We start from the raw sequence: 121,896 nt of genomic DNA, 5'->3' as shown, positions 1-121,896 counted from the left end.
GTGCTGAACGTGCGCTCCCTTTTAAACAAAACTTTTATCATAAACGACCTGATTTTAGACAATGATTTACATGGTATACTTTTGTCTGAGACATGGCTTGGTACAGATGCTCCAGTTGCTCTCAACGAGGCTTGCCCACCGAATTTTAACTTTTTATTTTCTACAAGGGATGGCAAAAGAGGAGGCGGGACTGCATCAATTTTTATTAATACTCTTTTATCAAAGGAGATCATTTTTAGCAGCTATTTATCGTTTGAACACCATGCCTTTGTTTTTAGCAGCCCCCCTATTCTCTGCATTACCGTCTATAGACCTCCCCATCATTCCACTTCTTTTATTACAGAATTTTCAGAATTCTTATCCATTTTATATTCCAGTTATAACAGGATATTAATAACTGGCGATTTTAATATACACATGGACAACATCTCGGACCCACTATCCAGAGATTTTTCAAACCTTTTAAACTGCTTGGATTTTAAACAGCACGTCTTGCAGCCAACTCACAACAGAGGACACACCCTGGATTTGGTTATAACCTATGGCTTGTCTGCTGGTGTGTCCTCTGTTGTTGACTTGGCAGTGTCAGACCACTACTGTGTCTATTTTAACATCGCCAGTTTTAACCATCTAGCAGTCCCGGTCAGAACAGTGAAGAAACGCTACCTATCTTCTGAGGTGGCAGCAAATTTTATCGAGATCTTAAAAAACACTCCTGCTGACATTTTACCTGCACCCTGTGATCTTATTGTTGACAATTTTAACCTACATCTTAAATCATCATTAGATTCAGTAGCTCCACTTTTAATTAAAACAACAAAAACAAAGACTGTACCCCCGTGGAGAAACAATGCTATCAAAATATCAAAGAGAAAATGCAGGAGTGCAGAGAGGAGGTGGAGAAAAAGTAAACTTACAGTACACTATGAAATTTTATGCGAACAACTGAAATCTTACAATAAAACAGTAAAACTGGCAAGATCTTCCTATTTCTCAAACCTCATTACAGTCAATAAAAACAACCCCAGGGTTCTCTTCTCCACCTTTGAACTTTTAACTAGTTCTGATTTTAATAAGTCCCCACAGAGACCAACAGATGCTCTCTGTGAGGACTTTGCAGACCACTTCAGAAGTAAAATCGATGACATAAGATCCAGTCTTTTAGCCCGTCAAAACACAAGTTTTAATAAACCCGGACAATCATATTTACATGAGGAAACACTGGAAAGTTTTGCCCTGGTTGATGCAAGGACACTTGTTCGAGTTTTCTCCCAGGTAAACCCAACAACCTGCCTTTTGGATCCAATTCCCACATTTCTTTTTAAGACATTTTATGGATTTTTTGAAGAACAAATTTTAAATATAGTCAATTGCTCTCTTCAGACAGGCGTCTTCCCCGCTGCCTTTAAAACGGCGGTGGTGAAGCCCCTTCTGAAGAAGAGCGGTTCTGACCCGAGCGTTTTTAATAACTACAGACCCGTATCCAACTTACCGTTTTTAAGTAAGATTTTAGAAAAACTGGTTTTCATCCAGTTGAATCATTTTTTAAATACAAATAATATTTTGGAGAAATATCAATCTGGTTTTAGGATGAACCACAGTACGGAGACTGCTCTTTTAAGGATCTTAAATGATATTAGGTGCACTGCAGACGTGAGAAAACTCACAGTCTTGGTGCTACTGGATCTAAGCGCTGCTTTTGATACAGTAGATCACCAAATTTTATTAAATAGACTTAAAAATCTAGTGGGCATCTCTGGTACTGTTTTTGACTGGTTTTATTCCTATCTCACAGACCGATATTTCTTTGTAAGTATGGATACTTGTTCCTCTAAAACTCATGAAATTAAATGTGGGGTTCCTCAAGGTTCGATTTTAGGCCCCTTACTTTTTAATCTTTATATGCTTCCCCTCGGGGATGTCATCAGGGGACACGGCATCAGCTTTCACAGCTATGCTGATGACACGCAGCTGTATATTGCCGTGTCTCCTGATGACACAGGACCCATTGATACCCTTTTAAATTGCATTTTAGATATCAAGTCATGGATGGCAGATAATTTCCTACAGCTCAATGAGGACAAGACTGAGGTTTTAGTTATCGGTCCCGAAGGTCAGAGAGAGAAGCTTTTACCAAAACTACACATTTTTAATCCCTCACACTGTGTGAAGAACCTTGGCGTCATTTTTGACTCTGAGCTCAGTTTTATTCCTCATATTAAAAATGTAACCAAGATTGGTTTTTATCACCTTAAGAATATCGCCAGAGTCCGCCCGTTTCTCTCTCAGGCTAACACGGAAGTGCTGATGCATGCCTTTATTTCCTGTCGTTTAGATTACTGTAATGCCCTGCTCTCTGGCCTCCCGAAAAAGAGCATTTCACCACTGCAACTACTGCAGAATTCAGCCGCTCGGGTGCTGACGAGAACCAGAGGGCGGGAGCACATTACGCCAGTTTTGAAATTGCTGCATTGGCTCCCTGTGTGTTTCAGGATCGATTTTAAAGTACTTTTATTAGTTTATAAATGTGTTAATGGTCTTGGGCCATCTTATTTATCTGATTTGCTTTTATCATACCAGCCCTCGCGGATCCTGAGGTCCTCTGGCGCCGGCCTTTTATTTATTCCAAGGGTGAGGACCAAAATGCATGGCGAGGCTGCATTCAGCCATTTTGGTCCTCACCTTTGGAATAGCCTGCCAGAGGATGTCAGGTCTGCAGAGACTGTTGATATTTTTAAGAGGAAGCTCAAGACACACCTTTTTAGTTTGGCTTTCAACAACTTTTAAATAATTTATCTTTTCTTTTGATTGAAGATAATTCTATGTTTTGCTTTGAATGTTTTAAAGCACTTTGAGTTGCATTTTTATGTATGAAAAGTGCTATATAAATAAAATGTGATTGATTGATTGATTGAATATTTCAATAGCCTGAAAAAAAATTGAAATTAAATAAAAACAAAATACAATTAATCCCATGTCCCCTTTGCGCTGCGCATTTCTTGACAAAAGGGATTTTTTGAAAATTTTCAGAAAGAACACTGCAGTGTGCATTAAATTAGACAATGACGTTTCGTCATCTGAGTAGTGATGACCTAACTAACAGGCCAGTCGGAGGCTGTTTTGTTGGTGGTGGCTGGTGAGGGAGCGACCCGGCTGCCAGGGTTACTGTTGCCATTGCCAAAGAGGAGTTTGAACATATGTCCCCAACTGATAATACAGTGCAGTACAGTACGGTTGGAAGTCATGACGGTGACATTTTGCTGAGTGGATTTCTCCAGACGGAAGAGCCTGTGCTACAAAATGAAACTCCGTAAGAAAAGACAATATTGAAAAAAAGAAATATTATTCTCTATTATCAGTGGCGTGAAGCAACTAAGTACAAATATTTGAATAGTGTACTAGAGTGGATTTTTGCTGCACTTCAATATTTATTTCTTTTACTCCCTATATTGTATACTTTGTACTTCAACACTGTGTTGATGTGAATTCTTTTTGAAACTTGCCACACGTGACAACTACCCCAAAATGACTGAGACATGTTGCTCAGATAATCGTAAAGGTCTGCACGATAACAATCCTGATCATTTGAATCAGGTGTGTTGCAGCAGGGAGAGATAGAAAACAGGCGGGACGGCGGCCCTCGTGGAACAGGATCGAAAGCCCCTGATGTAAAGGATGAAAACTAGTATTCCATTTTTTTGTTGTGGCCTCTGGTGGAGAAAATAACTACTAACCCTAACCCTAATCCCTTATAAAAAAGCAAAAAAAAAAAAAATGCTATTTTGGTACTTTTTTCCTGTTAAGGGAGTACATTTGCCAACTGTGGTTATTATCCATGCAGGTAATGTTTTGAATGCATTGTATTTGCATTTGTCTTCATTCCAACAGCTTCCATTTCCAGAGCGACTGCCTGCCCAGCGCGCCTTCCTTCAGGTGCACCCTCCATCAAGCAATCACCATTGCCACTCATCTCTGAGGCCTTCGCTCAGCCGCACGGTGATCAGGTAGGCGCACCCGCGGCTGTACACATGACGTGTCAACAAGGTTCTCACTTAGGTGGGAATCTGGCCACATTAGGTGCGTGAGCAAATCAAATGTGTCCTCCATATTGAGCGTGAACAACTGTCTAGATTGGGACTGAATGTGTCTATAAGGTGCGTACATATTTAGTGCAAGTGTGTCCACAAGAGGTGTGCTAATCCTGCGCAAAGATGTCCAGATGAGATGTAAACGGGTTCATATTGGGTGCTATCCTGCCCACATTAGCTGCGACATGTGCCCGTATTAGGCGTGAACAAGTAGCATCCTTAACCTGATACTGTGCAACAGTACGAGGTGAAGGAGTCCAACATGCAAATTATCCGTAGGTCTTTCCGAGACTGAACCCTCTGTGTCCACCGCCGGGCAGTAAACGCGGAGTCGGTCTGGAGACGGGTGCTGCTCACCACCACAATCAACACAGAACGACCGTCATGCAGAGGCGAGAGTATAACAGGTAGGCAAGCACATGCGCATCAATGACAGCGGTTCTTGCGCCTCACAGTTGGCAGAGGTGGCAAAATTACTCACAATCTGTACTCAAGTAAAAGTACAGATGTACTTGTGTCATGGCGAAAGGGGATAATGATTTGAACTCCCGTAGGCCTTACTACAGTGCATTCGGCAAGTATAAACGGCATTTTTTTCCCCTCAACATTTTACACACAGCACACCATAATATTTTTGAAATTTTTGCAAATTTAGTAAAAATAAAAAAACTAAGACCACATGTACATAAGTATTCACAGTCTCTGCTCGGTACTTTGTTGAAGCACCTTTGGCAGCGATTACAGCCTCATTTTTTTTTGTGCTTAGGGTCATTGTCCTGGTGAAAAGTAAACCTTCACCCCATTCTGAGGTGTTGAGCATGTTCCTACCACTGAAAAACATCCTCACAGCATGATGCAGCCACCATCATGCTTCACTGTTGGGATGGTATTGGTGAGGTGATGACCAATGCCTGGTTTCCTCCAAAGAGTTCAATCTTTGTCTCATCAGACCAGAGAATTTTCTTTCTCATGGTCTGGGGAGTCTTTAAGGTGCCTTTTGGCAAATTCCAGGCCAGCCGCCTTTTACTATAAGGATTGGCTTCCGTCAGGCCAGTTTAGCATACAGGACTGAAGAATCCTGCTGGTTTGGAACTTCTTCCATTTACAGGCGATATGCTCAATGGAACCTTTAAAGCAGCATACAATTTCCTATACACTTCCCCAGATTAGTGCCTCAAGACAGCCGTGTCTCTGAGGTCTCAAGACAATTCCTTCGACTTCATGCTTGATTTGTGATCTGACAAGTGTGAGATCTTATATAGACAAGTGAGGACCTTTCTGAGCTTGGTTATGATCTGCCTGACAAAAGCTGCGAATACTTATGTACAGATTATTTCTTTCTTTCTTTTTTCCACCCATCCGTTATCCGAACCTTCTTTTGAATATATTTTCAAAAATTAAAAAAAAAAAAAAACTTTCTTCACTTTGTCATCGTGAGGTGTTGTGTATAGAATTTGGAGGGGAAAAAAATCATTTGTTCCATTATGGAACGAAGCTGTAACAATGAGCACTGTCAATACTTTACAGTTGGACTGTAGCTGGAAGATGGAAATTGGTGTAATATACACACGGTTCTCTTTCAATTGCTCTAATAAACAAACGGTAGCAAAATACATTCAACAGAAGCCTGTAATTGGCACACCTGCCAATAGCTTCAACTGACACCATCACCGAGCCAAAGTGGCCAAAGCAGGAACAGGAGCTAGTCAGATAGTAATAAGTCCTGATTCGCTGACTTCCACGTCTCTCGACAGGCCAGACCCGCCTTTGAAGTGGACAAAATAACATATGCGCCTAACATGCATATAGCCTACACCATAAATAGCTGGTCATTACTTTGCGAAGTTACGTCTCACCACTTCTTGTTGTCTGACGTTCCAGGTATCATCAAGTATGGCGAAAACCTTTTTACGGAACCAGCGTGGAGAAAGAAGAGTACAGGTACGAGATGTCAAACTGTCGCCCGAGCGCCTGAAAATGACTGCGCGGACCTGTGGTTGCAGAAGGGACTTGCGTGAGCATCTCAAGAGGCAAATGGAGGAGAAACACGTCCCGCTGAAGCTGCGGTTGGCCAACGGGGCGAAGGAAGCGGCGGACCTGCGCGAGGTGGATCGCCTCGCCCTTTCCGCTGAACACCAGCAAAGGCTGCAACACCGCAAGTCCATGGCAGCCTATAGAGACGACAACAAGAAGGTAAGGCTCGCCGCTAAGTCGCGACGAGCTCGGAGGATGATAAAAGCTTTCACCTGCTCGTGCCGCCGTTTTTGCAGCTGATGGAGCAGAAGTGGCAAGACGGCGCATTGGCGCGCTCCCGGGACATCCTGAGGGAGAAGCACATGCTGCGCCTCAACCCTATCAACTGGACCGGAACACTCAAATAGGTCGCCACTCACCATGCTCGCCTTCTTACCTCAAGACACCAAAAACGCGTGATCTTTTCCCGATATTTTGAATAGTTTCAACTTTTTGCCTCTTTATTTTTTATTTGGAATTCGGGAGTTGTGTTGTGTGCGTTTTACTCAAATCAGAGGAGCAGATCATTTCGCTCCAAGGCTCTTAGGTTTTTCCACGGCTAAGTCAAACCAGCCTGGTGTCCGAGACGGGTCACAACAACAGTACGACATGAACCTACAATGGAAGTGACCTCGTATAATTTCTCCGGGTTACCATCGACGCAGACGCGTGCCTGAGGCGGGAATTTGCAAACGTTTTTATAAACAAAGTTGAGAAGTAGGAAGTGAAAGTAAGACATTGTTAAAATAAAACTGTAAAACAAATTCTAGCTTAACCTCAGTTGCTTGGCCTATCAGCAATTCGAGTCCCTGAACACTGGACAATTGACCAACAGAACCTCACTCTCAAACAGGAAGTGGCCACTGAACTTGCAATGTCATCCGCAATTTGCGACAAAGAGACTTTTAGAGTTACAGTCACGTCCTTGGAAATGTTCATTTTGTGAATGTTGTCATTCAGCTGCCTGTTTGAAAACAGCAAGTTGTGCAAAAAGTACACAAAGATCAAAAGATTTAATTATAGAGTGCAAGTCCATTTTTCATCTATTGGTACAGTAAATTCAGTTTTTAAAATACTATTCTTTTTTTGTTGTTGCTGACAAACATCTGCTTCAAGCCCATTTATCAGTCATATATTGAACATGTGTGGAGTGAAAACTTACTTTGCGACCCTAAAATTGCAAGTTAAGGGCCACTGTGCTCCTCATCCAAAAGGTTAGTCCGAGGCCACGGACACAGCAGACTTGAAGCTTGTAGAGTGCCAACGTGTGTTTTACCTGCGCTCATCACCACCTGCACGCTCACTCGCAAGTCAAGCGTCAATTCCGCGGACGGACGTTCCCGCAGGACACATTCCACATCTTCCCTCCTGCTGTTGCCGTTGCTTATCCAATTAATGTCAACAAAGCCAGACTTCTCTTCTGTTGCGTTTATTGAAAAGGAAAACGCCAAGCTGGGTACGAACCGAAGGATCAAAACATTTGGTGCAGCAAAGCAAACTTGCACAACGTGATCGTTGCACACAACACAAGTTACGTCGGACGGGACACTCGAAAAAATGGACGACTTCGATTCACACAGAGGAAATGTCAAAGTGAAATAAAAGTGTACCTTGGAAATACAGGCATTGCTTCAGTACTGCACCCCAGATGTGACATGGGGAAAATATTTTCAATTTGGGCCAGAACATAGATATAATATGTACACTAAATGCTCATTTGTGGCCACAAAATGAGCATAATGTGCACATGAAACACTCATTTAAGGGATTCATATCATTCCTGTGAAGAAATTTGGAGGTCTGGGCAAGCAAATGGAGCCTGCCTTGGCTTCCAACTGCATGATCAATGTCTTCTTCTTTGAACTTCACGTTTTGCGCTCCGTTTTTCCTATCTGACTTTCCAGGAAAGATATTATTCATTTGTACCGTATTGGCCCGAATATAAGACGGCCCTGATTATAAGACGACCCCCTCTTTTGCAAGACTCAAGTTTGAAAAAAGTTTTTTTGAACTTCAAATTAATTTTTATATAGAAATTAATTACAGGACATCTGCATTTCAATGCAAAAAACACCGTCTTATATTCGGGCCAAAACGGTATTTTGTGCGCTTATGCCGACCTTGTGGACACAAATGGGCATTGTGTGCATGTGTCAAATCTATAATGTGGCCACAATTTGAAAAATGTTCCCCATGTCACATCCGGGGCTCCAAACTTTACAAATAAATTCATGGCAATAAAAATGGCTTGCATCCTCATAGTTGGAGCGTTACCGAAGCACATCGATTTCCTTTCAAAGCAGCCGCAGCAGCAATGCCATCCTGCATCTGTATGTCCTCCATGCCAAAGACAAGAAATAAATACATGTCGTGTACTACTACCGTGTTTCATTTCAGTGTCATGCATCATTACTAAAAAAGGTCAAAACATTCCTACAGTCGTGATGAGCTTCACTGCATCAAGAGTGAACATGATGCCGATGAGGTCCAGATTGTGTGTATCAAGGAGAAAAAAAAAAAAAAAGACAGCAGCCACTTTGCAAATGAATAAATATAGTTGAAGATTTCAACAATCAGTAGTGGTGGTTTGCATAACCCGCGAACCCAAAAAAGTCCAGGTGGGGAATTCAGTTCAATTCTTTCAAATGTGTGCAGCAGCGTTACCTTCATCTTGTCTTCAAGCATGCCTTTGCTTTGTCGCATCTTCGTAGCGATGCAAACAAAACGCAGCAAAGGCCTTTCGGGCAACTCCCCGAGCCAACACCGGCGCGGGAGGATTTCCGCCCTCGGCCCACTTCGTCGTCGGTCTTAACGGCCCTTGAGGAATCCGTCCAACATGTAGTCGCCCTTCTCCGTCAGCCAGTAGCCGGCCATGGCGGCCACGCCCCCGATGAAAATGGCCGTAAAAACCATGTCGCCTTTAGCGGCCAGCGTGGCCAGGGCGCAGATGACCACACCGAAGAACATCTGCTGCAGAACCAGGACCTCGTCGTCCGTCATGTCGTCAAACAGGCCCTTCTCCGGACCGACTGAGGGGAGGCCCGCAAACCGCAAACAAACGTCAACTCTGCAGATGGCTACAGACCAACGCGTGTTGGCAGATTGACGTACCGGGAGCTTTATTCTCAACGCAGATGCTGTCTCTCCTGATGAAGCCGTCGGCGCAGTCGCAGTGGAAGGATCCCACCTCGTTGATGCAAGCTTCGTTGAGTCCCGGGCACGCCATGGCGCCTTCGCTGCATTCATCTACATCTGCCACGAGAGATACACGCACCCACAGCAGTTGTTATAAATCCATTAACTATGTCAGAGTCATGCATCTTGACTAAGAGGCAGCTTTGTATGTCAGGGAGGAGCAAAGTTTGGCCTTGGTTGTTAGCAAGACAAGTTACGATAGTCTGATGGATAGGCAACATCCGGAACGCATTCATTTTTAATGGTTCGCGTTTTAAGATGAGTCGATATCTAACTGGTTTTGAGTATCTTATAGAGTTGTCAACATTTTTTGGTTGGGGCGTCAATTACTTCGCGATAGACTAAGCTCCCTATCCCCCACAAATAACGGGGGATTTCTGAATTCGGCTGCACAAATGGCAGCTGGTTAATTGTACATTCCGCCATCTAGTGGAAGAGCATTGAATTTCTTCTTCCTATCACTACCTGTGGCTGGCATAACTAGATGAACAAAACCATTATTTGGAGTCAATAAACGATCCTTTTTGGAGGAATTAAGTGAAATTGGATCATTTCCCTTGACACTTGGGAGTGATTAGGTATCACTATAATAAGCTGACGTATTAAAGAGATCTCACGAAAACCTTTAAATGCAAAGTCGTGGCATGACGGCCAAGTTGATTAGAGCTTCATAGTATTCGTGCGACTCTTCAACGAAATGCCACTTATCGAGCAACCAAATCAAATGCTTACCAAGACATTTGGCTCCTTTCAGCTTGTACCCTCGCGCGCATTTCTTACAGCGGGCAGGACCGCTGCCCATGCAGCCCACACACGCCTGGTCGCATCCTGAAATGCCGTCAACCAACAAGTCACACTCAAAAAGACACAAACCTATGAGTGGATATCATATCATCTACAGCCAGAAAAAAAAAATGTTTAGCTTTATCCCTGCCCCCTACCACACTACCTTACCATATTGAGAGAAGGCGCGCCGCACACGTTAAATCCATATTGTGGCCGCAATGGATTTTGTTCCGCCCACCTTGTCGCGCGTGCGCGCGCGGGCCGCGTAACGGTCGGATCAGCTCGATCGGTCATTGCTTACCCCTGCAGTCGTAAGAGCCGTCCGTGTTGTGACAGTAAGTGTTGGAAGGACAACGAGAGAGCTCCGTGCCGCATTCGTCAACGTCTGAATGGACACACGAGGGGCAGTCGGGTAACAAATGTCCGGATGAACGGCACGCCGCGTGACCCGAGAGAGCCCACTCACCCACGCACTTGTTGTCGTGAAGCATCCAGCCCGCTTTGCAGTCCAGGCATTTGTAGTCCTGCGGCCCCGAGCATTTCTTGCACGAGTGGAAGCAGGCTGCGGAGGACGGGCGACACAAAGCGCCAACGTGACAGCGTGAAATCACAGTCGGACGAAATGCTTAGTTTGCTTAAAATGGCCACTTCAACTCGTGGACCTTACAGTGGGTACGGAAAGTATTAAGAACCCTTGAAATTGTTCACTTTCTGTGTCATTGCAGCCATTTGCCAAAATCAAAAAAGGTCATTTTATTTCGGGGAAACCCTTCTCCGATCGGCTGACAAGTATCGGTTCAAAACTCTGACGGGTTCCCCGAGCCGATGCATCAAAATTGCCGTGACGTTTCAAACGATGTCACTTGCCCTAAAAACTCACGCGTAAATAGCACAAATGGAACATTATTGTCAAAAGTAGTCGTAGTAAAATAGCTCTTTCACGTCAAACATCAGTTGTGAATCATTTGTTGTGGCGGATTTTAGAGGCGTTTCAAAGCGCTCAGTCCATGTTTTGGAGAAAAATCCACAAAGATGGGAGTCACTTGTCACATTGCTACGCGAGCACGGCCAAATGTGAGCGGGCTTAATAATGAACAACAGTGAAAGTGGAAATCTGGCACCTGCACAGGCTCCGGCGGTAGCGTTGGCGCTTTTGTCGGTGTAGTAGCCGTCAGCGCAGACTTGACAAAGCGGGCCCGCGTATCCAGGATCGCAAACGCATTCGCCATCGCCCACTCGAGTGCCCTCACCTTCGCAGCGGCCCAAACCGCCGCACACACCACCGGGGCCCGATGGACACTCTGTATTAGAAAAATGCATACGCGTTAGCGCTCGCGTGTCAACTTTTGGCGAGAGCAAATGGATCAGCCGGCGACCTTTGCAGTCGGGTCCAAAGCGCCCGCGAGGACAGCAGAGTCTCAACTGGTCGATGCACAACCACTCCGACAGGTCGGGCGCCTCCCGCTGCCTACGCCACACGTCATACACGTCATGTGTGTCTTAACACGTCAAATGCATATCACGCGTCAAACATTGGCATACACTCCTGCTTTGACTTTGGTTCCGCGGCCATAGTTGGAACTCAAATGACTTGTATGTCAACTCATACAATGGCGAACGCCATTCACACATTCCAGATCCTCAATAGCGCAAACTTTTTGGGTAACGTGTTTCTAATAGCACTGCATAGTACTGTATGAAAATATGCAGTAATAACCTATTAAAAATGGAATGGGGGGGAAAAAAACTGTTTATCTTTATTTGATACTTTAATATCACTGAACTTAACTTTCACTGGGTTTTTTTTGGCTGTTTTGCCACACTTTTAACAATTTATTCTTCTTTTCGTGGACAGAGATACACAGCTTGGAAATTATTTGAACGCCCTTGGCTGGCTTTTTAGATATAAAAAGATATAAAAAGAAGACACACAGACTGTACCTACATAGGGCTCCACCCAACCCAATCCTTCGCCTAACCTGAAGGAATTGCTTCGTTTTGTTCTGCCGAATGCAGAAGCCAAAATGAGCACTTTTTAATGTGCTAACTTATCATGTTCCAACATTAAACTTATCTCATTAAAAAGTGAAACGTGCGTTATAATATGAAACTTAGCACGTTTTAATTTTTTAAAACGATTTTTTTTTTTTGGCCTGGTGTGTCAGCAATACACTTGGGCAAGTCGACTACACACACAGCTGGCCTAACTCATGTTTTGCCATAATTTCAAGATTCGATGGACGTTATCTGCTGCTTTTTCTTCATCTTCTTCCCAGCACTCAATTACCTTGGACCCGTAAGAGACATTTGGCAAAAGAGTTGCACAAAAAAAGGCACCTTGCGTTAACTTTCATTTTCCCAGCTGAAGGTGGCCAGATGTTGTGAAAACTACTGGCAGAGTAGCTGAAGCTGATTTGTAAGTCAAGTTTTTGCTCACAACTCGAAACGCAAAAAAAAAAAAAAAAAGAAAAAAAAAAAATTATTACGATCATTTTTTTTTTCTCATTTATTTTAATGGACCAAGCGACGGGGTTGTATCACATTGGGGCACTTGCAAGTCAAAGTAGGAATGTACCATCAAGTATGCAGAAGAGCGTTTTTCAGAAGATTCAAATTGTGTCCACAGTGACGTATGTGACCACATTTCTGCGGTTACCTGTGGAACCACCACGTCTCCACCTGGTCTTCTATTTGCTCCAGCAGGCGGTTGCATTCAAAGTCGGTCTTGTCACACGCGCTCTCCACGATCTCCAGCAGACGAGTCTCGCTGCAACACCAAATCAGCGGTTATTTATTCAATTGAATTACATGGGCTGGGAGAGGAAAAGGTGACTTTTAAGAGCTTATGCACTTCATTGGTATGCTTTGAATCTTTATTCATTCATATTAGTCACTTTGATAATAAAGGGTACCAGCAAATCGGGAGAGCGTAATGTAAATATTAGACTTTACACCGATCGGATCGAGTATATATCCATGATTGACTGTAATGTCATAATTTGTACAATCTATCAATGACATCATTGATTGGATCCCTGAAATACATAGACATCACAGCAAACACAAACATTGTGTGCTGCCATCGTGTATATCGCTGGCGTCAAGCCTAAACCTCATAAGTCACATTTTGGTGAATTTCATTTTTTTTTTTTTAAATCTATACTATTGGTCAATCCAGGCGCGTACGTGTCATTTTACACATTATTCTAGTGGTAGAAACGCGGGTATGCGCTCCCGGCCCTAATGAGTTAAGGGTGATTGTGAGGGGGCGTCAGATATTTGAGGGTGTCTTATACTCTGGAAATTACAGTAGTCCAAACGTCAGCATGATTAGCTTACTTCTTCAAGAGCACAACAATAAAGTGGCTATTGTAAACATACTTTTATTTCATTTTCTCTTGAGGCTGGCCATCGGCCTACAATTTGGGCATTTCTGACTCTCTGAGCGGTGAGCACGGAAGGGGAAACAAGTACAAAGACAATCGACAAGCATTACTGCGACCGGCTGATAGGGTAGAACATTTCTAACTTCTGAAAAATCCATCCCTTCAGTTGAATATACTCTTCATACCGTGCACCCCTAATATGACTTTCTTCAAGTTAAGCATGATTTAAACATGGCCTTTTAGAGTGGTCAGGTGCATTCTCGACTTTCTGCTACTTGTTTAGAACACAGAAACTAGTTGCTTGGTGTTTTGTTGTCTATTGATAGTTTTATTTTCACTGTTCAAACAATTTTCAAACCCTAATTGGGTTTTCTGTAGATGTAGCGACTGACCTGCTTGCATACTTGGCCAACTTGTCTTCCTCCCAGGCTGTGTTGCCGCCCCCAAAATTTTTGTTGGCTGTTCTCTCCAAGCCCTAGAAAGGAAGAACGCCGTTCATGACGAGGCCCCGACGATGAGGTGACGACATGCGCAAATGCAGCTGCGGTACCTTGATGAAGCTCTCCACCAGTTTCTGGCAGGTCTGGCATGGCGCCGCGTGAACCGTGACGAGCGACAGCTCCGACAGAAGCATCAGAATAGGCAGGAATGGCCAGGCCCGCCGCATGATGCTTCCAAGACAACACACACAGAAACACACACAAAAATACCCGAAAAAAATGGGAAATGATTACTCTACTGAGCCATGCCGCCCAAATAAGGCTTTAATAAAACCTGTGCTTTGGCGTTTCCCACCGTTAATTGAGCCAAGGCACCCATTTTACATTGCAAAATTTTCACAGCACGCCGCCAAAGAAAAATAAGTTGGTAAAACTATATATCCTGAAACAATAATGATCTGGTCTCAATTATTTCACAAATGTAATTAGTGTGAAATATGACACTAAACTGCCGCCTTATCAACGCGGTCTCTTTTCAGTTTTCTATACTCCTCCACTGTGAAGTCCCTGTCGGAGTTCTTAGGCATGGTGAACTTTTGTAACCGGTTCATTCCCCAAGCAGCTCACACATCATGCGGCCCTTGTATGAGGCCTTGTGGGGAAAAGGGCCCAAGGATGAAGTTGACTGGGTCCCGGGGATAGACCAAGCTTTCAAATCTGCCAAGGCTGCATTTGCCAACGCGCACCAGTCTTCCATTGCCCCGGTCGCCCTCACGACAGAAAAATCAGACCTTGCAGTGGGAGCAGTGTGTGGGCGGGGCCCGGCAAACACTGGCCTTCTTCAGCAGGCAGCTCCGTGACAACACCAAGTGCAGCACCTTCGACGGAGAGCTCCTAGGCCTTTTTCTCGTTACCTGACACTAGGACAAGTTCCAGACGTTGAAAGAGTATATATTTAAAGTCATTCAATCCCAAATACATACTTATATGTCTTTTCAGAAATTCAATCCCTGGAACTTATTTAGATATTTTTTTCAGACGTTAGGGTAAAAGAGGGTCTGAAAATGTCTGGTACTGACTAAAAAAAAAAACAAAAGCAGAAGGGTTTTCCCCCAAATTGCAGCTTTTGCGATTTGAAAATAGAATCCTACAACATTGCGATGTTAGAGTAACCCTAACAATGTTTGAATTTGATTCTTTGTTCTGACGTCACTACTACAATTCAGCCAGTTCAAGATAGTTTAATGTAATTTCAGCCATAACATACAAGTATGGTGCAATGGCAATTCAGCCAGTTCAAGATTCACGAGGGTTTATTGTCATTTCAGCAATAATATACAAGCATGGTGCAATGACTTTTAGTGTAAAGCAGGTTTGTGGCGTTAAAACGCTTGTTTAACTATGGGCATCTGTCCCACCAAATGGCTCTGCATGTCCAGCCTTAGCCCAAGTATTAAAAGTCATCATCATCACGCAGTATTTCCCCAAATTATAATATATTCCAATGCAGAAGACTACTGTCTTTTCTTCCCGTGTGAGTCAGCACAGCATCAGCACCGAAGCTCTAAGCTTAGCTCATCTCATCTCATAGCACTGGCTAACACGAATAAATGCTGCTACTCAGCCCCCGTTTTTTATTTATTTATTTTTTAATTTTTGCGTGAACCCACTAAATGCAATAAATAGGCCACAGCTGTTGTGAGGTCATATTAGAAACAGTGTAACGTGGCTAACAGTTAGCCGCAGCTGTTGTTACCTCAACGAGTCAAAGCCTGAACGTCTCCTCGTCCTCGTCGGCGTGACGTCCTTTCGTATTGCACACGCAAAATGCACAAAGTCATATTTTGGGTAGAAGCCTGGTTAAATGCGCTCACTGTGCAACCATCGGAGTGAAAAGCTTTGCAGGATTGTACGGTCAGACGTCTGGACTATTGAATGAACAAGAGCTGCTTTCTAGTAGCTTCTGTGTCAGGGACTAATGCTGCATTCGCGCGAAGTGGGAATTCGGAGTTATCCCACTCTTGACCTCAAAACATTCGAGGCGAATGTAAACAACAAAGATGGCTGATTCCGATCAATTGTTCTGGTTCATCACAACGCATTTTGACCTCCACAAAACCTAATTCATAATTTGTTATTTAAATAAATGAATGAAAATCTTATTTTCAAAGCATTTAATTTATTTCACCAATTTAATGCAGGGAGATAATGGCATATTTTAACACTGTGAGTACAAATCACGTTGTCTTACATAAAGTTATTTCGAATAACTAAATTAATGTGATAAATTAATAGAGCTGGGCATTCCGTCTATTAGATGGACCGTTCCGTCTATCCGCCTAGTGACGGACGCCTGTTTTGCTGACGGTTGACGAATGAGGGAAAAAATTAAAAATTGATGGACTAAGCATAGTCGTAAAGCCGTGTATTTAATCCGTATTTTCGTCTGTAGTCCGTCTTTTTTGCGGCAAGGAATAATAGTAAATTGTTGTTGCTTGGGGGACAGATTTGAGTGGGGGCCCATATACATATAAATACACATGTACATATACATACACATATATATACACACATACATATATATACACATATACATATATACACACACATATATATACACACATACATATATATATATACACACACACATACACATATATACATATACATATATACATATACATATATATACATACACACATATATATTCACACATATATATATGTATAGTATGTATATATACAAATAAAAATGTATAGTATGTATATATATATAAACATTTATGTATACATGCGGCACGGTGGTCGACTGGTTAGCACGTCCGCCTCACAGTTCAGAGGTCGTGGGTTCGATCCCGGCTCCGGCCTCCCTGTGTGGAGTTTGCATGTTCTCTCCGTGCCTGCGTGGGTTTTCTCCGGGCACTCCGGTTTCCTCCCACATTCCAAAAACATGCATGGTAAGTTGATTGGATACTCTAAATTGCCCCTAGGTGTGATTGTGAGTGCGGATGTTTGTCTCTGTGTGCCCTGCGATTGGCTGGCAACCAGTTCAGGGTGTCCCCCGCCTACTGCCCGAAGACAGCTGGGATAGGCTCCAGCACGCCCCGCGACCCTTGTGAGGAGAAGCGGTACAGATAATGGATGGATGGATGGATATGTATACATGTATACACACATATGTATGTATATATACATACACACATACATGTTTAAACATATATACCGCATATACAAAAGAAAAGGCTCGGTTGATTCAGCTATTGTTTGCGAGATCTAATCTGAAAATGCACAAACGAGTGCAAGGACACTGTCTGTCACATATAGAAAGGTGCCCACTCACCGCCCCAACACGTGTAAAGCAAAGCCATGTGTTTAATGTCACCAAAGGCCGCCGTGGCATTCCTGTTCACAACACTTAATGTTGTGCTCGGCAGAATACCATGGTGACTTTTCACCATGACCTCAGTCACACGTACTTGCGTACGGCAAATGGCTGAGCTTTCATGTTACATTACATGTTTTGAGTATTTAAATGAATCAATTCACCTCTGTAGACCAAAAGTAAAATCACAGCTTTAGCCATGCATCTTGGTAATACTTTTTTATTGATTCAAATATGTCAAAGAATTGTAAAAAGCAATTAATTGGATTTAAAAGCCTTGCGACAGTATCACAATTTCATTTTTAAAAAACAAAACACAACACAACCGAGCTCCATGCAGACATAATGTCCAAATTATTAAAAAAAAAACTTTGCAGATACACAAAAATGCGTTTCTGGAGAATAAAGTGGCTGTGTTGTTTGTTCAAGGCTCAATCTTTAAGTCTCTTTGGAAGGAATGGAAGGACAGCTTTGTATGTGGGAGATCTGTGGTGTTGTGAACCACCTCCTCTTTCTCAACCTTAACATAGAAGGCCCATCTCATTCCTCTTTCAAAACAACTGTCTCCTCCGTCTGAAATCTGTACATTTTTGTATTCAAAAGAGGGCCAATTGTCTTTGAGGTGCAGATAGACCTTTAGGCCTTTAGAACAGACATCATTCTTCTGACTGGCCAGCAACAGCCTCAGCATTCGAAACGGGCGTCATCAGTCATTCACTTTTGCAACTTCCAGTACCCATCATTACATAGTCTTGTTTCATGCTCATGTGCACAGATTAGCCTGAAATTGGGCTGCTGCGGCTCAGTTTGTAGCGCGGGTTATTCATTGACTGAAGGGTCCGCGGTTCGACTCCCACAACTGACTCTGGTCGGCATTGTAAATGAGAAACTGTTTTGCCCTACCTGGTTGAAAAAAAGGAGAGGTTGAGCCGCTGTAACTGAGAACTCTCGTTGTCATCAGGAGTCACACAAGGAGAGATTCACCGGTGCCTCTCCGTCAACTGTTGTGCTCTCGCTTCGTTTCCTTTTATGGCTGCCAGCGCTAACTTGAAACTTCCCCGCATCATGTCCGACAGTTTTTTTTTCCGACTTACGTGACCCATCGCTTTGGGCCTTTTGTCCTTTGCCCAGGAGGCAACAGCGTCTGTAGTCTGCGGGCGAGTTGTCGCGTCAGCCACATGGACGCCCCCTTTGAAAGCAATCTGTGCCAACAGCGCCACCAAATGGCACTTTTTGTTCCTTTCTGGCCTCCGAGCTCCTGGATGAGGCCGCCCAACTCCCGCGGGATGCAGTAGCGAGGGATGTCTCGAAAGGCTTCCGGGATGTCCCTGCTGTGGCCCAGTCCTCGGAAGTAGATTAAGGCCACTCCTCCGCCTTTGTGCTGGCGCAGCGCCCCCTCCAGGCAGGCCAGAGCAGCCGCGAATACGGGTTCGATGACGGCAGAGGGCTCGTTCTCTATCGCCCGTTCTTTCTCCCCGCACGCGTCGGCGTCACCTTTCTTAAGCTTTCCTCGCCGTCCGGCGTCGCGCCGGGAATCGTCATCCTCCTTTTTGCTGCCCCGCGTACGCCATCTCCACTTCAAGTATGTCCTCTTGGCCTCGGGACTCCAGATGATTACGATTTTTCCTTGCGCCTCCCGCACGGCCTCCCACTGCCCGTACAGCCAGGGCAGCGGGCCCAGGTCGGCCACGCCGCTTTCTGCTCTGGCGCCCGCCTGCCTCTGCGAGCTTGGGGCGCACAGGGCCACATGGACCGTGGCGCTCAGATCCCCCCGAAGCAGAGAAGCCAGGGCGCACGTGGCCGAAATGTGCAGCGACCTCTCCGATGAGCACACCAGCAACACCGGCTTCTGGATGGACAGCCAAGCTACGCGAGGGAAACAAGAGAGGAAATCATAAATGCTGCTATCAGATAAAGCTTAGGCCCCAATGACGCCACTCAACAGGATAATGAAATGACCCTAGCAGCACACCTGGCGTTCTTATGCGGAAACAACAGTTTTAGGCGCCATATATTATTTGACTGAACCGCAAACAACATGACACGATTGGCAAAGAAGAGGATTGACTTGGCCAACGGAATTATATAAAAAGAATACAAAGAGAGGAAAAAGGCAAAAAATAAAGGCGAGTGTGTGGACATTTGAGAAGCTGTTGGCAATGACAGCACTTGTGCGTTTTAGTGACAGAGATGCTCCAGGTTCACTTTTTAGCCACAGTTACATACAAATTTGAAACATACTTATTATTGTAAAACCTATTTCACAGCTCAGGGAAAAAAAAAGTCAAGCAGAGCTAAAGCTTAGTCAAAACTTTGTTTCATTTGAAATGTGCGTACCTTCTTTATCTGCTGCAGTTTACTTCAATCTTTTAAAGAAATTATTCCCCAAATTATATATATATATATAATTTTTTTCTTTTTTTTAATCACATCTACTCACCTCCGGGAGCCACCATTTTTATATCACATTTTATATAGCGAGAGTGCAAATTCACAAGAATGCCTGTTTTTACAAGTGCACATACAATATTCCTAAAAAAAAAATAAAATCTTGCTTTAAAAATGTTGGAATTTCATTCCATTTTAAAGAGGAAGTCAAGTCGAAAATTGTATTGCTCTATGTTCAGCTTGCAAGCATCACATGACCACACCCAGAAAACAGGTGAGCCGTAACGGTCGTTACCTGAGCCCTCAAGCACTTTGATGTCAGTCGAAGCACATGGCATCACAGTTGCAAAGGGCTCAGGTAACGACCAGTCACGGCTGATTGGCATGACTGATTGTTACCTGAAATGACATCATAGTTGCTGAGGGCTCTGAGCAAATATTATGCTATTTTCAGTCGACGGCAGGTGGCAAAATGGCCGCCCCCTGAGATGGATAAGAATGGTTGGATTTTTATGCTTAATTCATATTCCACAAACACAATATTAATCAGAATGCCGTGTTTAGATTAGCAGGGCAACGTAGAACATTTTGCTGTAAAGATTTTTGACTTGACTTCCCTCTTTAAAAAAAAAAAAAAAAAACGTTTAACATTTTTTTCCAAGAATATGTTCTATGCTAGTAGAAACAAGGCATTGTGGAATATGTTTTGAACAGCAAAACGACCAATCATGGATCAACTTCAGAAAACAGGTGAGCTGTGATTGATCGCTACCAGAGCCCTGAGCAACTGTGATGTCATTTTCAGTCGACAGAAGTGACAAAATGGCTGCCCCCTGAGATGGCAAAAAAGGGGTGTATTTTGATGCTTAACCCTAAAACACTAACATCGGGTGATTTTCAACCATACAGTTTTTTTTATGTGATATTTTGTGTTGGGAAATTAAAAAAGGTAACTTCCAATTTGGCATACAGTGTTGCACTTTTACATTAATGGATGAAAACTATTTAAAGTGGAAGTCAACCCAAGCATATTTTTTTCAAGGATATGTTCCAAGCAGGCCCACTCTGGGGGCGGCCATTTTGTCTTCTGTCGACTGAAAATGACATCACAACTGCTTACAACGACCAATCACAGCTGACCTGTTCTCTGAATCTGAGCCGTGATTGGTCGTTGTGAGCAGTTGTGATGTCGTTTTCAGTCGACAGAAGACAAAATGGCCGCCCCCAGAGATGGCTAAAAAGTAGTGGATTAACACTGATTCCACAAACGCAATATTTATCAGAATGCCCTGTTTCAACTAGTGGGATTGCATAAAACATATTCTTGAATAAAAATATGTTTACGTTGACGTACACTTTAAGGCTGAAACCAATTGAATGGTCTCGCAGCGTGCAGCATTCAGCAACTGGTTTTCATGAGTGGCTATGACGAAAGGATACTTTGCTCCAAAGTAAACAAAAAGTATTCACTTTTGCTGCTAGCGGTTTAGGCATTCATGGTTGTGTGTTGAGTGGATAGTAAATTGGCATTCCATTGTAGGAAAAGTGTCATTTCTTCAGGCTTGTCTCATTACAAATATTTGCAAAAATGTTGGAGGTGTTCTTATTTTTTTTAGACTTATCTCTCAATCTTTCAAACTAAGCGTTTGAGGCGGATGGTTGCCCCCAGATTACACAGGGGTTTGTTCATCTGGGAACCGTGGGACCTCTTGCATTTGGCCCGAAACTTTCCCGAGAGCATCAATACACTGTTTTAAACTGACGCTTCATCCGTCAAATGTAATCTAATTGTGTCATTTTCAGATATCAGACTGTTCAATGAGAGAAATATAAACGCGTTTCAAAAAAAGAATGAAATGATGCGACTGACCTGTAGCTCCCTTTTTTGAGAGAGAGTGGAGAAAAATGGCCAAAAATGTAAGCATGGCGAGAAGAATCAAAGCTGCCACCGCTTGCGCACCCCGTCTGGCACGAGTGTCTGCAGAAACAAGAGAACGCACGACCGGTACAATCTGGAATTACAATTGGAATGTCGAGCGTACTCACGGTGTGGGCACAGAATTCTTCGGCCATTAAGGGCGGGAAATGACTGCCACACCTGCACGGGTTGAACCGATGAGACGCAAAAGCGAAACGGCATCCCGCGATCTGCACTGCTTGAAACTTACCTGCACGCACGCTCTGTCCGCAGCCCAGTGGAGAGGCACGCTCACTTTGCTCTCAGGCGCGGCTCCCTGACAAACATTGCACACAAATCAGCATTTCTGCGATCTTCACAAAGGCTGACCTGACCCGTCGGCATCTACTCAAATTCAAAATTGACATGGACTTTGCTGGACTGAACTACTTTCCTTTTACACTGGCTGGCAAACCAGGAGAAGAAAAAAAAAATCATGAGACCTGAAATTTTCAGCTCTTTTCCGGGTTTTATTGTATAAAGTGTTTTATGTTCATTTATTGATTTCACTTGTTGTATTTTGGCTATTTTGTTGTTTGTATGTCAAGTGCTTTGTTACAGCTCTAACTGTTGCGCTATAAAAATGGTATTGTAGATAAGATAAGATAAGATAAGAATACCTTTATTGATCCCACAGTGGGGAAATTTTCATTGTTTTATTATTATTATTATTATTGTAAGCAGAGCGGCTCTTAGGAAGTTTCAGAAGAATTTGGAGGCTCGCACAGGTCGTCCACATCACTTTTAACTACTCACCGCAGCGACTGCGCGGACGGGCCCTCGGGATGCGCATTCCCCTCGGCTCAGCACGCACATTTGAGCCGAGAAGGTGGCGGCCACAGAGGACTTGATGCGCACAGACAGCGTGCGCGGGCCAGCTTCCAGAGAAACGTGCCACGATGACATATCTGCAACACAGAGGGGCGCATCACGCGTTCCGACCGGAAACCGCAACCCGCCTCTTGGATCCACCACCGGGATGTCGTTCCTGCGCCGCTGTACTTTCGAGGGCCTCAACTATCTGAACGCTCTCATACTGTTCATTTTCATCAGTTTTGACCCAGACCAAGAATATCCTCATAGTCTAAATCTAAAGCAAATGATGAACTCCAGATGATTTCAAAACAAATTCATATCCTGTCTAATGTTAGCAAATGCATGATTAATCCTTCATCAAAGTTTCGGAGAAAGTGTATTTATATTTTCTACGTTCCAATTCGCATGTGTGCCTTCTGTATGATGTCGTGTGCGTTGACTGTTTCAAGCTCCCTCGTGAACATCGCTAACCCATAAAACAATACACATATTTAAGGCTTGTACAGTTTTAGCACTTTCCGCTGTGCCAAGCTACCTTTAACTTAGTAGCTTAAAGGGCTACTTTGGGTCCCTCCCACAATGAAAAAAAAGTTCCTTGAAGACTCAAATTCTAAACTGTGTTTCAGTGTGCGTGTGAATGCTTGTTTACATTGTTGTATATTTGTATTGGCAATTGACTGGCAACCAATCCAGGTTGAAAGCCCACCCACCGCCCAAAGTCAGCTAGGATAGGTTCAAGCTCTCCTGCGACCAGAATGATGACAAGTTAAAAAAATGGATCAGGATGGGAGCTGCTCCAACCAGTAACAAAGTACGTTTGCCAACTTTGATTTGGCATCAAACAAAGTTGCCTCAACAACAACAACAAAAAAAAGGCTTGATTTAACTCACCAGCCGGGAAGGGGCAAGAGATGTTGTGGCTGCCTTGCAGGGAAAACTGCAACCACAAAACATACAGGAAACATCAGCGTCATAACAAACATTATTTCCATTCATTTTGCACTCGCGTCTCATTTAAAGGCTTCTTTCTTTGGTATCATCAACTAGCGTCATCAAGTTCATTTTGGTATTGCGTCAAGATGAATCACTACAGGAAAGACTTTGTACTCACTTTGCTTCAAAAGAATTAAGAAATGGTGTCAATAAGAAGGTGTGGGAGGAGTCAGGACAGGCTTGATGAGCAATTTGCCTTTCATGACACCGGACTAGTAGAATCTTTTGTTACGACTTTTATTAATATGACTTGAGTTGAACCCTTTCTTACTGTGTGTTCTCCATACACGCGCACACACACACACGTTACATTCTTGGTCAATTGTGACTTGATGACTTGGATTCTTCCATTTCTTTTTTTCCGAGAGATTCCATGAGCAGCATGTAAAGGGGTTTTAATCTTGACATTATGGGTACATTTGTTGATGTGGTTCATTTCTATGTACTCTTCCGTTGCATTCTCACCTTCACGCACATCTGAGGGTGTTTGTCCACTGCAGAGATGTCGAATATCTGGAAAGGGGACACGTCAGCCTCAATGAGTCGACCTTGAATAAACACATGACGAAGGAAAGAGGCCCCGCTAGAAAGAATTAAAAAGGCTTTTGGCTAGTACCAGGCTAGTCCCGTCTTCCTGCGCTTCGAGGCTGGAGTTGGGCAAGGGGGTACAGACGCGTTCGCCATGCCTCCAGCAAAGGGAAGCAAGGACGGGGAAGCCTCGGGCGGGACACACCGAGCTCCAGGTCAAAGTGGACTCGTACAGCGTGACCACCGAGGACAGCCACGTGTCTTCCACGCCTACTGACATACACGCATGCGGCTTTGGATAATTAACCCCCAACCGAAAATAATGTGTAACTATCTCTTCAACTGTCAAGCATACTCACTTGGTAGAGGCATGCTTTGTAGAGGGCACAGCGTTTTGCGGAGGGTGTCTGTGTGGGTGTAATAAACCTGCCAACACAAGAGGGAACCTTAGAGCACCTGACTCCCAACCAGGCTGCCACAAGAGAACTTCAGCGGCGCGGCGGGAAATCGTCCAAGTTTCACTTCATTTGAAATGAACATTTATTCATTACAAATATTTCTCTGTTCATATATATATGCCAGCGACGGATTATGGCAGGCAGAATGATTCAATGCTCTTCCACTAGAGGGCACAAACTGCACTTCAATCCAGCCACAAGAGAATTTCAGGGGCGCGGCGGGAAATCGTCCAAGTTTCACTTCATTTGAAATGAACATTTATTCATTACAAATATTTCTCTGTTCATATATATATGCCAGCGACGGATTATGACAGGCAGAATGATTCAATGCTCTTCCACTAGAGGGCACAAACTGCACTTCAATCCATCCAAAATAAAAGGCAAGCAAAGCGAACAAACCCCATGGCATCGACAGAAAAACAAACAGATGCGCGCGCACACACACGAATTCCTCACGCATGCGCGCACACACGCGCACACAATTTCTGACACAGCGCAGTATGCAAGCACTGAAAAGAAGGAAACTGAAGCGCTAGCTTACTGACCGCAAATTGCTGTGAGGAAACTGGATTAAAAAAAACGAATGAATGAAATCAGTAAAAAAAAAATAAGAACGAGTCAATATTAAAAGACGCAATGACAATAACGTAACTCAAAGCAACGTTAAAAAGTTAGCATCAATAGGACAAAATAAAATAACTAAAATGTTACACGAAAAAATGATTAGTAAACTAAAAATACTATCCATCCCTAATTAAGAGGACTTGTCAAATACATGCCTTGGCTCAATAAAGCTGGAGAAACACTGAGGAAGACAGACAGGCAAGACTGAAGTGGAAACATTTCAAAAGGGCATGGCAGTAATGCTTGATGACTCGGCATAAAAGCCAAAAACAAACAAAAAAACAACCTCTGAAGAATGCAGCTTCACTAGGGGGCAATTTGACTAAACATATTGTGTGTTTGTCTTATGTTTGTGTTGCCAAATAAATGTTATCCCTTTCAGCAGATGGTCAAATTAAGTCTGTTGCCATTCACACAGCAGATTTTTTTGCAAAGTCAGCTAAACAGGCCCACATTTCATATTCAGTAAGGTCCATTTGTGTGTACACCGAGACAATATCATCATCATTATTTCACTTTTCATAATTTTTGCGGCGGCACGGTGGTCGACTGGTTAGCACGTCCGCCTCACAGTTCAGAGGTCGTGGGTTCGATCCCGGCTCCGGCCTCCCTGTGTGGAGTTTGCATGTTCTCCCTGTGCCTGCGTGTGTTTTCTCCGTGCACTCCGGTTTCCTCCCACATTCCAAAAACATGCATGGTAAGCTGATTGGATACTCTAAATTGCCCCTAGGTGTGATTGTGAGTGCGGATGTTTGTCTCTGAGTGCCCTGCGATTGGCTGGCAGCCAGTTCAGGGTGTCCCCCGCCTACTGCCCAAAGAGAGCTGCGATAGGCTCCAGCACGCCCCGCGACCCTTGTGAGGAGAAGCGGTACAGATAATGGATGGATGGATAATTTTTGCTTGGGGAAATGCCTTGACTCAAGAGACTTTGGCAAACAGCACCTTAGAATGTTAATGCAACTGGAGATGAACATACTTGTACGCAGACACACGGAAGCACGTACGGGATGTTGAGAAGAGCTGAGCGGGTCTGAGCTGGGTCAATCTAAAAAAATTAAATAAATAAATAAATAAAAATGTTCATGTTTTGTTGCGCCTAAGTTTAGGCATGTGCAGCGACTCTTACAATTGTTACGTTGGAATGCGAGCGTTGGACGCAGAAGTGTGCACTCTGCTTGTAGCACCACCTCGCGCGGACTTTATTCTCCGACTCCACGGTGACGTTGATGGATTTGGACGCACGATCCACAGACAAAGAGAAGCTGGGCACGGGATCTGAAGTCACGCAGAAGATTGGAGGATTCAGTAGAGTAAAAAAAAAAAAATCCAGGATCCGGACGCATGACATGACAGTAAGGGACATTGGGGGAGATATTTTGATTCTCAAGCTTCCGCACACTTCTTCAATCATTTACTGGGCAAGCAAAGTAAATTATTCCCTTCTACAAGGAAGTTAGCTTTTCACACCAATGCATGTGTGGACCTAGCAAAGTTGTTGCACAAATGTCAAATTCAATACACCGCTATTAGAATTTAGTATGGATCACTGTATACACTGCAGTACATGCAAAAAAAAAGAGTATTAGTCGACAGACGTTTGTCAGCATTTGTCAGTTCTGGCTTTGCACATTTTTTTATTTTTTTTTTTCAAATCATTCCCAATTGACGACATTGGAGCAAAAGAAGAATAGCACAACTGACGCATTCAGCTTGTTGAGCCTCCCAATCTTGCGCTTGAATCCTTTCAACAACCAGAAGTCGCAACATGTCAAGCTTTCTCCTGTTGAAGGGAGCTTTCGTCGAGGCCGACTTTCAATTCGCCGGCCTTGCGCAAACGCCTGCTTTCAGAGTTCAGTGTTTTCATCAGCGATGGTAGTTGCAGGTTGGCACGGTTGGCAATAAACCCGTTTCGAGAAACTTGCCATGGATAGTGTCAATTGTACACCGGTGACTGTTTTTGACAATTGTGACTGCCAGAATGCTTCTCAAACTGCAGTTCAGAAAAACTTTGGTGGGGACACCAATGATATGCTTGCGTGGAAAAGAGCAAAGAAATAAGAAAAGACGTGCACTGCGATCTTTAAATGTATAGTTTGGACTTTTTTTTAACGTGCACACTGTTTATGAAATACATTGTGTTCTGTCTTCTTGGTCAGATCACCCATGAAAAAGAGACCCCAGTCTCAGCGGGTTTTATTTTCTGGTTAAAAACTAAAATTTTGATGGATACAATTTCTCTCTCAAGAGGAAAAATCTTGCCGTTTTTGATGTCAACACCCTACGGGGTGGGACAATTTTCTTGTACATTGGAAAATTGAGATTCCGATGGCGAATGCACCACGTCAGCGCTCAGCAGTCCAAACGCTCCGCTTGCCTCACAAAAGCGAAGAAGAACATCCGCATCCTGAGCCGTGACTGGCCTCTCTACATTGGTGTGTTGTTGTCGCGCTGAAGCGGCGCACGGGGGGGGGGCTACCTTCTAGGGTGTAACTGACGCTGCAGCGCACCGATGCGGCGCTGTAGGACACGGTGACCGGAAGCCGCACCGTGGCCTCCACACAGTCGCAAATCAGCTCCCACTGGAAGAAAACGCCCGCATCGTGAGTATTAGCGGAGCACTGACGATCAACGCGGCGAAAATAGTCTCAAAATGGAGGCGGCACATTACTGAGCTCAAAGTGTTGTTGCTATGTGGCCCGTGCAGGTCGGAGCTCTCGTGACACCACACTCGAATTTCATTTCCATTCTTCTTGGTGTGCCACTAGACACACAAAACAGATGATGGGGTGATGATGATGATGATGATGATGATGATGATAATGATGACGATGAAGAAGACCAATAAAGAGTTCCAGAAAATATGGGGGAAAAAAATGAGAGGTCAAACCTTTTTCTTTGTCCTCTTGTATTTGAAGACGGGCCGGATAATCTCTTTTCTCAAGGACGTGATTTCAATGGTGGGGGTCTGACTCAAGTCTGGAACAATCATACATTTCATTTCATCCGACAACAACTAAAATGATGATGACAAACACTAGAAGTAGTTCTATGTAAATACGACTGAATACAATAGCATATTAAACATATACATTTTTAATGAATAAAGTTCAGCTTTTTTATTTTCCATCCATTCCCCAAAATATAAATGAATAAACTGCACTCATAAATATTATATAACGATCACTATCTGACTAATTTCCTGCTCACATCCACTTACGGCCCGGGATTATCGTGAGTGGATTGAATTGTTTACAACTGTTTGATCAAGATAGCATTTAGCTGCCAACACAAGACTGTCTGATGCTGATGATGATGATGCCGTATGTAAAAGCTAGGGGACATCACGAGAATATTTAAGATTGAGTAATAACACAATCCTATTGCATTTTATTGCAAATATTTTGCGTTTTAACGCAAGACATTTTCAGTTTTTATAAAATAATGATTGCAAAAATAACACATGGTTATTTTAGGAGGAAACAAAGACCTCCACTTCCAGGGTATATAAATGCATACGTTGGTAGAGATTTTAAGGGTCTAAAGACACAAGGACATACTTCGCATGCAAAGGGATAAGGTACTAAAGGTTAACAGTTAACAAAACAAAATCGCTATCCGGATTACAGTCAGTCAAATGGCGTCCTGACTCCTGTGGCATTATCCATGGTAATACATGTGTTGAACCACTAGAGGGCAAAATATACATGTGCAACGTGACTACTGGGAAGCACATGAAAAGCGTTGCGCAGGCAATTCATGAAGGCGGCTCCCTAGAAGAGAACATGCAGCGGTTTTGCTTTTTAAAATAACCCAACACAACACGTTCAGTCGGTACTCGACCCGCCATGTAACAATGAATAAAATAATCATCTTGTTAGTTTTTTTTTCTGTGCATACCGAATTGCTTAAAGCGGAAGTCCAGGCAAACATATTTTTTTCAAGAATATGTTTTATGCAAGCCCACTAGTTGAAACAAGGGCATTCTGATAAATATTGCGTTTGTGGAATAAGTGTTAATCCACTCGTTTTTAGCCATCTCTGGGGGCGGCCATTTTGTCTTCTGTCGACTGAAAATGACATCACAACTGCTCACAACGACCAATCACGGCTCAGATTCAGAGAACAGGTCAGCTGTGATTGGTCGTTGTAAGCAGTTATGATGTCATTTTCAGTCGACAGAAGACAAAATGGCCACCCCCAGAGATGGCTAAAAAGAAGTGCATTTTGCTACTTAATTTATATTCCACAAACGCTAAATTAATCAGAATGCTGTGTTTCAACTAGTGGGCCTGCTGGGAACATATTCTTGAAAAAAATATGTTTGGGTTGACTTCTGCTTTAAATTTGGAGAGCAACTTATCTCTAATGTGTTGTCCGAAGCAAGGGTTGGAAGTCGGCCGAAGCGGAGATCTCCACTGAAGTGGGCACCGCTCCCCACTAGACAACGGCATGTCACGCTGAAATAGGTGAGCCGTCTCGCTCGAAGATTGATTGCGAAGCCACACAAAAGACCCGGGCCACTAAATGCATTAAAAGTCTTCATAATCAACGTGTGCCTCAATTCACATTAGTTCTATTTTTTTTTTTTTAATTGGAAGACTAATGTACTGTAACACCGAGTGTACGTGGAAGAGATGTCACGTGCGCCAGTCAGGCAATCATCAGTGTATTTTTCAGACGTGTATATTATCACGTGGGTTACGTAGCCAATCGGGTGCCGGTATTCGCAATACCGGCACCCGATTGGCCGCGTTACACGAACCTGGAAGTGGCGCACTTAAATGCTACACTGGCGAGCAAAATTACATTTTAAGGAGAACAGCTCATTATTTTGCAGTGAAAAAAGGCCAACAAAATATTGTGGTATCACACCATCATGGTATTAAAGTTACAGCTCTATAATGTCCTTTTTTCCCCATTATTTGGGAAACTAAAAACAGCATTTTCCCCCCATTGAACACAATCCATTTTATTTTTAAACAAATATAGAATATTTGGTACATTAAGAAATGTGTACCATGTTAAGTTTCACCTGATGCAATTACACATCTGTTTTAATTCTTCTTAGTATTGCTCAATACCTGGTAACTCGGGATGTACTGAATCTTATAAAAGTTGTAATTTACCCGTACATAGCTGTATATAATCTTAGACATGACACATTATTTTCGAAAGGCTTCTGTCACATTATGGGAAATCTGATGAGGGTGAGTGTTGATGAGGGTGCAGTGTTGGGCAAAGTCTAAAATGCTTAGCGTAAAAAAAAACGGAACGTCCTTTAATGTCCGAATATTTGGATCTATCGTCACCCAAATTTCCGTGAACATTTCCGTAGCCCACTTGCACGTGTGAAAACATCCAAATGATACGGATGCTGTGCATGTTAAGCATTTTCGACTGTCCCATGCAGTGTTGTACCTCCATGCTGAATCCAAACCCGGACGGTGACACATTTGCTACTGGATGGATGGCGGCCGGTCTTGATGGGGCAACCGTCCACCTCGTCAGCTGCCCACAAGTCAACATTCATTGTCATGACAACATGAAGACAAGCGGTCAGACTTCACCTGACTCACCGTTTTCATGGGCCCTCTAGAGTGGATTTAGAAAACACACAAAGATTATTTTGTTGTTGTTTTTTTAACCCATTAATGCCGGGAGCACATAACCTCTGAATATATTGGCCGTTCAGACTGCGGTCACATTGCAAAAAAAATCTGATACATATCGAATGTAGGACCACATACAATGGTGGCCCAGGTCGGACTTGAAAAAAAAAAAATAATAATAATAATTTAAAAAATCGTTATTGAGCCGTTCAGACTGTCATTAAAAAATCGGATACAGGTCGCATATGGGCAAAAAAATACGATTTGGGTCGCATTTTCCTGTGATGTGAACCTAGCCAAAATGGCTGCCCCCTGAGATGAACCAATACTGATTTTACTCCTTATTTCATATTCCACAAACACAATATCAATTAGAATGCTTTGTTTAAACCAGTGGGGCTGCATAGAACAAATTATTAAAAAGAAAATTTGGGGGTTGACTTCCGCTTTAAAAGTGGAGGTATTTTACTAATTATCAAGAAAACGTGAATGGAAAATGTTTCTATATCATCTCGTAAATTCAACTCTTGGGAGCTATATTTGTTGTCACTATGTGCTCAACCAAATGTAGCTACTCAGAACAGACATTTCAAATGAACAAGGAATTCAAGAAACAAGGCCGATCAAATCATTTCATGAATACACTTTACAAAAGTGGAGGGAGTCGGTGGAAGTTGAATAATGTACTTTGGACAGTAACGTCTGTTGCCATTTATTTGCTGCTTGTAGCAAAAGCGTCATCTGTGAGTCAGGTCAGCACTCACTCACCTGGCAGGAGAAGCTTGCGTTTCCGTAGGGAAGCAGCAGCCCGACGACGAGGACGAGCGAGCCCACGCGCCAACTTTCCAAGAGCATCGCAGCTTTCGAGGTAAATACTGCACAAGAAATGACGTTCGACAAACCGTTCATGTAGCCCGTGGTTGTGGGGCTGGTTAGTGGGCGTGGTCCAGGAAGGATTTCTTGATGGCGCGCCCGACTCCGCCTCTCACGCCATCCACACAATAATGAAAAAAAAATCCATTAAAAAAAACTCTGGATTTTACTTTAATACAGTTTAGTGTGAGATTTTTAAATCATGTACACAAAACAAAAGTAACAACAAAACAGCAACATATCGTTAGCCTAATTCCCAAGTCATTTTGAACGTTTTCAGAAAACAAGAAAACTTTCCATGAATTTACCATTAAGAAGAGTTCACTTGCCGAACTCTTCTTCGAGCTGACAATCCACGCGCAATTTAAGCTAACGGCAAGTTTCATTTGGGGCAACGGACATTTTCAGCAAGTCAATAACAATCCACTATTTCATTAGTAAATGGATCGTATCGGGCTGACAGTGAGCTAGTGATTAGCAAATCTGCGCCATGTTTCTGAAGTTGCAGGTTCGAATCCGGGCTGCGACCTTCTTACGTGGAGTTTGCCTGTTCTTCCAGTGCTCAAGTGGGTTTTCCCCCGGAACTCGATCCGGTTTCCTCTAATTTTCCAAAAGTTCACCTGCAGACAACATGCAAACGGCACGCCAGAAGGTCGTGCCACAATACAAACCAACAACTATGCCACCCTATGATGACAAAAAAAAAGTCAATTGTAGTGCCCACGCCACAACAATTTTTTATGTTTATAATCTTGGATATCCCTTTATGAAGTTTGCAAGACAATTGGGGTTGGAAAAGAGCAGGACACTCTTTTTCAAACAAATTCTACTTGGTGTAAACACCTGGCATGAGACAGCTGGATTTCTCACAATATCATATTTGATATGTAAATTAGCTTTGCTGTGATTGGATCACTGCTCTCCTTAGTTTGAATGTCATAAAGCTTTGCTCTGATTGGTAGTACACATTATCTCATCAACTATCATATCTATTCTATTTCTGGGTAGAGAGAGCATGTGTATAATGTGTAGCTAATGCTATTGTTAGCTCGTTTCACAGTAAAGTAAACCCCCACGTACTCACAGTTCACCACCCGTTGAGTCATTTGTTAGCAGATTTTCAAGCTTTCAATTTTATTTTTTTAATTTTGAGTGGATGTCCCCTTTTTGGGGAGCGTGGGTGGGGGTGCATAACCCCTATTTTTCATGTAAACCACATATTGAAATTCAAGCATTGTTTTTTGAAGAATGTTTTGGGGTTTTCACCGTTGCCCAGGCCGACACTTTGTTCTTTATTTTTTTGTTTCCGCTTCTCACATACATTGTCTTGTCTCGTGTCCCAACGCCAACGGGCTGTCGTGACTCAGCATTACGTTAATTTGAGTTGAGTGGACAGGTACTCAAATGACTGTTGTAACTATGTCACTAAAGATGCCGAATTTGGATCCGCTCGTTTTTCAAGCCCGTTGAATACAATCGACAAGCCACATCAAAGACGTTCTGTCTCATGTTAAGCACAAAACTGTAAAACTGGCATTTTGATGGCATGGGACCAATGTTGAGTCACAATGAAAGCAAAGAGTGTTCGTTTATTGCATACATGTTGAGTGGAGTCTGTTGAGTCGCCACCAATAAGATGAAGAACACCTGCAGGCCATCAAGGAAGAACAGAGTCGAGACACACAAAAGCACAGCAGACCACACGTGGGAGATTTTCACGTTTTGTTTTGTTTTTTTTTATTAAAAGTTGTATTCTTCTGCGAGCTGTACTGATATAAAAATTGTAAAGCGCTCATCTTGGGACAACGCGTCAGTGAGGCCATCGTGTTCCTGCCTCACTTTGGTCACCGACGTGACGACCTGCGCGACGTTACAAAAGCTTCAAAACGGGAAGTGTTGGGATTACAAGTGACATCGTGAATACATGGGACAGATTAAAATTTAAAAAGACCGCTGAGTGTCGGGAAGCGCTCGCAAAGGGTCGTGCGCTGAATAAATTAGGTGGACTTCAGTTTCTGGCTTGTTTGGAGTCCGAATGTGGACATGCTTGGGTGAAGGCGGCTCTTCGCGTGCGCCACTTGTCAGACACGCCGGCCGCGCGGCCAGTTTTCTGGCCAGCCTTTTATCCACATTTAGGCTCGTGCATTTAAATACAACATTTCATATGTCCGATTAAATAAAGTGTGTTGAAGACAACCGCGGCGGATTGTTCCCAGGTGGCGCGACCGTCGGCAACTTGCGGATTTCATGATTATGTGAGGAACTCTAGTGAGACGGGCACACGCGCCACTCTACTGACTGTGACCCGGGCGTGACCCCGCGCGTGCATGCGCGCATGTGTTTTCAGTCGCTGTCGCTGGTCTCACTGCTGGGATCTCCCTGCACTTTGCTGCGGTGCTGCATGGCCCGGTGGTAGGCCACCTGCACTGACTTGCGGATGTTGGACTTGCGGCCCTCCAGCATCTTCTCCTTGTCCAGCTCCTGGTCCACGCCTAGCGGCACCAGCTTGGAGCGCGGCAGCCACTGCCTGCGTTTGTAAACGCGCGTGCAAACGTTTACGCACAGAATCGCATCCGCACACACCCGCACACACAGAAAACAAGAAAAGGAATGTCAGTCAAGCTCTATGCGGTTCAACTTGACTTTCCAGTGAGGACACCTTTTGTTTTCAGATTTGTCGCTTTGACTTTAGTTTAGTTAGCAGCGTTGAGCAAGTTACTTCCAAAATACAAGAAATCACATACATATTACGCAAGTCATTAGTTAACAATATTAGTATCTGTATATGAATTGTAATGTGTTAACGACTTGTTCTATTTTTTGTAACCAAAAGTGCAGAATTGTGAAACTCAACTTAAAGAGGAAGTCAACCCAAACATATTTTTTTCCAGAATATGTTCTATGCAGGCCCACTAGTTGAAATACAGCATTATGATTAATATTGCCTTTGTGGAATATACGTTAAGCAGAAAAATGCACCCACTTGTTGCGCAAACGCAATATTAATCAGAATGCCGAGTTTAGACTAAATGGTAAATGGCCTGTCACTTTTATAGCGCTTTTCTACCTTTGGTACTCAAAGCACTTCACACTGTACCTCATTTATCTACCGATGCAGCATCAGGAGCAACTGGGGGTTCAGTATCTTGCTCAAGGATACCTCGACACAGTCACAATGGCTGGGGATCGAACCCACAACCTCTCAGTTGGGAGACGACCACTCTACCACTGAGCCATGTCGCCCCGGTAAGACTAATGGGCCTGCATAGAACATATTCTGGAAAAAAATGTTTGGGTTGACTTCCCCTTTAACTGCATTGATAACACTGAAAAGGAAAACATATTTTTTTAAAAACCCTTACAAATAATTTACATTTTAGGTTTCCTTGCCATTGAACTTTTCTACTTCTTCCATAAAATCAAACAACTATTTGTAGCCCCATAAAAATAAATAAATAAATGAATAAAAAATAGACTTCCAGACTAACGACTTTTTATTTTTATGAGAAGCAGTTTCACCCATAACTTTTGGGGCACACACAGTAAACCAGTAAATATTCACATTTCCTCTTATTTATTCACTATATTACTATTAATATGCAGTAACTCATCCTTAAAGCGGAAGTCAACGCAAACATATTTTCTTCAAGAATATGTTTTAGGCAAACAGGGCATTCTGCTAAATATTGCGTTTGTGGAATAAGTGTTAATCCACTCGTTTTTAGCCATCTCCGAGGGCGGCCATTTTGTCTTCTGTCAACTGAAAATGACATCACAACTGCTCACAACAACCAATCACGACTCAGATTCAGAGAACAGGTCAGCTGTGATTGGTCGTTGTAAGCAGTTGTGACGTCATTTTCAGTCGACAGAAGACAAAATGGCCGCCCCCAGAGATGGCTAAAAACAAGTGCATTTTGCTACTTAATTTATATTCCACAAACGCTAAATTAATTAGAATGCTGTGTTTCAACTAGTGGGCCTGCTGGGAACATATTCTTGAAATAATTATGCTTGGGCTGACTTCCGGCTTTAAACAGAATCTCATCGTCAAACTATTTGCCATGATCGTTTCCTATTAAAATGATTTGGAAGTTCAGGTTTTACTGTATCTCCTCTGGCACAAAAGGTTGATTGCGGAGAAAGTAAGCACCGGTCGTCCTCTTTGCCATTGTTTTCATCGTCGTACGTGAAACCTATAGACTTGCATGTTAACCCCAAGACCTCCTTAGCCAATCATAGTAGGATTTGGTGATATGACCTTCAAATAAAATCCCTGATTTCTTCCCCCAGCAAAACGGGCGTTAGTGGGGTGCTGACGATTACTGACGATTACTCTGACAAATGAAAATCCACTTCCATCAGTGCTTAGTCCGTCAATTTTAGATTTTTAGATTTTATTTTTTGTCATTCGTCAGTGACGGACTGAGAGTCCGGTCCGTCAATCTGATGGAACGTCCACCTCTGTTTATCTCTATTCAAACTTTGGCCCTGAAAAAAAAATCAGAACAGCAGCGGATGACATTTACTTGTCGCAGGTGCTGACACCAGCCTAAACAACATGATGAGAAACCACAGCGGCTGGTCTCCCCCCTCCTCTTCATTTCTCTCACAAAACACATTTGGCTCATTTCTGTGAAACGTTCTTTGATGATTTGCTGAGTTTCCGTTGAAACCAGGCCACCGAGCGACGCGCGTGTGCACACTCAGGAAAATGTTAAGCGCTTCACCGGGGCGGCGGGGCTTGCTCGGCACAAGTTTAGTAGTTGAAAGGTCGCGGGCTTGAAGGTCTGATGCTGCTGGTATTAGTGCGCTAATCAACTGTCCTTCAAAGGCGCACGTGGGAGACAATCCAAAACGAGAAACGCAAAAGCTGGAAAATGTCCACTAAATATCAATGTTAGGCTGGGGAGCTTTGAAACCGATTCGCCATTCCCCAGTGTAGCGCAAGGGGCTTCAAGCTGTTTATTGCCACTCTCACTTGAAGTTATATATATATATATATATATATATATATATATATATATATATATATATATATATATATATATATATATATATATATATATATATATATATATATATATCAAAACTGCTCGCTAAGAGATATATATCATCCTCGATATTATCCAAGTTGCTTTCACGATGTGCAACTTTACATTAATGACTATTAATACTGTCTCGAAAACGGACCTGTTTAAAAACAAACGTAGTGTCCCTTCTCAGCAAGTAATTTAAGTAATTTTATTCAAAATAACATTGTAAGATATGCCGAAAAACTGTCGCCGTGACGAGTAATCGGCCGACACTTCTAAACCATGTGAAGGATTTTTTTATCGCTAAAGATAAGCAAAGCTGGAAAAACACTCGCCGTGTTGAGCAAACACGCAACTGTACCTTTGACAAATGAAGTCAACGTTGGCAAGACATAACGCCGGGTGTTTGATGTCCGCTTAACAATCAGTTCCTGCAAGATCGTACTCTGCATCATAGCTACATTAGCGGCTATACCATGTGTAGGAATATTTTGGAAACTATCTGTCAAAAGATCTCGGCTGCATTTGTTGTCACCTCAAATGTATATGCAATTACGGTTCTTTTTCCCCTCTTATCGTCTGTGTTAAGGACTGTCCACAAATGATATATTCCAGGGTGACATATGTGGCACAAATTACCATGTACTGTGGCTTGCGAAAGTATTTGGACCCCTTGAACTTCTTGTTTTTTTGCCACATTTCAGGCTTCAAACAAAAAGATATCAAATTTGATTTTTTCTTTTGGGGCGGGGATTACAATTGTGAAGTGGAATTAAATTCATACCATATTTTATTTTATTCTATCTTTTTTATAAAAAACTGAAAAGTGGGGCGTGGGATATTATTTGGCCCCTTTACTGTCAGTGCAGCCAACTCACTCCAGAAGTTCCCTGAGGATTTCGGAATCATTCAATGTTGAGCTAAATGACTGATGATGATAAATATTAATCTCAGTATAAATGCACCTGCTGCTTTTTGATAGTCTCAGAGGTCTGTTTAAAGTCACTAATTGCATCATGAAGTTGAAGGATACGGTTGAGGAGACGTTTAAAGGAGGATTAGGATATAAAAAGATTACACAAGCTTGAAACATCTCGCTGTGCACTGTTCAAGCAATCATACTGAAATGGAAAGCGTAGGAGACAACTGCATACTAGGGCGCGACCAATATGAATTTTTTTTTTAGGCCGATGCTGATTTGGGGCGGAAAAAAAATACAGGTTACCAATTAATCGGCCAATTAATTTCAAAAATGATTATGCATGTATTAACTTTTTTGACTCCCCAATGCATTTCAATGGGAGTCCATTATACAAGGGCTTTCGCTACTCGCGGGCCAACCTGGTCCCTATTCACTGCGAATGGCAGGGGTCAAATGTAAATATATGGTTAAAAAAATTGACTTTCCTTTTCGGTTCTCATGCAATAAATTAATGATAGTTAATAAGGACATCATTAATCCTTGTGATATGTGTGTTTGCGTTACCAGTACTTAGTATGTCACATTTATGTTTAATTTTTGTTGCAGTGTTTAAAAAAAGAAAGAAAAAAAAAAAAAAAAGGTATGTATGTATTTATTTGTGTGTATGTATGTATATGTGTATGTATGTATAACAAACTGTGACTTTAGGTTGTGTGTAAAATCGTGACATCCAGGTCAATCCTTTGCACAACTTGCACCGCTTACCTAAGCATTGTCTGTAAAAATTAAGATTTTCTTTGTTTTGAATGACAGGTCCATTATATATTTAAGGATACAACGTCATGGTATAGTTTATATGCAATAAATAATGATGCTATTACTTGTGTACAGCTGCCGCAAATAGTTAGAGTAAATAAAGGTAAAAACAATTGGCAAATATCGACCATTTGGACGGTTATTTTGGGCGATGTTTGTAGGGCCCTGATCGGCCGTTTTAAGGAGACACTTGAGTGAGCGGAACATTGGCACTTTTATAACATGTCTGTATGTAAAAAATTATGTCAGCACAAAAATTCACCCCCCTAAAAGAATCTCGAGTGATTTAAGGGCTTTTTTGTGATGACTAAAGCCGGAGCTTGGCATGGCCCCTTTTAGTGCGTAGCTTGGGGATTTTTTCCCCACCCTCATCTCAGGCCATCTACGTCATAGCGGGGAGGCAAGCAGTGTAATACGTGTTGTTTCCTGTTTCCTGGTTTGGTTTGTGGGAAGGCAAGCATTGTAATACGTGTTGTTTCCTGGTTTGGTTTGTCACGTTCTGTTGTCACCTAGTGTTTGAAACAGTAATTGACACCAAAATCCATTTGTACATTGCACATTCCTACTCTTGTCTATGTCTACATGTGAAAATATAAAAGCGAGCTGCACAATATTTGGGATTTATTTACATCCTATGTGCGCTCCTATGAGCTCCTCATAGGAGCGCACATCACCTCCACAAAATCAAAATCTTGTGCTGATTGTTTGAAGCCTGAAATGTGGCAAAAGGTTGAAAGTTCAAAGAGGCCGAATACTTTTACAACCTACTTTTACAAATGTATCACATAAAAGACTTTTTTTATTCTGACTACTATAGTAGCTGGAAATGGTAGAATTTTGCATACTACACAGCAGACTTTGTTGATATGTCTCATTATGGAGAACCTGGGTGAAATACACTTTAAGAAATATTCACCATATATCTATTTCGCTCATTCAGTACCAGACTTTTTCAGGTCCTCTGTAAAATGACATGTAAATATGTCATTGCGGTAGAGTGAGTTAAACACATTTTCTCATTCCGATAGCTGTAGTAGTTGACAGTGTTGACCTGATGTCATAGTATCTGGCATTTATGGAGTAATCGGAGGCATTTTAAGTGACACAAATAATACAAATGTTCACAAAAATCACAGAAAAGACCCTATAGGCTGGGCATAATTAGAATTTCTTCGTTGCTAAATATTGCCGTAGAATATTGTTGTATGTTTTGTAGAAGATGTATGAGGCAATTTAAAATATATTTAAAAAAAGGGCTGTCTATCCATAATTGTTATGTAAAGAAAATTGATTTACAAGATTTTTTTGCAGAATATCATCACACTATCATTACAGTTTTTGGAGAAAATATATATTTTTTTAAAGCCCATATTGCCAACTTGTTAGATTAGGCCTCTTTGGCGCATATGATTAGATGGCTTGAGCCAGGCTTTTCTCTTGCTTTTACTTGGCTTTCCTTATCGATGACACGCTTGGCACACTTATTAATTAATTTCATTTAAGGCCATAGAGTCACACATGGGCTAGAGAATCGCCCCCTTTGTGGGTGGGCGTCCAAGAGTATTAGAGTAGGAATCCTGGAGGAGGGGGTGAGACCCTCTTCCACAATCTTGCAGAAAAAGGCACCACTGCCGTGTATCAATCTTTCTGGCATGCATTCAATAGTGCAACTGAGATTAAGCAGTTTTCTGGTAGCCTAATAATAACCTTTCACACCCCTACTGCCCGCTGGCTTAATGCTAACACAAAATGGAAAACTCCATAGGCAGGCTAATCAATAGCGTCGGTGTCATGGTAGCAACCCTTCAAGCAACAGATATTTTCACACAACCGATGGAGCGAAACATGTAGGCAAATAATACAACAACTGTGTTATCCTCTGCAAAAAATGAGTAACATTAAAGTTGAAGTCAGCCCAAAAATTTTCTTTAAAATAATGTGTTCTATGCAGACCTACTAGTTTAAACACGGCAATCTGATCAACATTGCGTTTGTGGAATATGAATTACGCAGAAAAATCCACCCGTTTTTATCCATCTCACGGGGCCACCTGCTGTCGACTGAAAATGACATCAGAGAAGTGAGCAACTATAATGTCATTTGAGATAACGATCAATCATGCCAATCAACCATGATTTGTCGTTACTTGAGCCCTGTGTAACTGTGATGTCATTTTCAGTCAACAATAATGCTTTGTTTGTGTCTGTATGCATTCATTATACTGCCCCCTGGGGGCAAAGGGAAGCACACCAATAGCATCACAATGTGGGCTGGAACGGTTTTAAGGATATTCTTTTCCAGAATATGTTCTATGCAGGCATGCTAGTTGAAATATGGCATTCTGATTAATATTGTGTTTGTGGAATATAAGTTAAGCAGCAAAATGCACCCACTTTTATCAATCTCAGGGGGCGGCCATTTTGTCACTCCTGTCAACTAAAGCTGACATAGAAGTTGCTCAGGGCTCATATAACGACCAATCATGGCTCAGCTTCAGAAAACAGGCGAACATCTTCAGTCGACAGAAGTGACAAAATGGCCGCCGCCTGAGCTAGCTAAAAACGGGTTAAGTTCTCAAATCCCACGAACGCAATATTAATCAGAATGCCGTGTTTAGACTGCATAGAACATTCTGAAAAACAATATGCTTGGGTTGACTTCCCTTTATGTGTTTATTTGTTATTTCCATTCATTTCAATGGGAAATGATGATTTGAGATACAGTTCCTTAACGAATTATAGGCAAAAGTCAAGACGCACTGTATTGCGCCGATGCTACTAAAACCAAATTGTGATGCCTTGTGTATAAAAAATGCAGTGTAAATAAAGTTGCATTTCCTTGCCTTACTAAAGTTGCGGCTGCTGCCTAGAAGGTAGAAACATGCACCAGCTAAGTCACAAAACATTTCCATAGTAAAGAACACAAAGCACTAACCAGGTTCTCTTGTTGTCAAAGAAGAGGACCAGGAAGAGGTGCTCACGTGCTTCCTGGGTCATTTGCTCCCCGAGTTTGAGAACGTCCAGCGGGGGGACGGGAATGGGGACGCCGCGGTGGAACACACCCTCCCGGGGCATTTTGGGATCAATGATCTGCGCACAGTTGTCACCGTGTTTAAGCCGCCACGGCTGCAGTCAAACGTCACATGGACTCACCAGAGCAGGATATGATGGGTAGCCTCGGCACTTGGCCCACACCAAGTCAAGCGCCTCCAACGACGCGTAATCGTCCGACGTCATCCAGCATCCCGACCGTGCCCGCCCGCGCACCACTGACGGCAAAGGGGCAACAGTGAGCACAGAGCGACCTCGCCCGTCTTCTTGTCGCCGACTTGGATTTTTCCTACTCACAGTGCGAAACTCCCCGGGAGCCTCCAACCGAGTACGACTCGTTTTCCGTGCCGGACGTCTCCTCGCTGCTGTCCTCCTGGAAGGCCGAGCGCGAGAATGACGCCTTTCCTCGGCCCTGCTTCGACGGCGTTGTGCTGTCAACGCAGGGCAAGAAGCATAGGCGAGAATGAAGTCTGTGACTGCACACGCCGTACCCAAGGTACCCTTTAAATGGCAGAACTGCCACACGAACCTTCCACCTCTCAGTTTGTGTCTCCATTCCAAAATATATACAACCATATGAGCCAACTAATATAATGATTAGTACTTGAAGTTCATTTTAGAGCGTAAGCCTAGATGAAGGACACATCTCTTCAGCAAATGTCCTCCAAACGCATGTTATGTGACTACTTTTTCAGTGAGGGTCATCGGACCGGAGTGAGCAAAACTGCGGCTACTGCTAACGCTAGTTCTGTTGAAGTACAGTGTGTTTGACGAGCAGGAAACATTGCTAGTAATAACCATAAGATCGTAGACCCTCCTAGCGGAGCCCATTTTAGTCTATGGTATGTTAGCATTTGGGTTCCTGCTTGAAAACACAGACGGAAATCGTGCAGGCGCTTATTTGTCAAGAACAATCAGAACGGTCTGTCTGACATGTTAACACGTGTCTCCGAAGAGACCATCTACAAAATTAATTCAAGTGGGGCACAGTAGAAAACATAAGCACAGTCTATTATGACAAATGTATTTACTATGTAAATGTAATATTGTTATGAATAAATCATGACAGTAGGTATGATATTGGAGGCCTGTGGGAGAGTGGCTAGCACATCTAACTGATGGTTCTCAATGGTTGGGCACTTGAATCTGGACTCTGGGCTGGGCAACCAACTGAAATCTAATCGTGATTTCAATTTTGGCTTCTCACAAAACGATAAATGTGCCGAATAGCGCGCTGTTTTTGCAAGTTCCTGACATTGTGAAGGTGTTTAATGTGTCATTCTGCCCTGCCTGAGCATCAAGTCAAATAAAAAATGTTCTTTACTACTAATAGGATGTATGCACTGCTACTCTAAACACGGTATTCTGATTAATATTGCATTTGTGGATTATGAATTAAGCCGCAAAATTCACAAATTTTTAGCCATCTCAGATGGCGGCCATCTTGCCACTTGATGTCGACTGAAAATGACATCACAGTTGCTCTGGCTCAGAAAACGACCAATCGCGACTTTTGAGTTTGGTCATGTGACATTCGCAAGCTGATCTGTGATCGTTTTAAGTAGTGCAGGAGTTGAATAAATACTTCATTTTGAAATCTTTGAATAATTGTTTTTATTCATCTGGATTTTAATATCAATCAAAATAATTGGGATTGTTTTTTCCATCATCTTCCAGTTCTATCTGGACTTCCTGTGTAGAATTTGCTGGAGTAAATGCATGCATGTACACAGACTGTGTAAAGTATTTTGGATACAATTTATACTTGCAATCTGTTTTTTGTGCCATTTTGTGCCAATCTTTAATAAGATGGAAATGATTCCCTCTGCGTTCATCAGCGCTCGATGGAGCTCGATGTATTAACAATCGTGAGAGTGACCAGTCGCAAGAACGGATATCTGACCTGGTCCGGTCGGAGGCTGCGCTGCTGCTGCTGCTGGTGGTTGACTCAGAGTCGGAGCTTGAACGCGGAAGACGCGTGTCGTTTCTGTACACGCGGAAGCTCTCCGTCACGGGCTGGTTCCCCCCGTCAAATCCGTTACTTGGCAGACCTGTGCACATTGCACAGTCAACAAGTACTAATAAGAACTTGATTTCATGGCAACTACACGATGTGCTTGGGCAAAGAAAAGCATACCAAAAACAAAATGAGACATGATCACATAGTATAAAGTATAAATACTCAGACAAACAGCGGAAAGCAGCTGACTTTCAATCTGATGGAGTGATTTTGTGTGCGGAAGAAGTGTGGTGCGTAGGCTCCCTCTTAGTGGTATGCCAAAGAAGTACCGTATTGTTCGGACTGTAAGCCGCACCGTTTTATAAGCCGAACCCACTCTATTAAAAAAAAATTATGAAAAAAAAAACCATATATAAGCTGCGTCTTATCTAATTTTATCTTTTGAATTATAAATGTACATGTATGTACCTGAATAGATTCTTTCCTAACAGTGCCTTTTAACGTGGCACCAACTTTGCTGATTAAAACGAAACAGAACAAAGAGAACAGTAGTTATTTATCTTCATTTCTTTGAAATCACGAGTCACATTAATCATCTTCATTGAAACCCATGAAGTCGTCGCCTTCTATGTTGAAAAATTTGATATTTACTACATTGACAGAACGATTTTGAACTGTATATGTACATGTGTGTACCTGAACAGATTCTTTCCTAACAGTGCCTTTTAATGCGGCAGCAACTTTGCTGATTAAAAGGGAACAGAAAGAGAAAATAAACAGTACTTATCTTCATTTCACTGCCCGCTGCTACTCCACAGTTTGTCAGCTAATGGCCACCTTTTATTGTTCTACTACATACTAAATACCACCTAATGCAATAACCTAGTGCATAGCGTCATCGCCTGTTGAAGATAAGATAAGATAAGAAGATAAGAATGCCTTTATTGATCCCACAGAGGGGAAATTTTCATTGTTACAGCAGCAAAGATATAGGTCACACAGGGACGGCGGCATAATGTAGCCATTAATGTATAACATTGACGGCAAACATTCAGGATCAACCCTATGTAAATATACGCAGTAACATGTGTATATACACATGTATATACACACCAACATACATCTACATAAAAAGTATGAGGAACACTCATTTTGGCCTGTACATAGTACAGAGGAAAATACTCTAAGTAAGTGACAGTGGCAGTGCTGCAGTGAAATGTAAGGAACAGCATTGGATACAAATAAAACTAGACTAACAGTAGTGGGGAATGTTGAGTATTGCACGGTATTACAGTAGTGGGGGATATTGGATATTGCACGATATGAGCTCAGGTGCAGGACTGCACAATTGCACTAGTGTCCGCCAGTTTGTAGAGACTACACAATGTTCTTGTTAAAGAGTCTGACAGCAGCAGGCAAGTAGGAACGGCGGAATCTCTCCTTTGAACTCCGCCAACCTGCAGTCACATCCTGTTAATGGCAATTATACTGTATTGTACTGTAATTCCGGTTAGAGCGCCGCTAGCGGTGGAAAAAAATATACACAGAATAGCCACACCGGACTATAAGCCGCATGGTTCAAAACCTAAGGAAAAAAGTAGCGGTTTATAGTCCGGAAAATACGGTACAGAATTAAACGGTGGAACTGTGCATAATGTAACAGTGACTGAAACATTTTTTTAATCAAGTTAAGTGCTTGTTAGGTACAGCTCACTTATATTTTGTATTTGCATGTAATCTTTTAGAACAGTTTGTTTTCAATTTATTCAAGTACACTTATTTAACTTTTTCTATATTTAAGAGCAGCGTTAAGGTTCACTGTTCAGGAATAAAATCTTGGCCTCAGTTTTGAATGAACAATACGTTTATTGTTGCTCACTATTGGCAATACTTGGAGAGCCAAGTATTTTTTGAGTTGGTACTTGGTAGAAAAAGTTTTAAAACCAGCTATCAAAGAAAACCAACTGAAGAAGTGCCGAAGGCCAACAACATGGACTGAGACCAGCAAGACTGATGAGGGGTGGTAAAAAAGAGAATACATAAAAAAGTGAACATCACATCAAAATTTGTCCCAGTATAAAAGGTTGTTTAAACGTGTGTGTGTGTGGGTGCGTGAGTGCGAAGGTGTGTGCGTCTGTGTTGTAAGTATAAATATTCATGTACAATTCATTGTGTGCATGCACGTGTTTTCAGTACCTGGCAGCAGATCGTCATTGTCGCTGTCAGTGTCGGAGGTGGAGCTGGTGCGGGGGCTGCGGGGACGCTTCCTTTGCCTCCCCGGCGACAGCATGGGCAACTGAGGGGGCCCGATGGGGCTGGGGGCGACCCCGACCGCCACGTAGCCCAGATCCCGGTTTTTAGGGGGGCGTCCGGGCCTTTTGGGAGGTCCGGCCATTTTGGGGTTCTTCTTGGAGAAGAGTACGGAGGTCCGTCGGCCAACCTCAGGAGCCAAGGCAGACGACGACACGCTCAGATCTGTTAAGGGTTAAAAACAACAACAACAAAATTCTAAAATGATTGGTGCACAAACACAGCAGAGCTCAGTACAGTGAAACCTCCCCTAAAAATCACTTCAACATACTTCCTTGACACCAATGTATTACTTTTCTATTCGACAGGGCTTTGGCACCATCTTGAGGCATCTAAGGGCATTGCAGAAATGAACGCAAACTGTGAGTTTTTAACCACTTGTTGGCGATAGATTCCGCAGAGGGACGCAATGAGGTGAATTGGTGAATAGTAACAAGTGCGAACGCGAGGATTGGCGTACTGACCCTTGCCGCCGAGCTCCTGACTGCTGCTCTCTTCTCCTTCGTCGTGGTGTCCCGTGGACGACGGGCGGTGCGGGAGCGAACCCCGATCCCCCCCGCCCACTCCTCCGAGAGAATCCCTGGCCCCGCCCAAGCCGCCTTCTCGCTGGTGCCCCAGCTTCCTCTTGATGATGCTGAGCTCCTTGCGGAGAGCTTTGGCTCTGCGCGACTGGCCGATGCTGTGCTTCCGCGAGCTGGCCTCCTCCAGGCGCGCCTGCACGTAATGCAGCTGCTCCTCCAAAGGCAGCCGCCGCCTGTTTTCTGGCACCAGGAGCTCTACGGAGGGATAAACATGTCAAAAAGCATTGAACGCGAATCACAAAAAGTGAGGGACATTAAGCTGTTGCCTGAAATTTACAGGTCAACTTCATTTGACCGTCCCTAAACTTTTGAATGCACATGTCCAGCTGCTCAATGTTTCAGTACCTTTTTGCACAACCTGCAGGTCTCGACCAATCAAGTTCACCAAGGACCAAGGACGTTCACTTCTATGCCTTTCTGTGAGTCTTCCGGTCTCCCTGTATTTCTGTTGCAACCTGCTGATCAGGGACGTCCAGTCAAATATTGATTAAATCAAATTCTTTTCAATTTTAGTTCTCTGGTCTGTGCTTTCTATTGATTTTCATTTAGAACCCAATAGTGTCCATGCTTTAGAGTCAGTTCCTGTTCAAACGAGCAAGGCGCAAAACGTGGCAGTGGGTAGCCAAGCCTCACCTCGGATTACACAATGGGTTGAGGAGGGTCATAATTGGCATGGGCCTCTTTCTTTGTGTCACTCTTCATGTCTCCAATATGTTTTCAGACACTTTTACTATGTAACACTAACTTTCCATACTCATGCTAATGTATTTAATATTTGTGTATGAGATATTTAGTGCTGCTGAGAAAAAAAAAAAAAAAAAAGCACGAGGTGAGACGGACTGTACTCTGCCTCACAAAGGTGACTTAGGAAAAAAACAGGCAATTCCTTGCGCTCGTCAAGATTTCCAGGGGACCCTAAGCATCTTATAAAACAGATTAATAAACGTACATTTTTCATCTAAATTCACAAAGACACATCAAAATGATTCTTCCGTTACAATTGTCTGACCTCCCTCCCACAGTTGGACAAGTGCATTCAAATGTTGAGATAAAGTCAAATGAAGTTATGGTAGAAAGATTCATCCTGAAATTCCACCTGAAAGCCAAATATTCCTATTTTTTTGTGTGTCGAGTATGTGTAGGGGGGCAAAGCCACTTCTGATGTGCGTTTAAGGACGACAGCTTTTTTTTTTTTTTTTTTTTTCTTCAATCGCCAAAAATCAAGAAGCTTGCTCACCATCTTCATTAGACGACAACGGCCAATCTCGTTCTCTTTCCCGTTCCCGTTGACGCTCCCGCTCTAGTTCCCTTCGGGTGTCGGGACTGGCCTCTCGGTGGAGGTGCATGCCGGTCTCGTAGTCGAAGCCGATCCTGTCCGCTTGCCGCCTGGCGCTTCTGATGACCACACCGCCCATCTCTCGGAGGCGCAGGGCAGCCCGGTAGAACACAGTGTCCTTGGCGTTGTACTTGAGGCAGTTGTTGACAATGAGACCAAAGTCGCCCTCAAATGCCTCAAACGTCAAGTAGCGGTGGGATTCCAGAAGGTTCCACATAGTCTGGAAGTCCATGGGAGTGTCGATATGGTCCAGGTAGTCCGGCACCTGCGGCCACAGTGGGCAAAAACACGTTTTTGGACCAATGCAAACATCCAACTTGAACAACACACATCTACAAAACCATTTTGCAAAATATAACACAGTAAGTCATGGGACAAGACCAGGGAATATACTCAACGTAAAACAGATACGTGCATGTGTGCGTAGACATACTTACTGACCTCTGCAAGGGGCACAGGCTCAGTGAAGAAGTTGTTAGTGTCTCTTTCCTGTAACTGTTCCAACGTACTCCTCAGCAGCACCAGGAGGGGAGTCAGCTGCATCTCTAGCGCCATCTGTTGCATTTTAATCTGAAAATAGAAAAAGGAGACATCATTGCTATTTGAAGTGAGCACAGTCATAGTGACTAGTGTCTCCCAACCTTTAGCCTTGCCACAAAAGTTGAGACACAGGTCAGTTATGTACTTTCTGCGGTCTAGCGGAAGAGCATTTAATTGTTCAGCATGTCACTGTAGTCGTCCTTCGCTATATTGTAGTTAACTTTTTTTAAATTTGATATTATATGAATGAGGTTTTAAAAAAATTCTTTAAAACATACTCATAAAACATACAGACTCAACATACTCAATACTCAACATTCCCCACTACTGTATTTTTACTCTTATCCAAAGCTGTTCCTTATACTTCACCGCAGCACTGCAGCACTGTCGCTCACAAGTATTTTTTTCCTCTGTACTATGTACAAGTACACTGTGGGATCAATAAAGGCCTTCTTATTCTTATTCTTAAAAATATCCCTGTCTGTTGAAAGAGTGGCCTGAAACGCAACTGCCACAATACCAGTAGGATTACTGTATACGTGGCTGGCATAGATAGATGAATAAAGATTTGGGGAGTAACGGTATACGTAACTTTCCTGTTAAAATCGCTGATGGGGAAAGGTACGTGGATACGTCCCAAAGTTGTTTGCGGACATTTCTACATGGAAATCGGCGGCTATGTTACAGGTAGCACGTCTAACATAATAACGCATTTAAAATGGCATCATCCGACTGTGAATGTTTCTTCCACGTGGAAGAAAGCAGTCTTTATAGCCAAAAAACGTCAAACTTAAATGGCGAGATTTATCATATGCATTCAAAGATTTCAATGCCTAAAAAGTGTGTACAATTTCATAAAGACTTTTTAAACTTTACTGTATGTGTTTCATTATAAAAAGAGTTTTAATATAGTTAGCAATAATTGTAACTGTTATGTTTTTTTTTTCATCACAAAAAGTATATATAAGTACTGAAATGACAACTTGGCTTTAACTTGAATACTTAGATGTGTCATAGGCTTTTGCTGCTGAGTGTTTAAAGATTTCAGTGCCTTAATGGTTTACAGAATTAAGAGATCTTTATTGTTAACTGTATTTCTTATTCTGGTGTAATTTCGTAGAATATCACCAGAGTGGTTCGCTTTAAATTATTATTATTATTATTATAAAATAAAAAAAAAAGTACCGTTTACTTGTCATCTTTTTTTTTTTTTTTTTTTTTACAGAAAATATACCGAACCCAAGTTTCAAGAAACCAAACTGAACTGAACCGTGATTTTAGCGGACCGTTACACCCCCAATAAAGATACATTATTTGTTGGAAATAGATACTAATTTGGGGACCAATTAGGTAAAACCGGATCATTTGCTGTGGCACACTCGACGATCTCTCATGAGGCACTGGTTGGGAATCACCCGTGCAAAACGCCTCTCACCGTCTCCCTCTTGAGTTTTTCTCTCTTGCGGATGAGTTCCACAAGCAGCCTGGCTCTCTCCAAGTCGTGTCTCAGTCGTTGCCACGCCTTCAGTTGCTCCTTTAAAACCGTTTGTTTCTCCTCGCAGTCCCTCTGCGGCAGCAAAATCAAACGTGGATGAGCGACGCGTCATAATTAGAACAGGAAAGACCGCATACCTTTCAAAAGCAACTTGGCGGTAATAGAGCAGCTCACAACGTACCACGGGAAGTTGAGCCGAGGGCTGCGGCGGGATGGGCTCAATATGTCGTTGGGACTGCAGGTGCGTCTGAAGCCGCCGCAGCAGCGGTACGCCGTTGCGGCTTTGCCTCTTCAGGGTCCAGTAGCTGTGAAGCCGTTGCATGAACTGGCTCTTCCTGGGTACTGTTAAGTTGCTGGTGATTTTGCTTAGCCTGAATCAAATCAAACATTAGTTAACTAAGTGAAACTACATTATATTAGTCGACAGTATTCGGCTGTCATTTCTGCACAAAGCTCAAGTCACACGCACGGGGTGAGCTCAAACATATTGGATAATCGTCTTGAAGCCTCATAGGGAAGAAAACGCAATGAAAATGACAAACACACAGCAAGTGTTCTAATGAGGTCTCGAAAAGGCTCTTGCTCAGCAGGTTTGGGAGCCTTCAGATCAGTTGTCGCCTCCCCTGAAAATCTCTTTTTATCTCATAATCTAATCTAATCTAATCTAACCTACCTCTGAGGTGCTGTCTCATGATGTCAAAATGTGAACAGCATGAGGAAGAGGCCTGTTTAAATACCAATTGTACTTCAACCAGGAAATGTGTTGGTCAAATCAGGGAATTTTGACGTTCGGTTCCTTGTTGCCGAAAATCAAGTTGTGCAAAAAGTCAAATTGAATCGAAACTTTAAAGAGGTCAAATTACCAGTAAATTCCAAATTTTGATGCAGTTCAGGTACATGTTGAAATTTTCACCCAACATCTCCAATTTACTGGGAGTAGTGTGTGTGCGTGTGTGTGTGTGTGTGTTTGTGCTGAGCGGTACCTATGAGGGGGTATACACGGAACTGACACCACCGGAGCAGCAGCTCTTCTCTCGGCCAAGATTTTCCTGGCTCTCTTCATCTTCAGTCTCGACTTGGCCTTTGCCCTTTTGGCTCGCTCCGAGCTCCAGCCCCGAGAGTCGTCATCGTGGCCGCCGGCGGGCTCGTCGTCCTCCTCCGGTTCGCCTTCGCTCTGAGACGACGCAGCGCTGGTGCCGCCGACACCTCCCAACGGCCGGGCCGATCCCGGGGGCGTGTGGATGTCGCAGTAGGCCGTCTTGCGGACGCTGAAGGAGGTTCCGTTGGCCCCGGTCTCTCGGACGGGCTCCATTTTCATGTACAGGCCCGCTTGCTGCGCGCACGTGACGTGGAAGGCCGTGTAACAGTTGGCTTTGTGACACTGAATGCAGGCGCCGGAGCCTCGCTGCTTGCATATGTAGCAGGTCAGCTTCCAGCGCGCGGGGGGGATGTGCTCGATGCTGTCGATGGGCTCCAGGAAGACCGTGTTAGCGAAGCACACCTGATGAGTGGCAAACAATTGAAAGCAGAGAGCAGCGAGTCAGCGTAAAATGTTGGTGCAAAAGGCTGAAATAGTCCTGTCGCTGCTTAAAGCGGAAGTCAATGCAAACATATTTTTTTCAAGGATATGTTCTATGCAATCCCTTTAGTTGAAACGGGGCATTCTGATAAATATTGCGTTTGTGGAATAAGTGTTATTCCACTCGTTTTTAGTCATCTCTGGGGGCGGCCATTTTGTCTTCTGTCGACTGAAAATGACTTCACAAATGCTCACAACGACGGCTCAGATTCAGAAAACAGGTCAGCCGTGATTGGTCGTTGTGATGTCATTTTCAGTTGACAGAAGACAAAATGGCCGCCCCCACAGATGGCTAAAAATTAGTACATTTTGCTGCTTAACTTATATTCCACAAACACAAAATTAATCAGAATGCCGAGTTTCAACTATTGGGCCTGCTGGGAACATATTCTTGAAAAAAATATGTTGAGGTTGACCTCCGCTTTAAGAAAAAAAAACAAAAAACAAATCAAGCCATGTAGTATTTTTAGCTTTAGCCCATCTCCTTGCATCTGCTGATCAGAATCCATGTGAAAAAAGAGCAAACAGTAAATAAGTGATGTGGGTACTGCAGCATGGCAATGTCAAACTCGAGGCTCGTGGACCACATTCGGCACTTTAGGTCATTGTATGCTACGGCAGTTGTTTTTTGTTTTGTTTTTGTTTGGGGGAGGGAACTTCTGCTCAAAACTAGTTTGCGTTTGAGTATCCAACATAAGAATGATAACACTTTCATCAAGTGCAAGGGTAGGTTATGTAATATGATGGGACAATTATTAGGGCTCCCACACAGAACATATTAACCCAGTAAGGCCGGGAGCACATGACTGCATTTCTACCCTTAAAGCCGAGAGAGCGTTGACGTCATTTTCTTTTTTTAAATCCAAATCTCAGTCTCTTAGCCAATGAAATTCATCAGAATATACACGAGACGGTGTTGTGAACTCTCGGAGGATGTCACGGAATTTTTTCTCGAGCATAATAGAGGATGTGCCGACGGTCGCGGGAGCTCTGAAATGAGTGACGGCAGTGAAAAAGACGACAATTGGGAGAATCTCAGGTTTAAGAGGATGATTCCATAGTTGCCCATAGCTTTTGGGGAGATGTTGAGCCAGATGCTTTAGGCCTTAATGGGTTAATTAAGGGACACAAAGTATAAATTTCTACACACCTCCTTCGAAAACCAACACAGTGCATCTCAGGTGGCTAGAGCAGATGACATTGACGATGTGCTTTTTGCCGAACATTACGCTTTAGTACAAATCAACTTTTAGCAGCATTATAGCCAGCTTCTCCCAGGCTATTCTACGGGTGCACTTGTCCACAGTCTTCATTTCCTGAAAGGAAGACTAGCGTCCGATTTTGCAGGTTTAAGCAGTTCATTTGAAATGGAATGAAATCTGTTCTTGCTTACAGAAAACATGCAGACTTTTTTTTTTTTTTTTTTTTTGCATTTTGTTGACTGGACCGAACGGTGACCCGGGCCCGAGGTGCAAAGCGTAGTCGCGGACGGAAGCTGACCTCCGGGATCCAGAGGGCACACACCACGTGAGCCCAGCGCGCGTCGTCCGTCTGTTTGAAGGCTCCTCCCTTGTTGGGGCACAGGGCGCAGTCCACCGCTCGACTGGGCGACTGCAGGCAGCGACGACACAACCACTGTCCCTCCGGGATGTACGGCACGCCGTAGCACTCCTGGTGGACGGCCAGGTTACACATGTCGCAGAAGAGGATCACGTTGCTGTTCTGACAATCTCCGTCGTTGCAGATGCAGCATACGGCGTCCTCGTCAATCAGGGTACTCGGGTCTGCCTGGTAGAAACAACAGTGAGCTAACATGAGAGCGGCTACGAGAGATGCGACAATCAATTGATTACTCTGCAACTAATTCTCATCAACTTCTAATTGCTAGCAGGCGTCTGTTTTCATTATACCAGAACTATAGCTACTTCCTGCTTTCGTGTTTAAGAATTATGGTAAATGCAGTCCTACTAGCTGGTTAGAGCCAACGAAAGTTGAGCTTTTCTGGCGGCATATTTCCAATGTTATAATGTAGGATCGGCGCGAGATAAACAACGCAGCCAGCTTCCAGTAACTGCCGCGACTGAGCTGAAAACGTTGGATTATGGTGAGTGCTAGTGTTGTCACGATACCCACATTTTGACTTTGATACTATTGATAAAATACCTCGATACCGATGCCAAAACGGTACCTTGGCAAAAATCTAAAATCGGCAAAAGCAGCAAAATTATAACTGACAAAAGAACTTACTTCTTTTTTTAATTATTAATTCAAAATATTAGGATATGCTTGATAAGAAAATAACATTTTCAACATTATTAAACATTTATAAACATTTGCCCATGAGGGGCAGTGAGATACAGTAAATATATTACACTGTTTCTTTCTATACTTGATTATTCATATTTTATATATTTTATATATTCATGTAAATTAAATTCTAAGAAAACTAGTTTCCATTTATTTATTTATCTATACGTCACTAGTATAAAATGTGCACAGAAGTTTATAGAGTCATTAGTGTGACATCTACTGTAATGCAGTATTGAGCAGGTTATGATCATTTTCATGGCCAGATATGCAACTCTATAGCCTAGAACCTAGAATTAGCCAATTTTGAATTAAAGAACGTCATTTTATTTTTTTTTTTTAAATAATGAGATCAATGCCTGCATTCATATGTTTATATAAGCATAATGTATACAGTACATGTCAATTTTTAAGTTGTTTTTTGCATTACATGTTGTTTTTATATTACATTCCATATTCTTGACCTATTTGACTGCATTTCGTGTCATTAATTGTTGATATTAACAATATATTTGCACCGTTACGGTCAAGCAAATATGTTCATTTAATTGATAATGACTCAACGTAATGTTGCTTGTCTGTGTGCGTGTGTGCATGCGTGTGTGTCTACTCTTCTCTAATCCGCTACCAGCAAGTCGAATGCCTCGTCACATTGTGAACAAAATAATTCACACTCTGCTGAAAAATCGGGGTCCGGTACTGGTAACTGGTATCCCGTGCACCACTAGTGAGTGCATTGACTAGTTTACAGCTGTTGAACTGTCAACCAACAGAGCATTTTGGAAGAGTCACAGTAATAACACAACCACTGACCACCACATTGACTGGCGATGTTCAAACTTTTTTTTCGTCTGTTAGAGGATCGCCTCCTTCGCTAGAAGCAAAGCCTGCGTAATTGCACGGCGAACAAAAGCAAGCAAAACACACGGCGCAACCTGATATTTTCAACCGGTCTCAACCTAGCATAACAGTGCTAAATCTATCAAATAATTATACGGCACAATTAGAACAAACTATTTAACATACAACGCTTCAGAAAAATAATGCGCCTTATGACCCTGTGCATCCCATGTATGATTTTTTTTCTGAAATAGAGCAGTTCATTGATAATGCGCCTATTAATATTATATGCCTAATGGGCAAATCCGCTTTTACTTTGGAAAACAATGACCGAACCACGAACTGAATCACATTCAAAAAGGTTGGTGAGTACATAAACCCCACTTGTGTGATATTGCTTAACTGGTGTGGTTTAATACAAAAAAATGGTAAATAAACACAAACTGCAAAAAAAACTAAAATAACTGTATTACACTTCAATGCAAAATAAGATTTTATCCAATTATTTGATCAATCGATGGAATAACTGATTCTAAAAATATTCAATAGTAACAGTCCTAATCCATTCATGTTTGTGCATTTTATGCACTGTCGATTTGAAAAATCTATAAAGGGATTGGACATTTTTGGGGGGTTGAATTTGTCGATGAATTGAAAAAAAGATTATTCAAATAATTGGTGGTTGCAGCCCTGCAGTCTGACTCAAGTCAAGTCATGTGATTGGAGTCCCCCACCAAGAGTGCAAGTGAAAGGCGAGCGACGATGGTGGCAGTGGCTCTGTGAGTAATCTCAATGGAAAACAAGGTTGCCAAAATTAGGAAAAGAGAGAGAGGTGAAATTTAAATCTACAATTAAAAAAAACAACAACAAAAAAACAATTGAAACTGCAAACAGCCTCGTGGAGCGTAACTTTCCAAGTGGGCTTGCATGTGTGCCTTGCAGTGCTCCGGTTGCTCGAGTACCTTATTATGGCTTTCAAAGTAGGACTCCTTCTCTAGACGGTCCATGAGGTACTCGAAGACCTCCTGAGGGATGGGCGTGACGCCGTCCATCCGCCGCTTGTCGTTCATGATGTCCAGCCAGATGTAGTCCTCCTCGTCTATGTCGTACTCCACCTCCTCGTCCAGCTCCTCCACAGACTTGTCCATGTACCTGAAGCAAAACGCACGCAGCATTAATTGTATCTACGCCACCGATTTCCCACCGCAGTGGTGTGCCGTGAGATATCAGCAGGTGTGCTGCAAAGTACGGTCCAATTTCACTTAATGGCTGTCAAATGGGGCCATTTTAGCAATATTTTTTTTTTCCCCGTCATGTTAATTTTAACTCGATCTTTCACCTTAGCATCTTCCTTAGACACTCAAGAATTGGCTGAGAACCTCAAGAAGAAGCGTTTCTTCACTCAGTTGGAATTGCCATTCGGAGACTCTCTGTAACATCCAGTAGCAATCCAGGCTAAACTTAGCTCCTTCCCAATATACGAAGCTCGTCTCCTAGTCGACGTGCATTGCCCGCATCATCATCATCATAACACATTTCAACTTATTAAAACAGACTTTTCAAACAAAATCAAAATGAATTTCAACCCAAAAAAATTGGCATACAGAAAATACAGTACGAATTAGGGGTGCACCAATCAATCAGCATCTGCGCAGGTTTACTTAATTTTGGGTGATCAGCTGATGAAGTAAAACCGATCTTCTCGACTGATCTCATCGCTTCGCAAAAGTATGAAAAAGTCAGCCGCTGTTCTCTTCTGCTGTGAGATGATAATAGGCGTTTCATTTTTATTTAAGAGAACTACTTCAGGTGCAGTTAAAACAACACATCCGTATTGTTTCACAGGTATTGTTTAATGTCTTACAATAAGACAAGATTGAAACCTCGAAGGTGTATGATATTGGTTATGAAAAAAAAAATGGGATCAGCAATAGATTGTGATCGGCAGGTCAGGCATTTTAAAGATCGCCATCGGTGATCGGCCAGAATATTGCGATCGGTACACCCCTAGTAACAGGAGTGTCTGTGTGTTAGATATGTGCCTTTAAGAGGCGGGGCCTGGTGCGGTGGCACATGACATGGAGATGGGTCACGGGCCAGGCAGCATCTTGGGGCGATTCGGGATCAACAGTAGTTCTCCAATTTCTGGAGTACCCGACAGAAGCAGTCAGATTTCTTTCAAAATAGGACATTTGCAGACATCTGCTTTTGGGCTGTCACTATCAAATATTTTTAGAATTGATTATTTCATTGATAAATCTGATACAATTTTGTTTTGCATTATAGGGAATTGCAAAAACAAATTTTCAGGTGAATTTTTATGAACCAACTGTTTTTTGTTTGGTCTTGCTTAGTGACAAAATAAACTAAACAACGATTAAGCAATATCACCTGATAAAGATCGATGTTGTACTCACCATCCTTTTTGAAACAAATTCATTTCCTGGTTCGGTCATTGTTTTCCAAAGTAAAAGCACATGTTTGTATATGTCTTATTTTGATTACACGCAAAAGATAATCAGTCCGCTTTCGTGAAAGACTACAGAAATCAGAGAATAATCACTGATGAGAGGCTGAAATCAGAGGGTTTGGACAATTTTAAGTTAAACAATGGCTCTAAACAATTCCTCGATTATCAAAATGATTGTCGATAATTTAATAAGAATAAGAATGCCTTTATTGATCCCACAGTGGGGAAATTTTCCAATGATCAACTAGTTGTTGAATATCAATTTATTTTAAGGGTGACTCCCAATACAACAGCTTCACTTCCAATACGATACCGATATTGCAGCCAAGAGTACTCTCCGATACTAATATCGATCAGATATGGTATCGGCGGGAATGCTTTAATTAAATTTTTTCCATGAAATGTTTGAAGAGACTTGATCAAGTGATACTATTCAAACAAAGAACAATAGTCAGCAACAGTAGGTATGAGAAAATATGACCCATTTATTCCAAACATTTGGGTTACATAAATTCAACCTCAAACATGAGGATGTACTGCACTTGAATCAAATAAACACAAAATAAATTAAATGACCCTGAAAAATAACCCTAATAAAGTCAATTAAAAACAAATAGTCTTTGAAGTGCAAAATAACAATTCAGGTTTGCTTCAGTATGTTCAGAATAAATATTTTGACATTCATTATATGGTATATAACACAGTCTGGAATGGACTGCTTGAATATGAGTGCTAATATCTGAGATTTTGGATGTACGCGATATATTCCGACGGTGTTTTTGTGGCTGATATCAATATTAGATCGGGACACCGCTAATTAATTTTGAAAACCTTTGATCTGCTTTTACTTAGGAAAACAATTATCAACATTTTCTGACAAGTCATGACCAAAGCAGTAACTGAATCATCGATTTGTTTGTGCATTTTCTCCAACTGTCAATTTGAAATAATGTCCTGTTTGGAAGTTATATAAAATGTTTATTTTCTTTGATCCAATTCATTGATGAATCAATTATTAAAATGTGAAATTCTAACTAAGGTGACTTTATTTGCACGAGTCTGACCTGTAGTAAGAGGACGGGCGGGGAGGCGCGTCGGGCCTGTCTTGGTCCAGTTCACGGAAGACTGCCTCAGGCAGCTTGACCGCAGGCCCCGACTGGGCGCCGTGGTGATAGGCCGAGCCATCCTTCTTTTTCTCTTTGCTTTTATGCTTCCCCGACTTGGGTGTGGCTTTGCCCCCGTTGGAGGACGGAACGTCGGGCCGGTCCTTGCCGGCACCACCCGCCTCGCCGCCTCCGCTGTCGCTCCCGTTACACACGCCTCCAGAGTTGGCGCCCGTGACGGAAGGCGGGTCGTTTTCGTTGTCGCTGTCCTCCTCCGATACGACGTCGATGTTCTCGAAGATGCTGATGCGGTGAACGCGTCCTTGGATCTCCAGCTCCACCATGCGCTGCGCCTGGGCGTACGTCATGGCGTCCCTGCCGGGAGAATGCGAAGGCTCGGAGCGACCGGGGCTGCAAGGCGTGTTCCCGCCGTGGCACTGCCCTCCTCCTTGGCCAACGCTGCTGTCGTCCAAATCCAGCGAGCCGGCGAGCAACGCACGAGGCGGCCGCCCCTTGCGCTTCTTGTGGGGTGCGGCCTGCGCGGGAGGCGGGTTGTCGTGGTCATAGTGGTACAGGTGGTACTCGATGCCGCTGTAGCTCTTGTAGACCTTCCGGCAGCTCTCCACGGGACACTCGTAAGGTGGCTTGGTGGCTCGCAGGTTGTGGCAGAAGGTCTTCACGTCGAAGTCCAGCCCCATCGCGCCAACGGCCGCAGCCGGCTCGGATGTCGCTCAGGTTTACATCTGCAAACAATGCGATGAGATTTCATGAGCTTGTGGGTGACACCTATGATGACGCATTACCCCCCAAAACTCAAGGTTACACTGCACTGTAATTTGGTGCACACAAGTTAAAAGTGTGAGAATAGCTCCTTGACTGGTGTCACAAAAGGTATATTTCACACTCAAATTATAGTATAGTTTCCCAACTGGATGTTGCCAGCCTCCAGGTATTCCCGGAAGGATTCTGCCAGGATCATCCGCAGCTGCGTCCATCCTCGTTGTCCATCTAGAAGTCGTCCACGTCTTCAAAACCTTGCGCTTGAGGAAAGAGGAAAAACATCCCACAGAGACTTTTTGGGCGAGAAGCGAGGTCGCTACAGCATGGTGATGTTCGTCTCAGCCAGGAAGTGCCAGATGCTCAACAGAGACGTTGTCAAGGTGAAGTAGGCACATGTTATCCTAACCTCTTTGTAGACGAGCTGTTGATCATCTGGCCCACATTGGGAAGGTCCTTGTTTGTAATTGGAAAATGTACTTTTGTGACACCATTCCTGAAACCTTTTTGACACACTCTGCATCCTAAAACTAGCTGACAGGAAAAATAAAACAAGCTGCTGTGAGACGATTACGCAACAGATGTCAAATGGAGTTGTGCAAGTGAAATGTTTGCAAATGCAAGAGTCAATACTTTGCAGGCCGCACTCCGAAATGCAAATACAGGTAAATGACTCAAACACTGAACTTATTAGGTGCTTCAGGCTGTACTCCGAAACCTAACATACAAATTCCATTAGCGGGTAAATGACTCAAACACTGGACTTATTAGGTGCTTGTCAAACAGAAACATATGTGTTAGGTGATACCACAAAGCTTTTTAAAATGTATTTAACTGTCACAGTCTTCAAATTTGTTTACGGGAATTGCCTAGGTCCCCCCTTCTATCAGTACTTACATTTCATTTGTTAAAATTGCTCTACTTTCATCTTTTTAATTATTTGAGTATTTGGTGTGCAACTCCAGGTTTGTGTTTCAAGAATGAAATTCAAAAACAGAAGAGAAACACCGAAAAATAAAATAATCCGAAGTGATGCCTTCCAAATGGCAAGTCGATTGCTCGTAGACTCTGTACATCATATGCACGGTTGTCATTGTATCAACATTATGACTACATTCCTATCTGTTTAGGTCCCAAAGGTATATTTTGCATATTTTTAGTAATACTCGAGTTGGCTCAAACTACCGGGGACAAATCCTTGTGTGTTTTTTAACATACGTGGAGATGATGCACGCATGTAGCAAGTGGGTTTTTAGTTTGTAACTCACTTTCGCAGTTGAACGTGTTGAGCAACTGCTGAAGCCAAACTTCAGTAGACAAATGAAGCCTAACTTTAATACACAGCGACTTTCGGACCAAACTTCCGCAGCTCAGCAAAGCTAACGTTAGCTTAGCATGGTGCCACCTGTCGCCACAAGCGAGCTCGTTAGCAGATTCCCTTACAAGTAGCGAGCACACGTCTAGAGTGCAAAAAGCACAAAAAGAGGCACACGTACGGGCGGCAGCTTTTTGCTGGCCAACCTGTTTCGCGTGATATCGGACGCTCGTTAGCTGCATTTGCGAGCATTCGTTAGCTTCGAAACTGAGGGGTTGCAAGGGAATTTGGTGACTTTGTTTTTAAATCTTTTTTTTTTTACAGACAATAAAAGTTGAATAAGGACATTCTATGTGCAAGTTGACTTTGGATCAGCGCAAACAAGCGTTTCCCTCCAACCGCTACGACCATCTCACGCACCGCGGGGCTCCACTCGGTCCCCGTTAAGCATCCGAATGACAACATTCCGCTCGGCTTGGACGCCTGCAAACGTCAGCTTATGTTTTCCGAACGAGCTACGAAACGCCACAAAGCAGCTGCCGGCTAAGTGTGCCAAAACACCACTACTTGACTTTCGTCTACTTTATTTTCTTGTCGGATTGCAAGCAACGTTCACTTACTACTTCCATCGCATCGCACGAAGCCTTTCGAGGCTCACGCATCGACGCCGAGTCTTTCCCAATTCCCAGGAGAAGACGTCTAGGGCGAGCGTCTGGTTGTTTTAAGAAGCAATGTCCTCTCGCAGTCGCTCCATTGTGTGTGAAAAAGAAATCAAACAAGAAAGAAAGGGAGAATTCAGTCAGGGAGCCTGAACAACAAAGGGGGCCGCCATTGCTCTAACAACGTCGTCGTCTTGGGCGCCCGTCCGCACATTCGACACACAAAGCGGGAAAACGGGGAACCTTTCCCAGATTTGCCCCCTCCTTAGCTTTCGTCTTTCCTACGCAGCCACATTTGATGGGTTCGTGTCAACTTGTTTAATTGTCTTTTATAATCCCATGCGATCAGTATTATTCTCAATAGGCGTCCGAGCGAATCTGCCGCTTTGTTGAATACCCGTCTACGACCTCACAAAATCTGGCGACCTGGCGGAACGTTTTTAGTAAGAAAATAAATAAAATATGAACGCCACGGTGTCTTAATTTACACCATATACATACATATATATATATATATATATATATATATATATATATATATATATATATATGTGTGTGTGTGTGTTATGCATACATATGTACATGTATATGTGTATATATGCGTTATATATGCATATATATGTTATATATGCATATATATGTATATATATATGTATTATATATATATTTATATATATATATATATATATATATATATATATATATATATATATATATATATATATAATTGTAACCACTGTTCTTCAAAGTGGAGGTGACTGGTGGTGCTGGGTAACTACTTAAATGTTTCCATTAAAATGCATTGCACACAAGTCATATACAAAATACCTAAATAAATGTTTGAGAAGAAACAGTTGTGAAAGATTTAATTCAAAAGTACTGTACTTAAAAAAAAAATATATAACTTTAAAATCGAAAACATTTAAATCAGTCCACCATGTACCACTAGAGGGGACCTTCGGTCCATCCAATATCTGATCAGTTTATCCTTATGAGGGTCGCGGGCGTGCTGGAGCCTTTCCCAGCTGTCATCGGGCAGCGAGTCCACACATTAATGAGTGTGTGAACGCTGAATGCATTCACGTATATGTTATTCTGATCTGATTCTTTATATTACTATTTTTATTCCGTTCACTTTTTGGTCCTGATTGAACTCCCACAATGTCCGCTGATAGTGTAGTGGTACACACGCCTGAGTTGTGTGCGGGCAGCGTGGGATCGATTCCCGCTCAGTGACAGTGTCTATGTGTGCCCTGCGACTGGCTGGCGACCAGTTTGGGGTGTAGTCTGCCTTCGCCCATTGACGGCTGGGATAGGCTCCAGCAACTCCCCGCGACCCTATATAGGATAAGCGGTTTGGAAGATGACATGACATGAACTCCCACACAATGCATCCAATTTACACGGTCCCAATTTCAACATATTCCAAAAATTCACATCTTCAATTCACAAATTCACTATTTTCTCAATCCACATATTTACATTTTCCCACAATTTAATATTTTGACATTAAAAATTCCTCATTCATTTCCAGTAGGACAGACATTATTACACCTTCAATTTCAGTATCCCACACCCTTCAGTACAATTGAACATTACTTCATGTACTAATTTTATGATGTCATTAGCTCACTTGGTAGAGTTGCTTGCCCGCTGACAGAGGGGTTGGCGGTTAGAATCCCACCTCCGACTGTACATTATATGTCCATGAACAAAGATCTAAGTGCAACGGGGATTTATCATTGTGATTAAATATAATATAATTATCCATTTAGTATCATTTCATATCAAACAATGCCTTTTCATGATCCATTCCACCAGTGGAATTCAGTGTGATGGTAACAGAGACAATATTCTCTGCATTAAGATTTGAGGCTCAACAAGTCTGTGGTAGCGCTGTTAGAGCAATTTATCCATGTGTGGCATATCCAAGTTCAATTCCCACCTCTGGAAGTTCCCAGTCAAACGTTTTCATTTCATATTATTCAATTTAATTTAATAATTGATGTTTGAGCATCACATTCTAAAATTAATTAAAAATTTCACATCATTTAAATTCCTCAGCCAGCGGCATTCGACATGGCCGTGACACATTGTTTATCGTTTAAATATTTGACTTTGAATGTAGTCTCTGTTGTGCTGTTGATACGAGCATTAGCCTTTTATGCAGGGGACCCAGGTTCGTTGCCTGCATCAGACGGAATTCAGTCAAGCTTAATATTTTTTATTAATTTAAATTAATATTCAATGAAACTTTCAACATTATCACTCATCATTACACTTGTATTCAATTTTTTGCATTCAGCATGTTTAGCATTCACACGCAATTCCTCCAGAAAAAAAAAAAAAACTAGTTAACAGTGGTATTCAAAACTTTTTCTACTTATTTAGCATCACCATAGACTGAAATACAGTACAGTAGAAGAGGAAAAAAACTCTCAATTTAATGTAAGTACAAGTTCATGTACTTAAGTTAAATAAAACTAAATGTCTCGAACTTAATAGTTAAAGACACCTGAACTGTACTTGGCCGGTATTTCTTTAGTCTGCATACCACACTTTGAGAATCTGTCTTACACAAATAAAAGAGACGTATGTTTGAGGGCTTCATTTGAAATCAAAACAATCAAACGTGACCATCAAGACTGAAAATATTTATTTGTCTCGCAACACGGTCAAACAGTGCAGCAGGTAGGATGAGTGACGCATTGTGGCATGTCCAAGTAATCCATCCGACCGAAGTAGTTTTTTTCCCTCCTCAATGGTAGCATTTTAGCCGCGAGGGAACGTTTGTTGGCCACAGACATGCAGGGAGGGGAAACGCCAGCCACCACCTGAATTTGTCTAATTCACCAAGTCACCTTATTCTGCTCAGAACAAAAAAAAAAAAATACAAAGCAAAAGAGCCCAGAAATGCCAGAGAACAGAAATCTCTTACAACTGGAAGTACCATATTTCCCCACAGAAGAGGATTCTGCATAAATTACTAGAAAAGTCCAATTCAAAGCGAATTGATACTGTACATCCAAGCAACCTCTCCACAACGCACACACAGTTTAACAAAATATACAGTTTACACTACAACTGATCTGTACAATTCACAGCTTAGAAGGATCCGGGCCCTGATAACTTTCAGTCATGTCTTGTGGAGAATTTTTGTGGAGAAGAAAACGTCCGTGCTTTTTGGTGATTTGTAAGAATATTAGAGTTACAGACGCTGCATACATGAAACATAAAGCGCATGAATGGGAGTCTCTATGTTGTGCAATTCTCCCACATCTAGTTTGCAATAAGTGACGGGAACGTTAAAAATGCTTGACGCAACACAAAAAGGCCGTAATACTGCTCAGTTTCAGGACTTTTCTTTTTGGTACTATCTGATCATGTCAATAACAGGCTCACACGACAGTAGCATAAAAAAGATCCAAATTTCCAGTGACATTCCAAACTGGTCCCAAACGTACATGGTGTCAGGTTTACGTTTGCCTTCTCGTTGACTTTGTTCCAACCTTTGCGCTTGCTCCTGCTGTACACGTCACAATAGATTAGATCAGATAAGGCTCGTGGCAATGCCACAATCAAAGCTTTGCGGAAGGATTCAATTGCACTTGAAAGCCTTCGCATGCCAACTGCTACATTCCTACCAGAGACCCGCGGACATCGTTTATGGCTCTGGATGCGGTCGTTCCTCTCAATATTCCAATAGCAAATCTTGTGCTGCTGCTTATGCTGTCTGTGGAAACGAGACAACAAGAAAAACAAGAACCATTTGACCTGAAAGAGAGCCTTGCTTCTGCTGGAGGCCTCCTACTTCTTTCCCTCCTCATTCATTTTTCCTTTGCAAGGCAATAGTGCATTTCATCACTATGGCAGACTGTCACAGGAGAGGACGGCTCTTTGATTATTTGAAGAAGAGCATTTGCTGTGTTAATAGTGCAGTGCTGCAATGGCATTCAGAAGCAAAAAGAAAAAAAAAAAAAAAAAAGGTCTGCTGCATTGAAGAAGATGACTCAAGTGAGCTGTTAAATCAAATCAATGAGAGACGAACAAGTGGAAGGTTCAAGGCACTACATTCCATCAACATTAATGCAGTTTTTTTTTCTGAAACTGAAGCCACTGGTATTTGAATTCCAATGTAGTGTTGAGGATAGCGGTATAGATAATGGATGGATGTTTAAAGTGTACCCATGTGCCCAAATGAAATGGAAAGTGCGCAGACAAGGATACATGAGCACATTTGACAAGAAGCACGAAGTCTTCATACATAACACGCGACATGCACACTCGCGCAAAATGGGTTTGTCCAAGCGGTTGTGGGGAGACAATCCGAACACGCCGACAACGTACTGCAGCCTCCGGGTTAGGTAGTCCTGGCGGAGTTTGGGCAGGGGCCGTTGTCGGGCTTGTGGGCTTGGATTCCAGGTTTGGCCACGCCGGAAAAGGGCCACTGCTGGGCATAAAGAGGCGCGGGAGCCACCATCCCACTGTAGCGTCCCACGGGCAAAAGGTACCCAGGGGGGAGCGCCAGAGGCGAGTCGAAACCTTGACCACTTGTCGTATTTGGCCACGTCCCCCCGGCGGTCGGGGGGAGGCGCGGAGGCAACCCGCTGGAGCCAGCGTGGCATTTCATCTGGAATGGAGCACAGTTGGACCCTGTGAACCTTCATCTCACTTCACCTTATTAAAGGACCTGAAAAGGGATTTCAGTGATTTGTTTATAAATACATGACACATATTTGCAGGTAGCTGGAGAGGGGGGCAGTGTTTCCTGCGGGGTAGCCAACCCCCATTTTTTTGAAGAAGAAAACACTTATTTGTTTTTTTTTCAAGAATTTGGGGTTAAAAAAATCTTCAGTGCATTTACAATAGTTGTCAATATGTGGATTTTGGCTATTCGCAGGATGGCCCAGTCCTATTTCCCCTGCGTATATATTGTGAGCCCAATGTATTCCAGTCAACGGAGTCGTGAAGGATACATTGCCATATAGGTATACGCTAGACGTGCAAACATATTTGATTGACAAGTAAGAGTTGAGCACGGCGTGTTTTCCGCGCGTCATGATTATTCACCATTTTTCACCTGATTTCATATACTTGCCCATTATTTTTTATAAATTAGAATTCGGCAGGCTTGTTAACAACACTCTTCTCTGCTATGTGTCAAATTTACAAGCCATTTCGATTTACACTTTACAGGGACTTTAAATGACACACGTGGATTCCCAAGTACCTGGTGCGTGGCTGCTGCCGGCGGTGACTCGACTTTGCCTTCCAGGTCGTGCAAGCGCCTCTGTTGTTTGATTTGGTTCAAGGAGGGCGGGGCCTGATGGGCCGCCGCCGCTGCCTCCTTTGCCCAGTCGTCCACCAACTTGTGCAGGTCCTCGGTAAACAATCTTTTCTTATTGTTGCTGTTGTTGGTCTGGACCCGAGCGAGCCGAGCGATTGGCCGAGGAGACGGCGGCGAGGGTCCGGCTGAGCCAAGGGACGGCTGCGTCGGAGCTGCTGCGGCTGCTGCGGCGGTGCGGAAAGAAGACCCTGAGAAAGACACAAAGGTCTGATGCAAATTCCTGCTACAAAAGACGAAACATCAATCATCTGGCTGATGTATGGCACACTACACTCTTTGTCACCAATTTACAGTGACGCCTTTACCAGCACAGCAGCCAAACGATTAGAATAGGACGGTCACAAATGAGTACACATCTCTAAAATGTCTGCTACAATATGCAAGCAATGACAAAAAAAATTTGGAAGACTATCATGCAGAACAAAAGAGTGCGTCAAATGAACAGTCTCAGGAGCACCAACTACAATCACATTTTTAAGAGGTGAAAAAAAAATCAAAGCAAGACGTGCACACACAACACGAGAACGAAGGACGAAAAGATTTTGGGGGGGGGGAGACTGTAAGCAAGTAAATGAGATAGTTACTACTACTGCGCTCTTTGCCTAGACATAGTCGTTTCAGTGTGGACCCTATAAAGAGGTAAAACAGCATAAGACAAAACATTAGGCCCAAGACATCAGCAATCTGCACATTCAGCTAGCAAATGGGGAGGGGACAGAAAGAAAAGAGGTGCTTCAAATCGAGCCTTAGCTTGTTCTTGTAATGCTGTAATTCACTGACTGTCATCTAGATTCAATACAGTCGTCAGTACAGAAACTGATGAGCTAAGAGGGAAGGAAGTGGTGGACAATTTGTGCTCGGAAGAATGGCGTGAACGAGTGTGTGTTCTCTCAGAGAGGAAGACTGGATGGATGGACTGGATTGCAAACAACCTTTCGCTGGGGTGAGGACGCAACGCCTGCTCAACCGACCCAAAGACAACACAAATACGACTTGGGGCTCAAGGTCAAAAACATGCACTTCAATAAAATGGAAAAAAAAAAAAGAAAAGAAAATAAAGCAACAGTGATGATACAGCCCTTGGTTTGGCGCAGCAGAGTCCCACCGTGCCCGTTTGGCGGCATCGCCTGGCGCCGCCGAAACCGCCTGCATCATGCAACGTCTCCTTCGTCCAAACGTGAGAGGGTGCTCTCTCTTCTCGTACAACAAAGGGGAGGAAGGCTGAGCTTTGCGTTAGTGTTCACATGATGACTGGCTACGGCAAAGTGCCTTCAAACGGCAAATTTTACACACTCCTCACAAAATGTTTGGGAGAATATTCTACTTTTTGGTGAGATTTCAGGATGAAGTTCAAATGCAAAATAACCTGGACAGTAGGGTTGAACGATTTTATGAAAAAATGGTCATTGTTATGAAAATGACATCATACCGTCAAATACATTAAAACTATTACTTTAATGATGCAAGTAGACTAAGAGGGTTTGTGAGGGAGGTCGTTCTTTTTCAAAGTTTTTAATAGGGTTCAAGTATGGCAAGACTTGCCATCATGTATAAATATGCAATTATCTGTCATTGTGTATAAATGTTTACAGAAATACTTTTTTAACCAAAAATGTTTAAAGTGTTGTACTAATGTTCATGTTCTTTGTACATAAATGTAAGATTATATGTAAATATTTTCCCATATTTTGCTTGACATTTAACTGCTTCAAACAGAGATTGAGGGTTTAGCAATATGGCCTGAAATTCATATCATGGTATTGATTGAATATTTTGGTACTGACAATAATCGTGAGTGTAAAAGTGTAAAAATCATAATGGGAATATTTCTGATTCTGATTCTGGGTTATTTAAATGTGAAAAGGTAAATATTTCCTGTTAAAAAGGGTCAGAAAGAGTCATATTCATTCTTTTCATTCAAAATGTGCATTTTCATGTAAACATGCTGCTCGGGTTAACAAATAAAAAAAAAAAGCTTTGCATAGCTGAATTAAATAAAAATAATTTTGAGACCTATTACTGTGTAGATCTCAAACTCAGTGCTCTGTGGTATAAAATAGTACAAATATAAGCAAAAACATTTTTGTATTTATACTTTCACCTGTTACCGTCACCCATTAGCGTCTGTTCTGAAATTCCTTCCTACCAATGCGCATGCGCAAAACCGCAATAAGCGTTTTCGTGGGACTTTTATCATTTTTTGTCCTACCTGTCGTACATAAGGTTAAAAGCGGTGAGTACTTATTATTTTCATTTTTATTGAGTCTTGTTTGACTTTTTCATTGCCTCAAAAATACTTTTAGCGTGTGATTTCTGACATAGCTTTTAAGAAACGTAGGTTTTGAGCATAGTGACCGCATTAATCACGCAGTGTATGTATACTACATTCAATTGTCAGGACGCACTACCTGCTTTCACCTCTGTGTAAGTATTTTATTAAGGGATTTTTTTTTAATTCTACTTACCAGTCTGCATCTAAACAAAACAAGCTGAAAGCACACGCTAGTATTTTGGCTGTCAAATTAGCCTACGGTAAGATGTTTTGCAAAGGGTAAGACATTTTGGCAGAGCAGGCTGTCAAATCAGCCTTTGGTAGGAAGTTTCGACAGGGTAGGACAATTTGGCAGAACACCAGTATTCGAGTGTGTGCCAAATTGCTAATGTAGCCGTCGTCTTATTTTATGTCTAGAGACGTATCAATTGTAATACACGTTTTCTGTTGATAGCTGCTGAGTCTCCAGACAAAACACGGTTCTAGCCAGACTCCTGTGAAACGTCTACTGTACACCTAAGCACTTAAAAGTATTTTGGGTCTTTCCCGACTCTGGAATTAGCATTCTTAGCGACTGCTCGTTCGCCTCCTTGGTGAAAGCGCTACTTTTTAGTAGGGTAGTTTATTTGTCACCGCGAAGGAAAGGGTCAGCATCACGCAGCTCCTTGCTGCTGTTGCGCACAGACTTACGTAAGATATAAATAAAGTCCACGCTGCTGCGCAACAAACAAGGTATTTTAGCAGATAGCACTGCCATGCAGCCGCGAAATACATGACTTTCGGGAGTATGGGTGAGAGCGGGAGCGTGATGTGGATGCAAAGTTTTTTTTCTTTTTACGCCAGCCCCTCTCGGGCACTGATTAGTGCGACCGGTCCACAGTGGCATGCCGCTGATTGATGAGCGTGGGGGATAACAGCCCTTTGGAAAAAAGGCAGGTTTGGTGATCTTGAAATCTCGTTGTCTGAAATCGCGATTTCGGTCCCAAAATGATAAATCGTTCAGCCCTACTGGACAGGTCGACTTAATTTGAGCTTTTGAATGCACATGTGCAATTGTTCGATGTTTCAGTACTTTTTGAGAGACCTTCTGTTCTCGAACTGACCATGCATGAATGGCTCAATACATTTCTTGGTTGAAATTGAAATGTGCTTTTCATCATGTTGTCCACGTTTTGACATCTAGAGACCAAGATCACGTCCAACAATTGAACCTTGGTCAAACAGGAATTGCCCACTACCTTAGAGTGTCAACAGCAGGTTGCAACAGAAAGACCCGGATGAGTCACAGAAAGGCATACAAGTGGACGTTCTTAATTGATAAGTGTTGTCAAATAGCCACTTGCAAAAAGTACTGAAACAATGAGCAGTTGGACATGTACATTCAGAAAGTTTATAGATTGTCAAACTTCACCAGTAAAGGTCATAGTGCATTTTAGGGTAACGCTCACAACAGTAATAAATACTGATTCGCCATCACTTCATTTCTTTGCCCTTGTGGCTCACCAACATTCTTTCTCTGCATTCGTGTGTAATTTAAGATGGGGCTGCAATTTGTTGTTTAGTATGCACACCCGTCTCTATTTTGTAATATTAAAAGGAACATTTTGGGACAGGCCTGCTTTTTGTCCTTATAGACTGATGCGTTGACATGTTAAGAGCAAGACAGTCTCGTTAATGTCATCAGCTCCCTTTAAGAGTGGGATGTCACTCGTTTTAAGTCATTTCATTTCCACGATGGTTGAAAACTAAATGCACAAAGTGGCGACCACGGGAAAATGAAAGCAAAACATTTTTCAGCAGCACAGGCTTCACATTGTGGGAGCATTAGCTTGTGTGATCTCTTCACAATAATTTGAAAGTTTTTTTCAAAAAACATTTCCTTCCATTACTTATGTGGTGGAAAGGCCGACATAAACTGGCTGTGCAGACTTTGGGGATGGTTGAGAAATGTCAGATGAGTGCAATGAAGGTGGCGTCCCAAAGTCATGATTGTGTTAAAGGAGCGTTGGCCGGCAGTGTGGCAGCTTAAAATCAAAGATTGTGGGAATGAAAGAGTGGGAAAATAGGAAGGAACAAATACAAACAGATGGACAGAGACACGGGTCCACTGAGGAATCTAGTGCGTGGTTTGCTACTAGATTTAAAGGTGACTCTCTCTGACGTTTGGTGGTAAACCGTCCAGCCTGTAAAAATGAATATAAGAGGAAAGAAGAGAAGAAACAAAAGAGACAGTTTGAAAAAGGGAACAAAGATAGAGATGAGAAACCCCACAATCACAAAAGCACTTGCAGCAAATGACGTTAACAAAAGTGACGAATGGGAACAACGGCCACAACGAGTCAAAGGGATGTCAGCATTTGTGACTGTCTACAAGCTACACCAGGACATTTGCTTTGCTCATTGTTCTTATATATTAAATATCATCAGCCTAATAGCATAATTTGCTAGAGTCATTTTTAACTTACAGTAGGGCTGGGCAATAATTCAATATCTATAGAAACTGTGCTCGATCTAATCAGAGCTGGGCATTCCGCCTGTGGGACGGACCGGTCCGTCTATCCGCCTCTAACGGATGCCCGTTTTGTAGGCGATAAACGATGAACGGAAAACTAAAAAAAAAAAAAATAGTCCGACTAAGCATTCTCATGTTACATTGGTTTAAAAAAATCATTAATGTTCGATAATGACGGCTAGGAAATATGTGTATAGTGAAACATTTTCAGCCATATTTTCTCCGGGTCCTGATTTTCAATAGTAAAAAAAGAAACAAAGAAAGAAAGAAAAACAATCAATATATATCGATATCGACCAATATGAACTACGTATATCGTAATATACTTTTCAGCCATATCGCCCAGCCCTAACCTAAAGTCAGAATACAGTATCAATAAAAAAGAACAGAGCTGGGCATTTCACCTAGCCGACGGACCGGTCCGTCTATCCGCCTGTGATGGAGGCCCATTTTGCAGGCGATAAACCGGAAACTTAAAAAAAAAAAGATGGAATAAGCATAAGAGGAGGTGGATTTTTGCCCGTCTATGTAATCGTCTATAACCTGACACATGATTATTGTTTCGTTTGATGCGGGTAAATGTTCTGCTTGATTTGTGTATTTTACATCAGACATGTTTTTGGTCAGCTAAACGGTCCTAATAGTGTGCATCGCGAGTGCTATTGTTAGACCGCGTGATGTCACATCGTGAACCGGAAGTCAACGCAGAAGCACTCTCGCAGACGACTCCTTTTATTACTGCTTGTTTTCTGCCAGTTTATCTCAGAAAATAACATGACGAGTAAACACTGCTGCTATGGAACTTGCAGAAACGACTCCAGGCACTATGACCGTCCACATAAGAAGGATGTATTCTTTATTTGTTTCCCAAAGCCAAAAACTCAAAGGGATAAAAGAGTTTGAAAGACCAATTTCATGGCAACAAGGTGAAGCCTTTCACCTTCATGTAGTAATAAACATTTAGTTGGGCTCCATATGGTCCTACCATCAATTGCCAGCCATTGCCTGCATCGAAGAGGTAAGTCATTTACATCATTTTCTTTCTTTTTTGCTTGGCGTTTGGCCCTACTCCGACGTCCTGACGAGGAAAAATGTAAAACCAGACTGTTTTGTACTACTGTGTCCAGTCACACTCTTGTGTGGATGAGGTACTCCAGGGAACTCCCCCGAACTTCCCATAAAGTACCAGCTCTCCGCAACAGTGCACAATCTGGTCGACTACGACGTTTTAATTTTTTTTTTTGGGGGTGGGGGGTGGTCGACGGAGGCGCTAATGAAAGCATGTTTAAAATCATAGATGGACCAACCGATAGACGATTACTATTTGATCCGGCTTGACAAAAAGGCGGATAGACGGATGGCGGAAGGGTACCCAGGCTGCGGACAGATGGTGATAAACATACCGGCAAATTTTATTAAAATGCCCACCTCTGAAAAACAGCAATGTGCTTTGTAAGACTAGTATTTTTTACTTAATGTCAGTGGAGCTTGTAAGTCGTCCAGGTCACGGAAGATTCAAACTAGTCAAACTTGTTTTGTTTTTTCTTCATTTCCCAAAGTGTTTAAAAATGACCAACCACCCCTCTCGTTCGGGAAAAAAAATCTTGATCAGAATGTACTTGATCGGGTCTGAATATTCCGAATGGGATAAAAAGGATTTGTGCGAGACAAAACCTACCTTTTCCAATGACATCAATTTAGCTAACAGCCAATCGCAGTGATCATTTGTCCTGACAGCCAGACCCGATTCTCCATATTGAATCGGCCGAACAAGCCCACTCCCCCCCCCCCTCTCTCGAAAGTGTGTGTTGTCCTACGTGTATCTTGGCACGTGAAGTTTGTCGTCCCGTCGGCGTGTTGGCCAGCATAGATGTTGTCAGAGGAGATAGAGCCTTTCAAGGAACACGGTTGTTGGGTGTGGACCTGCTCCGGGGTTGCACTACTCTGGTTGCTGGAGCCAGAGCTGCCGCTAAAGCGAGCGGAGCAGTCCGACAGCGCTGAGCTTTTAGCGGGGGATCCAGACGAACTGCCAGAACTTTCCCCTTGGCGGGATGAGAAAACAAAAGAAAACATTCCGATGTTGAATCATCACATCGACCCGCTGACCCTCTGCAAAATCCACACACCTTTTCTCTCTGCTGCGGTGGTGCTGAGATTGCTTTTGAGCTGCTGCACCATCGGGTTGAGCAATTTTCCAGCCTTGACTTTGTGTTTGCTAGCCCTCCGTCGACGGCCACAGGGAGGCGCTGCATGAAGCAGGCCCACGTTGGGGGGCAGGGATTTCCCCACCTCTTGGTACAGACGCTCAATTTCACTTCTCTGGAATGCCTGCAGTTCCGATATCTCCTTCATGTGTCTAGCCAAAATTGTAAAAAAGCACTGTGATATTATGCACATTTCCTTAAACAGGAAATCAACCCAAACATTTTTTTTTCAAGAATATGTTCCCAGCAAGCCCACGAGTTGAAACATGGCATTCTGATTAATAATGCGTTTGTGCAATATGAGTTAAGCATCAAAACCCACCCCTTTTTAGCCATCTCAGGGGGCGGCCATTTTGTAATTTCTGTCGACTGAAAATGACATCGCAACTGCTCAGGGCTCAGGCAATGACCAATCACGGCTCAGCTTCAGAAAACGGGTCAGCCGTGATTGGTCGTTACCTGAGCCCTGAGCAGTTGTGATGTCATTTTATGCCCCCTTAGCTAGCTAAAAACGGGTGGATTAACTACTTTTATGGGAGATGGAGGCTTATGAAAGGATTTGATGCAGTGTGTCCAACAAAATGAGCTGAAGTTCAGTGCCAGCCTTAGCTAAGTTTGATGCTTTTTGTAATTTTGCTGCAATGTGTTTGTATTATTTATTGATTGATTCTTGCAAATTGAGTGTTTTTTCTCATATCTAAAGTCGATCTCTGATGTCCTTTTGTCGGCTTTGCAAGATAATGTTTGGGTTGGAAATGACCATGAAGCCACTTTTCAAGCTATTTCCCTTGCTCTTAAACGCCTGTCCTTTTTAACGATTGTTTTTTTTCCATTAATATTCAAACATATTGAATATGTAAATAAGCTTTGCTCCAACTGGGTAGCTGTTCTCCTTAATTCAATTTTTCCAAGTCCCCCTCCATGGTGACGCCCGGCAACTTTGCGACCACCCAAAGGGCACCCTGAGAGTTTTTCCACAAAGTAATTTAAGCATTTTTTTGCTAAACTCCTTTGAAGTTAACAGCTGATCCAAGTTTTAGCTTTGCAAATGATGCAGGCGCATTGTTGCCGTCAGACTTTTTCCCCAAGTGGAGTGGGCGTGTAGCAGCCGCCGGGTGGACAGGTACTTGATTGATGAGTGAAGAATTGATGTCACGACACTATATTCAATTCCGCAGTTTTGCAGGCCTTTTCCTTTAAAAGGCTATTGCATACGAACGACAAACCATATAGATGTTAAACTTAAACCAAGTCACATACTAATTTTGACCTGTTATGCATAAAAAAAAAAAGAAAGAAATTGGATTTTGATTGTTTGGGACATCCCCCAAAAATTCTGATCCAAATTATGCAGCAGTTACTGTAGTTACAAAAAAAATCCTCATCTACTCTCGGAGACCAGTAGTAGCTGTTGCGCTACTTGGCAGACACACTTGTGCGTTATGTGTGTATGTGTGTGTGTGTGTGTATGAATGAATTTACTTTTCTCTCAGCTTCTGAAGTTCTTTCTTCATGTCTGCATCCTCAAATTCGGAGTCATTGTCACTACTGATGTAGGAAGACGGCGCATGTCCTGTAGAAGGCGAAGGAGCGTGTCCGTTCATTTCCAACGGACGTCGGCTTAGCGAATCAGAGCTCTGCTCACTTTTACTCCGACCAGAGCGCTTCAGAAAGGCCACCGCTCTCTTGACGAGCTCGCTACCGCCGTGCTCAGCCCGGGCGTGGGGGCGCCCTGCTGGAAGAGTTTTGCCACTGCCGCTGTCCTCGTCCGCGGAGTCCGAGTGGCGGGAGCGGCGGTGGCTCGGAGCGCTGATGGTTACAGCTCGGGGCAAATGCTGTGGCGTGACATCTGGGCTGGACGTGGGGGTAGCCTGGTAGAAGTTGGGCGGGGCGGAGAAGCGGTTACTACAACGGGGTCTGATTGTGCCTGGACTTTCAGGATCGGCCGAGGATCTGCCAGCAGTCGCGCAGCCATTTTTTATTCTATCCAGTCTATGATCCCCGCTGTGTGACCCTTGAGAACAATCAGAGGGCGTGCTGTGGCTACTCTTGCTTTTTTCCACATTTGGTGCCGTGGGTGTTATCTGAAAGAAAGACATTTCCAAAGTTTCCATTGGATAGAAAGAAAATCTTATCAGACAATCCTTAGAAGACATCAGGTAGTTGGGCGTTTGATATCCTTGGTTGGAAAGGGGCAAAATCGAGACAAAAACAGCCCTTCTGTCTTTATGTGTGTACCAGGCCTTAATTCCGACTCACTATAAATGGATTTTGAGTGGACGTATTAGGAACTATCTATGTCCACAAGTTGAAGTGGCCGTCCCAACCAGATTCAGCATTTTCACAGATGCATCATTTTTGGGAAATCTTATCACATTGCTAATCAAACAGAAAATGGCAACTACGAGATGACTAAATAACATTTAACTGACCCGACTGACATAAAGATGGATACACTCTTACTTGAAATTTGCTTTTTGAGTTGTGTGAAGCAGCACCGATGGTCACGGCTCCTTTGTTCGAATACCCATCAGCAGCTACATGAGAAGAAACTTGTAATAACGGTCAGGCAAAGATAGTAAATACATTAAATAGGGAAACATTGCCTACCTGCCAAAACACCACCACAATCTGGGCTTTCGGGAATCTGCGACTAAGAGGAAAAGAGAAGTACAGCACGCATGCACACAATTAAGTCGCCAGCAGAGCAGAGGATCGTAAAGCAGTAAAATAATACAGTATGTACCAGTGTTGTTTCCGTCAACGATGACGAAATTATTTTGTTAACGCCCCTTGTTTTCATGACGATAACGAGACGATGCCGCCCGCCGCCGACAACCGAAGCTGCGTTGCAAGTGCACGGCAGCTACCAACCCCACTGGCTGCTCCTCTCAGTCAGCCCCTCTGCTCGCTTCAGCCGGCAAAAGCGCAGGCCCCGGCGGCGGCGACTCAAGACATTCACCGAGCCCTCCCCACCACAGCTGCGGCAGCAGTCACCCCTCGCGGGGTCAGTGATCCTGCCAGGGCCGGCCCGGCGAGCTCATTCGGTCGACGCCTAGTCAGAGAACTGATGCGACGCGGCTCCGGTCCCAAAGCCAGAATGTACGTCTAATGCCAACATTGAGTCAACAAGTTCAAAATACTAATGCACATACCCAGCTAAGATTTTTAGCTTAACAGCTGCTGCATATACATACATACTGTGCATATACATACAGCCTACTGTTCTATAGACTGTTTAGATTAGATAATTTTTTTTGCTTGCCCTCAAAAATGCATCGCTGTGTTTGTCATATATATATATATATTTTCTTTCTAAAGAAAGACATTAGGTTAGCCCATCAATTGGGTGTTCAGTAGCTATTATAGCTATTTTTAACTGAAATTGTCTAAAACTAGACAAAAACTTTTTTGAGTCTTTTACAACTAGACCTAGACTAAAAACTTAATTTTTTTAGTTTTCGTTGACTAAAGCTAGACTAAAACACGAATAAGAATGACTAAAATGTGGCTAAAACTAAAAAGTATTTTTGCCCAAAAGACTAAGACCAAGACTAAATCTAAAATGCCTGCAAAAAACACCACCGTTATGTACTCTCCCCATAAGGTCACAATAGTCATTAGCGCCCAACCAATATGGGATTTTTGGGGTCGGTAACAATATTGGGGGCTAAAAAAAGATGATATTTCATAAATCGGCCAGTATCAATATATGAAATATGAACATTGATGTACTTAGGATATTCTCTGCATAAACACAAATTGTTATAATATCCAAAATATAATTCCAGTCAAAGAAGCAGAACGGACGAATCTATGCATAGTTCAAAAAAAAAAAAAAGTTGTTATATCGGTTACATAGTGACCCGTGTCAATAAATCAGTGTAATACTATTACGCTCTAAAGTTGATTCAGTGAATCAGTCAAACTCACACACACACGAAGAGTGTTTGAGCTTACCAAAAGCTCCTCCTGTTTCTTGGGCAGCGGCGCCTCGCCGCTCCGACCATCCGTGACGGACATCGAGCCGAGTGCTTCCGTGGCGGCGGTTTGCGGGTCAGCCGCGGCGCCGGAAGGCTGCAAAGGAGCGTGTTCCTGGTAAAGCAGATTCCTCAGCTTCTCATCCAAAGTCTTTATGGTGCGATCAGCAAACTCCAGCCGGCGCGGCCCCTCGCCGTCTGACTCCCCGGGACCCGACGGACCCGAGGTCTGATGTGCCGGACTCTGAGGTTGGGAGGCGACTGACGCTGCCGGCGGCGCGGGCGCCGGGTAGGGTTGCTGGAGGACCACCGACGGGTGAGCGGCACGCTGTAGGGGGAGCTCTCCAGTAGGACTTGCCTTTTGATTGATTGGATGACTGTTTTGCGCAGCCAAAGGGGCAAACTCCACCTCATCAACAGTCTTTACATCCAACGAGACCGGCGGCACGAAAGCACAGCACGGGATGTCGCTTACTATCGACACGGCTGAAACGCAAGCGTCTTCAACGGGAAGGCCCACTCCTTTTCCGCTGTTTTTTTCTTGACCAACAGCGGACTGCGGCTGCTGGACATGGCAAACGCCGGCGTTTTGGTCTTGACGTTGCACCGAGGGGCCTCGTGAAGACAAAGACGGAAGAGCTGTCGGCACAGCTTCGACTGACAGTGAGCCAGACTTTTCACATTCTGAAAAATATCAAAGGAAACAGAGCTGAGGCCATGAAAAAAAGGGATGAAGTCCGTTTTCTTAGTCGCTATTACGTCATTTCTTCACATCAAGCTCTGTGAGGTACAGTCATGAAATTATCATTCACTGCTGCCTTCGTTGCTGCATCATTGCTCTCTTATGTAAGTTCCCCTACCACAGAAGAAGAGCACTAAAGGGCTGCATTGGGCCTCTTAGTGCAACAATACAGCATAAATGTATCACTTTTTTTTTTCTAAAGATGATAAAAAAGGAAAAGCTCAAATAAAGAGAAATGGGCGGATGTTCAGAAAGACCGATGACTCCTCAACAGCGGGCAGCACGCGCGTCTGGCATACATACGTACCCCGGTCAGTTGAACTGTGACACGGAGTCTTGTCTTGGTCTTGGACCGGTATCTCAGCAACTGGGCAGATTATAAACCAACGCTTGCCAGTGTGAAGGACTGCCAAGGACAGAATGAAAGAATTGACGTTATATAATGCATTGCTCAAATGCCAGATTGTTGTTATCTAAAACAATGAAACCTAAATAAATGATTTCAAAATGTTTCCATCATTAAATGCAGAGGTGGGCATTTCGTCTGACCGACAGAGCGGTCAGTCTGTCCACAGACGCCCGTTTTGCTGACGACAGACGGGAAACTTAAATATAAGATGGACTAGACACAGACGTGAGTGGATTTTCGTCCATCTGTGTAATCTACACTAACCTGGTCACGGTTATCAACGGACCTCACAGTCCATCATTGACTGACGCCCGTTTTACTGACGAGAGACGGAAACGCGACCCAGACTGCATTGACTATATATGTCCAGAAGGTGGCGGAATGCACCAAAGAGAGAATCATGAGCGAGTCAGGCTGACTATTAATGAGCCAAGAAGTAATAAAGTAGCTTTGACTACGGAGACAGATTTACAGAGAAGTTCTTGTGAGTTAAGTTTTACATTTCTATTTTTATTTTTGGAAAGAGTATGGTTAGGAGGTTGAGACACTGTATTTTGCAGGCCCACACACTCCACTTCAGAAGGTGGCAGTAATACAGAAGCAGTTGTTTGCCAACTGCTAAAAGACAATAGAAGAAGATAAAGAAGTACAAGAAGAAGAAGAAAATTAAGATGAATTAGCAGAAAAAAAATTCATTTATGAATATGAACTTTGTTTCGGTTTGCACAAGGACTAAAGAATATGATCATAATGTATCGACAGTCGCCACGTTATTAAATCAGTTCTTTACAAAACGCCAGGCAAAAAACACTTCTGACAGAGAACATGAACCAAAGAGGGCAAAAAGCGATGAGGACAGCAATTAAAAGGTAAAAGACCGTCATTTTTATTCTTTACTCTATTCTTTGTTTTTTACATTATGCACAACTCTCATTTATTGTGCAATAATCTAATTGTAACATGTATTTGTTACATGTTTTGATGCATTTTTATTCTTTATAAAACATTAATGTCTGAATATTGGGGGGTTTGGAACGGATTAAGGCATTTACGTGGAAAATACGTCCCTACTTACAAAATGTTCTACTTAAGAAATGTCTTCCAGAACCAATTAATTTCGTAAGTAGAGGTACTACTGTACATTCTTGTGGAGTACATACAAGCAAATGTCTCACCGTTTTGTTGGTAGCGCTGTGGCGTGCTGGGGACACAAGACTTCATTCCCTAAATAGGAGAACAGGTTACTAGAAACAGATTGTACACGTGACACATCCCATTTAACCTGTAGCGGCCGATACACACAAAGATAATTGGGCTGATTTTGAACTCCATTATCTCCATTCCGACCAAAATTGACCAGCAAAGGCGTTTTACTACGGCCTTTTCAGCTTCTTTCTTACTACTACAACTACTACGTGTACTGTACTATTTATTTTCTGGCAGTCTGGGTGTACTTTGGCTCTCACAGATCAGCCTGTGTACTGTCACAAGATTACATTAAGTGTATGTTTTTTTTTTTCAATGCATTCATAATGGGCATCAATTATACACAGATTTTTGCTATTCGTGGGATGGCCCAGTCTTAGAGGTGCGGAAGACACAATGGGGAGAGGCGGGGTTTTGGTGAAGCAGGTGTCTTACTACTGGCTTAGAAAAAGAACCACCAAAATAACATATTTCATAAGAAATTTGATCGCCACTGTGCTCAAGGGAATATATCATCATGTATATGCCAAGAGTAAATTGTAGAAATCTTAAAAACACTGGGATATGAGATCTTGCAAAACTTTTTGTTACCACCCTCCCTTAAAATGAATTGAAAAATTGTTGAACAAACAATTTACTGGCTTCTGATTTCAAAAGCAGTTATCTATCAATTTGTTGTGTATATGTGATAATATAAGGCCATCATACATTTATATGGGTTCACAGTCATGATGACCCTCCGAGGGCAACCATAACTACGATGTGGCCCACGACAAAAAAATGACTTTGATTTAAACACTTATTACACACACTGTAGTACGCAGAACAGTGTGTGGGACATGCTTAAAAGACACACTGTACATTCAATGAAAAAAATGGTACGTACGAAATAAAGGAAACATTACGAGAATGATCATGGTACTGGGATGTGCACAAATGTTTTGCAAATCATTCGACCTGTGTGTTTCATTATTGTGCTACATTTTCATGACGACTGAATGTTTCTGATGCAAACATCAAAGGAATGTCCTCGTGATACTGACACATATGAAAACACGTGCCATTTTTTTACAGCCGCGTATCAGATGTTAAAAAAAAACATTTGTGCGCATCCCGGGCCTAAGCAAAGCAGGACCATAAGTGTTAATATGGGGCCTATCTCACTGGCTCAGTCTAGTGTCTCAAGCATCATCATGGAAATGTCGCAATTCATCTCCTCGGTCTCTGAGACCTCGCAGAAATGTCTCCGCAGTCACGGACAGAATCGGTCTTGGCAACATCTCCAAGACCTGCTGGAGACAGTTGAAAAAGTCTCCTTAAGGTCTTTGAAAAAAAAAAAAAAACCCTTGACTAAATTTCCCACGACCTCTCTAGACTTGAGGAGAAGTCCCCGAGACTCGAGTTGCCATCATGGGGCCAACTTGTCTCATGCAGGCCAGTGAGATAGAACCTTACGGGGTTAGGGCTCGTCTCACCTCCACTTGCATCGTGACAGCTCCTTCAATCGTGGGACTGCTCGCCTGGCCGGAATTTCTCTCTGCTTCTGCGTCTTCACTCAACAACTCCTCAGCCTTGTCTACGATGTCCTTGAGCTGCTCGATGAACACTTCCTTCTCTAAGTGTAGGATAAAATCATTCTCCACCTGAGAGGATGGTTGGTAAATGGCTTGGTTGCACCGATCTTCCCAATTTCACATTATGCTCCCAGTGCTTCAAGATAAACAGACTACACAACATATTGTGAATGGGAATACTAGCTCATGAACGACATCCACTTGGTGATGACGCCCGTCCCTAACTTACTGTACATACGTGGCAGTGTGCTCCCACATACCATGTAAGTTGCAATCTCTTCAGGCGCGTCTCCGTCCAGGTCAAATTTAAACGTGACCATTTTGTGATTGTGCGTTTCCAGTTGGCACTCCACCATCTTATCCCCCGTGTTGCATACCTGCAATCCGAGGGAAGCGCATTTGCAGTTACTGTGAACAAGACACATGGCTACTGGAAGACGTTTTTGGGCCACTCACGTTTAGCATGCTGAGCTTTGGCCTGCTAATCTTCTCTTGGCGAGACCGAGTGCGTGTTGACCTGCGGTGGTGTTTGCGGATTCTACCCTGGCCTTTACCTCCATGTGTCCCCTCATAGCCGTCACTCATCTCCTTCCCTGACGTGGCATCAGAGTTGACACTGGTTTGAAGGAGAAAACAAAGACCAGTATTTGGTTGGTATTAGTTTTTCATCAGTACTCAACTTCTGGCAAACATCTCTTTGGTTTATTGTCTCTCATTGAAGAAAATGGCATGATATCTGCAATTAAGGAGGTATGAAGAAAACAAAATCGCTAATTAGTGGCTTGTGATGAGCAAATATGGCAGATGAAGAAGAAAACTGGTTGGTACCTCTCATAGCTTTGTCCACCAGTGTGTTTTTCTACAGCCTGATCCTACAGACAGGAGAAAATCCAGAAAAGGCAGAAATAAACTCCCACAGAATACAATCAAGACTGTGTGTTAACTGCGTGGTGTTCAATTCAATTCCAGAGTTTCAGCAAAAACTACATGAGCTGACATTTCTGGCTTTTAAAAAATCTATTATACGAGTAAATGGCCAGAAATGTCTTGTGTAGTCGCACTTGATGTCCATTGTTCACGTATCAAAATTCAGTGCCTGTCTAAATGTACGGTGCTGACCCACTGCCTCCAGTGCTCATTGAAATGTGGACACGTGCCAGGTGGCAGCAAGCTTCAAGATTTTCATCATCCTCCCCAAAAAGACGAGGATCACTGGGTGACGACGATGACTCTGTCCTGCCTCAAAACCATCACGTACCAACTCGTGGAACTTTTACAGTTCACGTACAAGTGGAAACTCTATGAACTGAGCATTCCATTGCACTCTGCGATGGAACATATACTCAGGATTTGTGGATTTCAACAATGCCTTCAGCACCATCATCTAGGCTCAGCTCCACAACGCCGACAGTATTTTAATTTTGTAAATCAGATGATGGGTTTCCAGAGACATTTTTGTCTTTTTGTGTGGGGAGAGAAATGGCCTTGCTGGTATGATAAGCCTATAGAAGGTGTGGTCCAAAAACGCCTTCAAATTAGAATTAAACAGTCTAATCTGATAATTTCTCAACATATCTCCTGTACCCTTTTCCATTCATCTGCTACCCGGGGAAGCTCTGCTCCAATTGGCTGACAAGTTTCAGTTCAATATATCGACCAATAAACTTATACGGGCCAATATCCCGAAAGCTTTTCCAAGTCGACGTGCCAAAATGACCGTGATGTTTCCAACGGATAGCGGAAATGATATATTATTGGCGAGCAGAGCTGTAGAATAGCTCATGTACGTCAGTCATCATTGTTCTTTGCTGACTTCATTTGTTGTGGAGGATTTAAACGGGCATTTTAAGTGCTCATTCCATGTTTTTCAGAAAATTCCACAACGATGGCAGCCACTTGTCACATTGCTGTTGACAGATGAACGTGGCTGACGGCACTTGCGGGTGGATTCCCATGTCTTGCAGCTCTTACACTTCACCCATACATTGGACATTGACCATATAAAACAGGGGTGGCCAACCACTCAAAGGCAAAGAGCCACAATTTTGATTGTGTTGCCGCAAAGAGCCAGCATAGACATACACTTGGTACCTTGATTGTCGAATGTAATTTGTTCCATCGCCACGTTCAAACAAGACCTCCACACACACACACCGTATTGCTCACTTTGTGTAAAATATACATTTTTCGAAATTATATTTTTATCAGACAAACCTGCTGTATCAATATCAAAAGTTCATGGTGGTATGATATTTATTGCAATACTGTGTAAAATCTCACACTGCAGTAAGCCTCACTGTATTGCTGGAAAGTTCACAGTACACGGTCTGGTCAGCAATTTGACAGTATCATATTTCTTATTTTTAGCATTTGAAATGTGATACTGTCTACTAACAGTGATTTCTTTGCTTATCAAGTCATAAACACTGTGAATAAAGGCAACAGGTATAGAAAAAGCCAAGTAACAATAAATAAAATAATCACCTTGTTTGTTTCTTATTTTATGCTTAATGAGATGGTTAAATTTGGAGGGCAACTTATCTCTGATGTGTTGTCCGAGGCAAGGGGTGGAAGTCGGGCGAAGTGGAAATCTCAATCACGGAAACACTGCTCCCCGCCAGACGACGGTAAGTCGCGGTGACATATCTATTTTTATTTTAATCGGAAGATAATGTACTGGCAGATAATGGATTTTGTTTACATAGCTCCGCGGGAGAAATGTCGCCAGGCAGCCAATCATCACTGCATTTCTTGAGATGTGTCAAATAATCACGTGGATTATGCAGCCAATCGCGTGCCTGTATTGCGAATAGAGGCACCCGATTGGCCGAACCCGGAAGTGAGGTGCTGAAATGCCATAATGGTGAGTAAAATTACATTTCAAAAAGAACAGCTTATTATTTTGCAGCGAAACAAGACCAGGACGATAGCAAGGAACTTTTACTGCACCATTCCGTGCTCCTCACCCCCCACCGCATACACAATAATGGGGTTGACGGCGTGCTGCGCCCAGCTAAGCTCGTGAGCACATGAAACCGGCGAAAGAGCTGCATGAGACTCGCGGTCCGCGGGCTGGCCAGGCCTGATATAAAACACGCTATAAGCTAAACTTCAAAGTGCAGGACCACCTGCAAAGTCAGTCATCAAAATAATCATGAGAAAAATCTGGAACCTTACATCTGTGTTGGCCTCAGCTGGACCTGCATCTCCTGTGGCAACCTTGACCTGCTGCTGTGTCAGACTGGAACTTGCCAAGCCACAAGAAGCCCTCTGAGACTCGGGGGGATGAAGAGGCGGAACGTGGCTCGGAATTTCCTTCTTCCCCGATTGGCCAGTGGCGACAGCCGTGCCCTGGTCTGAGTTATTCTGCGCAGGTATGGGCAAGTGTGTGGACTGCGTGAGAAGGTTCATCTGGACAAGGTCAGGGTGGCCTGCGATCAACTTCTGAGGGAAAGAAGAAAAAAAACAATCAGGACTATGTACAAGAAACTGAAGCACACACACATACACACCCACAGTACCATTTTTTTTTGTGTGTGTGTTAAATTCAGCACTTAGCCATCATCATATTTACCTGCGTGAGTGCACTGCCGTTTGTGGGCGGGTGTGTGTTGGGAGAGAGGGCGGCGTGTGTGTATATGGGATGTGCAAATGAAGGTTCTGACTCATCTTGCACACCCTGCTGCCGAGCAACGGCAACGTGAGCATTTGGAGATGCGTGTAAGGGCATTTGAGCCAGCACAGGTGAAGGGGGAGCTTTGAGCAACACTGGGACGGATGTAACTAACACATTTTCAATGAGAATCGGGGAGAGTGGAGAGACAGACGGAGTCATGGGCAGAGTATGTCCAGCAGAAAGGAAGACATGGTTGAGAGAAGAAGAAGATGCTGAAGAGTGAGGGGCAGTGTGCGAGTGAGGGTGGGAGGATTCACAGTCAGTAACAGCTGCCATCACCTGGACAGACGGGTACTGTGAACAAAATTCAAGCAGAAAACCAAAAAGACAATGGAAGGAAGAAAATCATATTGTCTACAGAAGAAATGACTTTGTTTTCACTTAACAGCTATGTACACATTAGAAAGCCAGGAATTCACAAAGAAGGAACACAAACAGGTGAGGAACAACATGAAAACGGTAGAGTGGACTACCTGAGATGAGGGTGCTGCTGGTGCTAGTGAGGTTGAAATCGGGAGCGGCTGCACCTTGTGATGGACATCCGGTTCAGGGAGTGGCTGCTGAACGCAAATGGACTGAGTTGGGAAACTGCACGCTGAGTCGGGGGGATTCGGTCCCTGGTTCGAGCCATCTTGTCCAACCATCCCAACCTAAAGAAAGAAAAACAAAAAAAAGACTGTGGTAGGACACCCAGTGCTTACAGCTAAAAAGTACATGCATTTGTAAACAAAATGCACGATTGATAATGAGCAGGATGTGGCACCATGTACAAAATTCCTTTCCAACTCTACCACAGTACACAGACAGTACAGTATGGACACATTTGGACTCAAATGAACCCTTCACTGTTTTAGGCATGAAAAGAGTAGAAAAGTCACCTTTTTACTCAGGTGAGTAGCCTGGCTATGTGGGGAATGGGGAACTCCTCCACAGGTCTGAGGCGTAGTAGTTGACTGCCCGGGCACGTACGGACTCTGAGCAGGAACGGCGTTGACGGCACAATGTGTAAAGCTGACATCGGGTAAGCTAGAAGTAGAATACTGGTGATTTGTGGTTGCTGTCTGGTCCTGTTGCACTTCAGACTGGGATGCATCCTGGCTAGATGGTGGAACGGCGATCTGCGCGGGATGGCGGCTTTGCGGCTGAGAAGCAGGGCTGATTGCTTCCTGTTGACTTGGAGAATGGTGAAGCGGCTGTGACGTGATTTGTTGGTGTACGTTTTGCATTGCCTCGTGGCCGCGCTGGAGGTGTGTCTGAACGCAAGCCTGAAGCCCATTTTGCCTTTGCTGCATCAAGCACTGTTGGTGCTCTTTTTGAACGGGCATCTGCTGGCTATTAAGATGGGATGCAGAGCTCTTCTGCAGACCAGTTTGGGCCCCAGCTGAAAGCAGTACGACGCTACTGGAAGCGTGTGTCAAATGACACTGGGCCATGGCCGTCATAGTTGAAGACCCACACGTAAGAGGGAAACTTTGTTCCGCCTGCTGTACCGGTGGAGTCGTGTTGGTGGCTGTCGTCTGTGGCTGATAACCTGACACCGTGTAAGTCTGCTGCTGGACCGAAGCGTCGCAGTTCAAAGTTGCTTGCTGTGGTTGGTGACCTTGAATCTGGTAGCACTGTGCCGCTGCGGAAATACCCGGAGGTTGGTAGCAATCGTTGGCTGCAGGATGGGGGTTGACTGAGCATGAACTGGACTGACTTAGGGTTGCGGCACTGGGCTGACATGCGTACGGTGGAGCAGGCTGGAGGTATTGGTGAGATGGGAGCTCTGCTGCTTGATTCTGGTGACCCACGGAACAGGCCTACAGACACAAAAGCAGGAAGCTACCATAAATTAGATTGTACTGGTCAATCTCTTCAGTACATTCATGGACACAAATATACAAAGACAACGCAAGCACACTCAAAATCAGGACAAAACAGAAAAGAATCACTTTGCCAAGAAAACGTAATCTACTTCAAGGAGCCAGTAAGGCAAAACAGAAAGTTGTTATCATCTGTGTGGATGGTAGAGAAAAGTGGTGAAAGTTAATCAGCAGGTGGATATGACCTGTTAGAGAATCAACAACAAACCGTTCTTCTCTATTATTAGCAGTCTGATTATCCTTTTAAGGATTGTGTTCGGTTATGGGAGCCTAGGAAGCAAGCAGGACCCAGATGGTGGATCGCAGATCCAGGGAGGAATCAGCGGGTCTACTACTTCGACCTACCACTCCAATCGCAGCGGCAATGTGCTGCTCTCTTGCAAAGGATCTATCCTCGCAGACCTGGACGGATTCCTTTTCCCCACACAAAGTGGCCCTCGGGAGATGATTCTTCAGGCTGCCGTCTGGAGTAGTAAAGGGATTCCTGTGGGAAGCTGAGGAGTGAACGGAGTCGTGCTGGGCAGAAGCAGTACGACATGGTGTTCCTTTTCGATTGATAATATTTAACAGGGACTTCTGTAGCAGGAGGAAATCTGAACTATCACTTGAACCTTTCAGATGTCCCAAGGTAGGGCAAGGCATCGTGCCCACTGAGGACAGTGTCCGTTTGGACTCACATGGACAGTGTGGCACATCAGAAGATGCAAAGCGTCCAACTACTCTCTGGTGGTGATTGCTACACGTTAAACTGAGGAGACCGCTGATGTCAGAGTGTCTGCGGACCCTTGACGCAGGAAGCCTCACATTCCCGTCGGCAGCCTCTGATGATGGATTGAGACATCGCTCTCCAATGCTATCCAATAACAACGGTTGGGAAGCTTCGACGTGATGTTGCTGTTGATTTGTAGGACTGATGCGTGTCAGAGAGAGTTTGGAGGCGCAGAATTGAGCTACTGGCTCAACGTCGTATGCGTCAATAACGGGAGCGCTTCCTCTGCGGACCGCTGCTCCAAAACAAGTACCGCGGTCCGGGCTGAGCGCGGCCCCCCGCACTTCGGCTTCGGTTTCACACGAGTGAGGTCGATCCGTCGGAAAAGCTTTACCTGACTGCCACTGATTGGGAAGCGAACCAAAAGGCAAAACACATGTTTATCACAATTAGCAGCTCACAAAGACAAAACATCTTGCTAAGCCACACTCAATGAACAAGAGCTGTTATCCATTGAAAACCACACTTTGACAATTTGGATTTTGGATTATGCATAGTTTTCACTCACTGTCAAGACAATCAAAACAACCAATGAAGTGTCCATCAAATGCTTACGGGGGCTCATTGGTTTATGATTGAGTTTGGTTCCTACCGTAAAAGTAACTTTACCATGTAGGTAAAACAAACAAAAAAACCACAAAGAAAACTTAGTGGAAATCAATCCAAACACATTTTTTGTTCCCAACAGGCCCACTAGTTGAAACATGGCATTCTGGTTAATATTGCATTTGTGGAAGATGAGTTAAGCAGCAAAATCCACCTCTTTTTAGCCATTTCAGGGGGTGGCCATTTTGTCACTTCTGTCGACTGAAAATGACATCACAACTGCTCAGGTCTCACGTAACAACCAATCACGGCTCAGCTTCAGAAAACAGGTCAGCCGTGATTGGTCGTTACCTGAGCCCTGAGCAGTTGTGATGTCATTTTCAGTCGACAGAAGTCGTCGGACGTGACAAAATGGCGCCCCCAGAGATGGCTGAAAATGGGTCTTTTTCCACAAACGCAATATTTATCAGAATGCCCTGTTTCAACTAGTGGGCTGGCATAGAACACATTCTTGAAAAAAAACGTTTGGGTTGACTTCCACTTTAAGGATGCTAAAAAAAAAGTGGCTAGCAGCTACCCGCTAAGCTAGCGCCCCATATAGGATGGCAAGAGCTGTTGGATTTCTTTTAAAATCAGTTTAATAGGCGAAAATGACTGCACACTTTGATGACAATACCCTAACACAGTTGCTGTTGCTACTGATCATTTTTTTACAAACCAGGCTTACCCACATGTGCTTTTTTTAGCCTGTTTTAGCTGTTTTTAAAATTGCTACAGTGGTTCAGACATCACTTTGTCTCATAGCCCAAAATCTCACTTACTAATGTTTCTAAAGAAGAAAATACAGTTTGCTGCTTTTCACAGTTTAAATTCAGAGAAAAAAGATATTGATTTTCTAAAAATGAAAACCAATAGGCCATTCAATGTTAAGTGAAATGTGTTATTTTCTCTTGGGTATTTATAATTGTTCTTTAACTCATTCTATCCCAATGACATATTTATGTCATTTCACAATGGGTCTGAAAAAGTCTAGTACTGAATGAGTTAACCAAGCATATATATATATGCATATATATTGATCTGAAAACCAAACTATTCGATAGCTGCAGCCCGATAAGAAAGTAAAGGGTATGTGTAAATGATATGAAAGGTGCCTAACACCCACACCTTTTAAGAATTTGCACATGAGTCATGGTGCATTTTTACACATCTGAATGTACAAGTCAAATTTGGTGTGAATGCTCCAACTACAAACCTGCTGTGTTGCCATAGTGATGGGCTCCAGCAGGGACTGATAGAGGACACTCTGCTGGCTGCTGTGGGAGTCCGAATAAACAGTGGAGCCCTTGCCACTGTCAAAAGTGCCGTCTGCTATAGAGACACAAAATCATCCAGTCATAAAAAGGGCAAAGGTTATGCTTGTCTGACAAACACGGGCAACAAAATTCTTTGCCCACACAGTCAGGTCCATAAATCTTGAGACATGAACACAATTGTCATCTTTTTAGCGCGCACCACCACCACAAAGGATGTGCATGTAAGCAACAGGATAGTGTTGTCACAATACCAAAATTTTGACTTTGATACTATACCTGCATAAAATACCTCAATACTGGTACCGAAACGGTCCCTCAACAAAAATCTAAAATCAGCAAAAGCAGCAAAATTATAGAAGAAAATAAAGTCCTTATCTTTATTTCACTGCAAAGAGAAAATAAAGTACTTATCTTCATTTCACTGCCCGCTGCGACTTCCACATACCACCCAATGCAATGCCTAGTGCTTAGCGTAGTGCATAGTGCCCTTTATTTATTTATTTATATTTATTTATTTAAACATCACTAGTAGAAAATGTGCACAGAGGTTTATAGAGCCATTAGTGTGAAATCTACTGTAATGCAGTATTGAGCAGGTTATGATCATTTTTATGGCCAGATATGCAGCTGTATAGCCTCTATGCTTTTTTGACACAGAATTAGCCAATTCTGATTTCAAGAACGACATTTTTTTTAAATAATGAGATCAATTCCTGCGTTTATATGTTTATATAAGCATAATGTATATATGTCAATGTATGTAGATATACCTACAAGGATTTCTCACATGTCGGTAGACAGGCGCTTTTAGTGTATGTATACTTGCCTTTATGACAGAGATGGTGAGCTCCGTGTGCTTTTTTTAAAATACCGGTGTTAAAAAAAAATGGTATCAAGACGTTCTTGACGCCGAAAAAAATCACGGAATGGTACTAGTATGGTACGGTACCGTGTTTTGGCCAATCGGATTATCGTTTCATATTCAGCCAAATGCTTCAGAACTCATTAAACTGCAAGACACTTTAATGCCAAATAAAATGGTACTAGATTATTCAATTAACATATGATTTCATTGATAGAATAATCCATTTTAAAAATATTCGATAGTGACAGCCCTAGTTCCAATATTTATAGACCTGACCTGACTGTATCTCACAGTACAATACTGCTATGAATAGAGGATGTGTTGATTAGCCATGACATCAGCTGCGTTCTCTGAGAGTCATTCCACGTACAGTCATACTGTGGGCTTTCTATTCAATACGTTCCCGCCCTAAACAGGCTCTATAGGCGGGGCTTACATGTGACTGAGGTGAAACTGGCTGGCGGAGTCTGAGGTTGGTTGTGCTGCTCGGCGTCCGCTTGTGGCTCCAGCAAAGAGGGCTGTCCTGCATGCGCATCCCGACAAGCCACGCCCTGACAAGTGGCCATCGGGAACACGTGCCCACCATCCATTTGGTGAGAAGCCGATGCCGTTCTTTCTCTCCTCCATTTGATCAGCGCCACACGGTCCCGAATGGATTTTCCTACAGTCTTCACGTCACTGTCATGGAAAAATCCAGACTCCACCTGAAAAAAGAAAAGTTGTGACTCAACAGAATTGTTGTTGTTGCAGAGTGTGGAAATACTAATCATAAAAGGGACACTCAAAAATATTAAAATATAACGAAAAGACAATTGAAAAAAATCGTGAATATGCAAATTTGCAAGTGCCAAACTCTGAGGTACACAAGGGTCAACTATATTTTTTAATATTTGTTGTTGTTGTTTTTAGGGGAGTTTTTTGTGGATTCTATGGGGTTTAAATAACAAAATATTGGGGATGTCTTGATCATGCTTTTTTGGCACCCGGGTCCGAATCCTAGTCTTTGGTTTTAAATATCTGCCGATATCGAGTCCCGATCCAATACCTCGGCAATAGATTAAGAAAAGAAACATGCATCTGATTTTGCTCAAATTAATAAAGAAATATAATTACATCATGTTATATCTAGGGCGGCACAGTGGTCGACTGGTTAGCACGTCCGCCTCACGGTTCAGAGGTCGTGGGTTCGATCCCGGCTCCGGCCTCCCTGTGTGGAGTTTGCATGTTCTGCGTGGGTTTTCTCCGGGTACTCCGGTTTCCTCACACATTCCAAAAATCGCATTCCTGCGATTGGGTGGCAACCAATTCAGAGTGTTCCCCGCCTACTGCCCGAAGACAGCTGGGATAGGCTCCAGCATGCCCCGCGACCCTTGTGAGGGTAAGCGGTATCGATAATGGATGGATGGATGTTATATCTATTGATATTATATGGACCATTACACCAAATCAGTGCCAATTGCTTTTTGTAATACTCTCAAACTAAGTTAAATTATTTCCTCTCTTTTTTTTTTCAAGCACTAAATTTGATGATACACATACATTGTGTTCTGGTTCATCTTTTATTTGTCATGTTGTTTTGTCATGTCAGTTTTTTTGTACTGAAACGTCTTAGTTTTTTTTTTAGCATAAAATAGCAAATAAAGGCACTATAACTTGACATTTGCGCTAATTGAATGCTAATTTTAAACACAATACATATGTGCAGGACACTGTATAAAAATGTATTTTCATTGCCTGGGAACGCAAATGACACAAATTTGGTCAAAACATAAGCATTACCACAGAATGAGGGATACCTCTGTTTGACAAATTGGATTTAATGGTAAACAATACATTGAGATCGTTATTTATAGGCTTATGCAGGCTAAAATGAAGTGCCCACTCAGCTAGAAACTATACTATTGATTTATGACCTCGTTAAGTGCAAACAGTGGGGAATAAGCTTGCTTGTCACCAAAGAATTTACACTTGTTAAACATCTATTTGAAGTTATCTCGTTTGGATGTGGCAATTACTAACCTGTCCGTCATGCCCTCAAGCTCTCTCAACTCTTTAATGATGCCATTTAGCGAGGAGGCTTCATTACATCAGGCAAGGCAGATTTATTTAGGAGCATCTTTCGGCTTGCCAGTCCCTCCAAACAAGCTATGAAGACAAACCCACCGCTCTGTCTCCGCCTGCAGGAGAGCTTTGCGCAGCGGAGGAGACGTGTCTGTGGCTAACTAAGCTACGACTGTTCTATTTGACAATATATTTGCACAATTTGTAGCTTTGTAAATTTTAAATGTTCAGAAAATAATAAAGCCGATCTTTTTCACCCGATACCGGATCAGCTGAAGATCGCGCGATGGGCCCCGATTTATCACGTGATCGGATCGGGACATCCCTTAAAAAAATGTTTTTTCGTCCAATGCACTTCAATGGGAGTCAATTATACAGAGATTTTGCCGATTCGCAAACCGAGGCACCCCCTACCATAAATACAAAAGCCAGAGTTAATCATGAAAACCCAAGTGGTGAGAAATCACAGCTCTCATGTCACATGAAAGTTTGCACCCACGATACAGTTCTATTATCTGCACTCCAACACCCATATAACAGTTACAGTGAAATGGTCTAATCTTTTCCTCAAGATTAAAAGCATGGCCACGGGCAAATCTTGACATTGTCCAAGGGAAAAAAAAGCCATTTGGTCAGACTCCCATGATCCCTTTCAGGAAGATGACCATCTAAGAGCTGTAAATGATATACCGTAGGTCCCATAATGCTAACAAACAAAATGTATACACATACCATCTCTTGTGCCACCACCTCAGGGACTTCCTTCTCCAGATCAAAGGTGAACTCAATGGCTCCACTCTCCTTATATTTCCCTTTTAATTTCCTGTGGTCCTCCACCCACAGTTTGAGGGCGATGGAGGTCTTTTGCCCATCGTCCTCCTCAGCGAGCTCCACTCTCACCCCCGTGTCCTCAGCAAAGAAGGCGTGGTTCAGGAGGTCTTTGATGACGTATCTGTAAGAAGGTACAGTCACACTCAGCCACAAATGCGTGCAAAACGTACGACGCGACTCTTTTGCTGTTGACCTTTAGGAGAGTCACCCTTGCCCTGAGGCGCGAGCATAGTCAAAAGGCGGACACAAACAAAACAGCAGCCCCCCCCATGCGACGTACTTGGCCTCCTTTTCAAGTGACCGTGCCGCTCGTCCATACACAGCGCGATACAATACAGGCTGTGCATTCACTGTTGTCAAAACCAAAATTGTTGGGAGAGACTTACCGCTCTTCTCTCTTTTGGCAGATGCACTCCCCAATAATCTCTTTAATTTCAGGATCCATGACCTTGTTGTAACTGGCTGGCTTGACTCCCTAGATTAAAAAAAATGACAACAAATTGAACACATGGAATTAAAACATTGACGTCAAGCTACATTTAGGAATTTTTTAACCATTCAAAAACAAAGAAATCAAAATATCTATGAGCCCTCTCCTAAATGCGGGTGTCATTTCACCTCCTTTTACCTTCTTTTCATTCTAAATTTTCTATTTTTCTATTTGTGTGCCCACAGCTCAGGTTAAATGAACAAAGTATGGAGTAGAGTCAATGTAAGAATGAAACAATTTATGCTTCCATGTAAAAATATCTGGGTCTATTTTTGACCAATCGCTTTTTAATATTATACAATGGTCTCAGTATAAGCACAGTGATATTGACTTTGCAATTAGGGGAAAAAAAACATTGCTCCGTTTCAGCTGAAAGGGGATAGAGATATATATTTGTCTATACACACACAAAAAAACCCACCTCATCTAATGGAGGTAATGGAGGATAAAGGAGCAGGAAAAAAATGGCGAAAAGAAGATGCTTTAAAATGGATAATTATACGGGCTTATCGGTCAATTCGAGCACAAACTCGCTAAAATTCCCACAAGCATGGACCCATATTGTCAATGTAAAATAATATATTGACAAAAATATGTTTTTGCCTTAAACATCTCAGGATGCTGGCCACCTAAAATAAGGTAGCTGAAATACATAATTAAATTGTACCCCTGAAATGAAATCATTAATGATATCAGTTTAGTTTTTGTGTGTTCTGAAAAAGTCACTTAGGCCCTTATTTTAGGAAGGTGACGATATTTAATTCCATAAACACCGCGTCGCGTAATGTTGTGTTTTGTGCACTACACTTGCATGTCACTTTAGAAGTCACATCTGTTTTTCTTAAGTGAACGCCAACGGGAAAAGATCGGATTCAACAAAAAAAAAATTACAAATCGAGCATCACGCCTTGGACTTACACTTGTGACTTTGCGATAAATCTGCGCAGCATTCTGACATTCCGAGTAGGGATACTCTGAGGTGGCCATTTCGAGCATACACATGCCAAAGGCGTAGACGTCCACAGCTTCATCGTAGTGCTCCTCGTACATCTCTGGGGCCATGAACTCTGGAGTGCCTGCGACGAGAGTTGGAGCCAAACGTCTTCCGCATGCTTCTATGCTTGGCTCACTGTCGATAAATGACTTACCGATGACACTCTTTGCGAAGGAGGCGGCCTTCAGTGTGGCCAGCCCTAAATCACCAATCTTCACTGAGCCTGTAGGGCCAGTGATGAAAATGTTATCGCACTTGAGGTCCCTGTGGATTATGGGAGGAGTTCTGGTGTGGAGAAAGTGAAGGCCTTTCAGTATCTGTCTGCACCAGCTTCTTAGCACCTTGGGCTTCATGACCTTAAACCGCTTCAGATAGCTGCACAAAAGAAGGCCAGCATGTTCGTGCGTGCGCTGACATTGGTTATCGGTTTTCTTCAGTACTCACGTTTTTAACGTCCCTGATGTCATAAGCTCCGTTACCAAAACAATGCACTTCTTTCCTTTGAGCGGCGACTCCCAAAAGTCGTAAAAGCGGACAATGTTTGGATGTTGAAGACCTTTTAACATCTCAGCCTCTTCCTTGAAGCGCTGACGTTCCACTTTTGACAGCTTACGATCCTGAGGAAAAAGGACAGAGTCCACCGAAGGAAAAATAAAAATCATATACCCAAATTATTATTACTACCAGTAGTTTATTATGAGAAACAGTCAGACAGAGAAAGTTGGAACTTAATCTTTGGGACAAAGACATGCATCTCTTTTTGCATTATGACAAATAGCCAACTGTGAGTAAAACCCACAGTACTAATAAGGATGTTGTGTTTGAGAAATTGTATATCAGTAGATTTCTTAACATCACAAAAAGACTCATCAACAAAGTGAGTGCTATGAAGTTGATAGAGAAAGTACAGCATGTCAGTAGGGTGAAGTGGTAAGATTTCCCCAAAATGGTTGCCCAACTTGTGGACCTAGATAGTTCCATAAGATGTCCACTAAAAATCCATTTGTAGTAATTAGGAATTAAGGAATGATCATCAATTCCTTTACTGCCTGATCCCTATTTTGAGTGTAGAGCTGCAGCTAACGGTTATTTCAACAATTGAATAATGTGTTGGTGTTTTTCCGATTAACCGATGAATTGGATTAAAAAAAAATGTAATTGCCATCCCTCTGATGGAGAAAGGGAATCTGGAGCTGCTTTTTCAAGTGTTACATGCGAGCTACAATAGGGATGTTCCTGCCTTTGCCTCCAAGTGTCAGGTCTCCCACTAAGCAGGCAGTGATTTCCTTTTTTCAAACTCACGGATCCATCTGTCTTATCGTGTCTGGTTTGGTTTATTTTTCTGTTTCGTTCATGTTAGCGCATCATGACTTTTGCTCATCAGCATGCGTATGCTAATGGGGGCTTGGACGTATGCATGCACGTGTGTGTGCGCATGTGAGAGAGGAGCAGACAGAGCGATGTGATGTCTAGCGGTTGTATGACAAGAACAAGAAAACGTGTTGTGGGGTTAGTTAATGCAATTAGTTGTAAATTAGTTTATTAATGGAAAGGGTGTGTGTGTTTGCAGTGTTGACATTGAACCGGTCGATCTCTGGAGGTTGGCTGCTTGAAAAGTACATCTTGGGTCAAAAAAAAGGTTGAACTAAAGTGGACATTGATAGTTCCGCCGCCAACTAAAACTCCCATTTACATCTTGTGATTCGGATGTTGAGAATTCATGAATTATGTATTCATCGCTGTGATGTATTCATCGTTCCCTGAATTAATAGAATTAGCTGAGACAAGACACACTTGTGTCCCCTCATTTGCGCGTTCCCGCTGAGGGTACGAGTATGTAGGGTGTCCCAATTCTGCAAAGTGCCGTGTCGCCCCGCCCCCTTTGCGCCCTTGTTCCACACTTCGGCTGAGCCCTCATCGATGGCCCCTAAGCCGAGGCATATTACCCACAATTCATTGCGGATTGGACCAAAATAGTGGGAAACTGATGACATTTGGTGGAATTCCTGTACCTGTGCCAGAAAAATGTCTCCTCAAGTGTAAATATCCGATTATTACAAAGTTTATCATATGTATATGTGTCATTTCAATCGATATGTTAAAGTCACAGTTTACCCGTTACCGTTTACCAACGTATTTTGTCCTAGTTGAGCTGCCAAACTTCTGCGCATGCGCCACATATCGTGCAGGAGCTGCAAATGGTCCAAATAATGTAGCCATAGCTCCCATCGACTGGAAGACCGAGCCCGAGTTTTACTTTACGACAACTTTACTGAAGTTTTAACATAAATGTAAACAACAAAATTGCCAAAACAACAACCCGTGCTGCCATGCTCGTTGACGCAGGGGCTTGAGTCGATGATGTCACGCGAAGTGCCAGAATTCTGCCATTTTTGTACACTTGTAACCTGCGCCCTCGAACCATTCGTGCACTTCGACTATGTGTGCACTTCAGCAAAGACCGCAGGGTGCAAAATAGCTTTTTTGGGGGAAATGTTTGTGTCATATTTATTGCCTGTAGTAAATCTGATCCAAAACTAAGCTTCAGTTCAAAATATCCATCAATAAGCTTGTAGGGAACGATTGTCTGAGAGGCTTTCTGAGCTGATGTATCATGATTGCAGTAAGTAAGATTGTGTCAGCCTTTGGTGGCAATGGATCACTCTAGTGGGATCAATGCATGGGATAGAAGTAGAGAAAAAGCAAAGCAACTGCAAAGAAATGAAAGGGGAAGTCAACTCAAAATTGTTACAATAATTTGTTCTTTGTGCCTCCACTAGTTGAAACATGGTTAACGGCCAATCATGGCTCAGCTTCAGAAAACAGGTGACCGTGATTGGTCGTTACCTGAGCCCTGAGCAACTGTGATGTCATTTTCAGTAGTCAGAATGTGGCAAAATGGCCACCCCCTGAGATGGCTAAAAATGGGTGGATTTTGCTGTTTAACTCATATTCCACAAACGCAATATGAATCTGAGTGGAGGCTCATAAAACACATTTTTCTAAAGATTTTTTTGGGGTTTGACTTCCACTTTAAGATCAGCAAAATGGTGTTTTTTACTTAGACTTGTTCCTGTTTGATTATGATTGTGATGGCATTGTGTGAATTTTAGTACATGAAACCCTGACTGTGGAAGGCATGATAAAGAAAGACGGACACCCTACTCAAAAAGATCTGGCTACACCCTTGACTGTAAATCCTTGAAAAAAAAAGATCAGATCACATTTTATGAACAATGTATGATTAAATCCAAGTAATTCCAGAGGATGGGTCCATATACATTTTTTTTACAAGTGTACACCATTCTGTCAGAGAAATCTGGACATTGCTCTCGATCCACAGCCGCTGCGACTAAGTGAGAGCTCAAAGGGTGCGCAGCGGAGGCAGGTGTGAGGATGTGTGTGTTCGGGGGTGGTCACGCCCTCTCCACACTGCAGCGAAAGGCTTCGTGTCATCGATCTGTTCTATCTTTCTCCATTTCCTTCAATATCTTGCCATCTCATCGTCCGCCTTCAGCGCCCTCCCATCCCCCGTCACTGCATTCAGCCTGCCTGTCTCTCTCTTTGTACCCCTCAAAGCAGCCACTCCCTTCGAGATCACCAACAATCCCCCCCCCCTCCCGCACACATACGACACGAGAATTTGCCAGCTGCACCCTGTCCCGTTCCCTGCAAGGCGTGCAATGATGCAGGCAGCCCCAAGCGCTGCTTTAGTGCATTTTTTTCCCCCTCCATGGCGGCAGTGTCTTACATAATCACGACCCCACCCTCACAGAGATGGACGACAAACTTAGAAGCTTGGACAGGTTCAATTATTTACGCCCACGCGATGAACTCGAGTGACACGACACAGCGCGAGGTCACGTAGAAATAAGAAATCATTTCAAACGGAACGGTGAATGATGAAATGTTCTAACGCAGTGCGTGACAATGTGGATGGAGTGGAGGTGCTTGTGCGCGTGAGCGCGGCCTATCGGGTTGTGTGTGAATGTGTGGAACTCGGTGCTGGGGACTTTCGCTGCACTCTTCTGAAGACTCATGAATAATTCACCTCTGCAGAAAACGAGTGAGGCAAGCTGAGCAAGAGAGGACTGGCTGGGTCCACCCAAGTTGGGCTGCATGGGTTACCCCCAAGGCGCTCAGCCTTCACAAGTCCAAAATGGGGGTACGGTGCAAAGATGACGCTGCAGCAAGCGAAATGCAGAAAAGTGAATGAAGAAAATGAAGAGGATCTGGTTCCTCCCTTAAAATCAAACGGGTCCCCTCACCCCTGTCATCTTGCACAAATATTTTCCCCCTCCCCCAAAATCCTCCGCAGTGCGTTCCCAAATTACATTCACCACACACACGCACGCGCACACAAAACTCCAATGAGCTCCCCCTCACAGCAGACGGTGAAACTTGTACATAATTCAGAAGCTACATGTAGCTCAGCATGGTGAGACACCACGGCTCCTCAAAGACAGACGTCAATAGGGATGCCAACTCCCTGAAAAATAAATAAGGGACACCTCATCGGCAGGGACGGCCGACCTGACTGCCTTCAACTAGGGATGGGCGTATCGATACCAAAATATCGATATTCCGATCCAGAGTGCTCAATTTTAAGTAGCCATCCTCAAGCTAAAGTATCGATATTTGCAATTAATTAATATATACTGTATCACACTCTATAATTTATAAGGTTGCATTGCCATCCAATCAGAATTTTCCCGATGTGGTGCCAAGGGCAACGAGCTTTCTGCTTTGGCAGAAAGTCTTTGCAGTCTTTGACTACTGCAAAGTAAAACGCTGAGCAAGACATGTCATAGCTGAGGCTCAAAATGAGCTCACCTTTAATCAGTTCAGCAGAACATTTTCACACATTTATCCACTTACTCTTCATAAAAGAGAATAATAATGTAAACATTTTTTTATACTATATTTAAAGGGTAGTATATCGACTGCCTGTACAGTAAAAAAATATGCACATCTGTTTGAACTTGTAATAAATGTAAGGCTGTGTGTGTATTCTTTATCTATCATTCTTCAATGTATTACTTTTATGTATTATTAATCTATTTAATTGCATTAGTGCTGTCAAGTGAAATTACTCTAAAAAGGATTACATTTGAAAATGAAAAGTTGGCATTTTTTAGCAAAATGTTACATTTTCATCACAATTTCAAGATGTTATGTCATTATCAAGCGTGGCAGGCAGCTCATCCGTTTTGGTTAGTGCTCAAATGTACATACTTGTCCTAGTACTCGATTTGAATGAACTCTTTCCTGTTGCAAAGAAAATGCTAATGCTTACAAATACTTCTTACGGACGCCATTATGTAGCCTACTTCCTACCTCAGTTCAGCCAACACTGATTAGGGTGTCCCTAGTATGGCAATACACTAAATCCCCCTCCATTGCAGGGGTTACGTTCAAGAACTCTGCGCATACAGAAATACACCTCAGTCATTACAGTATAGCATTTGTGGTACAGAGAAAAACACATTCAAACACTTTTAAAGCAATACAATTGAGCAATTTGAGCATAATATATTAACAGAGAGCAAGATCGATGAATAAATACAGGTATTAAAAAAAAAACCCCGCAGCTCAGCAACTCTGTCTTAAAGGCAAGTATACAAACACGGCAAGCCGCGGTAGCCGCCTGTCTACCGGCATGTGGGAAACGCCTCGTTCTGGAGAAGAGAAAGATGGTCTCCAGCAGTGAGGCGCTCGCCCCTCTGTTCGCTGCCACTCCGCTCCTCATTGAAAAGAATAACGCGAAATTTGTGATATGGAACATTTTTTTGCGTACAAGATCGACAGTCATGGCAAGCTAACTAACATGGCAAAGTACACTTCAAATCTGGCCAAGCACCTCGCTGACCGGCATCCAGCGTTATACCGACAGGTTGTGATTGATTTCTAACACTTCCCTCAGAAATAAGTCGAGTGTGAATTATTTTGTTCAGATTTAGTTTCATTTGACAAGGCGTTCGACTAACTGGGAGCGGACTAGAGAAGAGAAGACAGATGCGCATACACACACAATCACTCAAAGCAACATTACGTTGAGTCATTATCAACTAAATCAACATATTTGCTTGATGATGACGAAAATGATCATAACCTGCTCAATACTGCATTACAGTAGATGTCACACTAACGGCTACGTAAACGTCTGTTCACATTTTCTACTAGTGACATTTAAAATAAATTATTAAATAAATGCGTACTAGTTTTCTCAAAGTTTAATTTAGTATAAAATATAAATACTCAAGTGCAGAAAGAAACTAATATATATATCTCACTTCCACAAATGTGCAAATGTTCACTTTTCAAGTGTCTAACACTGTATAAAATGTTTTTTCTTATCAAGCATATCCCAATATTTTGAATTAATAACACATTTTAAAAAATTGGAAGACCTGTGGTCAGTTTTACTTTTGCTGCTTTTGCTGATTTTAGATTTTTGTCGAGGTACTGTTTCAGTAACGGTGTCGAGGTATTTTATGCTGGTATAGTATCAAAGTCAAAATGTTGGTGTCATGACATAACTAATCTGTTCAAATCCATACCTGTTCAATTCTTCACGTGAAACAAAATGTCTCATTTACAACTGCTGACTGGCTGAAAGAAATTGTAAATATAGTAAAAAAAAATACAAATATAAAGGTAGAGAGTGGTATTCAAACCCGTGACGCGAAAGAATAAAGCGGGATCTTCAGCGAAACCGCTCTACTCTTTACGCCACAAGCTGGCACACTTTCATCGGTGCAGAGTTTGTACTTTGCAGTTGTTCAGCTGTCAGCTATAATTTCACTGTTTCACTGAATTTGCCGCGGTATCGTCTCAGAACCAGTATCGAGGTTATTTTATGCAGGGTTAATCCAAATTTTGGTATTGTGACAACACAAATATAGATTATGGGCAGTTGCTGGCTGGCTGTGTTTCTTCTTTTGTATACCTGGGTGGCTCCATCAATGCTGTTTGGGAACTGCATTGCAGACCAAGATCAGGATGCCACTTTGCTAACATTTGTTATGTATGGTAAAACGCGGAAGTGATCAACAAGGTCTCGACTGATGGAAAACAACCACTAACCAGTGGCTTACAAAACCATAGGGATGCTCTCCTTGGCTGAGTCAGTACATATGGGCATTTTTTCATTTTATGCGCGATTTAAATTCAAAACAAATGCTGAAAATACTAAATTTAGAACACTTACAAAAAAAAAATCCACAAATTACTGTGACTGTGAACCCAGAACACGCAATGGAAGGATTTTAATTGTACAAATATTGGATAATACACAAACTGTACACTATATTTCCCAAAATATTCACTAACCAGCTTTGACTCGCATTTATATTTAAGCAACATCGCATTGTTAATCTACAGGTTACCCCTCTCTTATTGGTCCAAAATCTCCATTAGAAAAATTGACAAGCAAACACACAAGGACTTGAAGACTCAACTCAACTGCCAAAGTGTAATATTCTGTCCTTTTTTTCATGCCTCGATTTGAAAGGATCACTAAAATGCTTGGAGCAAAAGCTAGTGTAACACAATTCTGCTTTGTGCAATGTACTGCACTGCAACTTGCCATATAATTATGCACAATAGGCATTTTCATGACTAAGCAGCAAGTCTTCATGAGGACAAAAAGCAGCATGTGTGTAACCAGCAGAGGCAAAGGCATGACAGCTGGTGGTGATGCCCTTAACACACACACAACATAATATAATTAGCAAAGAATAGTTGTGGTGCTGCGATACACAGGGTGGCAGCTGAACCCATCTGCTCTAATGATCAACTTTTTATGAAGGTGCTTCCGCATGAAAATCAAGTCCGGGGGCTGTTTCACATGGCTCATTAAGATGGCTAGTTTAATTTATTTTTATTATTACAAAATAAAGCTTAGTGAAAAAGAGGTTAATAAGGAGTGAGCCAATACTTCATAACATCGAGATTAAGCAGCAAACAGCCTTACCCAAATAAGATTATGGAAGGAATTCCTAGAATTTGGGGTGTGCTGTGACATTTAATTGCTTATTACAAAATCCGACTAAATGGCAGAATCCGCTTTTCCTCTTGTGCTGAGGCACAGTCGTCAACAGCCACCCCCACCAGGTCCGACTGGTCATGTCATGTCCCTCCAGGCCCTCAAATGCCAAACTGCCTTGAAAGTGCATCCAGCAAGCCACCTGGAAATGTACAACTCTATTGCGCACTCAGGATTGTTTTTGTGGCTTTTAGTGTTGGTGCCTTTGTGCATTTTAAGCAGACGCACAACTGTCAAAGACATGCTCATTACAAGTTTCCTCTCACAATTATATTTACGAGTTTGGAACTGAGGCAACTGAGGCAGACTCTCGCTTGCTCATGCCAAAAAAAAACCTGCAAGAAATCTAAGAGGGCTCAGTCATAAAATCAGTGCCAAACACACAAACAGCGGTCAGAGTGAGACTGAGCATCTTGGGAAAGTCACATCTCCTAACCTTTAGGTCACACTTTCCTTACTTAACCTTTGTTGGGGTCAAGAAGAGATGAATAGGTGCTTCCTCTTTAACACAGGAAAGGACAGCACTGTTGCAAATGAATCCGACTCCACTTTTCCTGCCTGGCGGGTACCGATGACGTAAGTCTCAAGATCGTTCTGTTTTGTTTTCTCCCGCTCCAACTTTTATCCCTCGCACGTTTCTGTCTTTTATAATATTTTGCGTTTGCAACTGTTTTTTTTTTCTATATGGATAGTAGCATAATAGTAGTCTTATAATTTTTTAGGAAAATGTTTATGTTCACATTGCAATTGTTCCGCTAAACCATATTGTTGATGCAAGTATGATTACATACTGTTCTGTGCTTTTTTTCTTAAAAAAAAAAAAAAAAATTCCATTGTTATTTTTACAGTTTCTACCGTAAAACTCTTGATGTTCTTTCCCTAGTCTGTAAACTAGCTTGATTCCGTCAAGGATTGTGGATAATAGATCTAATTTCCATTTGGAAAGATTGGTCAGGAGCAACCTGCGAATGGTGGCTTAAAGGTTGCATCCAGGCACCTTTCCTCAGCAAAATGTAGAATTCTAACTCCCTATCCTCCGAATAATTTCCTGTCATCTTGCTCTGATAAGAAAGGAAAGGACAGGAAAGGAAAGAACAGGACATGACAGGATAGGACAGGTATGGATAGGAAAGGAAAGGAAAGGAAAGGAAAGAAAAGGAAAGGAAAGCTCAAAAACCAGAATCTGAAGAAGCTCTCCCTCTCCCCCAGCAAAATCTCCTGATAGCAATCTAAGAGGGCTCACTCATAAAATACCTGCCATGATATCATTGCCACCAGTCCAATCACAAGCCCACAACCAGATTTCATTGACAGACCCACAACGTTACTGCCAAATTCCACAAAAGGTCACTTTAGGCATTTTAGATAAGACAAGGATACAAATATTCGGTTTGAATGGGCAGCCTCTCTGCAAATGTAAATGGAAAGCGCTGGTGCCTTGGTGCAGCTACTGAATGTAGGATTTCAACTTAAACATTTGAACAATTGTGTTGTGATGAACCCCTTTAACGACTGCCCACTAGAGGGACTTTTAGTATTTGTCACTAGGGAGGGATAAAAGAGCAAATTGCTTCGTGTTGCATTTGCAGTCTTCGGCATTCAGACAGAGGGAGTGCATGACCGCCATGAGCGCTCGACATGACATCACCATCCAAATGATGTCACCCAGGTTCTATCCTTTGTCAGTCGTTGCCAATAACATCTCAAGAACATACACTTGGGAGATGTGCTGCTGTTTTGTGATGCCAAAGACTGAAACTCCGGAATGTCTTGGAAAGTCCGTATAGCTTGGACTCCAAACTTGAGCCAGAATGTAGAAAGATTAGCAAGGCTCCAAGTAAACCTCTTGGGAGGGAGAAGCCAAGAGATAATCCAAATCCAGTCCACAAAGGACTGAAATAATTGTTAGTTCATTCCTTTAAGTGGGTTATTTGTCTGAGCAAGGAAAAGCACAAAACCTTCTTTACATTTTGCATTGCTGACTAAAGTCTAATGATGGTCGTTATTTTGTTTTCACTGTAAACCTCTTGTCAATTTTACCATATAGTATAGGGCTTTCAAACTTAAAATATGTGGGGACCACTGGAGATAGTCTGGGCCGCATCAAGTATTCCACAAAAGAGGGGTTCAAATACGCCATCAAGTGCAGCTATTCTGTATAAACCCAAAGAATTCTACAAAAACAAAGAAAAATACACTAATTCAGAATACATTTTCAATGAAAATTTGGTGGAAAATGGTGGGGCATTTTTGTGTGAATAAATTTGAGATTTTATTTCAGGCAATATCGTCCAGCCCTACCTGTTACTTGGCATACTCCAAAGCATGTCTAGTAATGACGTCTGATTTCTTGAGCACCTCAACTTTCTCTGTGCATTCAAGACATGTTGGGGTGCCCCCTATGCTCAACAAAAAAACATTTTGTCTCCTGTATTCCTTTATATTGGCTGTTCTCATCACCGACCTGTCTCCTCACAACGGGTTTTGAAAAAGCCATGCCTGAGACTCGTTACCAGGAAATCTTTTCCTTTCACTTGATGTCCCTTCAGAATTATGTTTCGCCGAAAGATGTTATGAGCCTGTGCTATGGTAGCCCATAAGTTGCATGTGTCAAATTCAAGGCCCGGGGCCCAAATCTAGCCCGCCACATCATTTTATGTGGCCCGCGAAAGTAAATCAAGCATGTTAACTTCCATGAGGCATGCTAAAATCTCTAACCAAATTTAAAATTGTCATATGTAATAATAACATTGACATTGCTAGCATTTTGTTTGGCTATTACAGTAACTTGAACAGTAGTTAAAGAAACTACTAGTCTTGACTTCTGATTTCAAAACTAGTTATCCATCAATTTGTTGTGTACTGTATGTAATAATATGAAGAGGTGATTAGCCATTTATATTGTTTCACAATCATAATGGTCCTCCAAGGGAAATTATGACTGCAAAATATGGCTGGCAACAAGTAGTTTGACACGCCTGCCATAAGTGCTTAAAAAAAAAGAATGAAACATCCAGGGCAACGACAGCAAAAAATGTGGGATCCACACGAAAATGTATCTTTTATGTCAAGTAGGGGGCCGTAAAATATCATGTTGCGGGCTGCAAATGGCCCCCGGGCCGCAAATTTAAGACTTTGGTATGACTCGCGACGCCCAAGCGACAAGACTGAGCTAGTTGCTATTGTTTACCTGCAGCTCACACCAGGCAACCTCCACCCAGGTTTCAGTGTCCAGACCCTTGTAGACGGTCTTGAAGGAGCCCCTCCCAAGCTCGATATCGAATTTAAGGAAGCGTCCTCCTGGAGAAGTGGAGACGGCCTTCATCTCCGCCTCTTCCTCCGTCTCCTCACTGGCTGCCTTGACAGCGATTTTACCGCCATCACTGCATGTGGCATTGAATGTATCTCCTCCACTTTCACCCTTTTCCTCAACAGTTCTGCCACTTTCTTTGGCATCGTCATTTTGGCCAACTCGACTCTCAGCACCAGTGTCCTCCCGTATACTGCCGCTCGCACCTGGCGTCCTGCCCCCGACCGTTGGCGGGTTTACGTTCATGGGCCGGGCGTCACATTCGGACGCCTCTGAGGCCTGCTCGTCGGCATCCGAGAACCACAGACTTCTTCTGATGAATCTCTGACGCACGATCTTCTGATAAGCAGAAGATGGGTCGCTGCCGCCTCTTGCCGCCGGGCATCCGTCAGCCGTGGCTTCACGCGCGCTTATTTGCAGCTCACGCTGTCGGCCGGGCGACCAGATGGCTTGCGAGCGCTCGTTTCCCGCGTTTGGGTGAGCTTCCTGCTCCATGCTGAGTCGAGAAATCCGTCACTTTGGCTCGTAGCTCACACGTGCCGTGGGCGGGTTTGCCAATATGCGGCCCACATATCAACACCTTCAGCTTCCACTCGATGACCAAGTCACAGTCGTCTATAGTTGACACCTCTGACAAGACTGGCATGGACGGCACACATCAGCTTGAATCCAATATCAAGATCTGTAAAATAAACGTTGCCAAAGGGCTTTAGTCAAGCCATTATACACTGAAAAAAAGTCATGTGAATGAACTTAATTTGAACATATTATATGTAATTATAAGTCTTGAGGACCCTCACAGAAGTTTTGAATAACACATTGACTGTAAAGCAGGTAACCGAATTCAACGCACCTTACAACAGTCATTCTCAACCAGTGTGCCATGTGACATTGTCAGTGTGCCATTGTGACATTGTTTTGCCACTATATCAGTGGTTCTTCAACTTTTTACACCACTTTCAAGAAGTCAACCCAAACATATATTTTTCAAGATTATGTTCTATGCAGTCCCACCAGTAGAAACATGGCATTCTGATTAATATTGTGGTTGTGGAATATGAGCCTAAGTAGCAAAATGCACCCGATTTTAGCCATCTCAGGGGGTGATGTCACTTCTGTCGACTGAAAACGAAATCAGCGCTCAGCTAACGATCAATCACAGCTCACCTGTTTTCTGAAGCTGAGCCATGATTGGTCGTTACCTGAGACCTGAGCAACTGTGATGTCATTTTCAGTCGACAGAAGTGACGAAGTGAGATGGCTAAAAACAAGTGGATTTTGCTGCTGAAAGTGAAAGTCAACTCAAACATATTTTTATAAGATTTTTTAATAATATGTTCTATGCAGGCCCACTAGTTGAAACACAGCATTCTGATTAATATTGTGTTTGTGGAATATGAGATGAGCAATAAAATCCACCCATTCTTACTCATCTCTGGGGCGGCCATTTTGTCACTTCCGTCGACTGAAAATGACATCACACACCCTCAGGGCTCAGATAACGACCAATCATAGCTTAGCTTCAAAAAACAGGTGAGCTGTGATTGGTCCTTACCTGAGCCCTGAGCAACTGTTATGTCATTTTCAGTCGTCAGAATGTGGCAAAATGGCCACCCCCTGAGATGGCTAAAAATGGGTGGATTTTGCTGTTTAACTCATATTCCACATGACAAAACTGCCCAGGGATGGCTAAAAACGGGTGGATTAACTCTTATTCCACAAACGCAATATTTATCTGAATGCCGTGTTTCAACTCACAGGCCTGCAAACAACATATTCTTGGAAAAAATATGTTTGGGTTGACTTTCCTCTTTAAGCACAAGATTGCATCCTTGCCTTCTCGGCAGGGTGGAGGCAGAATGGGCAATATTAGCCAGCTCCTTTGAACAAAACCAACACATTTCTAAGAGCCTTCACGTCATGTTGACGTGACAGATGTAAGCAAGCTGCAATTCAACTTACCTTGGTCCTAAAAGGCACACGAGAGCTCCAACGACTTGTTTTAGGTGCTGATGCGAACGGCAGGCGGCATCATCATCATCCTCATCATCATCATTATCACTGAAGCTCGCGAAAGGTAGATGAGACGTTTCACGTCGAAGGAATGTCCACATTGGAAGGCCATGTTTGGCGTTTGTCGTTTTCTATTCGACGTGGGCACACGAAAAGCGTTTCAAGGCCGGACCGAAGGAGGAAAATCTGGAAATGTTCTTATTGCTTGGATGCTCTCGTTGCCCCTCGACGTAATTCGCCGCATCACTCCTCCTCCCTCTCCGGCTGTATCCGAAACATGGGTGGATACTTTAAAGGCGTCCAGCTCGCATCAACAGACACACGACGCGGACAAGTAGTGCTCCTATCTTAATCTCTCCGTGTCCGTTGAGTTTCGGCGGCGTGTGAGATGATGACGCTGCCCAGTGAGTGCCCAGGCTCGTTCCTTCAGATCTCTCGGCTCTACGGCCACGCCATTGCTGACGAGCGGGCGAGCCGACCAATCAGACGGCACGCCGGAACAGCGCACGAGGCTGCACAACAAAGTGAGCTGACCCAAGTGTGAAATTAGTACACTCATGCTTAAAGCTGTAGCAGGTAACTTTTTTTTAGTTTAAAAAAATATATTTCTCAGCCATGCCACGCCTATCAGCTCCTTCAAAATCCTGATGGATTTTGCTCTATATACAGGCGACCAGTTCAGGGTGTACTTGATCACGCTCCTTGAACGAAGGCAGCTGGGATAGGCTCCAGCACACCCTAGTGAGGATAATCGGTCCCCCGGTCACTCTCTGGCACCCAGCTGGCTCTGACCACCAGAGCTGGGCATTTTACTAAAAATTCGCAGTCCGTTTATACCCTTCCGCCGTCCGTTTATCCGTCATTTTGTCCGGCCGGACCAAATAGTAATCGCCTATAGGCTGGTCCGACTATCATTTTAAACGGGCTTCCGTTAGCGTTTCCGACTACCAACTTTGACAAATTAAAAAAAAAAAAAAAACAGGGCCCAGCGCGAGAGTCACACTACAAGTCCGTCACCGACTCGAGCCCACGCAAGCGTTGTGTGCTTCCATCAAGGTTTTGTCCATTGGTGCGTGTCTGTCGGGGAGGCGGGACAAGCAGCTGTGTAGTCATCAGTCATGTCGATGTAGGCATTATGTGCATGTGGGTTTGTTCTCTGCTCAGAAAAGGCAAAAAGAAAAAAAAGAAAAGCAACTATGGCCATGCTCCTGGATGGTGTGAAGAGGGCACTATAGACTGTCTATTCTCCAAAAAGAAATTAAGGTAAGAAATGTGTTTAATGACACACACCACATTTGCAAATCAGCTACTGGCTTTGCAGTTCGCAAACGTAGCACGAGTTGAAGTGCTACATATACTTTCCAATATTTCCCAACAGTTGAGTTATTTCATCAACCCAATTTTTGGATTGTTTGTGTTGAGTCAAAATTCTGGGTTATTTCTTATAAATTAACCCAATTGTTGGTTCAAGTTAACTATATATTGGGTTTTGTGCCAGTAATGTTTTATGTTGAATCAAAAATCAAACTTGCAGGCCCATACACAGGTGCCAGATGTACAATTTAATTAAGTATGACTCCCGGCCATGACAGCCACCGACATACGTCTACACACGAAGCATCGTGTTCAAGTCAACGACACTTTCGACATTTGGATTTCTTCATTTATCACACTGTTTTGGTAAGTACTTCACACATTGTAATCTTTTGAAAACGAGTTGCCTTGTAACTGAGCGTGTGTGTTGGACAGGACGAGTGCTGGAATCGTAAATAATTGTATCCATTGTCGGATGTGACACTTCACAAGAACTGTGCGTTCTCCAATTAATGTTCCATATGAACTTTATGTGTTTACTGTAATCCACAGGAACATTTCTATGATTACCAGAGTGGTTCTGGTTACCTTGCTTGGAGATTGAAAACTGTTGAGCGCAACTCTCCTCAAGAGGACAATATATGTCAACGCACTTTTCAAGATGGACCCACAACTCATCACAGCACATGTGAAAGTGTGAGACAGTTGTCTGGTGATGGCCGCAAGGAAGCAAGGCTTGCTTTAAAGAACTGGAATAAATTGTATACCATTTTACAAATTCTAATGGACTGATTTGCATTTCTTGGCTGACAGCCAATCAGAGTGATTGTTACTGACACCACTTTGCAGAAAATAGTGGAGTAACCCAATTATTTGCATTGTTTTGACCCAATTTCTTGTGTTCATTTAACCCTTAATTTTAGGTCAAAATGGAATAACTCAATTTGTTCTGTTAGTTTAACCCTAAAAGTTGGGTCAAAACTGAATAACCCAATTTTTTGGTTCAATTTGACCCAAGTCTGGGTCGGTCCTTTTTTAACACAACAGTTGGGTCAAATTTAACCCAAAAATAGTTATTTTTGACCCAACTGTTTTTAGAGTGCACTATGCGGCAAGACGAACAAAAATTCGGACATGCCAAACTTTCATCGTAGTGGTCGTTAAGCATCCCAGACAGACCAGTTGTTGAGAATGTCACGCCGCAAGGGCTACGATGCGTCAAGACAACTCAAAATCGGCTACGAAACACTATGTTTGTCTGCGACATGTCAGTCGGCCCCAAAATCAGGCTACATTCGTCTAGTCTGACGTCGGCATAAGTCTGATTGCACGGCCTGCCACCTGAGTCACCTCACAAATCAATCATATTACAAATGACTGTTTCCACTTCAGTGGGCAAGAGGAACACATTTACATGACGTACTAACAGTGTGTGGGTTTCACAAGGAAGGTGGCTTGGCTTCAGTGGGCCATCCTATTAAAAGCGCCGTTGAATTTCAGATGGATGAGTCAACGCTCAAAGGGTGGAGCGAGAGTGACACTTCAGCAGACTTACTGTCGCTTGCGGCTCGGTTTACACATAAAAAAAAAATGAGAATCTCTTAATGCTCAATATAAAGAGCAATTGCTCTCATCGACGGTGTAACTCCTCCAGATGGAGTGGTCCGTTTTTCCCGGGCAGGCTGTGTGCAGCGTTCGTTCGTCAGTTCGTTCATTCGTTTGCAAGCCATTGCCATTTTTGCTGGCTTATCCAGTTGCACCTTCAATGTCGTACCACGTTGTGCCACAACATGCCGGTCAGCACTCAGCTCTCCTGGAAGACATGCAGTGTAATTAAGAGGAAGCAAAAGATACAAACAAGGTATTCGACTAAACTTGGGTTATAATCGTTGTTCCCACCAGTGTTAGGCAAGTTACTTACAAGCGTAATATATTTCATGTCACTAGTTACTTGGTTTTGAAAGTAATAACTCATAATTTTACCGTCTGTCTAATAAGTTACTTATTACTTTTAAGTTACTTTTTAGTTATTAGTTCATTGTAATTGCTGATATGGGGGAGAAGGGGTGCGCACAAAAGTCTAATGAGTTCTATATTGCATCTGCAAATAATGGTTACCATGAATAGCTGAATTACACGGACGGACGGACCGTTCCGTCCCTGGGACGGAATGCCCATCTCTGCTAATTCACATTAGCCTATCTGTGGCGTTACGCATTATGTTAGCACTAAGAGTGCAAACTTTTGTCGTATAAAAATGTGTTTTGCATTTAGGTGTTTTAATATACAAGTACAATGTGACATTTTCTTTGGTTTTATGTGTCAGTTTTACTGTCAAATTCCACTTGGAGTGACAAACATTTTGAAGAAAGCACGCTCGTCGTTGAATAGCTGTCCAAGTGAGAGTAGGCGCTGTCGAGAGTAGGGGTGTCAAACTACATTCCTAGAGGGCCGCTTTCCTGCATCTGCAAAGAGGCTCTGTGTGAGGGAGGGTTAAAACTATATAAAATGTTTGAATGCGCGCTGTAAATAATATATTTTCACCAAATGTGTCTGGCTGCGGTCCGTGTTTCGCTGTACATAAAACCGTCAATGGAGCTCAAATGTAAAAAAAAGTTGAGAAGTTCAAGCTCAATCAAGGGTATGCACGGAATTTTGGCAACTTTGTCTGGCATGTGCCAATATTTCTTTTTGTGAGAGCCATAGCAGGATGGCACGTGCGTATTTGCTTTGCTTGTGCCGTGTGAGGTTATAAAAGTAAAAGCCCTACTGAGAATCCTGGAAATGAGATTTACACGTAGGTCGGTCGATGCTTTTCTGGAAATGGGCCAGAGTTTGAGGTGAACGAGTTGACTCCTCCTTGCACATGATGGATGAAAATAATAGAAGTGTCGACATTTTGGGAGGGGGGATTAAAAGCCCCCCCCTACTCCATCCATGATGTAACACCAAGTTACAGTGATCGCGGTTAATGGGGACCAGAACCTCCCTGCGATAGGTGAAAAACCATGAAATAGAGGTTGACATTATTATTATTCATATTATTTTAATTTTATATTATATTAATTTTGAGGTTTTATTTTGTGGGGATTTACGCCTCTCTTACGCCTTTGCGAACCCCCTGACATGGTTCCCACCCTTCGAAATACTTGTTATACACCAGATTTAACTTTAAAAATGCGAAATGAAGAATAAATACCAAGCTGCAGGCTGTGAGAGGAACGTGAGCTGGCGGCAGCGGACGATTACAGCGGGGGGCGTGGGGGGCGAACCGAGCTCGTGAAAGTCGGCCGAAGTTTGCAGTCGGAATCGCTAACGGACGTTCCGGGTTAGAGCCGAAATGGGTAAGACGAGATGGGTCTGACAAAAAACGAGTTTTAATTTTTTTTTTCACGCGTACAAAAATTGTTATACGGCGTACACAATTTGAAATGATCAAAAAACGTATAAAATACGGGGAAGTTGACAGGTACGCGAAACTCAAACCGCAAAGTGACGAGGCATCACTGTAATTTGCTTTTTAATCATGTTAAGAGACAGCAAGTCCAAGCTGTTAAATAATGAATACCCATCTCCATGTCTTAAGTGGTGTCTTGCAAAGTGCTTTCCACGCGGTACACACATGCATGCAGCTCATGTCATGTTATGTGTGTGGGTAAGTAGCCTCAAAGTAAGGCACAGCGTAATTGGAGGCCCCACTCAGAGGTGGACTGGACAGCAGAATTCCTGTCCTTTCTTTTGGTCAAGGTTCACAGCTACAACCCCTGAAATGATTTGTCCTGCTCAGAGCAAGATTTTGCAAGATTTCTAACACAGAGTGGCTCTAACAAGAAGCCGACAAACCACTGTTCAAATGCCAGGTTTTTTGTGCTTTATATAAATGAGACCAAGATAAATCCTTTCAAAATGTTCACCACCATTAATCCGATCCATAATCTGTACAACTCAAAATTTTGACATTTTTCCAGAGGGGAAGTAAAAGTAAACTACGATTTAATTTTTTTTTTTTCTCAAATGCATGTGGGAAAATGTTTTGCGGAAGGGTGAACTGCTTGCCCATACATACATACTAAGGTCAACATTGCGCTGCACCAGAAAAACGAACAGCAGACTTTACTACTATGCTAATGATATAAACCTACCATTCTTAATTTAATATATATTTTTTTATTTGTCATAGAGAACTTTTGCCTTGCGTAGGTTTAGACCTACTAACCCTGCAAGGTCGCATGACTTGTGTGTAGGCAGCGTGGGCTCGGTTCCTGCTCAGTGCCGGTACATATGGTTCTTCGTCTCCGTGCGTTCCCTCCAACTGGCCGGCAACCAGTTCAGGCTGTAATCCAGCCTGAATTTCACCCACAGTCAACTGGAATAGGCTCCAGCACCCCCCGCGACCCTGTACAGGATAAGCGGTGTCGAAAATGACATAACAGCCCCGCGAGCTCACAACGAGCAGCATTATCTCACCGAGCAGCTTTGACTTACAGGCACAAGAATATGTTTGTACATTTTACTGTATTATGCTTTTGAAATGTCAGGCATCTTAGCACGTTGTGCGAGGTCGTAAAGATCAAACTCCTGCAGCAGATGCCACTGTTTTGTTCTACGACCAGATTTCAAGTGTTTTTTCAAATACCGTAAACACAGTAAAGCGGATCCCCATTAATTAAACAGTCGGCTGCACTCCGTTCATTGTGTCCTTGTCACAATGCCCGAATGGAAGTAAATACTCCCTTGCTGGGCTGATCCACAGCTGAAGGTGTGTGTTTTGAGAAAAAAAAAAAAGGGAAGCATTGTTGATTATCTTGTAGCACACACAGGTTTTGACCTTGAAACTGGAACAAGCGTGCAGTCATCCAGAGAGCTATAAAGAACGTTGGAAGCCTGTTCTACTGTGCACACAAACTGTTAACACACACATACGCACACACACACACGAGGCCGATCTAGTTACATAATACTCACATTCACAAAAATAGATCCAAGAATTACAATGTGAAGCTCAGGCATTTTTTTTTTTTTTTCAATGAAACTTTGTTCTCACTTGTCGCTCCTTTTGTTTCTTAGCAGCTGAATGTCAATGGTAAATGGGATGTCACTTGTATAGTGCTTTTTTCTACCTTTGATACTCAAAGCGCTTCACAAAGTACATCATCTGAATATTCGCGCAGGGAGAAACAGCAAACATACAGCAAACAGAATGTGACGACTCTTGAGCCTCTCTTTGGTAAATTTGTTTGTCACGCCCAGTTCTTTTCACCAAAAGTGGATTTAGTTCCATCTATCTTCTCACATGTCAGGATGATGTTCCCATCTGGCTTCGTCATCCACTGATTTCAACACTCTTTTGTAAACTATTCCCCCAACCACAAACGTGCTCAACAGTCCAATCAGTCATTCATCAGGATGACGCAGGTGGCAGGTGTGAGTTACATTAAAGATCCAAATGTGTCAACTTCAGTGCCATCTAGTGGTGAACTAATAGAATGCGGCAACCTAAGCTCAAAGTGCGTGCATTTTGAAGCGCCTACACTACGGTGCCTCAGAGAGGCCATATGTCTCAAAACTACGAGCATTTTCTTCAGCAGAGGTACAAGTAAAATGTTATCACAAACGCCTTCTAGTATTCCCCAAGTGACAAAATGAGTGCATAGCATTTGTTACACATGCTGTTGTCATGATGGAGAGGAACTACGTTTGCAAAGTTTGTCTCCTTCGGGTACCCGTAGCAGGAAGATGGCGGCGAGACATGTCAGGCAGCCTCCTGTAGGGGAGGTGCGCCCTATGTAATATCATGACATCACCTACAATTATATTAAAAAATGTAAATTGATTTGTCGGAACATATTTGTTTGTATATCATTGACATTAATTAGTGGGTTTTCAAAATTAATGAACTTTGCAAAATCTAAACATTCTACACACTGTCACTTTAAGAATGTTACATAAGAAGATGCAGAAATCAATTCATGATCACATACATTTTTCATCACACCCTGGTCAGATGTGATCACAAAATTTGAGAGTGTCCAATGTGCAAAGAAGTCCTTGGAGCTCACCGGATCCAAAAAAAGGAAAGTGCGTGTCAAACGTGAGCGCTTGATTCCAAAACCGGCTCCGACTGTTGGCACACATGCTGCTTGATATGTTTTACGTTCCATCTTCCCTCTGCCCTAATGGTGCCCTTTCCAAAGGTCACTGAACTATAATGGGCTGTTTGTTGTGCTAATTGCATCACAAAGCCAACCGAACGGTAAGTGGATCCTCCTCACTGTCACTGTCAAAGATGTTCCTCTGAAGCGAATGCATGACGTATCGCCTGGCTCATTTTATGCATTGCCAGGATAAAACCATTGTTTTACATCTTTTCTGCTTGCTTTTCATTCATTTGGCTTTTCAACAAGCTAACGAAAGCAACAGCTGCTACGTTGCTAGCATGATTTAATTATTCGTAATAGACTTACTATAGGACTACATATATCAGCTTGAAGTTCTACTTTTTGGAACGAACAATTAATTAAAAATCCAAAAGATGTGATAAATGTACCGGTCGAGCAGAAATGTTGCTAATTAGAATGGAAGTGTTGCTTCTGAATCTTCTCAGTTGCATGCGCCCTACTGTTCCACTTCTGCTTGCTAGTCTTATGCCCATTTGTTAGCAAATAAGGAATGAGGGTTTTTTTTCCCCCCAAAGGTGGCTATTCCATATGAGTCTCTGCAAACTCCTGAAGCCCAAGCTAACAGGTTAGCGCAAGACTGCAGGTGACGGGCTACAAGTGCACAAATTATCGACACCTTGTTGATTACATATTGTGTCTCTGATAGGTTGTACTTCCTCAGATGCAATGGTTCCTTCCAACCATCCTTTTTCTTCCACTTCTGCGGGTTCGGGGGGCAGGGGGAGCAACTTTGCGATGGTTCCTTGGAACCCCCACTTTAACACCAGAGGTGTCCAAAATCTGGCCTGGGGCACATTTGCCGCCCACCATACATTTTTTGAGCAGTGGTCCCCTACCTTTTTTGGCTTGTGTATCCCCGACCGAGCCTTTTCGTCATACCTTGAGTACCCATCAACTCATACGCATACCTGTCAACTTGTACGTTTTTCCCCGTATTTTATTCGTTCTTTCGATCATTTCAAATTGTGTACGCCGTATATCAATTTTTGTACAGGAAAAAAATAAATAAATAAAAACTCGTTTTTTGTTAGACCGATCTCATCTTGCCCATTTTGGCTCTGATCCGGATCGTCCATTAGCGATTCCGACTGCAAACTTCGGCCGACTTTCACGAGAAAACTTGACACGCAGCTGGTGGTGTGGCTGTGCCACAGGTTATTCTTGATCTTAGAAATAAATTATTAAATGTTTTTACGTTTGTACATCTTATGTGCTCACGTAGCCCGAGGCGTACGCGTACCTCTGGTTGGGAAACAATCGTTTTAGAGCACCATGGAATAAACTAAAAATAACATTTGAGTTTGTCCGCAATTATATTTTAACAAAAAAGCAAAGGCACAAACTACTTACAGTAAAAATAGTATCACAATTCCTCTTAATGCCTTGTAGAATAAGAATAATTCTGTTTTAGGAGCAAAAATTGTTTGATCCACTTTCAAGGTCTGATGTGTGAGCATCAATCATAATGTTGCTCAAGCAAAGGCTGCTTTTAGGATGGTCATCTTTCTCCAAATGGCTCTTGTTTCAACTCTGAATGTGGAGGATTATTTGTGATGCAGCAAATTTCCCAAATAATTATTACAGTATATATAGCAATAAGCAACTAATTGAGTGATGAATATATATATATATATTTTAAATCAAGTTGAAAAGAGTGTCTAAGTGTCCCTGGCATTCTTCGATGGGACTAATGTAGGTGTCCCTCGGGAGCAGAAATCTGCCCCCCCCTCGACCCTCAGTGAGTTTGAAAGCACCACGATCCACCATTAGCCTGACACAAATACCCCCTCCCTCGCCGCCGATGTCAAGTCCATCAATTCCTGACAAACACCCATTACAGCTAGGCTGCACTTGTATCCATGACAACCAGGCATAACACCAGGTCAAAGTTCACTGCAGTGCCGTCGCCAGCACGGGTGGGAGTTGACAGCAGAAGCATGGTCCATTCAGAAAGGGTCGATGTGGGCGACTAATCTGACATGAAGGAGAAAAGCAATCAACACAAACTGTGATTGATTGGCATATCGCTGGCATAAGTCCTCACATCTACAAAAGCATCACTTTTCAGGAAAAAAATAAATATTGTTGAGTCATTGACATTCTGCCATCATCAAAAAGAGCGAGTCATTTTCAACACTTCAGATTGGTCAATAATTTGAAGAAAAGAACAGAGCTTTGCGGGGAGTGATTTTGACACAGATTTGAAATAGAAACAAACACATTTGTTTGCATGTTATCCATCGTCTTAAAAGCACCTGTGCTAAAATGCTTGAAGAAATTCAATGACATCCAGTTAATGACATCCATTTCAAATCAACCAAAAATTGTTATTCAGGTGTGGCGCTCGCACTTCAAAGGTTCACGTTGTCAGAAAAGAGGTCAGCAAGCATGTGATAGTCATTAAAACATTGTTCAAGGCTAGGACTCCCACCCCCCACCTCCACGACAACATACACACATACACACTCGCACTTCCTAGTCTCATTAGTCATTGGTTCCAGTGTCCCCCCCCCCCCCTCACTTCAGTCGGACATTTAGCCCTGTTTGTGGCACCCTGCTCAGTGGCTCCGCCTCCATTCCAATGAAAAGAGGCACGGTGCGTGATCCCGCTGGCCTACATACACTTGACCCCTGAACCCACTTGGCCCGCTGGCCACATCAGACTCAAAACAAATTCAGACAGGGTCCGTAATGCAGTTAATCTTGCTTTATCATGCACTTCAATACGCACACACGCACACCCCCACACGCACGCACACACTCATAATGCAAGCAGGAACAAACCTAAGTAAAAAGTAACATTTTGAATTGTGAAGAATTAAGAGACCCTTGTGTCATTGTGCTTCGTACGTATGATTCGAATGAGTGGGCTATTGATTGTAGAATGCAAAATGCCGTCGGCTGTCTTTGACAGCTGCTCTGATTGGCTGTTAGCTGGCGAATCAGTGCATCCCATAGAAGTCGCCTCTGAGATAGTAAACAAAAGCAAAGCTGCTGCAAAGAAAATGGCATTATCCAGTAAACTAAGCTCAGCAAAAGGTTGCTTTTTTATTTAGATTTGTGCTTGCATCATTATGAACGTAACGGGCAATGTTCTGCATATGTGTGAATTACATTTTCTCTCCCTTTTTGCCTTCTGCAAACGTGGATTTGCATGATGTCAGCGTGTTTTTGATGCTGTGCTGCAAATTACTTCCCCGCCTACTAACACGCTGACGTCTCCAGGCTCCCATAGAAGTTTCCACTGTAAAACAACTCACTTACAAAAAGACCACCCTTATTTCCCCCTCAACATTGTCTGTCATGCTGCAGGCGAGCACGATAGAAAATGAGGCTTTCCACACAAATCGCGACAAAGAGGTCTGATCCGTAAACAACACAACGTTTGTGCCCAGCGGACCAACATGAAAGTGGAGAGAACATGTGGCGTCTACAGTCCCCGAGTGATTGCCGACCAACCCAACCCCCCCCCCAACGAAATATGCCGAGGTCGATTGTTTGACGTCAGCCAAACAAAACATGATGTGTGAAAAACAGATTTCAATGGCACATGTTGTGTGATCATCGTATCGTATCATCTGCGTAACAGTGAAAAGTCATTGTTTGCAAATGATTTGCACAAGACGTAGCATGCAGATGCAAAATAAAAGGGGGCCCAGGATCGAGCCTTGAGGTGAAGTTGTCACGCATTATAACCTACAAAGACCTATTAGATTAATATATGGATAAATAAATATTGGAGATATGTAGATAATATCTGATACTTTATTCAACCCATGGGTGAAATTGGATGATGAAACCAGAGCCACATCGCCGATACCAACATAGCTTTTCAGATGCTGTTTATGAAAGACGTGCGCGCATGCAGCAGGTGTACGTTCATCATTTGTCTTTTCATATGTGCCACTGTGTTCCAAGCAACTTGGACTTGTGATTCTGCTGGGCACGCGCATGCAGAGCACACCTTGTGCCACCCAAAGCACCAAGGGTCAGAAAGCATCGGTGACGTGCACGCCTCTGATCTAACAGCTTGTGAGTCAGAAGCCATCACACAGTGCAGAGCCAGCTGCACTCACACACACACACACACACCCACCCACCCCCGCACACACACACGCGCGCACACACCCACACACACTGGCAGTTTGTAATTAGTTTCACCAATGTCACCGAAAGCCTAATTACAGCCGAAGCAAGCAAATGCTCATTTTAGATACGTCACCGACTCAGCACACAAATATCAACGTCGATTTGAGAATTGCACTTGTTTCGCATAATGTGTACAGAATTTCTTGAACGGCCCGGTATATGTTGTCTCTGACATTACTTTGTACAAATAACCATTCAGATAGAAAAGCCACATTGCGACTATTTCCTCCCCCACAAGGATCATTGGTAACCTTGGAGATGAGCACACTGATGACACCCAGCTGCGCTTTCTACACTTGTTGCATCATCCTTGATCTCCATTTTGACTTCCGTGATGGTCATTAGCAATAGAGTAGTCTCACAGTGGCGGCAGTGGCGTGGATGCCTGTTCTTCCAATCACACTGGTGACTTCCAACCCTTGTTAGTAGGACCTTACATCATTGGAACAAAAGGAAAAAAAATGCTCGAAATTTGCTGGCATCAAACAATCATGAAAAAACAAAAACACAACCACGCAGCATATTTTTCCTGCTCATTCCTCATTGAAACAAACAGTCAACCGGAAAATAAAGGCACGGCAGCATGTCAATACATACACCCCATACAATACTTTATACAAACACTATCATTTCTCAGTTAGACAAACCGTCAATATTATACAAAAATTGTGCCCCATAGATAATCTAGAGAACTTCACGAGAAATATGTAAGAACATGACAAAAAACAGCGACAAAAAAATTTAAATCCGCTCATAATTATCAGAGATGCTGATTATCAATATACTGTACTTATGTGTGAAGATTGCTCCAGATGTGTTTTTCTATTAGGCCGTGGCTTACTTTAATCAACCAATGAGAGGATGGACGAATGTTGATGTCATTCGCAGGAGACCAAGCCTGAATATGAATAGCAACTATCGGCAAATAATTCACACACCCTATAAATAAGTGATGGATGTGCAAATAAGTGTGGGGTATCCATAAATCCAGTAGTGCTTATCATCACGACTCTCGACTTGGGAGGAAAAGTGGGATGCACCCTGAACTAGACGCCAGTCAATGGCAGGGGTTTAAAAAAACAACCCAACAAAAATCAGCAAAAAGGTGATTTGTGAATGCTGAACTGAGAATATGCAAGGGTCTGCTGTATGTCATTTATATCCTGTGGGCTAGTCAGCTATCCAGATTGTGAAGGCCCTGGGCAGATTAGATTGATGGTGGCAACACAGGCTGGAATGTGATTGTCAAAAAATGAATAAATAAATAAATAAATAGTACATTTGAGCCACGTCTTGGAAGTAATGCTATTAAATACAGAGAATGTACTGCTGAGAATGTACTGCTGCTGTCACTGGTTTTGACTTCCAGAACATTTTTCCCACGGCCTTCATCCTCGTGAATGGACTGAATAATGAGAGCAGCGCCCTCTAGTGTACCATTCAACCAATCAAATTTTCCCTTATTTACAGAGCACAGGTTTACGGACATTTATGTGGTTCATATTGTCTGTTATGTTCAATTAGCTTAGCTAGATCAGTTGAATTCTGCTGAGGATAATAAAAATATATAAAATCTAACATTCCAGCCTACAATAAAAAGAGACAATTAAAAGGCCAGGGTTATTTTGACAGACTCCCTTTGGCCTAACACTGTATATTAAAAAGTTAACTCAAGCTAATTTATTCCTTCCTTCAACTTATTCAGTGCTGTAACGTAAAACCATTTAAATATGCATTTATATTTAACTATATTTTGCTTTTAAAGAGACGACCAAACATGAACTATTGACGTGCACCTTTATTTTCAAAACTAAAAGCTGCCTATAGTGATACTTTCGCTCATCGAGTTTCCGCTCATCGAGCTCCCCATGAGCGTCGAGGTACCCACTAGCCAGTAGCCAAAGGCAGCGACATGACAGCGGATCCTGAATCTAGTCTTCCAGACAGAAATCTCGCGTGATCATACGTGATAAAAAAACAAAACCGAAGAAAAACACTACAACAACCTGGAAACAAGAGACGCGAAATTAACGCCTTTTACACAAACACACATTTTCTTTATGTTTGTTATTGTCCTTGATTTATTTTATAGTGATCTAAATCGGTGTTTCCCAACCTTTATCGAGCCCAGAACATTGAGCCCAGAATATTTTACATTAGTTAAAAATCTTATAGCACACCACCAGACACATATGTCACAAAAGTGGAAAAACAGTATGAACTTTCTGCCATCTAGCGGAGGAGCAGTTATGTGTTCTGTCCATCACTTTATGTCACTGACATAAATAGAAGAAACAAATACATTATTTTAATGAGTAAATAAAAGATTTTCATAAAATGAAATAATTTCAAAAGACACGCCTGCTGATCTCACACAGCACACGAATGTACCACGGTGCAGGGAATCACCATCCTGCTTGTGTATTTGAATAAATATGAATTTGCATTAGAATTACTAGATCTGTAAAATAAAATAAATAAACATTACTAGTTCACATTGTTGCTCACAGGCACTCGTGTTCTTGTTTCAGACACACGTTACAGTCGAGGAATGGTTAAATATTGCCGAAGATTTCCATCACAAGTGGCAA

The 121,896-nt window shown here is 42.8% G+C and overlaps 5 protein-coding genes and 1 long non-coding RNA gene across 18 annotated transcripts; 2 read left to right on the top strand and 4 right to left on the bottom strand.

The window, feature by feature from the left end:
• The first annotated feature begins 3,300 nt into the window (after positions 1 to 3,300).
• On the top strand, positions 3,301 to 6,876 carry LOC147153617 (uncharacterized). The gene is made up of 6 exons (XM_086045733.1): positions 3,301 to 3,310; positions 3,889 to 4,004; positions 4,368 to 4,495; positions 5,970 to 6,029; positions 6,092 to 6,281; positions 6,359 to 6,876. The coding sequence occupies exons 1-6, from the start codon at positions 3,301 to 3,303 to the stop codon at positions 6,467 to 6,469; spliced, it is 615 nt and encodes a 204-aa protein (XP_085901859.1). The 3' UTR covers positions 6,470 to 6,876.
• A 632-nt stretch (positions 6,877 to 7,508) lies between these two features.
• On the bottom strand, positions 7,509 to 15,909 carry creld1b (CRELD disulfide isomerase 1b). Of its 2 annotated transcripts, XM_086033325.1 has the most exons (12): positions 15,665 to 15,909; positions 14,700 to 14,828; positions 14,019 to 14,139; positions 13,861 to 13,943; positions 12,739 to 12,849; positions 11,459 to 11,550; positions 11,204 to 11,383; positions 10,549 to 10,644; positions 10,384 to 10,467; positions 10,029 to 10,124; positions 9,213 to 9,353; positions 7,509 to 9,130 (listed from the first exon to the last, which is right to left on the bottom strand). In XM_086033325.1, exons 3-12 carry the CDS (start codon positions 14,133 to 14,135, stop codon positions 8,910 to 8,912), a joined length of 1,221 nt encoding a protein of 406 aa, XP_085889451.1. In that variant the 5' UTR covers positions 14,136 to 14,139; positions 14,700 to 14,828; positions 15,665 to 15,909; the 3' UTR covers positions 7,509 to 8,909. The 2 variants fall into 2 exon arrangements, with proteins under 2 accessions (XP_085889451.1, XP_085889440.1); XM_086033314.1 differs by lacking the exon at positions 14,700 to 14,828.
• Positions 15,910 to 17,493: 1,584 nt separating this feature from the next.
• Positions 17,494 to 32,301, bottom strand: LOC147153615 (interleukin-17 receptor E). Of its 4 annotated transcripts, none has more exons than XM_086033264.1 (18): positions 31,847 to 32,299; positions 31,434 to 31,649; positions 30,633 to 30,648; positions 30,475 to 30,564; positions 27,944 to 28,032; positions 27,725 to 27,817; positions 27,533 to 27,635; positions 26,183 to 26,331; positions 26,033 to 26,101; positions 24,331 to 24,397; positions 24,060 to 24,244; positions 23,909 to 23,956; positions 23,342 to 23,387; positions 22,391 to 22,542; positions 21,846 to 21,911; positions 21,724 to 21,775; positions 21,548 to 21,655; positions 17,494 to 19,155 (listed from the first exon to the last, which is right to left on the bottom strand). In XM_086033264.1, the coding sequence occupies exons 1-18, from the start codon at positions 31,922 to 31,924 to the stop codon at positions 18,380 to 18,382; spliced, it is 2,403 nt and encodes an 800-aa protein (XP_085889390.1). In that variant the 5' UTR covers positions 31,925 to 32,299; the 3' UTR covers positions 17,494 to 18,379. The 4 variants fall into 4 exon arrangements, with proteins under 4 accessions (XP_085889390.1, XP_085889399.1, XP_085889409.1 ...); XM_086033273.1 differs by having other exon boundaries at positions 24,060 to 24,241; XM_086033283.1 differs by lacking the exon at positions 24,060 to 24,244 and having other exon boundaries at positions 23,909 to 23,991; positions 31,847 to 32,301.
• A 945-nt stretch (positions 32,302 to 33,246) lies between these two features.
• On the bottom strand, positions 33,247 to 61,016 carry brpf1 (bromodomain and PHD finger containing, 1). The gene is made up of 16 exons (XM_086033251.1): positions 60,596 to 61,016; positions 57,845 to 58,626; positions 55,273 to 55,462; positions 52,664 to 52,951; positions 50,568 to 51,085; positions 49,766 to 49,955; positions 49,525 to 49,656; positions 47,991 to 48,119; positions 47,451 to 47,814; positions 46,097 to 46,408; positions 45,519 to 45,797; positions 43,266 to 43,413; positions 41,660 to 41,793; positions 41,465 to 41,580; positions 41,247 to 41,401; positions 33,247 to 34,065 (listed from the first exon to the last, which is right to left on the bottom strand). Exons 2-16 carry the CDS (start codon positions 58,579 to 58,581, stop codon positions 33,882 to 33,884), a joined length of 3,876 nt encoding a protein of 1,291 aa, XP_085889377.1. The 5' UTR covers positions 58,582 to 58,626; positions 60,596 to 61,016; the 3' UTR covers positions 33,247 to 33,881.
• Positions 61,017 to 63,273: 2,257 nt separating this feature from the next.
• On the bottom strand, positions 63,274 to 108,155 carry LOC147153612 (serine/threonine-protein kinase WNK2). Of its 9 annotated transcripts, none has more exons than XM_086033231.1 (30): positions 107,613 to 108,155; positions 105,531 to 106,332; positions 94,738 to 94,910; positions 94,448 to 94,668; positions 94,218 to 94,375; positions 93,196 to 93,284; positions 92,711 to 92,930; positions 90,354 to 90,621; positions 88,992 to 89,107; positions 86,767 to 87,534; positions 85,435 to 86,358; positions 85,030 to 85,206; positions 84,455 to 84,850; positions 84,058 to 84,324; positions 81,709 to 81,752; positions 81,337 to 81,496; positions 81,141 to 81,257; positions 80,782 to 80,949; positions 79,276 to 79,324; positions 77,999 to 78,097; positions 76,930 to 77,633; positions 75,580 to 75,622; positions 75,433 to 75,506; positions 74,452 to 75,053; positions 72,892 to 73,121; positions 72,583 to 72,807; positions 70,338 to 70,436; positions 66,566 to 66,610; positions 65,865 to 66,169; positions 63,274 to 65,264 (listed from the first exon to the last, which is right to left on the bottom strand). In XM_086033231.1, exons 2-30 carry the CDS (start codon positions 106,143 to 106,145, stop codon positions 64,995 to 64,997), a joined length of 7,626 nt encoding a protein of 2,541 aa, XP_085889357.1. In that variant the 5' UTR covers positions 106,146 to 106,332; positions 107,613 to 108,155; the 3' UTR covers positions 63,274 to 64,994. The 9 variants fall into 9 exon arrangements, with proteins under 9 accessions (XP_085889357.1, XP_085889299.1, XP_085889280.1 ...); XM_086033173.1 differs by lacking the exon at positions 86,767 to 87,534 and having other exon boundaries at positions 85,435 to 86,180; positions 86,256 to 86,358; XM_086033154.1 differs by lacking the exon at positions 86,767 to 87,534.
• Positions 68,118 to 78,102, top strand: LOC147153613 (uncharacterized). The gene is made up of 4 exons (XR_015087112.1): positions 68,118 to 68,214; positions 75,887 to 76,071; positions 76,957 to 77,265; positions 77,340 to 78,102. It is a non-coding gene; the product is annotated as an uncharacterized LOC147153613 (long non-coding RNA).
• Positions 108,156 to 121,896: the final 13,741 nt, after the last annotated feature.

The sequence above is a fragment of the Filicampus tigris genome, chromosome 1 (genome assembly GCF_054856515.1).
Source record: "Filicampus tigris isolate MCC_2025a chromosome 1, RoL_Ftig_1.0, whole genome shotgun sequence".
Classification (NCBI taxonomy): domain Eukaryota; kingdom Metazoa; phylum Chordata; class Actinopteri; order Syngnathiformes; family Syngnathidae; genus Filicampus; species Filicampus tigris.
The sequence above is the reverse complement of the archived record's forward strand: the minus strand, read 5'-3'. Positions and strand labels throughout refer to the sequence as shown.

What these genes read in the sequence shown, in the direction of transcription:
- LOC147153617 (XM_086045733.1), top strand. An exon ending in CAGAGGCGAGAGTATAACAG is followed by an intron (nt 4,496 to 5,969) that starts GTAGGCAAGCAC and finishes CTGACGTTCCAG; the next exon opens with GTATCATCAAGTATGGCGAA. An exon ending in ATAGAGACGACAACAAGAAG is followed by an intron (nt 6,282 to 6,358) that starts GTAAGGCTCGCC and finishes CCGTTTTTGCAG; the next exon opens with CTGATGGAGCAGAAGTGGCA.
- creld1b (XM_086033325.1), bottom strand. Translation starts at nt 14,135, where the DNA reads ATGCGGCGGGCCTGGCCATTCCTGCCTATTCTGATGCTTCTGTCGGAG. An exon ending in CGGCTCTTACGACTGCAGGG is followed by an intron (nt 10,125 to 10,383) that starts GTAAGCAATGAC and finishes ACGGCATTTCAG; the next exon opens with GATGCGACCAGGCGTGTGTG. An exon ending in CGTTGAGAATAAAGCTCCCG is followed by an intron (nt 9,131 to 9,212) that starts GTACGTCAATCT and finishes GCCTCCCCTCAG; the next exon opens with TCGGTCCGGAGAAGGGCCTG.
- LOC147153615 (XM_086033264.1), bottom strand. Translation starts at nt 31,924, where the DNA reads ATGAAACTTGCCGTTAGCTTAAATTGCGCGTGGATTGTCAGCTCGAAG. An exon ending in AGGAAGACGGGACTAGCCTG is followed by an intron (nt 23,957 to 24,059) that starts GTACTAGCCAAA and finishes TCCCCTTTCCAG; the next exon opens with ATATTCGACATCTCTGCAGT. An exon ending in CGGACAGAGCGTGCGTGCAG is followed by an intron (nt 21,776 to 21,845) that starts GTAAGTTTCAAG and finishes CAACCCGTGCAG; the next exon opens with GTGTGGCAGTCATTTCCCGC.
- brpf1 (XM_086033251.1), bottom strand. Translation starts at nt 58,581, where the DNA reads ATGGGGCTGGACTTCGACGTGAAGACCTTCTGCCACAACCTGCGAGCC. An exon ending in GTGCCCTCTGGATCCCGGAG is followed by an intron (nt 51,086 to 52,663) that starts GTCAGCTTCCGT and finishes GCCACTCATCAG; the next exon opens with GTGTGCTTCGCTAACACGGT. An exon ending in CAATGACGATCTGCTGCCAG is followed by an intron (nt 43,414 to 45,518) that starts GTACTGAAAACA and finishes CAATGTGCACAG; the next exon opens with GTCTGCCAAGTAACGGATTT.
- LOC147153612 (XM_086033231.1), bottom strand. Translation starts at nt 106,145, where the DNA reads ATGGAGCAGGAAGCTCACCCAAACGCGGGAAACGAGCGCTCGCAAGCC. An exon ending in ACATCAGGGACGTTAAAAAC is followed by an intron (nt 94,669 to 94,737) that starts GTGAGTACTGAA and finishes TCTTTTGTGCAG; the next exon opens with CTATCTGAAGCGGTTTAAGG. An exon ending in CTTCGCAAAGAGTGTCATCG is followed by an intron (nt 94,376 to 94,447) that starts GTAAGTCATTTA and finishes CTCTCGTCGCAG; the next exon opens with GCACTCCAGAGTTCATGGCC.